Genomic DNA, 140,772 nt, shown 5'->3' on the forward strand with positions numbered 1-140,772 from the left:
TGTGTGTGTCTCAGAACCTGTAAATACTATTTCACTTGTTCTCGGTACTTTTCATTTGTGAGAAATTGGGAAAGTATCAATGAAGGAACATTTAGTCTAAAACTCTTTATTAGGCCTCTGACATCAGATATGGGTTTCTCATCCCTAACTTTTTTTACGTGATCTACAAGGTCCTTTAAGTATTTATTGAATTATTGTTATATTGTGCTTGTGATCTTTTTGGACTGAAATGTTCAGTTCATGTTTTACACCAGTTCCTCTTCCATGTATTCTAAACACAGGGCTGTTATGTCTTATCTGAGATGTCAGGAAAATTTCATTGTAAGCAAATGTTTACGTTAAAGTACAGATGATATTTACATATATTTAAATCTGTTCCCTGTATCGATGCAAAGCACAAGACTGAATGTTTACTAGATGTGTTTGCATTTTTATAGCTTCAGCCAGATACATTTGATGTTACTGAAGTTTGGGATATGAAACTAAATTCATATATTGTCATTATTGAGGTCAAGATGTTATATTCATTATATTTGTTTCCTGCAGCTTGAATCCAGAAAACTCAGTACAGTACTTCTGTACAGCCCTGCGCTGTAGTCTTAACATCACATAAGGTGACTTAAATTATACATAGACTCAAAGGAGTTATATTTATTTATCAGCCTACAACTGGTCAGAATGTGTAAGTCATCACTTTAGTCTGTGCTCATTGTAGGCCTGACTTCACACATTTGGGGACAGTAACATACTATTGTATCACACATGACCACTAACACAGACTATATGCTTTGAAGGCATAGGAATAACTACACAACTGGAATTCAGTAACATTCCCACTCGTTCTTGTAGTTCATTATGTAAATAGTCGAGAATTTAAACCTTTAAGTATTTTAAAATGTTTTTTTTGTTCTGAAATTGTAAATGTTGTGACTTATGTCATTGTGGATTGTATTAAAATAAACACATGAATGAATGGATGTTGTTTTAATGTATTTTTCTTTAAGGAACAAAGTTCACTTCAACTGTGGCTTGCATTAGTCTGACTGCTCCTCTGCACAGTCATCCATCATCTGAGGTGTGGTACGTGTACCAGTCCAGCCCTATTCTCCAGTCAGAGTTTATAAATGAATGGGCTTTCTAAATTACGATTCACCTGTCGGTCAGTATATCTTCCCATCGGCCAGCACGCACTAACGTGCGGTGGAGTCGTGCCCAATGAAGCGTACGTTATCCCCCTGCTGTCACTTTAAGAAGCACCGATGCAGCAGACGCAGTCGCCTCATTTCGTCTCCGGGCTTCATGGCTGCAGGATGGACTCGCGTCAGCATCAGCAGCATCTTTTCTTCCTGTTGCCACCGGGGACTCTTCATCATCGACCATCAAGTGTGGCGGGAACCGAGGCTTCTCTGCGATGCGCAACTTCCACCTGGCGAAATGGTATTGTCTGATGAAGGTCTGTTGGAAAAAAAATCAGCTGTGTCGGTGTTTTGTGCGCGTGCACAGCTATCCAGAACCTTTGAGATTCAGAGTATATAGGTCCCTGTTAAATGGCCGTATTCAGGACACACACAGCTGGGACTTAATGTCTTAACTGTTTCTATCAGAAGCTGCGTTTTCTTTTATGGAAAGTACCTGCTGGGTTGTTCGATGTCCTGTTCAGAGACTCCTTTGTAGTCAGCTGACTTTTTCAGCTTATAATGAAAAAAAAAGTAATCACACCAGACCTGCCTGCTTATCTAATGCTTTACAGTATAGGCGACAGATGTGGGGAGGAAACAAAATCCTGCAATTTAATGCCACAATTATTATTCAAGGACACATCCCTATTTATCCCGAAGCATTGTGGAACCATCAGCTGACTATCTCATCTCCACGTCTGAATGCTGCTTTAAGTAGTTCCATCATGCTGCATGTGTGCTGCTCGCCTCCACATAACACCGATACTCACACTTACGTAAGATGATTGCGTATTTCTCACCAATAACGTACTGGCCACTTGTTGCGCAGACAGAAGGGAGGGAGGTGAGATGTCCTGTCTCGTCGTCCTAGAATTTAAATATAGGACAAAAATGAATTAATATGCGTGTGTTTCGTTTTGACTTTTCATCAGTATATGCTGTGTGTGCAGCCACTATAGAGATTTATCCATAAGCAGGTTATTTCAGGCCTAAAGATCAGCAGGTTGAAGTCAGGCACTTTTCAAGAAGGATGAGAATATGTTGTCCTCATCTTTCATTTTTTCTTTTAGATAGAAATGTACTTTTCCACAATTGGGGTGGTGAGCTACCACCCAAAGCTACCTGATTACTTTTATATATAAACAGGGGGCGGAGCTACCAATGAGGTCATGTCCTCTGTGTCAATCTACAGCTACAGTTTTTACAGCACCAAATCTAAACAAATAGGACTAGGGTTGGGTACAGATATTAGTGCCGGGATAACAAACTTTGGAAATATATAAAGCTGTTTTGACCCTTTTATTCATTTAACAATAAATGTCAAACTGCTCATTGCAGCAGAGTTTAACAGAATAAGATTCACCAAAATCAAACGGTCTAAAGATAGACAAAATTGGAATAGGAAAAATCTGATCAAATAATAAGTAAATACGCCTAAAACTCCAGCCAGCGCATTCAATACTTAAGTCTTTCGATACCCAGCTGTACAAGACAGATACCTTCATGTATCAGGGAATAAATTACAGATAATATAATTAAACAGTTTACAGAATACATTTAACATGAAAGATCCAAGTAAGTAAATCTAAATATTTTAGATTTTCTGAAATGCTTGCTACGGCACTGCTTTTATGTGATAGGGTGATTTTTTTATGTAGGGACCCTTTAAACTCCTGTAGTGTTGTCACCAAATGTCAGATGTACTTTGTTGCCCTTTGACATCAGTTAATGTGACGGTTCATCACGTTTATGTGCAGCTCTGCAGGACACAGCTCGGAGAGAGGCAGCTGACAGTGAACTCACTGTTCCCCTTTGTGTCAGCACAGAAAGGAGGCTTTATTTGCTGCTGGCGTACACTATTTTAATTAGGGTTAGGGTTACATTATTGTCATTGACTTGCAGTGAAGAAGCACATAATGGCCACAACGCAGTATGCTACAAGGAATATTTGTGATTTAGATTACTGTTAGCTGATTTGCAGGTTTTGCCTCTGATGTGTTTTTGTTACGGTCCAGCTGTGAGGGCTCCCAGCGTCCCTCTCTAGAGGCAGCAGTGGAGCGGTTGGAGGTCCCTAGCATGTCAATGTCGCTCACTCCGAGTCGAAAGCCCTCCTCAGGTCAGCGCAGGTACTGTTTGCACCTTCGGTTTCAGAGTGATGCAAGACATATTTGTTGTTTTTTTACTTCCCACTGTATTGTAAAAGAATATCATGTGGTCTCTCCCTCCAAGGCGCTCCGTTGGCACTGGTGGCGGCTGCGGGCGATATTCCCACACTGATACATCCAGTATTCACACCTACCCCGGTCGGGTTAGGGCAGCAGAGGGCAGCCCCACGGCTCGGACATATCCTAGCACACCCAGGTATGTTATCAATCATACAACTCTCCTTGTACTATATCTTGTATGATAATATGCCTCTAGGGTCATATTCAACAGCAGTTTGATTTGCACGAGGGTGAATATGTTCCTAGCTTTTCATAATTCGCTACCACTTGTTTGTTGTCAACCGGACTCACAATTTACTGTTCTCACACGTGATTAGGCAAAGAACTTTACGTTTATTTCCTCTTTTTTTTATGCTGTGTTGATTCAGGCGACATGCAAAGCACACAGCTTGCAATGACAACCATGGGATCAGGCCCCCGACCCCGGAGCAGTACCTTACCCCTCTGCAGCAGAAGGAGGTGTGTATACGACATCTGCGAGCCAGGCTGAGGGACAATGTGGAAAGACTACAACACAGGTCAGTTTTTTTTCTCCTTCAAAAACCTTTTAGGGTTCCTGTTCGCTAACCACCTTGGTTTGTTTCTTTAAAAGAGAAATAACTCTGCTGTTCACTTGTCCCTTGCTCTTTATCAGAGACTGTGAAATAGATGGGTTGAGGTCCCAACTGTACAGGATGCAGGAGGACTGGATAGAGGAGGAATGCCACCGCGTGGAGGCCCAGTTGGTGCTGAAAGAGGCCCGCAAGGAGATCCAACACCTTCAGGAGGTGGTGGATACAGTGAAGTCCAACCTGAGCGTCCGCGAACAAAACCCCCATGACTACAAGCCTTACTCGGGGCTGCAGGCAGCTCGGCAAGGGGGCAAGTCTCGCTCCTGTGGCTGTTCCCCAGCAAGCACTTTAAGTCGCAGCGCCACCCGCACCCGACTGAGCAGCGAGGCCCTGCATCTGGAGCATAGCCCGAACGCTCCCGAGTCAAGCAGAGCGTCTCGCCCAGCAGGACAAACCCACCTGCTCCTGGAGGCGGCCCTCCTGTCGGAGCAGCTGCCTCCGCAGGGCCACATGCGAGGCCCCCCGGCTGTGCCACGCGCTTCCACCTACGAAAGGCTGTGCAGCGGGGGGGCGGTGTTGCCAATGTCACACTCCTGCCACGCCCTCAGTGGCAGCAGCAGCTGCAAGTGCAGTGGCCACACCTACCTCCCTCATCACCACTTGTTCCTGCATTTACCTCAGGAGGAGGCCCCGGTTGCAGCGGAAACTGCTGCTGCCCGTGCCAGTGATCCTATCCCTACTCCCTCTCCTGCAGTGGAGAAGAAACCAGAGGTGCGCTCCCAGGCCTGCAGCCCAACCATGACCTGGCTGTGTGAGGAAAGCGGCATCGAAGAGCTGAGTATCATTTCTTTAGCCACAGCAGACGTCACCCCCTCAGAACCACATCTGTTTCCATCGTCTTTACCTGCCGGGCTCCCTCCTGAGCGTTCATACAGCGTAGAGCCGCTACCAGCCGACAAACCAGAGGAGGTAACAAAGATGCCAGTAGAGCCCCACACCTGCCAGCCCCCCCCTTCAGCTCCTCTCCCAGAGAGGCGGGATGCTACAGTGGTGGAGATAGAGGAGGACGATGGGGACGGAACCGAAGGTGCGAATGAAGACGGGTATTCTCCTCAGCTCTGCCACTGGAGCCCCTACTTCCTCGTGGATCTGTTGGCTTTGGCGATGCCAGTAGTCCCGACCATGGCGTGGCTGTGTCGAGGGGCGTCGCGGGAAGTCCTGCCGGTGTATCATATTGGCTCCCTGCTGAGAGGTTGCTGTGCTGTGGCCCTCCACTCACTTCGCCGCAGGGGTGCAGGCAGGGGACGCAGGCCGACCAGCATGAATGGGACAACAGCAATCTGAGACATTAGGAAGACAACTCCCAACCTCTGCAATGCTGACTTCATTACGATTTGCTCATTGCAGTTTGTTGGACATCTCCTCTTATAAGATTTCTAGGTTTTACATACCGTCCTCGTGATTTCGTGGTCATGCCTTGCCTTAGAGAACAAATGATTAGTCGTACATTATTTCATTACTCAAATATACTTACTGCTACTGCCTGAGGTTTAAGTGGTGTTCTCTTTATTGGAATCTGCATGTAACCCAGTTTGGTTGGGTTCCCTTGCTTGAATTAAAAAGCCTGTATCTGGATTTAGATGATACCTTCTGGGCAAAGATATGCACTTCGTCTTATGAAAATGAGCAGAAGAAAAATAGTCTGTTGAATGCTCCTCTATTTTCATCATCACATTTTTAAACATTGTTAAATGGGAGAGTCGCAGTCATGAAATACATGACAGTCAGTGTTTACCTGACAGGAGCAGTTAATAGATTTACAGAGCACAGTGAGTGAAAGCAGCAAAGTCATTTCCACCCACGAAAATATTGAATGTGGTTGAAAGCTGCCGGGACGTTTCCCTTTTGGAAAGCGTGTGCATCTAATCTGGTTCTGAGGTGCAGAACAGACAAATCACTGATATGTTTTGCCAATAAACAACACAATGGAGTTTAAAACTATTTATTTGATCCTGATGGGACGTTCATCCTCAACATTAACTAATTAATATTTTTTCTTTGCTAAAATAATGAACCTGAAATTAAAAATAACAAAAATCTGCAGTTTACAAACTAAATATACAAAGTAGGAGAAAACGGCAAACAAAGCACTGTGCTCATAGCTTTTCAGCAGGACGGACTTTAATCTGGTTGTGTATCTACAATCACATATTTCTATAAAAGCTTTAGGGAATAGGCAGCACATACAGTAGATGGTGATCCACGCAGCTAAATGAATGAAGGACTTGGATGAGCATTTTTGTTTACGGACTTTGAGAAGAGAGAACTGTTTTTGATACAGTGATATATTTTCTAATTTTACATGATCTTTGCACAGCTGCAAGCAAACATTAACACTTTGCATCAGTGTAGGTTGCTCCCACAGCACTGTTTAGCAGTTTATAATAATGATGTACTGTGTGTATCATTGTATACTCATCTTACAAGTGGCCCTTTTGTGTGTCGACTGAAATGGCTCAATTGTAACTATAAACTACGACGTGCAGTGTGTATGGTTACCGATTTCAGCCTTACTCTGCAGAAAGAGCAATGTTTTAGCTTTCAGGGATCTGTCCAATAAGGTTTTGTTGATTGTTCAATCAATAATTCAGCTTAAGACGGAGGAATAGCTACAAATTTAAACTTCAATGGAAAATAAAGTGTAATATATCTGTTTGGAGGGACGCATATTGCAATGTTGGAACTTTTTACTTATTTTCAATTTGTTTGACTTCGGCTCCAGAGCAACTACATTTCCTTCATATTAAAAATTGCTCGATATTTCACTTATCCTTCTCCATGTGAAACTAGACCTTCCATCAGCTTGTACTGTACATGCAAATTAAATACTGAATTGTACTATTGCACAGAATATTGCAAAATACCCTGGGTATTTCCTCTTCTTGGAAAATAAAATATGCTTCTCTGTTTTCTTTCATTATAGCGTGTAGTGTTTTGCAATACCATTAAATATGAATTCATAAATGATATAACCCATTTTAAAAAGGTAATACTATGATTAGTAGATCTTAACAGTGAGATACAATCATTCAAAAGGGAAGGAAAATAGCAGCATTTGTTAAAATTACTCTTTTAATGTTTTTAGAGTACGGAACAGACCTTTTACAACATCCACAGCTTACACATAACTCCTTCAAACAAAGAATCACAAACCCCAAGATGTACAACTGTGGAACTTACCATGCAAGTTTAGAAACCTTTTACCAAAGACCAAATATTTTTGTTTTGGCAAAATAAAAATGTTTCCCCAGATGTTTTGCAGTCCACAAGCCCAAAGACGTCCAGTTGAGAGTGTTTCAGCAATAGTCATTTCACTCTTATAAATTAAGAATTGATGCTGCAGACAAAGACGCTCCTCCCTCTGCAGAGACCTGTAGGCTGCTCATGGCTGTAATGTGCTTGATTCATGAATCCCTGGTTGCAATGTATTCCACACTTTAAATTTAACCCAATAACAAGTATCACAAAAGGTAATTCATAGAAATAGCATTGTGTCAAACTATTTATTCTTATCCAAGACAATTAATTACCCGCAATCAATACGATTTTAGTGTAAAGGCCACAGAGCCACAGGAATGAGATTGATTCAATACTTATGACACTTATCTAAAACCTGGTCCTGATGGCAGACACAATTTGTAAAAATGTTTTAGGAGAAATAAAAAACAAATCACCAAAAAAAAATACATAGCAGAATATGACAAAATAAAACATGGGATGAGATGGCCTATGACTTATTACAGTATGGAACCTATAGAATAGCATAGAGGATAACGTTTTAAAGCAAGTGACGAAACACAAATTGTATCTAAATGTAAAGGAGAGTGAACTAGTGAAGATATAGACATAGGTCCTATGCAGGGTTCAAGAGCAGGAATCATCAGTTATCATTTTTCCTCCATCTTCCCAAGATAGGAGTCGACCTGCAGTGAAATGGAAAAAAGGGGCGTTAGTGCTGTGGTCAGGAAGGAGAGGATTACAGGATATGAAGACTATGCATACTATTCAATCTGTAAACATTGATCTCACTTACAACGGCTAAATGTATAGTCACTGTACATGTGTATACAATAAATGTAAGCGTGGTGCTGAAAAAAAGGCATTCATCACGCACACTTGATACTTTAAAAGCTACATAATTACCCCCATCCACCCAGAATATGATGAACACAATCAGTGTGATTGTTCAAATGATTAAAAAAATAAATAAAACAGATTCTCACCCTGAAAATTTGAGTGGAATTTAGCAAAGTGAGTGCACAAGTTTCAGGCTTCCAGACTGATGAGCTCCACGTCGAAGGTGAGAGTGGCGTTTGGTGGGATGATCCCTGGGTGCCCTTTGCTGCCGTAGGCAAAGTCTGGTGAGCAAATCAGCTTTGCACGCTGACCTACACTCATCTGTGGAGGAGATGGAAGAGGTACTTATTAGAGTTCAACTGCAAAAAACACAAAATCCATTCTTAAAATTGGACATCCCATGAATTGGAAATAAAAAAAACACGAGGAAAAAAAGTGTAAAACAGCAATATAGTTGTTTATTGCATAGTAGGTTTTTACACGGGCCTACAGTGAATAGGCGAGTAGATAATACAAGATAAAAGCAAGTACTGCAAACAGTCAAGAAGCATAAATATAATTTAAACAATGACGATAAAAATATGAACAACAGATCTGTTTAAAAATTAAGAGCTCAACAGCTTTGTGCAAGATTGTGCAACAATATTTTCCAAGGATTGTGCACACATTCACAGTATAATGTATAGAGACTTTGTGCAAGTATACTACTGCTGCCATTAACTTAAGTACCACACATATGATGAAGAGTATATAACGCTAAATATCCACTATTCACGTTAAGAGAGTTTAATTAAAACAAGCTCCTCACCTGCGCTACTCCTTCTTCCCAACCACGAATAACCTCCTGGTGTCCAATCTTGAATTTGAACGGCTTCCCCCGGGACCGCGAAGAATCAAACACTTTCCCGTCTGCCAGTGTGCCTGATAAAAACCATGAATATATATATGTATCGATGTATCAGTTGGGGTTGTTGATAAGTCTTTAGCCTCATAACAGTTACAGAGCTACGAGCTACCGTTAGCCGACTAGCATCATGGGGCCGGCCGGCCGGCGGTTAGCTTACGTTAGTGGGCTGACAGCAGCTACGGTACCGTTAGCTCGACAAGAGCTCCGTCCTTCTTAATGCCACTGATACCAACAGTCCAAACGTTTGAATTGTTCAATAAATGACACAAGTCGGCGAGCAAATGTCCGGCTGTGGCACCACCTTAGCTAGCGTTAGCCAAACAGACACAACAAGCAATTTGTTACGCTAAACATGGCATTGAACGTTAGCTGCGATGCTAGCCAGCACAAGCAGCAATATGCAACCAGTTAGCTAGCGTTAACTGAAACAAATCACGCAAACAACAGGCTTTCACACCGCTTAAAGCTCGTGTTTACGGGCTGCATGTAGCTGCACGTTAGCTAAAAAACACCCCAAAAACATTAATGTAAGCGTCCAGATTGTTAAGCTCCATTCAGTAGTAGTCCAGCCTCCATACTCACCGACATAGTGCACCACGACGCGCTGCCCCTTCTTCGGAAATGTCCGTCCTGAAAATATGGGAAAATAAAAGAGAGAGTTTTTAACAATGGACCGTACACACCGTGACTGTATCCGTATTTAAGTCGTTAAATGAGGCACATTATCCCCACCATCGCCCGGAGTTATGGTCTCAATGTCTACTCCCATCTTGGCTCTTCGGGTATCCTTCCTCTTGACCACCCTACAGTACGAGCGGAAGCAGGAGACAGGGGGCGTCCTGTTGACGTGCGGGTGGGCAACAATTCATCAAGGAGGCATTCTTTTTATAATGAAATATATCTTAATTGGCAACCAAACCCAAACAGGTAACGGGCAAGGCAATAAAAGCATAAACTCACAGCAACAATCCCTGTCCACCCGATCGATTTACTCCCACAAAATAACTTTTTATTGTATTATAATATGTGTTATGCTAGTGTCTATGTGACATATACATCTCAGAATAGACAGACAGGGCCACACCAACCTTCCCCTCCATTGTATACATGTCACCAGAAGTTCAGAGATTTGAATAACTGACAACTGTGTGAATGATTTCCAAGCATAGTGTTAACAAATATTTATAACAAGCATGTGTTGCAAACATTGACAACAAGAGTAGTTTACTTACAATTTATACGCTACTATAATTTCCAAAAAAGTCAATTTTAATCTCAAGGACAGCAAATGCCTCCTTTTCAAAAATAAAAAACTTTTTAGACAGCACTGTAGAAACAAACAATAAAATGAAATTAAGCAGAACAATTGATAGAGGAACGCTGTCAAGACATATAATATTCAAGGACATGATTTACGGGACTTTTGATGACAGCAAGAACACAATAACAATTTTAATTTAAAAGCCCAATCAGTATTTTTTTCACCACATTCACTTGAGTATTTCTTTACAAATCAGTATTAAAAATGTAGCCCTCAATACAATCCAGGACAAGTTGTTATGATACTATTACGGAGCTGTTCATTTTCAGATTGCGTGATCCAGAAAAGGCAAATGTCCATTCAGATGAGGTTAATATGAACCTCACACTACATGCACGTAGAATTATGGATTGGTAAAACATGTTGTGATTTCTGGCATAAAGAAATATTCCTTTCAATCCAGCAGATTTCACAAAATATATGGGAATAAAAGGAGAGTCATGCTGCCATAAATGCCACCTTTATGAAACCTTTGCACCTCTCTTACACTATCTATACCCATGTCTTTTTGGATCTCACATTTGACCTGCTAGAGGAAGGCACAGGATCACTCTCAGGAACATTTCTCCCCAATTTATCTTCTCCTGAGTGCTGGAGTGAGTTGAGTCTCTGCTTATGACACTGAGGATTTACATTTGGCTGGACAACCGATTTAGGCCTTCTGTATTCTCTAGAGGGGCTCTTTGATACATCTGAATGGACACACGGCTTAACTGAGCATATTCTATCACGATTGTAACAACCGGGTGAGGAATTTGACTTGTACAACATGTTGGTCTTTATGTTATCATGTGAAGTTGATGTCGCACTAGCATGGGGATGCAGAATTGACGGCTGCTCTGCGTTTTCTCTCGGGTCCGATGACGGTGACGTATCTTCTGGGCTAGATGAAGAATAAAAACAAAAAAAAATAATGACTATAACGACCATAGAATCAAAACATGTATGTATGTATATTACTATAAATTGGTATTAGCTTTTTTTCAGAAGTTTTTCAGAGAAATGTGAATTTCAATGAGATCTATACTATTAATCAGGAAAGAGTGATAACAGTCTTTGCATATACTGCCAAATCACAAAAGACCAACAGTTAATAAGTATAGTTGAACTTATTCTGTAGCTATTTAATAAAAACACATTTAACCGCTTTGAGTTGCTGAAGGCATATTTTTGCAAGAGCTGTTTCAACCTGTTTCCGGTCTTTATGCTAAGCTAAGCTAACAGGCAGCTGACTGAACATTCAGTTAGCGCCAGTTAGCATCAATCTTCTCATCTAACTCTCGGCTAGAAAATGAACAAGCATATCACCCAAAATTACTTTTTAATCTATATTGACTTGAAATGCAGTAGCAATGCTAACATATGCAAACAAACCAAAGATTCCAAACTCTGGAAAGTAACTTCCCAGCTTGATATAACAGGCCGGCTATTTGAAAGCCAGACCCCTGACTGTGAACTTAAACTAACTGCTATGAAATATTTCTTTGGCCTGTTGGGAGCAGCAAAAACAAGTTGTGAACACAACATGACGCATCGTCACTTTCTACGTTGATATGGTGAACTTATTAGCAAACAGTTGCTTATTTACACATCCAGCAATTATGGAGCAACATTATCATTCATTTAGAGACGCGTTTCTGTCCCCCTGATGAATGTAAGTCAGATATTTGTTTTTCTTAATCTCTGATTTGGTCTTTACAGCTGTTGCTAAATGCTCGACGAAGTTTTCAGAGCTTTTTCAGTGAAAACAGCTGCCTGCTGCGGCTGAAAACGACGAGAGCAGTGAGAGCAAACAGTGAAGCTGTGGGTCGGAAAGCTAAATAATAAGTTGAAACTCACTTTAAGCTTCATAAAGCCGAGGAGGGGAGCTGTAGATTCGGGTGATAATACTCTGTAGGTTCATCACTATGAGTGAGCCCTTTCTCATTGTCATTTAATACGTTGTTATTATGAAAATATCTATTATAGCCACTTTAAAGATGACATGTCAGGAGTCATTTGTGGCTTCCTCTTTTGAGAGGATAATTCACCCAAAAAGCCACTTACTGAATTGTGGTCAGTTGTTCCTGATGCTGCAAACATCGCCTCTCATTGATCGGGTAGGAGTGAAAAAAGACCATCCCTATCAGCAAAAGTGCGATGGGAACCGGTGAGAACAGCACAATCAGAGCCGTCACCACTCCGTCCCCATGTTTACAGGCACCGGCTCTGTAGCCCACAAACCTGCAGACGAGGAGAAAACCAAATGTGATAGTCCAACAGGCGTACATAACACATAAAGTGAGTGGCCGGAAGATTGACTCACTGTAATGTCATCGTTGAGATGCCAACAGACAGGCCCTCCGCCAGCTTACTGCAGAAGGCATAACAAGTGAAAAACATGGGCTCCAGGTCTTTGCAGGAGGGGTGTCTCACAGCAAAGTCGTCCACCACATCTGGGAGCATAGACCTGATACAGAACAAGCTGCCAGATGTCATATCAAAACCACCATGTCAATTTTAGGGGAGGAGAACTGCCCAGTCAACAAAAACTGATCATTGCTAGAATATGCATTAGCAGCCAGGGTCAGGTAGAGGCGTTGTGAATGATTCATGTGCACAACATTCAGTTCTGATACTGATTAGATCTGACAGGAAGTCTTGGAAAGGTTTTAGAACTGTGTGTCCTCGCTGGGCGCTGACTCACCAGGGTAGCAAGAACATGGTTGCCACACTGAATCCCATCAGAACGCACATAATCATGAAGACTGGCAGGTTACTGGGAACAGAGGCAACTATAATAACTGCTGGGATGAAGAGCTGAGAGAGACATGAACAGGCTTTACAGAACGGAAGAGATTGAAGGTGTGGAAAATGACTCTCATCATACAGATTATTATACAGGGATATGTGTGATTCCTTACTGATAGTCCGATGTAAAGTGTGGGCTTCTTTCCTATTCTCAGAAGAACTGTTTGCCACAGAGGGACTGCTACTGAGGCAGACGCCTGCAAAAATATTGAGACCTTTTCATTTGAAACTTAAAATGACTCTCGTCTTGTAAATCGTTAGAAGGCTTTTGAAATAGTTCAGTTAGTGCTTATATATAAACATCTTGGTGAGCAAAGTGTGTGATTCCAGTTAGTTATTATTATTTTACCAGCAGAACCAGCAGGAGGTGCTGGAACTGGGTTCCCTGCCCAGCTGCATGGCTGCAGAAAAGTGCAAAATTACCCAGGGACATCTGAGATAAAAGAGATAAGGGACATGAAATACAAAAGAAAAATGATAATTATGGTTTAACCATTCCTCTTCTTCAAACCATTAAATACATGCATGCCTTTTAAAAATACATCTCATCTTATTAGCTTATTTTCATCAGAGCCGAGGTATGCAACACAGCCACCATGAGCTCAAACTGCACCTGAAAAGCAAGTGTAATGAACACAAAGCCAAGCACCAGTCGTTGGTAAGGAATGTGACATATCATCATCTTCAGCGAGGTCAAATAGGACGGTCGTACTTTGTCATCACAGCAGAGAGGGGCTGCAAAAAAAAAACACAACGATATGTCAAGGAAAGGCGAGTATAGGGGATACAATGTTCTCATTTGCTTTGTATTGTAATGTGTATGTGGGTCATTCTTCAGAAAGGGTGGAAAAGTACAGATCTGCTGAAATGTATTCCTCCTCGCATACCAAAAACGTATTAACTAACTTCTAAACTTAATGAATCCACAAAATGTTGAGCTTAATGTATTTTTTATTTTTTATATACATTTCATTCGAAAATTCATGTGTGGTTTCTTTGTCATTGGTGTTACCTAGAATGTAAACAACATTAAAAATCGTTTTTTTCATAACAACATTTAGCAGAGTAATGGAATGATAAAAAAAATCAAGAAGAAATATTTGATTATTTTCATTTTCAATAAAACTGCCGACCTTTAAACAACATTGTAAGGATTTATTTGATTTGCAGTATCATTTTTTTCTTGTTTTATGACCAGTCTTAGTTTCTCCTCCAATTCCTGGATTTGTCTTCGTCTCCTTTAGCCATTGCTTCTATGGACATTTCTTCCTTGTTCCTATGTATCTATATATCTAAATTGATCAATTACTATCTATATATAAATATATATAAATGTATATATTCAGTATTTGAGCATTAAACATTGAATGACTCACCCCGCTGCTCCGTCACCCCCAGGAAGAGAACCAGGCTGCTGAGGAAAAACAAGCCACCGATGATCAGAGCTGAGGTTAGGAAAGCCTTTTGCTGGGGAGCAAAATGCACAAATGAAACAATTAAATATGAATAAAGCACAATATTATGCTGCAAATAAACAACCCCCCTTGAGGCATACAAACACACCTAAACTTACTGCTTAAAATGTGTGTTATTCCGTTATTACTTTGCCTTAGGATCATGACAAGGACCAGTTATTCCACTTTTAAGAATTGTTTTATAGCATTATTATCAACAGTTTAAAGATGATAAACCTTAAATATGCACAGTGTTCCCTTTTGCCGAGATTTAGCTGACCTAGATGATAAGATTCCTGCCACTCATCCGTTCATTAACGTTAAATATGAAGCACGTGCTCGAGACGGTTAGCTTATTAGCAAAGAAATGGGAAAGCAGCTAGCCTGACTCTGCTAGCCTGAATCAGCAAACTCCTTTTTGTAAAAAAAAATAAATAAGAAAAATATAATGTCTTAATTAGTGAGGTTAATATTGCTCTAATGTGGATTTTATTGCCAACAGGCATAGTCCGGCTAGCTACCTTGTTTTTATGCTAGTTCACACAAATTTTGACTGGCTCCAGCTTATTAGCATAAAAACTGGTGGAAGGTAGCTAGCCTGACTTTTGTAGGTGATAAAATCAACCTACTAGTACTTAATTATTGAGTGGTGGTTAATGGTGCAAATGGCGGATTTCTTACCAACGGGCAGAGCCAGGCGAGCTAGTTAGCGTAGTTTTATGCTAGGATACGCTAACTTAATTGTCACTGGCTCCAGCTTTATATTCAATGTACAAATACGAGAGTGTTTGTATTTTCTCATGAAACATTAACTCTAGACTAACTCCTTACATGAAAGAAAGGGAACACATGTACACAGAGAATACACAACAAGGCCTATGTTGTGCTGATTACAGGGTAACAAGATACTCCTGGGACTACGAGAGTACAATGTCAATGCAATGCTGCTGGGCTGCTACAGAAATATGAGTGTTATGTGACCACTTTTATTTTCACATTTCATCTACCGTTTCCTGAAGTGATGCAGTTTTTGGGGAAGATGTGCTCTGGGGTATTGTTTCATGAGCCTGGCCCGGATGTTCACAGCTCTCTTGCTTTTCTTTGTTGTACACCGCTATAACTTGACCCTGCATTACAGAAGCCAACAGCCTGGCCACCATCTTCACACACATTCCTGCCAAAGAAGGTCAGAGAAGGGGACAAGAAGTGCAGTCGTGGAAGCAGTAAACTATTCAGATCCTTTACTTAAAAGTGGCTACAGGGAAAATATTCCACTACAAGTCCTGTTTTCAAGACCTTACTCAAGTAAAAACATCAGCAGAAATTACTGCTAAAGTAGAAGTACTCATTCTGCAGTAAATTATTCATGTCACTGTTTTTTATATTATGTTTTTGGATTACTATTACTGCTGCATTGATGTGTATGTTGCATTTAACTGCTGTGGATGTGCTTTTAACTACTTTATATGCTGTTGGGTATAGTTCAAGCTACAGAAATGCTTCTGAAATGTGGTGGAGTACAATCATAAAGCTGCATAAAAGGGAAATACAAGTATCTTGAATTTGTACAGTATTGTGATGAATCTGAGGTCTACAATCCTGGTCTACATGTTGTTCGACCTGGGAATAAGCATCTGAGATGAGTATTGGTACTCTTACTGTAGGCCGTGGCAGAGTCCCTGTCTCTGTGATCTCCCCCTAGGAACATGTTGAGCGAGAGGTAGGGAACGTTGTAGCACTGTTAATGGACATCAGAAGACAACATGATACCAACTGACAGCACATGAGGCGTGTGAAACTCAGTAGCCATGGTGACACAGCTTGGAGCAAAGCAGCAACAGTGTCATGAGACTGGTAGGAAATTCTGTCACCATGGTGACATGAGGAAGATGAAGAGGGAGGAAGTTTCCCGAAGCACAAGATGGTGGATAGATGATTAAGAAATGTGTACAAGCAGCGGGGAAATAAGTGGTTCAACAGTTCTCCATGGATTTAGCGTTTTGATACTTTCATAGTATTTATATAGCACTTAGACCTAAAAAAGAAACGTTATGAGAATCTCACTTTTTTACAATATAGGACTATTGAAAACCATCTGAGAAGCTAAGAGGGAAAATCATTCTTTGGTGGAACTGCTAACAACTCATCTGTAACCTGTGACAAGAGGCCCCTACTAGACACTTTTTTGTCATTTTTATTGTACTTTATAAGGCTATTATATGTCTTTTTTTATTGTAAAATCTAAATTTGAAAAGCAACTAAAAACTGCAGCTGGAGTCAAAGGTAGAAAAATTCCCTCTGAGATTTAATGACGTATAAATATAGAATAAAATGGAAATATACAAGTGTGGTGCAAGTGTTACTGAGCGATAAGTGCCTGTAACACACTGACTTACACTCATGAGGGTCTCGAACAGGCAGACCGCTGTGAGCAACCACAGCACGCTGAGACCCTGAGACATTGAACCATGTGGCACAAACCACAGCAGCAGATAGAACAGGATGCCAAACGGAGTCGAGAGGATCAGCCTGTGGGATGAACATTGTTGGCTCTGTTGAGTACAGCGCCTGCAGATGAATCGTAGCCTAATTCAATATGAAGTGTGTTAAACATGCGGCTCTGCCAACCAACCATGGTGTGAGTTTTCCAATGGGCGTCCAGTTACTGCAGCTCACCAGATATCCAACCAGAGGTTCGGTCACAGCATCCCAGGCCCGACTCACGAATTGAATCATGGAGACATAAGAGGCCTCCATCTGTAGAAATACTGAGGTATTTTATTTTGAAATTAAGATAAGCACATATATCGTAAGGAATACAGATAATTTTAACTCGTACCTGCACAACATCCAGGAGAAAAATCTGCAGGGAAATATCTAAAGCAGCTGTAGTAATCTGATTAGGGACCTCACCCACAGCATAACACACCTTCCTGGCCAGAGGAATCCCCCCCGACCCCTGTGAAGACCAGAGTGAAGAACAGACAGGAAGGTGGAGGGAAATATTTCTGTTGTCTATTTAAAAATTTTAAAAAATCAGTTCAAACATTTAGCCATTTTGTGAATACACAGTTTTTCTGTTCACACTCTTGTCACACAACGAGAGCGTGGGTTGCAAAATGTTTAAAATTCAGATTTTAACTGAGATTTCTTCTGCTCACAATAGTCTCAATCTTTTTCCCTCTGAAGAGAAATTTGTTTATTCTCTTGTGTCGGTTCAGTTACATTGTGAAAAGCTGCAGACATACAAAACGTTTGTCTCTATAATCAGTATGAAGTTACGTTATGAAGACACACCAGGTTGGTTCGCAGTGTTTCAAACCAAACAAGAATATTCTGTAGTATGAAGTATGGAATATGGCAGAATATTACAATAGGGGTTGTGGATTTAAGTCTATATGACCCGATGTAAATAATGTCAATGGTTTTCAACTTTTATTGTTTGAAGAGTTTTGAGAGGAAAAATAGCATCAATGGAAAATTTAGCTTTTCGTTTGGTTTAATCTCCAATCAGGCTTTTGCTTCTAACAATGCATCAATCCAGAAAACATATTGCTGAGATGGTTGAATTTAAAAACACCATCATCTGTAGGTCACATCTGAGAGAGCAATACATGAAATAATAATGTTAGCTGAAGTATTACAAAAGACACCTACAAAGTCTATTTGCCTATTTTGAATATGAATGCAAAAGTAGGGAAAAAACAAGAGGATACTTGGTAAGATATTTAAAGATATTTAATTTGGGAAACTTACCCTCTGCTGACCTTCGCTGCATGAGTTTCTATCTGTGGTCCGTTTTAATAACCGACTCTTTAATGCCTGTACTTGATTCGCAAAAGTATCAAGACAACTCATCCTTTGAAGTGAATACGAATAATTCCACATGCAGACCGACAGTTACAGTAGCTCTCTCCTCCCACACACATCTGTATTCAAGTCCCACTTGTTTCACACTGAAATCTGGTTGAGCGACTCCTTCGTCTTTGAAAGTGTGGCGCTGTCATCCAGCCCACCTGCTCGTATCGGACAATAAGAATGAATGAACTGGCTCAACAACAAAGATTATTATGCGTCTGTTCCTTGACAAAACATGATTTATTAGTGAGGAATAATGATCATAATTTTAGCTATTTGTTAGACTTTTTTAATGGAGTTTGGCTGCAGGTTTTAAATGCCATGTATGTATATCCTTTAAAGATAAAATCAAAATACCTCCTACTGGTTCTACAGGTACGATGCAGCTAACTGGAATCACACAAACTCTGCTCTCCTTGATGTTCCTGAATGCAACATTTGGATCTCTTTCTAAGAATTTGACAAGGGGCAAAATTAAACAAAACTCATTTTAAAAATTGAAGTTTCACTATTTTCTAAGTAGCAGTTCCTACTTCTGAGATTGAGGCATAAAGGCCACGGTTTTAATTGGACTATCACTCTCAGTAAGGACTGCTCTGACCTCTTGTGGAACAGCAGTGAAACTGTCCATGAAGCCTGTTGATCCTGTTCTCCTCTCCCTGACAATTCAGGGAGCAAGCAAAAGAGAAAGCAAAAGCAATTTCACACATCCCATACCTTTATAATGACTTGTAATATGGACCTAGACTCTTTGTTTTTATGGAGTTATAGGAGAGTGTGTGCTCTGATCCCTCTCAGGAGAAATGTGTCACTGTTGGGTTAAAACTCTGTGGTTCTCTGAAAGTAAGTCACAGAGCGCCAAAGAAGGTGCTTCCATCATTTAGTGTTTAATGCTGTTCATTTACGTGATCGTGACCAGAGATGACACTCTGACTTCCCATTATGAGACCCACAAAAAAAAAAAAAAACTGTTTTTCAATTTCTCTTCTGTTTTTCAATAACAGAAATGTCATAACATTTCTAATTTTGTAAAATAGAAAACAAAAACATGGGAACAAAAGGGAAATTAATTGATTGGCAGACAAATTGTTTCCATCACATCAGTTTAATCATGACATCTCATCACTCCTTGTGTTATGCAATTTTGACATTTTTTTTTCTTCTTCTAAATCTTAGACATTTTCCACCATCTTATAAATTTGTGCTCTTACTTGCATTGTCTTTGACCTGACGGATTCCATACAGCCATTTGATTACTCTTGCATTGCGCTCAATGACAGAAACACCGTAGGGAACACGCTCTGCAGCGTTGCAAGCATCCTCATCATCCTCCTCTTCCTCACCAGAGCCCGCACATTCGGACCCTGGAGCGCTCACGCTGCGGAAGCGGGCCATGGACACGATGTCAGAGCTAGATCCAGTCAACTGGAGGTCTGCAGGGTCCAACCCACACAGGTTGAAGAAGCGCTCCAGGTCTGTCCCGGCTCGGGAGCACCGGTCACTCATGTCCGACTTAGACCGGATCAGAGAGGGACGCTTCCTGGAGCTGGAGGAGGACAAACGGGTAATCGCTGGGGAGGGAGGAGGGAAAACAGGGAGGCTAGGGGTAGGTGGAGCAGGGACGAGGGTTCCAGCTGGAGAGGAGGGAGGAAAGTCAGGTTTAGACAGAGCAACAACAGGTTTCAGAGGGGAAGGACGTAGTATTGTCCGGGTGTGGAAGAGACGCAGGTGTGAAGTAGCCGGGCGGAGCGGAAACTTTGAGTGTAAAGGTATGGGCTGAAGGGGCTGCCGGATGAACTGAGGTGGTCTGCGGGGCGTCCTCACGGGGCTGGCCTGAGGCATGACGTCCACTCTTCGTACGGTCCTGGCAGCTGGAAACCCAGAAGAGCCGGGACTCTCCTCCTTGGGAGGTCCAGAGGCTTTTAATCTCACCTTAGCTGGACTGGACCAGTCCGGACGAGGGGGTGGACACGGCCTTTCCTTTTTCCGTTGTGCCCCTGCAGGTGTGGGGCAAGGGGAGCTGTGCGACGTGTCAGCACCGTCCAGAGCTTTACTGTCCTCTGAGTTAGCGGTGGCACCATCATTTACACCATTGATCAGGTTACTCAGATGCTCCAAGTCGAGCTGGACTTCTTCCTGCTTTTTTTTCGTCTGGGTAGGGGTCTTCCTGGTGGGCCGCAGAGCGGTGCCGGGGTTCAGCAGAAGCGTACGCACCTCAGGAGGCCTGACCGGCTGCTGTTTAGAAAGAGCCACCTGACTCTTGACATATTTAGCCTTGTCTGCTTCCAGCCTCTCCACCGCACTCTGCTTTGGTCCGCCTGCCACCGTCTTGAACTGCCGGTAGAAGTCCGGCCCCACTGGCCCCTTGGGCCGCAAGCGTGGGGGTGTAGCAGCTACAGCGGTCCTCGCCGGTTGTCTCACTGGGTGTTGGAGAGTCTCCAAAGGCATTTTGTAAAACCAGTAGTCGTACCTGTCCTTGTGCGCTCTCTGTTCACAGCTTTTTCTTTGGCCACCCTGAAATAAATCTCCCGGTTGTGCAGAAATTGAGATGTAACCTAAGCATCTCAGAGGAGCTCTACTTCCCTGACATTTGGACTTCCTGTGGAAACGAGAGACACATCAGTCAGGACAGATCAATAAGGAACTCAAATGAACAGTCAATAAAACATTTACCTTAAAACACAAGCAAGTGTCTTCTTCAGACACTTTTAGTACTGTAACACAGCCAACGGCACAAAGACACGTCCACCCATGAACCCTCCCCTTTCTTAAAGACTGCAGCCAATCACCCGCTAAAAGCCTTCTCCATCTCACAAGTTTATTGGCTGCCGGCACAGACGGATCTGAACAATCACCCTCAGTCAATCATCTCCCCGTAGACAAACACACAATAAAACTGACACTTCATATTCAGTCAGTAGAAGGCCCGTGAAAAGAGTGGCAGAAGTGTGTGTGTGTGTGACGGGGAGGTGCATCAGGACAGCTGTCAACAAGCTATTGTCTGGAGGCAATACAGAGCCGATCACACACACACCAACAGCTGCTATGGGAACAATGGCTCCCCATCTTTAAATGAAGCAGCCAGTTGCCAGGGTTTGAAGCGGGCTTCTTCCTGAACTACAAGCCTCTGTGAGTTAAGTAAAGTCAGAACAACGGGGCTCAACTTAGCGTCCCTCTTCTGGTTCAGTGATAAGCCTCGAACTTTGGTAAAGGTCACAATAATGAACTTGGTAAGGCGGCTTTTTTTCGCACTTCTGTATATACTTAAGATACTGTGAGCATTTGAATTAGTCTGCAACGGCCAGTCACATTCTCTACATATTTGCCATGCCAGTCTGAGCCAGGCCGAACTCCTGCGGACAGAGCCGGGAACCTTTTCTGAACCTTCACTCTTCACCTGAAGTCTACAGATGAACACAATAAAAACAAGGTTTGAAGTAAAGACCACCAGCACCATGAAACATATATATATACATATATATCATTAAAAAGGTAGCAGGCTGGCGTGTTACTGCAAAGCAGAGGAATGTCGAGAGGTGAGTCAGACAAACAGAAATAGAGCCACTAATTGAATGTTTCTGAGTCAAGTGGCAGCATGTTCTGCCATTGAGAGCAAATGACAAACATGGAGCGAAGCAGGAAGAGACAGAAACACAAAGGTGGGGAGCAGGTAAACAACAAAAAAAAGGTCCCACATGTACTCAAGGCCTCCACCAGTCTTGTACTGACAAGCTCAACTCTGCTTCTATGAAGATGTGGGTTAGCTGTTACAGTTTAGATTCTTTTATTTTTGGCATTTCTAAAGAGAACTCACCTTGACAGCTCGTGTGGATCTCCTGAGCCTCTCTTTGGTTTCTCGTCAGCGAACACACGGTCCTGCTGAGGAGAATGTGAGTGAAAGTGTTTGAAATGAGTTGCAGCAGCTCAAGAGTCAAGACAAACCTGTTTGACAACTCATGTGTGCTTGTTGTGGCTCCGCCCCCTCTCGCTGATTGGTCCGATCGCTCTCCTACAAGGAAACATTTCTGGCCTCTTTCTGGTCACATGACGCTGCCATTGTTTGGTGCTGCTAGCTGGATGATAAGGAGTCATAGCTCGTCTGCTGACAAGCTGTTCAAAGGTCCATGTTGAATGTTTCGGTATGTGTGGAGTGTGGAATAAAAGCACACGGCAAGACCAACACTTTAGACAAATTTAATATCAACATAAAATTGTTTTAACACAATCTGAGAAACAGAAACTGGAATTATAATCTCTTCCTTTTACCCGAGATAAAACTAGAAAGAACAGCGACCTACACCAAATATATAAAAATAAACGACCTTATAGTCATACAAGCGTTTTTTTTGATCAAAGACATGAATGTATACAAACTTTGCAGTATTTCGTTTGGACACATAACAAATGTAACCACTCAAAACTACCACAGTTCGTCATACTCCATCCCATAATATTTGGCCATTTAGTATTCATAACTGTAATATATTACAGCCATATACACATTGCACATAAGAGCACAGAGAGTGGTTATAGTAGGGTTAAACAAAATAAGATATATTTTAATATTTTATTTTACAAACCAAGATAAAGGAATGAGCCGTCAGTCACGTGTGCTACTGTAAGTTTACGTATGTAAATGATGGCGATGATAAAAAGAAGAATTTCACTTCAGCCTCACGGCAGTTTGTGTTCAAAGAGTGAGTCCTCTCTTGGATGTTACAATATAATCCAAAGAATAATCATTCCACATTCATCGCTTCTCACAGGATTCATACACTCACATTTTCTACAATGTAACATCTCAAACAAACAAATGTAAATACGGTTAAGTTAAAGTTAGTGACCTTTCTGAGGTTTATTGTGCTTTCTTTTGCTAAGTAGTAAGTCTGGAACTATGTGGAAAAGTCTGCACATGTGTGTTGGATTTAACTCTACATCACAGCATGAAACTTGAATACCAGAGTAATGAGGGGCCATTAGTTCTTCTTGTGCACCATAATTTAGAAAATAACAATGCTGTGACGTTAGGGGTTAGGAGATAGCACAGTTTTTATCTTTGTCCTTTGCGCCGAGGCTGTGAGCTCTTCTCCGCTTTATGCTGCCTCTCAGCCCCCAGTCTCTCTGCACCTCCCTCTCCTCGTCTCCCTCTCTGTCTTTGCCCTCCTCGGGTTGCTGCTTTCGGAGCTGTGGGGGCAGAGGTATGGGCTTTCCCAGGAAGAAGCCCTCTTCCTCTGAGTCTGAGGATGAAGAGCATGTAGAGCAAGAGTCTTCATGTTTGCACGGGCCCTGCTGGAGGCTCAGCGAGGAGGCGACGGCGGAGCCCCGCTTGTCCCTCTCTTTCTCGCCTCTCCAGTCCAGCAGGTCCAGCCGAGGCCTTTCGGGCCGCGAGTGTCTGGAACACCTCTCTGCTCCCGGGTGGAGAGCCGGGTCAGAGGGGATGCGGCAACGGCTCCACCCTCGCCGCAGACTCCGCTGGTGGTAAGAGGATCCATCTGGGTGAAAATATAAAGGATGAGAAATACAAAATCAACTTGGTTTCCCAGATTCTACGTCAGTCAATAGTCATCTGTTTTGAAAGCCTTTTCTTACCCAGAAGATCCATCTGCGGTGGGATGCCCTTCTGTAGATGCAACCTGCTTCCGAAACCTCCCTCCGCCTCCTCTTCCTCCTGCTGGTCCTCCTCACCCTCTGGCAGCTCTGGCTCCTTCTCATCCTCGTCCCCATCGACAGAGTAGCTGCTGCTGATTGGTTCTCTGAAGCTGACCCGAGCTGTGCCGCTGCGGCACAGCGGAGGCGGAGAATCAGACGGTCGCTCCACCAGTTGGGGGAGTGTTGGTGGGGGCGAGTCCAGGGGCATCAAGTCACGAGACTTGAGGGGCAGAGGAGGCGGGAGGATGGACGGGTTGTTGGGCGGGAGGGGAGGCGAGTCAGGTGAGATGAGGTGTGAGTTTTTCTGTGGAGGAAACACTGCAGGGAGAAAACCAGGGGGGGGGGGGGACACATGTAGTTAATACAGAGTGAGATGAGATTATATAATTATAGAACAATGATACTTTGTTGTTGGTATTAAGCTTCAGGGATTTCTGATACCTTGCATTACTTGATTTGTCCTTTCCACCCAGTTCCTACAGTCTTTAGTCGAGGTTCCCCTTGAATTAAGGCCAGTTAGTCCAGGATTTCCATTTAGCTCTCCCTTGAACTGAAGATCTCCGACAGAACGTTTGTTAGCAGAGTCCCCCGGCAGTAAACTGTAATGTGGAAGGTCGCTGGGCCAAGACGGACCTAATCCGTTTCCTAGATGGATGTGGGGAAGAGGTGAGTAGGAGCTTTTTGGATGAGGACGGCCACTGGGTGAAGGAAGTCCGTTTTGAACTGGAGCAGTGCAGTGGACACCTGAGAGAAGCAGAGCAAGTCAATGTGTGAGAATAGTCTCTACAGGATACTTACAGGGTCATTTCTCGGCAGTGCGACCTACATAACATCATAGTATGACACCAGTGTAGCATCATCACCTCTGTTTTCCACTGCAGTGTGCATGCAGTCTTTCGCAGGAGTTATAGGGGGTTTGGTGCCCTCTAGTGGCTGCAGTGGAGAGCCGCACTGAGGCTGCTGGTGTTTCTCTGCTGTCTCGCCGCGTCGGTGCTGAGGCGGTTTGCTCTGCAGCGCCGAGTCACAGGAGTCGGAGTTATTGGGGTCCTCGCCCAGCGAGCAGGGCCTGGAGCAGAAGATGAGCCCCGCTCGAGGGAGGAAGGGGCGCCCCAGCAGAGGCAGCTGGCAGCGGGCGCAGCAGAAACACGACTCCACGGCGTGCCAGTGCTGACCCTCGTATGTCATCTGACCCTGATCGATACCTGAGAGGAAATAATTTCATGATTACACGAGTCATTTGAAAATCTATCTCTGTTTTCTCTGTAATCTCTGGTACGTATACAAATAAGTAGCTCTGCAGTTTTGATTCTTTATCTTCTTTTTATAATCTGAAGACAGATTTAACTCCTTTTCTTGGCAATCAAGTTAATGTTGGTGTACAGATTATGAATGAATGACATTATAGTAAAACACAGTTGTAATATGTCTTCAAAAGAGTAGTTACGATTGTCAGCAAATACTGTACTTTGAAAAATACTTGAAATTGTCATTATATCTGCTTACAACTACATTATAGTGTCTTAGAAACGATTCATTTAATGTTTCGTTCGCTGCCTATAAATGCTAAATACTTAAAGTCAAGTGTTACCAAATAAATAGTGAACAACATCTGCTTGATAATGGCTTTTAGCTGTGTAGAAACCCCCGTATGAGTTTCTTTAGATGTAATTCAGTACCTATGTGATCTCCGCAGGTATCGCAGTACTCTGCGTACAGGGACTCGTAGCAGCAGCAGCAGTACGGTCGGCTCTCTCTCATGATGTATCGCTGACCGCCCAGCGCAGCCTCGCACTCAAAACAGCAGAAGTGCTTCATGTGCCAGTATCTTCCCTCTGCCTCCGTACATTCATCCGCCAGAATAATCTAGGATTGAGACACAACGGAGGGAGACGGAGAGGTCACTCGGTGATGATTTCATGGGTGCAGAAGTAAACAAATCAGTTGTAAAAATGAGTACTGAGGATTTGGGTTATCAAGATAGGGAGGAAAAAAAAGATGCTATGGGCGCCCTGTTGCAGGCTTAGTCATCCTCTGGGTCTAAAGAACTCTTGTAGGTCAGTCGTGGCAGATCCATTAGCCGACTACATCAACTAATCTCTTAAGTCACATTGAGAAGTCATTTAAAACAAGCAGAGACCACCAGAAACATCTGCAAATACCCCTTTTACTATGCACTGATCAGGGACACGATGAAATACAGCAATAGTACAATACCAGACAGGGCCTGATGATTCATTTGGGGATTCGTTAAAGGATCTTTCTGCGCAGGTTTGAATAAAAAACCCCGTCTCTTATACAACTCACTCACAATGGCTCTTCTGTTATTGTTAAGATACCTTTAAAAGACTATGCCTTCTGTGGATAGTTTGCAGTGGAGAGAAAGAGATACAATGAAGCTGGGTAATAGTACTCGTGGACCAGCGGGATACTCTTCTGACTCCCACTTCACTTTACTTTACTTTCCGAGACCTGCTGCAAAACCCTGTTGTTGGTGGAAGTTTATGAGACAGGTTCGGGTTTCTCCGTGAGACAGTCACCTCATCGCAGGCCTGGCAGCGCGGCTTCAGCCTCTCAGCGTGGTGCCGGCCGCAGTAGATCTGTCCTTCCTGGAAGAAGTAGATGAGATCGACCAGCAGCTCGCTGCAGGTGGCGCACTGGAAACACTGAGGGTGCCAACAGCTGCTCTTTGCTGCCCGACTGGCAAACACCGCTATGTCTCCACCGCAGATCTGCCTCTCGCACTGGAAAAAAAAGCAGATTTGGTTGGGATGGGGGTGTGGTGCAAAGGGAAGAGTTAGATGGAATATCCTTTAAAAGAAATGGTGAACGTTGCAGGTTACACAGCCACTTGCTTATGCAGCCCTGTAATCATTAAATCTCAGTGTGCTGTGGCCCCTGAGCAATGCCTGCACCTACTTGCACCTGAACTTTCTCCAGTCCTATAAAAAAGAGATTCTTCTTCAGCATGGCTCCGATGGGTTTTAATAAGCTTTCCCTTGCATGCATTAAAGGGAACGTATCCTCATATAACTTTAAAGGGAATCTTCTGCATATTCAAGCAGAGTTTGCAGCTGCACTTTCTGTTGTTCTTCCTGCGTCTAGCGCCATTATTTAACGGAACAGTGAAGTAGTTGGATGCAAGGAAGAACTACAGGCGTGTGTGGTGGAGCAAGAGAGAGAGAGAGAGAGAGAGACATCAACACTGACTGGACATTCACAGAAAAGATGCAGAATTTTCCCTTTAAAGTTATCTCAGGACACTGTTGTTTTTGAGCTTTGTATTGGCCTATCTCATGAGGGAATCTGTTACTTTTCTAGACATAAAATAAAAATGTTGCTCTACCTGTTGGCAGATGGCTCCCGTCATAGTTACTGGGAAGAGTCTGACGACGCCTCGGCCCAAGTTCTCTTTTTTCCTCTGCTGACTGAACAAACGCAACTCCTTCTTCTCCTCGTTGTCCAGAGTGTTACAGTACTGGGACTACAGGAAACACAGAGGTTCTTGTTGACATGTGCAAAATCATCTCTAAACATCATTTACTTCTGAGGTTCAGTGAGATGAATGAAGTCCAGTATAATTTAGAACTTATTTATTGTATAGAGGGTTATTGAGAGGCATCATTTCATTTTAAATAGTGTCCTGACAAATTATAAAAGTATGCATTAGTAGCGACTGGATTTTAAGTGTAGTTTTTAATTTTTTAATGTGTAATGGTAAATGATTCACCAAATGGAGCCTTTAACAGAATGATATTTACCAGTTTCTGGTTTAACTTGGGGAAGAGAACGGCAAAACTGACTAATAAACACATTGAGCTATACAGCTTTCAAAGTGCTTTAAATAAATGCTCATTTAAAAAAAAGAATATGAACCAATTTCTTTAATAAATCACCATAAACCAATGAAAATAACATTTAAAAGGTAAAGGACGGGACAAAATAGTAGTATTATAATACACAATATATATTTTTTAACTTTTTACATTAAAAGAAAAAAAAGAATGTTTGGAAATATAAAGAATAACTTTTGTATTTAACAGCATTGATGTTAAATCGAAAGCTCAGAATCAATAATAATAATAATGATGTGTTATTGTATTGTGGTTCAGCAAACTTGCTCGACTGAGTGATTGTATGTACTTGTCATGTCACCACACTACTACGAGTGAAGCCAGAGACTGAAACATCCAACGTGGCAGCGATGTTACCTCACTGTCGTGGGCTGGAAGCTGGTGCAGCAGTTGTTTGATTCGGTATCTCTCCCCTAAACTGTTCACATAAGGCACCCTGTCCTCTGGCAAGCAGCTGAAATACTGGTATACCTGTATGAGGAGACAAGTGTGTTCACATAAAGAGCACAAATAACAGAGTACAGAGAGACAATTATTCATCCAGAGAGCAATTAATTAAATTGCAGTCATAAAACAGTTATCTAATTGTTTGTGTATGTATGAACATGTCCAAGTGGAAGTGTGCATCACCCTCACTTTTGTGTCTCCACTCTGCATCTGCACCGAGGTTGTTACCTGTTCGGGCTTGAGCCCAGGTGGGACCCATGCGTACTCCTCGGAGGCGCAGCCCGAGTCATCGTCGGAGATGGAGTGTCTCTGGAAATCTGATACCAGCTTCGTCATCATCTTTTCCAGCTGGCCCGGCACCGAGCGCACGGCATGCTCCTCTCGAACGCACTTGCAGTGAACACAGATCTTCCTGTGGAGACAAAGACGGCTTTGAGGCTCGTCCCCGGAGACTTTTTTTTTTTTTTTTTGCTACTGATTTACAACACAAGCCAAAGATGATCAAATGTCAAATGTTTCAAGGAGCTGGGTTCTCCTGGTGCGTCAGGTGCTAAGGTGCAAACCACAGAGTGAACGTGAACCCGACTTCAGATTTTCTACCAGTCATTGTTTTCCAGATGCATTTGACAAAACAGAAAGAAAATATATAAAGAATTTGGTTTATTTTTGAACCCACAATTAAGCCAGATGAATCAAATTGAGATCAGGTAGTTAGGCCCGCTCCTAAAACAAACCCAAACAACAGGGCTCTAAAAGTAATAACTCTTAAATAATAACTTTCATATGGGCACTCCCACTTTGTAACCATATTATTTATTAAAACACTTTGCGTTGGAGACATTATGTCGCAAACCAGCCCACGCACATTCTTGCGGCTGACTCAAAGAGACTCTTGGCAGCCAGAAATGACTTATACAATAGTTATTGTCATACCGATACATAAAAACGCCATCTCCAGATCATTTAAAACTCAAAACTAGAAATCGTTGTTGCACACAGTCTATGTGTAGTGTGTAGTGCTAATGCATTTACACATTTGGAGTAAACTCAATCTCATCTCAGATGTTATTGAGGAGCTCACATCCCAAACACGCTACTACCAAACAAGCAGGAAATGAGGTCGCTGACATAAGCCTGGCCGCCAATCCCGCGCGGCAGTTAAGGGAGGGAGGTGAAGATGGGAGCAATAATCTCCCCCGGCCTCATGTTACACCCCGTCGAGTCCTCTCTGACTCCTCACTACAATCAGTCTGGAGGTGGGTGTGCCCGTTCGTGGGACCAGTGGAGTCAGAGTAAAGCGCCCCGGGGTTGTCAGCGAGGTGTGAATGTCGTGTATGCGACGATGTGGCCACATACATGCATGTACTGCATGTGTACATCCCTGTTGTGATTGCATAACGGCCTGCCAGCTGGCACTTGTGGCTCAAGTTCACAAGACACAAAGCTGCTTTATTCCAGCAACCCAACCCCCACTCAACCAAAAACCTCAAACACTCAAACACACACACACACACACACACACACACACACACACACACACACAACTGCTTGAAAACTGCACGACTGCTCCTCTTCTAATCAATCGTCTCATAAAGTAAAAAGGTGTTTTTTGTTGTTAGCAACGGCAGGTAATCGCTGCATGTCAGTGTGAACGCGCTCCACTCTCTCTTCATTCAGCACGAGGTAACTGTGAAGGAGAATACAAATGCTGCTATACGATCCCAGCCATCCTGGGGTCGGCACCTTATACGACCGTGATCACAAAGCAGGTAGAACCAATACAAATAATAGTACACACGGCAAGTCAGCTTACGCTAAGCCAAGCTGGCAGGAATCTGACCCCAGCTGTAGTCGACTGTGTGTGTGTGTGTGTGTGAGCAGAAGGAGAAGCGGGGACCTGCGACGCACATGCCTCTGTAAGTGGGTAGGAGGACACAGCCGGACCCTGGCACGATGGGACAGATGGCAGATGCGCCACGTCCCCCCCCCCCCCCCCCCCCCCCCCTCACCACCAGCCTCCACATGATGAAAGGATAGAATCACCAGTGAGTCCAATTGGAATGAATTTTGGGTGAAAGTAGGCAGAGTTTGACCAAAAGATTGGTTTGTACACACGCCAAAACATATAAATACACTACTACTACATGAATGAGCACATCAGCACCACTTTAAAGTATAGACTAGTTTAGACTAGTATGACACGAGCAAAGCTTTTCCAAAACATACTCATTTTAATTCGATTTTTCTTAGCAAGCGGTTCAGTAAACGTCAACACTGCTATACACCGGGCCCTGGTGTGCCGAGTTCTGTCCTGTTCAATTATTTGACTCTGATGTAATAGAGCTGCTTTGTCCCCTCTGGCTGCCGACCACATTTTCTGCTGATAGGTCAAAAGACTTCATACATCAATGCTTTGATCGTCCTCATGAAAATGTGTACGGAGCAAGAACAGCTCGGTCGTTGTAGAATGTATCGTTCACCAAACTGCTGTCAAAGTTAGAGCTGAAATAAGAAGTCGATCAGCAGGAAATGTATAATCGATTATTTGTTTAAGTTGTTTTTAAAGCAGACATTTGCTCATTCTAAATATAGGGTCTAAATAAAAAGAGCACAGACAAACGTAATCAATTAATTAATACTGTATTCCTTTACAACATCTACACCAAGAAAACACAAGAAGGTAACTGTGTGTTAGGAACCAGGAGACACAGAGGATGCTGCTTTGGACATTTGAATGGCTGCACCAGAACATTGTTACTGAAGCTGCTGGCACAGCTGGTGCTGTAATTGTTGTTCATTTTAATGAGGGATAATCTACTAAACTAAATAATTATGAAACTAAATGACCCTAGATAATAAAGCAGGGTGGTAGAGGACATGGAGGAGAGGACAGCTCTGTCATGCTGATGTAAAGTAAAGTAAGTACATTGAAAGTGAATATTGACACTTTGTGGAGCAGAAATAAACTCATTTGAACTAGAAATCCACCAGCTTTAATTAGCTTTGGCTGAACGGATTTAAAATCGTTTTAGATTGTTGAACACAGAGATTAAGGCTTGTTAAATCCTTCCCTGGATCCCAAAACAACCCGAGTTCATCCAGTAATACATTAGCCTGCACTTTCATACGTGTGCACATGTTTAAATAAAATGACGTCTCCATGAAGATACCATATAATCCTGCTGTTAAGCTGTGTGCAGAGGATTTGAGTAACAACACCAACTGTACATGAAGTCATGTGCTGCACATTAAATCTACACAGATGTGTGTACAAAACAACATATAATCAGAAAGAATCTAAACACACACACACAACCTTCAGTCTACACACATCTCCCAACTGAATGACTGAGTTTTAGTCGCTTTAATCCTGTCAGACAGTAAAATATGGTTTCTTCATTACCTGCTGTAATCATGACAAATTAGTCCCGGTTGGCCTTTTGACGCGGTCCCATCCAGACTTGAGCTCTGTGAAGGTTTGCATTCGATAGGCGACCATCACCGTCACAGCCTGTCTGTCGGTGTCGGAGCAGGCTATTCTATGGCAGCTCCCTTCCATGTGGTCATTTCTCTGTCCGCTCGGCTCTTTTCAATGTGCCCGCCACCCCCGACTCCCACCCTCCTCCGCGCTGACAGTGGGCTCAAACAAAAGGCACCGAACGCGACCACGCACGGCTAAAAAATACACACACCGTCCTCAAGGAACACACACACACGCTCATGTGATTTTAAGTGATAAGCTCAAGCACGCATACACGCAGCGGACGTTTCAACTAAGCCCGACAATTTACTCACTTTTGAAGATATGAAAAGTCAAAAGTCCACGTGAGAGTGGTGAAGAGTAAACTCACTGTGTCTTTTCTCCTCGGACCAGACTGCTGTGACTGATTCATACCAGATGGACGGTTGTTTGTTGCCTTGATGCAGTTATTAATCATAGAAATGAAAGTGGAGCAGATTTTCTGTGCAGCATTTGTCATCTCATGCGATCAAGATGGGAATGCACGACAACAAAGTGTCTCTGGCGAAACATCAAGCAGACGGCATGACTTTCAGTCTTAGCGAAGTCACGACACACCGGCTCATCTGACTTTGGTCATTCGCTGAGGATGAAGATCAGGGAGGACACGTCTGCTGGAGAAGAGTCAGAACACGTCATTCTTCATGTATTCTTTCTTTTATTTCTTTTTAATGTTGCTTTGGGCCCAAAACATGGTAAAGTAACAATTTAACGACTCCACTACCAGAGTCAGCAGTGCTGTTTAGTAGTGACATCTACAATGTAGAGCTGCCATTGATAGTCAATCAATTTATTAGTCAAAACTGCAACTATTTTGACTATTTTTTAAAGCAAAAATGCAAAATATTCTGTTATTTTCAGTTTTTCTTGTCTTGTATGATTGTAAACTGAATATATTTTCATTTTGGACTGCTGGTCAGATGAAATAGTTCATAATTAATCTTAAAAATGATCGTTAGTTAACTCACAGCCTTAAAATGATGCGTTTTTTTAGATAACTAACCTCCAAACAGCTGATCTAGACCCCCTGTTTTGGGGCATACAGATATGTTGTGAGTCAGTATACCGTAACTGGAAGCAGCCTTGAGATAATCCCCTGCTTCACATGCGTGCTGCTGTAACAATCTATAACTCACTGCAGGATGTATAGTGAAGCCCTCCTTAGATCTGACTTTAAGAAACAGATGGGCCTTGTCCTTTAACTCTCTGCCACTAATTAGTGACTGAGTAATTGCCGCATGGCCACCCAGACTAATAGCGATGGCTACTTTGAACACTTTTGAAGCGTGGTGGAGACCTGTGGGTCAAAAGTAACTCGATTCACTCGCTGCTGGCCAGCGGATGCACCATCTGCCCCCCCCCACCTCAGTTTAAGCTCTGTCTGAGAAAGCTCAGCATGAAGATGGATCACTTCCCTCTCAGCGAGCATCAGCGGCTAAAGGCCGCGGTCACTCGGATGATCTCGTCCATCAGGGAAGGTGTGGTTCTAAATTGGTTATTAAGGAAGATGCAATTAGCACGGGACTCTCGGGTCTTAAAAAACTGACCCCCATAAATCTCAACCATTTAATCACATCCATGTTCCTCTCTCTCTCTCCTGGATCGGCCAAGAGACGTCTAAACGAGACGCTTCTCTTTGTCATCTCACCTAAAGTCATTTCCGATCTGTTCTGCAGCCAAAATGCAGAATTGAGAAAACGTCCATAACTCACAGCGTGATGGTGATACTACACAGAAACTGCAAACAGACTGGTGCGTATACAGAGGCAGGACGTCCACCAGAGTGTAGCCGGGAGGTAGAGAGCAGCACACGTGTTTTAGATTACATCCCAACTTCCAAGCTTTTGTCTTGACCTGAATAGTGGGAAACTGAACTGAAAAAAGCTAAAAGATACAATTACAGTCTTTTGGTTACATGAAGTACGCATTCCTGCGCCTTTTTTTCTTCTTTTTATTCTCTCCATCACCAAGTCACAGTTGGCTTCAGCCATGCAGCGCCCATCTGGGATTGTCTCATCTGGGATCCTTCTTTCTCTTTTCGTTCATCTAGCTGTGTGTACAGCCTCAGAGTCTGGAGCCACTAAACACAACACGCTGGACTTGGAACAATCGAATTTAGAATCTGGATCATAAACAGCTGCCTTCCAAACAACCGACTCTTTGCTTCTTTTACGCTCATATAAGTAAGTACCAATGAAGAAGTTGTTATTTATACATGTTTTAACACTAAATGCAATGCATACAAATGTCCCAGTTGAACAAGGGAAAGCAGCAGTGAATTGGAGAGACAGTGGGGGAGACAGAGGGAGGTTATGAAGTGGTCCAGAGGGTTACTATCACAGCAGTGAGGCCTAATCTTATTAGTGCGATTGTCAGGATTAGAGTAACCAAGAGACCCAACCAGCTGGATATTCTCTAACGGACTAAAGGAGAGAGAGAAAAGAAAACGTGGCTCAAAGGAAAGCACGCAAAACAACAGCTGAACGGAATGAAATAAATTAAGGATCCTTTGACAGTTAACAACTGCTGAACAAAAAGGTGTCAGAGGTACTGTATGCAGGCAGACGGTTCAAGTGGCTTGAGGCTTCATTTAACCCTTTTTGCTGCAGAGACACAATATGGACATCCCACAAAACATTTGTCCTTCTGCTAAGTAGATCTCGTCTTGTCGCTCAGTTGATGTGCACCAAAGCAAATAAACTGTTGTATCAACAAACAACAGCACACAAGAATAGGGTTTAAATCGCTGGAGCTCAGGCACACTGCACATGTTGCACGGTGGACTATTGGTAATCCTGCTGCTCTGTAGAGCTTCTGTTTTCCCCATGAATATGAAGTCAACTCAAACTAAATGCAGCTGCTTTCTGGTGCAATTGCCAGGGCTTAATGGCACTCATGACTCCACAGCACTGATTCTTTACGGCCACGGGGTGAGTGAGACTGATCGGCTCTGCGAATAGCATGCGGTGATCTGACCTGGTCATGTTTGTTGTCTTTTAATGTATGTCTGCTCTCAGCGTGTACACAGATCACAGATAAGCTGATTTCCGTAGGAAGCAATGTTGATGCTCACTCCTAAGACATGTGCAAACACATACACACACATGCACACAGTTTGACTCCTGACGTCGGTTCTTATACATCTACCCATTACTCTTTTATGTATATATATATGTAAAATTATATGAAAACTGTCAAAAGCATCATTTATGAGCTAGCAATTCTTCTGTTTGTGTGCACAAAATGACATTAAAGTTGTAACCGTATTATACCTTTGAAGTTTATCCGCCTGGGAACAAAAACAATATGTTTGACCTCCCTTGTAAGTAGCTTATTATTATAAGAAGTTGCACAATATCCAAAAAGCAACAGGAGAGAGTGCAACCCTACAGAGGTGATTATACAGAATGAGAAAAACATTTCCTGCTCGGCTGACAGGCGGCTGACTGGCGGTGTTTGAGACGTTACCTCCAGCCGTGGACACGGAAGCCGGGGCACTTGTCCCCACAGCGCATACAGGGCTGCCCTCTGTCTGGGTCCTCTTCCTCCTGCTGAAAACAAAACACAAACTCACTTCAGCGCACATCGTTTCCCGTTGGAGAACCATTCACACCTTTTGGGCGCAAGACAGTTAAAGGTTAGAACAACTATAGGCAGGCACATACAGGGTTCGCCATAAACGGCCGCAGCATCAACATCATATGGAGCTGGTGAGTGTTTCCACTTAAGCCACAAGTAGAATGTACTCAGAGTCAATCTCCTCAGCCTTTGGTTCAGCAGCGTTTGGGGTGGGCTGTGGGCCGTCTATAGATTTCACATGCACTACTTGATGACGCCAATTTATGAAAATCCCACATCATCATGTCACTGTGTGTGTGTGTGTGTGTGTGCTTGAACTGGAGATATAAACCATTGAAATGGCTAAAATGGTGGTGAGTCTAAATATACACCTCTGTGCTCAACATGTGTTTTCCTGCTCATACATTACATGGTTTTCTTACAGCTGAATGTGCAGTAATCTCTGCTGTATTCACTATAATATAATAAGGAATGAGGACTAAATCTTGCGGGGGGTGTTAAACCTGCATTCAAGACACAAAAATCAGTGAGTGAATGATATCCAGAATGTTGCCACTGTATAAACTTGTTTTGTAACAGATGGGATGAACAGTATAAAGATGGCTGTACAATCTCAAAAGTGTCTTTTTCCAGTGCATCTGTGCATCTGTGCATCTGATTTAGCCAACAACTAAACCAACCACCTGACATCTCACTTGTGCTTCAATCCCTGCAGCATGTGTGTGTGTGTGTGTGTGTGTGTGTGTGTGTGTGTGTGTGTGTGTGTGTGTGCAGAAACAAGCCTCTTTTTAGAGATGAGAGGAAGGAAGCAGACTCAGGATGAGAGCTGCACCCTTTCCCTCTCCATGTAGTCCCTTTGTCTACACTTTCTTTTTCCCCGATGCCTTTATTCTACAGCAGCTCATATCTTCTGTGATAGAAGTTTACTGTTGACAGAGAACATTTGTCAGGTCAAAGTCAATTCAAAGTCAAGTCAATTCTATTTGTATGGCCCAATATCCCAAATCACAAATGTGTACAACATACGACACCCTCTGTCCTTAGACCCTTGATTCAGATGAGGAATAACTCCCTCCGACAAACCCTTTAACAAGGAAACAATGAAAGGGTTCTGTGGCGCTGCTGTTTTCCACTTCACCATTTGGAGAAGAAGGACAAAGCATGTGCCTCATATGCACTTCTGTCAGCAAAAAGAGCGAGACCCCATATTTGCTGCCATTTTGGCAAGTTTTGAAAATAAGCTTTATGGGCAAAACTTAAAGGAGACATATAACGCTAATTTTCCGGTTCATGCTTGTATTTGGGGTTTTGTAGTAGAACATGTTTCCATGCGTTAATGTTAAAAAAAAACACATTATTTTTCTCAAACTGTCTTTCTGAATAAGCTTGTATTCATCTTCTGTCTGAAACGGTCCGTTTTTAGCGGCTGTCTCTTTAAGGCCCCCTCATTGAAAAAGCCCAGTCTGCTGTAAGTGGTCAGCGTTTTTCCGGTCTTCCTCATCTGACCTGTCGCCATCTTTGCAGTGTCATTGCAGCCGGAAGCTCTCTGAACTCTGTGTGTGTCAACTACACAGAGTTTAGCTGCACTTCTACTGGTGACATCACAACCGTACCGAAGTCCTGACGGCTCGTTTAAAAGCCACAGTTTCTGAATACGGGCTGTGTGCATATTGAGTGTTTTGATACTTTCACTGTAAATAAACAGCACCTGAACCTGCTTCATATTTAAAAAGACATGAAAATCTTACGTTCTACGATACCAACTATGACAACTATATTTGCTCTTCTCAAGCGCATGAATAAACTGCACATTAAGATGCAGAACACACACATGCGCACAGACGCCGGCAGAGTTTAACGAGCAAAGCAATAAAACGCAGATATGTGATACAGCGAGGTTACCTGCGTATACCTGCTCAGCTGTGTTTTCAACGTCGTCTTTCCAACCACACACACCTTCAGAAGGTAACCATAAACCAATATTCACATCAAGCCTGTTTTTCCCATGCACAGTTCTTTATGAACAAAAGCACGAATACATGACTTTGATTGGAGCGACGCTGAGTTTGCATAGCTTATCTCACTGATAGCTCAGGGTTGTAAGGGCTTTACTAATGCACTGAGAAACCATTAACTGGGAGCATTAAGAAGCTTGCTTTCTTGTACTTTTGAGCATAAAATCGTTTTTATGCGCTTTTTAAAAAAAATATTCTGTTTTGAGTACATGTTTCCAGGACTGAGATATTAGGCTATTTGCAATGATGACTGTATCCAGAACTCGTTAGTCAAGAAAAGTCCCACATGACAGGAAACAATGATTTACACGCTGTAATTGAAATGCCTCGCCGTGTTGTGTGCGCTGGTGTCTGCCTATATTAATCAACACGTTGAATGTCGTTAACAGAGCCAGGTACAACAAGGTGACAAGACGGGCTCAATGAAGCGTACAGATGATTTCTGGGTGACTGGACCTTTCAGTTGTTATTTCCTCATGGAGTTCCTGAGCTGTCATTCTGACATGGGGACTGAGCCGGCGGTAGCACATTACAAAGTGCCGGCACATTTAACACCGGTGCACAGGGAATGAAAGTGAATCAATTGTAGCTGACCTGAAGCGATTACACTTTAGGGTACTGAGGGAAGTTACAGACTTTCCACGCAATGACATGATGCTTTATATGTTCATGTTTTCATTGTCATGTTCTGCACTTTCTGATGCCGATGGGTGAATTATGAGTTTGAAAACGTCCACCTCTGGCCACTGAGGTTAATCCTCTGATTGGAAATAGAGAAGTTCTTGTATTCTTCAGAATCCGGAGCGAGTGATGAGATGGAGGTCTGCCAACATCAGATTAGACTCAGCACAACGACTGCGACTAATTCTAAAACTGAGTGAGATAAAAGTGATGAGGGGGCTCAACATCGTCAACACAAACACTCACTCACTCACTTAAGGGGAGATTGTAATTTAGAGTTAAGCACCAGTACAATCATGACGTAATGAAGGATAAGAAATTCTAAAAAAAGCCTTACACTCACTCATACTCTCAAAACGAGATGATCTAAAAGTAGATACTACAGGGAAATACTTGTTTAAAAGCACAAATACAGACTATCAACACAGCACTGAAACTAATACAACAGAAATATTCAGATCTATCCCGATCACTATGCACAAGGCAGCGCCCTTGGTTAGTATGCCTGCTTCAGGCTGGGAGAGTGACTACGCTGAGGGGAGAAAGTATGAACAACCTTAAACCTGCAGTGCGGTTACAGGAAATGACGTCCTGCCTTGCTTTGGATGAATTTACATTTGTGGTCAGAGGGAAATCAAATGAATTCAGGGAAATACGGAACACTTTGATGCAATTCCTGGAAAGTGAGGGTGAAATGAATTAGTGAAATTGATAAATACACCAAGACAACAAGCACCTATGAATAATACTATACCCCTTAGTAGTATATTAGTATAAATATGTCAATGAATGTAAAAAAAAACTCACTTGTACTATTTGCTTACTACCTACTCAGAGCTATACTGACGTAAAAGTAGCAAACGTCAAATTCAAAACGTTACTTGATTAAAAATATAAAAGTATGAGCATTAAAGTATACTTAAAGTACCAAAGGTAAAAGTATTTATTGTGCAGAATGGCACATTTCAAATTCACACACATATATATATATATATATATAAAATTGTATTATAATTAGTGATGCATTATTAAGTAAGCATTACTAATGTTGCAGCTGGTAAAGGTGCGGTTTGATTAATATACTGCTGGGTGACTTAATCCATAAATATAAAACACAAAAAACATTTGTATATTTTGCATTAATAATCTGACCCTGAAAAGTGACCACTGGTAACTAAAACTGACAAAATAAATGTAATGAAGTGGAAAGAATGGCCTCCAAATTGTGGTGTAGTAGAAGTTCAAGTATCGTAAAATGGAAATACTCTGACAACGTACATCAAAATTGTACGTGCAGTACTTGAGTAAAGGACCAGTATTTAGTCCCGTTATATGCTAACAGACAACAAGAGAACATCCGAGAGGCACAACAATGAATACAAGTTTGACGAGGTCACGCTCCATCCTCAAAGGTTCTGTTTAAAACCCAGGAGAAGGTCTCATCTGGAAACATGTCCGAAGCTGCATAACAACCTGTCAACTTGGTTCTAATTAACACAACGTCAAACTATGTCGTGACATCTTGGGTGCTCCCAGCTGTTGTTTTGTCCTCGTTAAAGAGGTTCATTTCAATAAGCAGGAAGCTGTAATTTACTCCTTAATGACTGTTTTGATGGCAACAGAAAGAACAACCTTTCAGCCTTGAACATTAGCCTTCACCAGTTACTTCTACATTTCCTTGAATGTGTCCTCATCATGTCGACTAGTGCCCTATATGTCAAGGCTACACAGAGACTTCATGTGTGTTTTTCCGTTCAGTTTTAAAAAGACAACGCGTCACGTTTGTGGCCCAACAATGAGGTTCGTCTATTGTGCTGCAAGTGAAGAGATGTGATGGGAGCGGTGGTAGGAAGTTTTCTTCTAAACTGAGTGTGGGTAAAGTAAATAATACAATCACACAAGTTCACATCAGCTCACATGCTCTCTCTCTCTCTCTCAGACTTTTTCATATCAGCTCCTTTGTTTTCACTAAGTGGGTGTGAGGTTTGATCACATGCCGCGCTGCCTTGGTTTGCTTGAGATCTTCTCTGCTACCAAGTAAACCGTGTAACGGCCAAACTGAGAGTCGGACAAATTTGTTCTCTGAACATCCAACAATGAATATAAGACAATGGATGCACCCAAATGATGTCGTTGGCACACTAAATGCTATGCGAGTGTTGCCTCCTCAGGTGGGAGGGTATGGGGCTCTGCGCTTCAGATGATTAACCTAACAGAAGACAATGATTGTAATTGTAAGTTTCGCTCCTCTCTTTCGATGTTGCGGTGAAGGAGGGGTTAAACATTAACAGTAGAGGTCAGAGGTCAGGGGCCTTTGCAGCCTTGCCACACTGGACAGGATCAAACAGACAGCACCGCTCACAGCACTTCTTGTTGCTCTTATGCATCGCTGTTAAACAAAGTTTAACAACTGGACGTTTACAAGTGTCATTCTGCAGGTCAGACAGAAATGTGTATCTGTGACAGTGCTGTTGTGAGTGGGGACTTGATAGACTTTTTTAGGAGGAAAAGATAGATACTTTATTATAAAGCACAGGTGTTACTAATAACACTAACGACAGCTCCCTTCCATGACAGTGTGCCAGCATGAAGAATAACAGGATCCTGAAGCAGCTAAATGGGTTTTTAAGTAATTATCACATTTATTACGTACACCTGTGTTTTTGCTACTGTGACATGTCAAAATGTCCGTTGTGAAAAAGGCTAATTACTAGATATGCAGTTAATGACGATCTAAAAAGGTATTTATAGCTAAAACAAATAGGCAAACTGGTTATTGCAACGGCTAACTAGCACATCCAAGGTTAAGTGCACAGTGTCACACGACAAAAGATATAAAACAATCACACAATAACTGCAGAAAAGTTTTGTCGTGCGACAATTTGTTTAAAGGTTTCTTTAATCGGTCGTCTATTTTATCATTCATTGGGAAAACAAGTGTTCTAACATCTTGAGTCACATATTATTTTTGCATTCTCTACACCTTCAAATCTATACACAAGTCATATAATGAATATTTGAATCCGAGTAGGCTCGTGGCTGTCTAACACTGATACAACAGGTGGTTTGACAGACAATTATTTGATCTGACTTGTTTAATTTTTATAGCAGATTAAAATTAATTAAAAGGTTAAAAAATGATTATAGGTGATGTTGCTCTACAATGATAATTAATACACAATATATTCCATTAATTGTAGCGCTACTGCGATGAAAATCCTGCTCTGATAATTTACAAATAATTTGTTAACTTGTTAAAAAGAACTAAAGTGTTTAAGATACACTTTGCACTTGTTGACATCTGTGTTGTAACATGATTCCAAACTCACTTTTCAAGTGCCGATGTAATGGAGTGTTGGAGAATAAAATATTAATGTTATTCATTAATACTTGACTGTATTCATTGTGTGAGTCAGGTGGGAACAGGGTGCTAAATGTGTTAGAATAGTGCTAAAGCCATTACTTAAAGGAATAATTTAAGTAATTATATAATTATGAACACATTAATGCATCAATAATTATAATCCAATAATATAAAATACATGTTGCATAATGAGCACTTCTAGGCATATTTTGATGCTAATACTTTTGTACTTTTATTACATAACATTTAGAATGCAATACTTATACTAAACAGAGTATTTGTACACTGTGGTATTGCTACTTTTACCCAAGTAAAATATCTGAATACTTCTACAAATGTATAAACACAGTTAAACTAAAAATGTAGAAAGGGGTATTATGGTCTGGTTTGCTATTAGACTAGTGCATTAAAAAGATTTTTTTTTTTTTTTCTTTTTTTTACAGCAAGTATTGTGTTAGTTGGATTCACAGTCACTGTCTGGATATAATCCAAGTGTGCTGCAGAGCCAGATGTTTCACGGCCACACAGATGTTAGTCTGGTCCGAAAACAAGCTTCATTTGGTTAGTAACCTGACCGTATAGGCTGTGTTTTTGGGCAACATTCCAGCTATAGCACGCAATCGAACAGGGCATCAATTGTTGTTGTAATGAAAACCTGACAAAAGATAATAAACATGTTCAGTTTACAGCAACCACATCACCGACCTGCTCAGGTAAAAAATAAATGTCTATGACGTCGTCTGTCCTGACTGGGACCTGGGGCGCCCGAAATGACTCAAGAATCAAAGAATGTACTTTCTGGTACACAGTATAATAAAATACAACAATGTAATTTAGTATAAGTGTTGGGAAGAAGTGGGATATTCTTTTATTACATTTTATTACAAAATAAAACTTGTAGGCTACCGACACAAAAGCCAGGTGAAGGTGGACAAAGTTCCGCTCGGGCTGTTTTCAATAGCCTACAAGTTCATTGCAAGTCTTAACTATTACAACGAAGCAGACAAAATACCTTAAAATAAACCTAAAGTATGTTTTATGTCAAAAGAAGATGCTAGCAAAAGTGTTTACTAAAGTTGTGAAAGTAGTTGAGAAATAAATAGCAAAGAAAAGTAGTCCCTTACCGAGCGGTTCGACCGTCGCTTTTTAGATCCGCGCATGAACATGATGTCGGTTGGATGTTACCAACACAATGATGTGATTCCAGATGAATAAACGGAGGTCTAAATATTTGTAGTCACACAGTCTGTGTTGAACAAACTACATGATGTCCCCCCTCAGACTGCCCCGGACTCCTCCTTCCGCCTTAGCTAACCACTTTGGCACCTGACAAGCTAGCCTAACTGAAATAAAAACACGACTTCCGGCTGGTCTTTCAAAGTAAAATACTTCTTAACGTCCAAGTTCGACATTTCTTTAGCAGGCCCAAACTAAAAGCAAAATTAAGATATACGTTTTTATTAAATACACATACAAATGTTTTATTGGTCATAATGTTTACCTACAAAATCTTTAATTTCTAACTAAAACTGTGGTCGCTTTTATTTTGAAGGTGTGAGCTCCGTTCTGACAGTAGCTATGTAACTTGACGAAGCTCCAACCTACCTCCCCTGTCCAGAAACCTGAACGCAGGCAGCCAACGGTCCTAAAGTTTGGCCTTCACTTCACCTAGGCTACAAGTACATACAAGTGCAATCAAACCCTTCTTTCTCGACTCGAGACTGGTTCATATTGTTACAACAGGAAAACATTCAGAGCATAGGAGGAGTCAGTTTAATAAATATTCCTACATGTCAATTTGGTCAAGGAAATATGAACACAGCTGTGTTTGGAGGGAAACGTTATTAATACACTCTGGCCACTACAGCAGCCTTAACATGGGGAATTAGTTTGATAACAAGTCAGTATGGCCCCAAACAACAGATTACCATTCCACTGTAGGTCTCTAAAATGACATTGGGCTAGTGTACTGTAATAGTTATTGCAATGGAAAGACAGGAAAACCTGCATGGGAAAAGGATTTTCATAAACGTGAAGAGTGGGGCAGCATGCATATCAAAAGAGATTAGAGATCACAGAGACCTGCTGCACCAGGTCAGTACAAATCCTGGCAGAGTGTAAAAACATAGTTCCTGATCAAATCTGAATACTAACAACCTAATGAGTGACTGCAGCAAACACAACTATAGTCATGTTGACGCTTTTGTTCGGTTGACTCTTATAAACTTAATTACTAACTCTTAGCTGATGGGATAGAGGGAACCTCCATTTAGCAATGTGTCTTCTTCCCTCTAGTGGCAATCTGAGAGAAGACAAGTTACAGTGAAAATATATCCGGCAAACATTTCTACGTGTATGCAGTCAGTTCAAGTTATTGTTGAATAAAGACGTTTTCAAACATCACGGTTAAAATGTAAGATGAGCGAACAATTTAAGTAACAAAAACAAATTTCTCTGTAGTAACAATGGCTTTTATTTCCCAAAGCAAGGCTGCTTTGAATTTTGAAATTAAACAGCAGACTCTTGTAAAGCATGTTAAAAAAAAACAATAAGGCAATGTTTTACTTGGACAAATAACAACCGAATGGGAGAAGGAACAGTTACAGAAGATATTCAAATTGTGCTATTCACTTCATAAAATTCAAACTATGTGATTTTTCTTCATCAAATAAACTTGAACCAAAGAAACTGGACCCCACTTCTGGACTGTATAAAATGGCAACATGTATTCTGCACCTTTAAAATGTATTACAAATGTAAGAAAGGAAAACAACCTGAGCAAGAATCAAAGTAGACAGGTGAAACTGGACACTGTAATTAAAATAAGAAACATGTTGCTGATGGTTAATTGACGTCTAATGATGCAGACTCAACTCTACTTAGTACAAAAACGGCCAAAAGTTTGCTGACTCAAATGTTTAGGCTTCAAGAGTATAAGACGAACAACATGAAGGAACTTGTTAATTAGAATGACAGTCTAAGGCACTGAAACACACGGGAGAACTCTAAAGAGATGATTAAATAACAGAGAAGGAAATGTTTGTCCAGCTGAGGAATCTCTCTGGAAATACAGGAAACACACTGAAGAAGTGAATCATTATGATGTTAAACAATTCCTTAAACACCACATGCATGTGTCAGTTACTTCTAAAGTCCAAATGACACAGTTACTACTCACTACAACAGTCCATTAAACAATACACATGTGTATTAGACAAGCTGCTTGATGACAACCAGTGTCTATTATTTACTGTTTTCCCTTTTTTAATCAGTGGTTCATTGAGGTTGGAGTAAAGGTTTAATTCCTCTTGTTGCAGACAAGATTTTGTCTTAACGTGCAGGTACAGATGTTCAGTACCACTCACTTACATCGTGCTCCTCTCAGGCACGGCCCTAAAAGAAATCTCTCGTCTGTTCACACCATACAGTGGCATTGATTAAACTGTGACCTGAACATTGTGCTGTCCATCGTCCTTTGTGATCCACTCTTACGTTAACCTGCATAAATTCCTCTTCTTATGTTTTTCTGCTGTGTTCTTGGCAGAAGCACATGTGTCTTGGAGTGTTTAAACTCTTTCATCTGTATAAAAAGAAAAAGTAAGACAAACTTGTTGAACACATGAAATAAGGCAGATTATTGTCATATAGAGCGTGTTTTTAGTGCATCAGTCAAGTGAATATCTGCTGCACTCACCGGTGGAAGCTGCCGTGTGCTGCCTGGTGCTCTTGATTTGCAGGTAGATGGTGTAGGTGTCATAGGCAAACAGCAGACCGGCAATCAAACCAAACACCTAAGGAACAATAACCCAGGATCAGAATCACCACAATAATATAACTCACCGTCCACATAAACCTCAGTGTTGATTAATGCAAAAAAAGAAGTAGAAATACTAGAAAACACTGTAATACAGGGGTGTCCAAACTTTTTTCAAAGAGGGCCAGATTTGATAATGTGAAAATGCCCAAGGGCCAACAGTCCCTGCTGACATTATTTTAAACAATACAAGTAGCCTATACATACATTGTTATTTAATCATTTTATTTTCAATGACAGCAAATAGCAATGTAACCAAATGTAAGCAGCTATAATCACTATTTTAAAGTGATTAGTGACTCATCTAAAACATTTTAAAAAAGGAATAACTTCAATAGAATCATTCTATACACTGTAGCTTCTTTACATTCTATTAGAATGTAAAGAAGTTACATTCTGATACAATGTAACTTATTTACATTCTATTAGAATGTAAAGAAGTTACATTGTTGCCTTTTCTTTTCTTCCCACAAGAACTTAATTTTGTCAGGTTGATAAAAAAAAATGTCACTTTACTTCCTGACATTGTTATTTTACCACAGGGGTGTCCAAACTTTTTTCAAAGAGGGCCAGATTTGATAATGTGAAAATGCCCAAGGGTCAACAGTCCCTGCTGACATTATTTTAAACAATACAAGTAGCCTATACATACATTGTTATGTAATCATTTTATTTTCAATGACAGCAAATAGCAATGTAACCAAATGTAAGCATTCATGTGTGAACACATCTCAACAACTATTCTGCCTTTCTTTCACATCTTGAAAGTCAGATAACACAAAGAACAAGCCATCTAAAAGCTAATTACATAGAAACCGATCAATATTCTCACCTCAAGACAATCTTAAATATGACTTAGTGAGGGTAATGAAAAGTTGTCTCACATTTAAGTTCAACACACATGAAACAGGCTAACGAAACAAATCAAGTTGTCTCTTAGTATCTGATGATAGCTCTTCAGTGTTACGAGCCAGGCAAACATTAGCAAACTCGGTCTTCTTCTCGGGGCAATTATGTTTTCTGCTATTTTCATAACACAGTCTTTGATAAACTTTGTCATGTTTGTCATGTTTAGCAATTACCATGGCCACTTCGTAGCTTACTTTGATGATGTTTTCATGTGAAAAGGACCGCTGCTGTGTGGCCAAGTTATCTTGGAGTTGCTTCACTTTTCTAGCTCGGTCGCTCTCTGATAGCTTGTTGTAGCATTAGCATGTTTGGTCTCGTAGTGTCTATTTACATTATATTCCTTTAACAAGGCAACAGTCTCATGACTAATTAGGCAGACAGTTGTTTCGGTTTTCGGTGAAAAAAATATTGCGATCTCCACCTCTCCTGGAAGCGGCGGCCCTTATTATCGACTTTCCTTTTTTTTTTTTTTTTTACTTGCCGTAACATGACAGTTCAAGGGTCAGAGCCAATTTCAAACAGCCAGACAGTTACAGAGTGGTGCTGCCACCATGAGGTAAAAAGAAGAATTGCATGTTGAGTTTGTATGATTTATTCATTCCGTTTTGACTGTGCTGGCGGGCCATAAATAATGCATTTTAAGACAGAAGGTGCGGGCCATATAAAATCGGACCTCGGGCCGTGATTGGCCCGCGGGCCGGACTTTGGACATGTCTGCTGTAATATAAAGTCATATTTTATGTTACATAGCTACAGACAAGTGACTTTCAAAATCTAAGATCTGTTGTGCGGCTCACACCAGAAGACATACTGATTACAAGATCACAGTCACTGTGGGTCAAATTTGTGTCAGCTGTTCAGGTGCAGATGTAATGTATTCAGTAGTCTCAAACATATACTGTTTGGTGGCTCACGCAAAAACACAAAAGGTCCTATCTAGAGCCAGTGTTTGGTTTGTCCATTCTGGGCTACTGTAGAAACATGGCGGTGCAACATGACGGACCACGTAAAGAGGACCTGCTCCGTATGTAGATGTAAACGGCTCATTCTAAAGTAGCAAAAACACAACGATTCTTATTCAAGAAAACATACTTAATAATATTATATTCTATTTCTGCCAATAGATCGCCCTAACTGCTTCACACTGTTCCTTTAATCGTAATGCCACTACAGGCTCTGTTACTACATTTACCTCAGTTTTATAACCTGCTGTCATTAGTGTGTGCATTTTTGATGTTTGATATCACTCCAGCTCCTTTTCATTTCCCATGAAGCTCGTTTAATGACTCTTATTGCATTAAAAATATAATTAGTGGCTGCACTCTAAATGGATGCCACTCTTTTTTCGTCTCAGGCTCATCTCCAACTACAAATGCAGCCTTTTCATTGGCTACGATCAATTCAAACCTGTTTGAAAACTGTCGCTCACAACAACATGAAGACAAGTCTCTGACCTGCATGAACTAAAGGACCTGTGGATTCAGTTTGTCTGACACTGTGACAAAGTCTCGTGCTCTTTACTAGACTTAAACAGGAAGGAAGCAGGAGATATGGTTTGAAATATTCATGTTACTCAATAGTGACTGAACCCTTTAGTTTCAGTTTCTACATCTATGAGTTCCTACACCTACAACAAAACAGATTAATCGATAACAGTTAATAGTTGTCAAAACAAGCAATAAACATATGAGCAGTTTCAGGGCAGCTTGACTCACCCCGCCTGCAATACGAGCGCCGTCCCTGGAACCTCCAACCACGTTGATCAGAGAGACGATGAGGTAAAGGACTGCACCAATACCAGCACGGAAAAGGTCCTGCACAAAGGAGGGAAGCGGAAGATGAAGCCGAAGATGAAGCCTTGTGCAACGAGGCACACGTGTGCATCAGTGTGTGTGTGTGTGCTTGCTGTAAGATAGTAAGACACGTAGAGGACTCACGCTCCAGACCCAGTTGACCACTAGGATTTGCTTGTCCACCTCCATCATGAAGATGCCGAAGAAGACCATGGAGAAGATCATCTCGCAGATGGCCACGGAGGAGTAGCCTCCAGTGGTGGATGCACCGTAGCAGATGATGATAATGAAACTGATTAACTGAGAAGGGTCGAAGGGAAAAGAGAATGTTGGGGAAAGGAATTAAAAACGGGAGAGATTAATGATTTTGAGGATGGTGAAGATATCCCACAATACTTGAGGGTTATTAACAGATGCCCAAATGTCTCTCCTGTCACTTTACAGGTGACAAATCATCTGAATGCTCAGTAACAGAAAAAAAGATCTGTGTCCACTTCAATAGCCGAAGCCAGTCAGACAGTAAATCACTCCAAACAAAGGCCTCGTTGTTTCATTTACTCCAGTCAGCTTACAATTCAACATCCACATAATAACAAGCCTTTTATCAAAGAACTAAATATTTTCTGCACAGTGAGACAACTGGATGGACTATAATGCACTCTGTCAGTCTGTCCATCACATGCTGCTTTCTTCTTTACATTACCAGCACACGTTTGTTCCATCAAGATCTTATTTTTCCACACGAGAAAAAAAAAAAAAAAGTCAGCGGGCATTCTTCTCAGTCCATTCCACTAAAATGCTGCCAATGTGCAGAAATCATAAACTCAGGCAGGCAGCCTACGGCCCTCAACCAGTATCAGCCGTTTTGTTGTCAATACAGCTATTGTTCACTGCTGTCAAACTGTGTGGGTGGATAGTCACACCACACGGACATATGACAGCTGTGAAGGAGTGGACATTTCAACGGGTTAACAGTACAAGTCATTCCATTTAAGCATTTAGTTTATTGTCCTGTTCTACAACATAGATTCATAATACCTGTGCACTGTCATACACATTTGCAAAAGTTGCATTTAGAAATGTGACATATGTACATTTTTATATACTTGAAAAAAAAGATTTTGTCTGAAGGACAGTCCAAAACCCCAAAACATTCTATTAACTACAATTCAAAACAAGGAAAATCTATATTTTCACATTTGAGAGACTGGGACCGTTAAATGTTTGGCATATTTTGCTTGAAAATATTTATTATGATTATTAAAAATTATTTTCAATACATTTTCTTTCGATAAATCTTTGCAGTTCTAATACACTTTAGTACATTAATAACTATATAACATACATTAATATTTTCCTATCAAATATAAAACGCGTACTTAATGAATCAGACTGACGTATATATTTTTTTAAAGCACATTGCAATGTTTTATTCTCAGACACAGACGACTCAGGAGCCAGTGTCAAATCTCTGCAGTCTAAATGATACACGCATGATGTAACCGACACTAGTCCTACATCTGTCACCAACGCTCCCCCTCCCCTCACCCGCAACTGCTGCACAAACGCGCAGCCAGCCAGCCGCATGCATCAGTAGTTCATGTGTTCTGGAGGCCGGCACAGGCTGCCTCTGTAGAGTAGCCGGGCGGGCCGAGGCCAAGGTCCTACACAAAAGAGGCTTTATACGGGGCCAGAGCCGGCCACTGAGGAGGCCGTCACACAGAGAAACACCCGCGAACACAAGTGTCCCTCAGAACAAGAAAGGCTGCGAGATGTTGACACCTTTATGTCTCCTACAGCTGCGGATCTGTTTGCATGGGTCAGCGTTTAGGATCCCAGCGAGGGTCTGTTCACATCAGTATAATGAGCTGCTCTTTTAAAAAAAACGACTGGAGGGAAATAGTTGTGAAGGCTCGGCTAATTATAGTCAGCAGCAGCGTCAGAGCCAAGAGCTCGTCCGTTGTACGGAGACACACCAAACAGCAACGGTTGCTAGGGAAGTCAACTACATTTTCTCACTAAAGTGTACGGAGAGAGAAAAATGGAAAGTTCAGTTTAATTTCATCACTTCCTCGCTTATTATGACACCTAGTCATTTATTCAACTGTCATTCTTCTGCCTGCTTTCCTCCCTTTATCCATTCTTTCAAAAAAAAAAAAGGGAGGTCACCTAAAAAATGCTCTCCAGTCATAAGAGAATGTGAGCGCTTATTAAAAGTGATATTAAAAGTGAGGTGAAAGATCAGCTCAGTGCATGACTCACACTCACTTATCGCTCCTGGCTTATCCACATGACAAACTGAATTTGACTTTACATGGGTGTGTGTGTGACTGTGGTCTTTATGTTCTGCAGCTTCAAACATGTTCAAGTTTGCCTCTTGACAGCCAGATTAACAGCTAAATAACTAAATGTAATTTGACGAGCCATGTTGACACAATTTACAGACAGCTGATTTATTCCTTTAGATTTGGTTTTATCAACTGGAGGATTTAAAACTGGCTGCTGGGGTTAAATACCCAATCTCCCAATAGATTGGAATTAACAAGCAGTAATGACATTTGCCTTCCTGTTTGCCTCCCACACCCCTCTCTCCCTGCCCTGTAAGCAGTTTTAGACATCCACCATCAGAGATGACTTCCTTTAAAAAGGTTCATCAGGCTCCAGTAAAGACGTGAGTGGGCGAGGATACAACAAACTACCGAGTGTATCCACTGAAGCTATCTGTGATCGGCACACCAAAAGATGTGTGCTAAGCAATTCACGCATTCTTTGTTCCCAGGAACAAGCTTCACACACAGCCTGGAATTTCCATTACTTCTGGAAAAAAAAAAGAAAAAGACTTTACAGTGGGCGGACCACTGACCACCAACATCTGAAAGCCTGCTTTATAACGAGTCCATTGAGTTATGAGAGCAGGACCTTGCCTTCGAAAGTAGCACACAGAAGCTCAATAACATTGTATGAACTCTGCAAGCTACTGTGAGATAAGTGATAATACTATGTTGCTATGTGCTTGGCGAGAATCAGATTTTTTTTAAATGCATAAATTATGTAAAGTATTGAAGGTCAAAGCAGTCATGTGTTAAGAGAACACACCTCTGTGAAATGCAAACAAAGGCAATGATGTGAAAACAATGGTCAAGGAGAGAATACAAAAAAAAAAAAAAAAAAAAGACTTCCTAGACAGGAAGTGGTTGTATCTTGCAAGAAAGTGGGACACTTAAACCCACACCACTTTTGCTCTGATGTTCCTATGTCGGCCACTATAGGTGTATATAATCCTCTTAACTACAGCCAGATGTGCTAAGACATAAAGTGGGGAAAAAACCCTCACTTCATGAGCCTTTTATACTTGTAGGAATGTGATATGCAATGCATACTCTCACCATATTAAGGCTACCGCTACCTGCCAACACATGCCGACTGCAATGTAAGTATAAGTATAAACAGGAGACGCCTGACAGCAGTCACCAGGTCGAGTTAACCCGCATGACCTTTCCTCTGCTGCTAAACCCTCAACATGTTGGCTCTTTGGTGCCAAATAAGAAAACGGTGGAGCACAAGCGACAGGTGGAAACCCTTAACCTCAGTTCATGATCCCTTAAACCGCCTCCAGACCACATGCGTACCATTCCTTACAAGACTGCGAGATGACACAGCGTTCAATAGAACAATACTGAAAAAAATTGGTGACAGAAGGAACAAATGCCTTTCTTCTGTCGAGCATAATAGTGAGACAAATCAATAACAACCATGTAGGCTACATTAAACCACTTTAATATATGAAATATTAATGAGGCTTGTTGCATGCTACTTATGCATTGGTACACACAACATATTATAAAGCAGGTTTTGTAAACGGTTGCAACAGTTCATACATAACAGCTAAAAGCAACACGTGTCAGTGAACTTACTATTTCTGCAGTGAGGATAACCCCCTTTTGGGTCCTCACGTAATTTTTCAGCTTCTCCAAGCAGTTGGCACCGGAGCTGGACGCGGTAGAATCAGCCATTCTGGTAACTACTATCTTCTTGACGTATATACACCGACTGTATGTTTGTGTGTTAGAGCCTCGTCGCCAGCAACCGACGACAGGAAAAGAGTTCTCCCGTTAGCGCGTTTTTTTTTTTTTTTTTCTGTCCTTCCACTCTGATGAATCAACTTCTCCGATGTAAAAAACGTCTCCTGGTTGAGCTCAGTCACGAGCACAGAAGCTCTGCACAAAAAAACGCTCAGCTCTGTGTGTGAGAAGAGGGAGGGTCTGAGGAGCTGACAGTGGGGCGTTGGCTCTCACTTTTCTCCAGAGGAGCTGCTTCTTGTGCCGTTGGCACTGTGGCACCACTATGGCGAGCTGCTCCCGTGCTGCCTTCAAGCGCTCCTCGTAAACTCCAAAGACCTGTTGCGAACGTTGTTGCGTTAGTGGCGTATGTTTTTTAGCTGATTTCCAATGGTTGGTGGTGGTGGAGGACGAACTCAAGTACTGCACTTTACACTTCTGCTCAGTGGTGGAGGAAGTAATCGTTTACTTATGTAAATGTTGCAACACCATGGTGGAGAAATAATTCATGCATTCAAAATCGTACTTATAGTTAGAGTACTAGAGTACAATACTTGAGTAAATATTATTTTCACCACTGCTGATCAAGTGAAGATGGGCTTCCTTGAGTTGCAGCAATATTCGAGTATATATGGATGCTAGTTAAGGATGAAGTTTAAATAAGCTACTACAACATTTAAGTGCTTACTTGTTAATGCATCAGTAATTTTTGAGCTTTACTTTTACTTTTGATATTTCAAGTGTATTTTGTTATGAATACGTGTGTACTTTTACTCAACTACAACTTCAAAGGGCCGATGTAGGGTTTTTACTTTAAGTATTTTTGTAGTGAGGTATTAATACCTAATCTATTCAAATGAACTAACTCATTAATTTATAATGTGTATAATTTATAATGCATTTTTTCAGTAGTAACAGGCTCTGTCCATCTCTTAAATCTTGGTCCTCTTGGCATTATTTGTATGGACAAGTCTTTAAAATAATGAAATAAATTCAAATTTTTGGCAAAATGGAAGGAGGCCTAAGGAAGACATTTCAGTTAATACCCTCCCCGGCCACCAGGGAGTGCCATGCAGTCCTCATCAAAACCACAGACTGGGTCAAACTAACCTGTATTCTGGCCCACAGCCTGCCTGACATGGGTGTTTAAGGGCTTACTGGAGTCAGCAATATAGGCCAGCTATAGAAATATCATCTGCATTTTTCTACGAAACAGTCTGCTACTATCACTAAATAGGCAAGCGTGTTCCAAGGTTTTATTACACCCGTGTTTGTGTTGCTTCGCTATGTTTTAGACAGTTTATTGTATTTTGTTTTAGTTAATCTCCTGCTACGATTTATTCATAAAACTGATAATCAACTTGAAACATATTATTATTACTCAACCCAGCTCATCGAAGTAAACAAACAGACAGCCAGCCTATGAACAGAAGTACACATTTTAACCTGCAACAGAATAATTTCAAGTTTATTTCATTTTGTTTCACATGGATCCCATATAATAAGAATACAGCAGAATTTTGGAGTCTTGGATATTTTTTTTCTCTGACTTATCATTATCATAAATACTAATATGAATACATCATACACAATAAACACAGCACTATCCAAAGGCGTAGAGAGAGTATCACAAGACATCATTCACCACTAACAACAGAGTATATTTCATTTCAGCATATTTATAAGAGCTACAGTGAAAGAGAGAGAAAGACAGAGAGAAAGAGAGAGAAAAAACAGGTGGGGGGGGACTAGAGGAAGAGAGAAAGCAGGTGCTTCTACACGCCTGAATCAAAGAACCCTGATTTAAAACAAAAAAAAAGTGAAACCAAGGCTGTGCAATGGATCAATATATACTGGAGATGGACAACAAGTCATCCTGATGAGGACTGTGGAAGCAAAACTACCAATCAAGACACATCTCTTACCATTTGGCAATCTTGTATATCCAAACAGAGGATTGGCAGTAGGACAGGTATTTTATATCTGGAAGGAAGTGATTATTGCGGCACCTACTTTCTGCTTTGAGTAGAATATAGCAGAGCTGCTGTATGTGCTGAGCAGTAACCACGATGATGGATCAAAACATAGCACGGTGTTACTGTGTAGTCTAACTTTCCTGCAGCTTTAAGCCTCAGCCTCTCAAACATGTTTAGGGATGCTTCAGGATATAAGGATGCATGCAGTAAATTCACCCTCCGAAAGAGAAGAGATGAAGAAGGATCGAAGATGCAGGAGGAGTACATGTGGAGTCATATTGTTCAGACCGCCTCGTAATAATATGTGTTGTACTATGCAAGGTCTTTAATATACTTTATTCTCATTTGCCGACTAAATGTTAACGTGAGTATGTAGGTCACTGATTACAGTGTGATAGAAACACCGGTTAAAAAACTATATGACTCTGTCTTACAACTTTCCGGACCACATAACAGGCGATCAAAACAGGACGAGGGTTCATAGACTAAATTAGTCTGATGCCATTACATAAATCCAAACAAACAAACAAACACACACGTCGCTAAATCTGTTGCTCACTGGCCCCGATTCACAATTTTCATACTGATAGCACACTATAGCAGTTTTTGAAACAGCACAGCAAATATGAGATGCTACCATGCTCACTAATTTTCGTGACCCTATGCAATTTTTTATATTACATGTCAGGATTTAAAATGTTCTGTGTATCACAAGAGTTCATCCTCACTTGACAGTGATATTTGATGAATAAATGTATATAAAAACATAAATGAAGTTGAAACAACCTACTTAAAACCCACTACTATCATCTATTCACTATGTTATAATAAATTACTCTTACTCTCACCGTTTATATTAATTATTTTCTTTCGACATTTGCCATCATATTTTGAGCAGCCTTTAGCCCCTTTCTTAAATCCTGTCAGTGATGCTGATCAAATGAGAAGAAAAAAAACGTGAAAAGATGTTTATAGATTCTGAGATGAATAAATTAAAAACTTATGGTGTGAATAATTTAAGGGGATTGAAGGGCAAAGGCTAAACTATGTGAGCTCCTAAACAGAACCAAAGTAAATGCAATTGAATAACTCTGTGCTCAACATTTGTTGTATAACAACTTTTATGGAGTGCACAATTATTCAACTGTGTACATATAATCATATATATATCAGCATGTTGATATTTACACAGCACAGACAAATACATTCTCCCAAGTTAAATATTACTACAACTTTTTTTCCCCATAAATGTAAGTCTTTTCCATTACAAGATTTCAGTTAAATGTTCGCCAACGAATGTTTTGGTATTTGTATTCAAGTTTTTCTCGTATAACCAAACAGACAATCCTCTGTTGTCTTCTACAGTTAAATACATCACGAGAATAAACATCATGTTACAGCAAAGACCCCATTCCCCCGGTAGTGTCCCCCTCCCCAGGCCTCACCAGTTTCTGCCCTCCATGCCTCCCTCCCTCCGCCTGTCAACTCACAAATACACAAACAGACAAACAGAGGAGTGTGGAAATGCAGGTGGTGGTCGAGAGCCACACTCCAACATCACAAGCTCAACCTGGGTAGAGGGAGAGAAGGTAGAAAAGAGAGACAGAGACAAAGAGGGAAGGAAAAATATTAAACACACAGCAAACGTATGATCATCTTAATGAAATTCAAGAGAGTGAAGAGGATACATCAGACCGGCATTGCATCAATGCCTAGGCTACGCCCCATTTTTGGGGAAAGAATTGCTGCTGTGTAGTGGGATTACAATCCTAACACACGATAAATTGCATTGACAGCTATAGGATCTTGAGTTTTCTATCCCACAAAAAGGGGCGCGGCCTTGACATTTTACGTAGTAAATTGACGGAAGAAAAGCCGAATCAAATAAAAATGGATGTTGGTGTGTCATCTGCATAGAAGTAGAACTCCGCCCATTACCTTCTAATCATGTGCCATAGAAATAGCAACCCAAATAAAATATTGACATTAATGTTAGGTTGATATTCAGCAGATATCATTGTTTGCCTCGTAAAAACACCGTTACACATGTAACCCTGAAATTGTGCTTGAAATAAAGAATACCTTAGATCATTACCTCAAAGGCGTCCAGTATAACACAACCACTCCATAAGTTCTACATATGTTTACACTTACCATCCTGCAGCTGTGGTTTGGCTGGACAGGCTCACATTTGATTCGCGAAGGAGGTGGGCTGCGGCTGCTGCTCATAGCCCTGGCTGTATCCTCCTTCCTCATTGTAGCCCTGCTGCCCGTATTCGGGCTGGTACCCTCCCTGGGAGCCGGCGTAGGGGTCCTGCTGAGCGTAGCCTCCCTGGGCAAAGGCATCGGGGGCGGGCTGCTTTTCCTGTGATGGGACGTATGTTCCAGAGAGGGCAGCCATCCAGCCGGTCTCCTTGAACACGAACCACAGGTTTCCGATCCACAGGATCAGGTTGATGAAACCAAAAGCCTGTGGAGCAGAGAGGCGTTTGGAGTTAAGATATTTACTCTTTCTGATCTCATATCAACTCTTCATACAGCTTGGTTCAGTGTGACGCATCGGGGTCCTACCACAGAGGTGTTGAGGCCGGAGACCTTGGGGTCGTGGACTTCACGGCAGCGAGTCTCTTCTTCGTCACAGGCTGAGATGAGAGTGATGACCCTCTCTGGATCGGTGGCTGTTTTCACATCTGACAGGCCTTTAGCCCAAGCACATGAACAGACCAGCCACATGAAGGCAAATACCGCAGACACAACAAAGTCCTGGGGATCAGCAAGACAACATGATCACTTTTTATACCAACAGCTTAAGGAGGTATTTATTGTAACACCAGTTGTTGCACTTGTATCATATGTATAAGGCATCAACAAACTCACAATCTGGGCCCCCTTGCAGTTTTCACGGTACTTCTCCAGTACGAAACAGTATGCAGAGAGGGCTGCCATTGAGTAGAGGAAGGAGAAGACAGCGATGGTGACGAAGAACTCAGCTGAGGAGGAGTAGTCCCCGACCAGGAATAGACGCTCTTTGTTTCCTCCCTTACAGGTCGGGGAATCAAAGTAAACCTGATGGAGCCTGAGAACAGAGACACAAAGACGGAGAGAGAAATGAGAAACTGCAAAAAGAGCTAAGAGAAAAAAAGGTTAAATAGTGACACAGTTCTTGTGATATCAATGAACAGTGTCTACGATTATTTGCAGTTTTCATTGATGATGTAAGTGGATTAATGCAATACATAACAAATACTGTTGAATAGAGCATTTTAAAGGAGTTCCAAATTGTGGGGAACGCATTTATTCGCTTTCTTGCCAAGAGGTAGATGGGGACATCAACACCACTCTCATGTTTGTCAATTAGATATGAAGCTACAGCCAGGGGTGTGGCCATGTTAGCTTAGCTTAGCATAAAGACTGGAAACAGGGGGAAACAGTTAGCCTGGCTCTTTTCAAAGGTGAAAAATTCCACCTACTAGAAGCTCTGAAGCTCACTGTTAACCTTATATTTCTTTAATTTGTATAAAAACCAGAGTAACGTGTAAAAACATCACATGGTCCAATGAATGGTCAGCATATGATCCCCGGTGAATACACAACATGTTTTTACTCTTTAGTAGACCTTTTAAGCCGAGTCAGGCAAGCTATTCCCCCTGTTTCCAGTATTTATGCTAAGCTAAACTAAGCTAATAAACTACCTTCATATATAGCATAGACACGAGAGTGGTATTGATCTTCTCATCTAAATCTTGGCAAGAGAGCAAATGTGAAGTGTATTTCACAAAATGTTGAACTATTCCTTTAATTAACTAAAGGTACTTGTCCTTTTTTACCACATAGTCTACTGAGCTTACTAACTAAACTATGCTATTGTATAAATAGGAATACAGGCCTATATTTCGTAATTCCTTGCAATGGTACCAATTTATCAAATGTATATAATTCATAACAAATTTTCTTATAATTCATTTTCTTAGAATTGCTGGTATATAATTCATAACAAATGCCTTTTAGCACAAGTTGCATGGTTGTTCTAAAAAATAGTTTGACGTTGGAATGAATCAAATCTTAAAAAGCTAATTTCAAAATGAGACCTTGCTATATCATACTAATTGGCTTCACCATCAACAAGATGAACTTGCTCCTGAGTAATCTATTTTGATACTTGTGCTTAATATGTATTTTACAGTTTGTTTGGTGCCAACAGTTGAATTTCTTTCCTATTTCTACTACATTGGTGAAAGTGACTTGTGAGGTGAGACGTACCTGAACGGATATTCAAATTCTACTTCTATGCCTAGGTCACTCTCCGTCCGGTTTTTACACTCCACGCTCATCTTGAACATGCCAGAGTAACTGCCACATGTCGAGAAGGCGAAGATTGCAAAGATCTGCGGGAGAAAAAAAGAGGAAGGAAGAGACACGGTGAAAATGTGACATCTCACAGACAAACTGTGAAAAAAAACACAGAACACACAGAGCGATTACTCCAAATCACACTTGGACGATCACATGCTTTAATTACAAGAGTCCTCGGCTTTAGGTTTAGGATAATGCAGCCGCGTAAACAAAAAGCTCCAGTGACAAAACAGGTGACAGCTCCATTTACACTGGAAGCTGCAGATTGCTGCTTTCACCACCTCCAACGTCTCGAGCAGACAGATATTCCACCAATCATAGCGAGTTGATAAATAAAAATGCACACAGAGTGCAAATCAATGCAACGTTATCACCGGGCTACACGGCAACGGCTGCGCCTGTTGCCATGGTTACCCTTACGATTGGTTTTCTGTACATGTTTCCTCGTTGTACTTTGTGGTACAACGGTGATCGTGCATTCGGTCAGGGTCTGTTATTTCAGATGCACACAGCTCAGTCTGGTGCTTCAGCTCAACGTCAGCGGCACAAACAGACATGCGTGGAGATTTACACACACACACACACACACACACACACACTCACACGCAGAAGATTAGACAAATCAGACTATTTTTACCACACCCTCCCTGCGCTGCGGGCCAGATCCGATTGGGTGGAAAATCCAGCTATTAATCTGACTGAGGTGCTCGACCATCTGTCACCAAGTTTCAACTACAAGCTACTGTAAAGCCAGTCACAACACACACAAAGCCACACCCCAACACATGAGCTTGTATCTGCACACACACACGCACACACTATGCCACGTCTTGTAGTACTGTCTACCTGCTGCAAGCATCAACACACTTAACTATTTACAGTAATCTTTTAGCTAATGTGAGGCGGAAGCTCGTTTGTTGGATTTACACACCGGCCGCCTAAAGCGAGCCTCATTGTGATGGCGATACTCATCCTGCTCTGTTCCTGCAGGGTTTCTTATATTTTTATTTTCTAATGTCCTCACCCAACACCTTCCCTCCCTGTTGTTGGTAGGAGGCCAATTAACAGGTTTTAATAACCAATGCAAATGACTGCAGACGTGATGAAAGTGGCTGCATAAGTGTGTGGGAGGAGGGAGAGGAGGCTGCTGATAAACGACACAGTTTATTATCAATTTCAGGCAAAGAATTGTACCATCTGGAGTCAAGCTTTTGAGTTAAAATCCAGACTGAAACACGGATAATTTCAACATTATTATGACAATCTCACTCGGAGCTGATCTGGCTAATCTTAAATATTTGAGCCTCATTATATTTTGGTGCATGCATTATTCCCGATGTCACGTTCATGGACAGTTGAGAAAGGCCTGCAAAACGTGAGTTGTGTTTTACGTAGTACTTTCTCTTTAAAACCCCAAACAGAATAATGGGATGTAAGGCTGCAGCAGCTGTGCAATTAATCAACACCTAGAGCATGTGTAGAACTGCAGTGTGGGCACAATCCTTCACACATTCTATCCTATCGTAATCCATCTAATTCTGTTTAGAATATGGCACACACAGCAGCTATTTGTTTTTATTACTAAAAGGTTCAACGATTTTAGAGCTCCCTGTGTCCATATCGGAAGGAGGAGTGATGGAGGAGGAAGAAGAGGGCCAGCCAGACTGAAAAAAGAAATGGTGGCACACTGAGTGTCAGGTGCCATGGTAACACAATTGGCAGCGTCGCGCACAGCGAGGAGGCAGAGGCTGGTTTCTACCGCTCCTGGTATGCTGGATGGTTGACAGCTCTTCTGTGCTGTGAAGATACACAATCTCACTCACTCAGACACGAACGATCTGTCTGCTACGGCTGTTCTCACACTGTCTGTCTGTCTTTCTCTGTAAAAAAACGATCAATAAAAGCACCAACTGTAGAGCTTGACCAAACAACGTATTTTTTTCCCTCTTAACATTAACATATAAGACATATAACATTTAGATCTGGATATTTATTTTTTTAAAGACTCCTTTTTAGATCCTTTTTCCGCTCATAATAGTTATTATCTTTGGTATTTCTGTATTGCAATTACTTGTTAGTTATCGGACAACATTTATGCAAATATCGATATATTTGCAATAAGCTAATGTCGGCCGATCTTGCTCTGCGAAGATATTCTGCGAAGATATTACGTTTTTTCAAATTTGACCATTTTCTGCCAAAAATATTAAATGATTTCCGCGTTCATGTGCAACTAAAATGTTAAAAACCAACCCTTGGATGAGGATAAGCAGCTCTTTACATGTCGACACATAGCCAAAAAGCACAAAAGCACAGAAATAAACACAAGCTGAGCCTTCACCAGAGGCCCTGGAGTAATAATAACCACAGAGAGTCACCAAGCGTCTGAACAGTAAAAGCCCCTGAGCTACAACAAAATCAACAGCCTTTATTACACATTAGGGACTACAGCAAAGTGAATCATGTTCTCACAAACAGCCTTTTTATGAGTCAGAAAGTGAAATTTGTATTCAGATGAAATTCAACATAGCAGTGCCATCGTGTAGCGGTGGAGGCAGGAGGCTGTTTGCGTACTCTGTGGTTGAGCTCCACATCAGTGTTATTTGGGAACTCAATGTCTTCCAGCATCCATCAAGTCTAGGCTTTGTCAGCACTCTTCCCCAGCGACAGAGAGTGTGGGTGGGGTGGTGTGGGGAGGTGCGAAAAGCTACATGAGTCACACATACTGAACGCTGTATAAATCTCACACATTCTTATCATCAAATGTAGACGAAATCTTTAACAAAAAAAAAAAATCACACATCCTCCACCGGTCTCAACTGATCCAATTCATTTCCATTTAATCTCATCTCTAAAATTCAAATATATGAATATGACCACAGCAAATTGGCACATTCTGGCTGCAACAAAAATCCCAAAAAGGTCTGATTCTAGAGAAGAATCCCTGAAAGAGGGGGAAGCTCCTCTTTCCTACCCTAAAAACACTGTGTTGCTGGTCGTGCATGCCCATATTAATCCAGAAAGAGAAGCAGCTCCTCCTCTAGTCTGACGTTGAGGCATGCAGGCCCCTCTGACAGATGATTCATGGGCCCTGGCCTCCTGAGCGAGGCTCCTGATTGGTTGCTGGCTTGCTGTGACCCAGGGAGGCAGTGATGAGGTGCTGGCACACTCACACAGCTCCAGGGAAGGACTACAGAGTCATGCAGTACACTCATGCCTCTGACTGCTCTCTGGCATATCTGCAGAGCCCATTACAGCGTGAGACACTGTTAGGGCCGCTCTGGCATGCAAGTTTTCATCTGGTTTGTGTTAAGTGTGTGCTCATACTGAGGATCAGGGGTGTAGCTAACAATTATGGGACCCATGTGCAGGAAGGGCATCCCCTCCTCAATTCCCTTCTCATCTACCCTCCCAAAATGTATTCATAATTACATGGCATGCACAAATTGAATGAGGAACATAGGGCTTATTAAAATGATTAGCGCTGCAGCTAACGTGTATCTGACAATGTAAGCCTAAAGCCAATTATTTTCTTGATTAATCGATTTTTTGTTTTGTTTATAAAATATCTGAAAACAGTGAAAGAAATCCCAAGGTGACCTCCTCATATAGCTTGTTTTGCTAGAGCATCAATCAAAAACCCAAAGATATTCAGCTTTCTATCATATATTACAACGGAAAGCATCACACCCTCACATGTGAGCAGCCAGAACGAGAAAAATTGGGGTATTGTTGCATTAAAAATAATTCACTATGTTGATAATGCAAACTGGTTGCCGTAACCAAAACCACAAACAGTCAGAACCAGTTCATAACATCACATCAGTGTTTAACAAAGCATTACACAAGATAAGAAAAGGCATATTTTAGAGGCTTAGCTGGGGGGCCAGCGAGGGTAATTAGCTCCACTATTACCACTGTGGTGCCCCAGCTGTAGAGACAGAAGACAACTGCAATAGAGAGGCACCACTGTTAACCCTGCAGCCTCTTCAGTGTGAGCCTGCTCTATGAGGATATAGCTGTGGGACAACATCCTTAATGACTGATCTTCTAGTCATAATCTGCTGATTATTGTCTTGTTTGATCAATGAATCCTTTGGGCCACAATATGGCACAGAATGGTGAAAGAAAAATGGCCGTCAAGATTGTTTTCCCAAGCCCAACTTGATGACATCACAATGGTGTTTTTGTGCGACCAACAGACCAAAAAACCAAAGATAATCAGTTTGGGATCTTATAAAGACAAAGAAAAGCAGTAAATCTTCACAGGGTACTTTTATGAGATTTTGCATTTTGTGATTTTGTTAGTTGTTAATTAATGAATCTAACTTTTCAAATTATCTGTTGGATTGTTGGAGTACAATGTCTTAAGTAGACCCCATTTAATGATATTTTCCCCAAAAAATAAACAACAGAAAAAAGCAAAAAAAAATCTTTCAGATGCAGAAATTGTACACAACTTGAGCAAAATGGAGTTATTCAGTTATGCTGCTCTCTTCAGCTAAACTAATTAATGAGTAGTTCACTGGCTCCATCATCTGGAGTAAACTGAACATATGGAGGTAACAAACTGCTCTAGACAAATTGTCATTATGACTATATTGTGTTACTACTATATTGATGTAACACATCCTGTTAGTGACTCCTGCTCAGGCTTGTTGGGGCAATATCACAATGTCATACAAGATACAAGAGGCTCCTCAATATTACGCTAATTCTTTGATTAAGAGAGTGATTATTAGACATAAGGTTGGTGGAGTTACGGTAGTTTTTCAAGCGATAAAGGAAAAAAAGTCTGACGTTAAACCCTCGTGAGAGAGGATTCAATGTTGTTGTTTTTCTCAGAGTGTAGTCACATCCATTATTAAGCCCCATGCAGCTTTATGACCTCTGTGTGACAGAAGGTTACAAATCTGTCAGTTAGGACATGATGACGTTATTTATTGCCAACACAAGCTCCAAGTAGTTTATCCATAATAATATTCTATTCTGAGATTTTTTTCTTTTTTACTAAAATGGGAAAATATATATTTAATAAAATGCAAAATAGACAACTTACCCACTGTAGAATTTTGATAAATCCCAACGGTTGTTTGAGTACCGTGAACTGCCCTTGGGCCACCAACTGCCAAAAGAACAACAAAAATTAATTAGCAGTTTTTAAAAAAATTACATTTTCAACTCTTGTACTCTTGAAATCAGCCCAGTAGACCAGGCTGATGATAACACGATGATATGATGATGCTGATTAAAAACATGAACCTGATTATTTCAGCCTCATTTAGCCCACAGACCTCTACTGCTGACACCCGCAGGTGTTTGTTACAGAACAAATATCTGCTGCCAGTGAATAAAGTGTGTGTGCGTGTGTGTGCGTGTGTGCGTGTGTGCGTGCGAGAGAGAGAGAGAGGGGAGGGGGGTTGGGGGTGGGAGAGAGCTCCTGCCGGCATTACAATTACACTAAAGCTGATTAACAGACCGTTTTCTCTGCTCTCTCGCTGCACACTTCACGGCAGTCTTTTTCTTTATTATTCAATTGAGAGCAAATCTCGCGAAATCTGTGTAATTGACGACAAAAAAAACGAAGGAGCGTTTGTGCGCAGGTGAATGCGACACCGCAAAGAAGGCGGTGTGTCTCTGTGTGCATCAATAAATGGCCGCACTGGAAATAGGCGGCAGTGATGGTTTTCTCTTTCTCTCTTTCTCTCTCTCTTGGGCTCTGGGGCTACTTTCACCCCCATTGTTTTTATCCCAACATCCATATTAAACAGATGACGCATGCACGGACAATATCCATGTTGAGAGCAGAACGGGAGCCCGATTCCTCGCTCATCTCTCAGGGAAGCCTTGTTGGCTTTTGTCGCAAACCACACAGCTCTCTGAGAGATGAGCTGTTGGAGCTGTTGGAGATGCAGGAGACCGTCCTCCTCGGTGTCGGGGCCTACTGCGGCTATCCGAACGCACCGAGGGCCTCGGAAATTAATCATGTTTGTTATCTTAGCAACATCAGGGCTAATTGAGACGTGAGCGGTCTAAATCAATTAACTGAAACCCTGGAGATGATATAGGCTACATCCTCTCCTTCCTTTGCTAAATGTCATGGCTGCAGAAATCTGGACATCCTACACATTTTTTTTATTTTTGGACAGTCAACGGGCCACTCCATCACATCGACTGCAGCATCAGTGCTGGAAAATTGTCCAATTACATCGCGCTCTGTCGTGCTTTTACATCGCTGCAGTTTTTTAATAAATGCATAAATCACAATTTTGACTCCAAGATAATCGAAAGCACTGCGTTAAAACCTTAACCTCGGTGGATTGGTAGCAAGAAAAAATCTTAATTTGAGCGCACGACAAGGGAAAATTAGGCAGAATGAATGAGCATCATCTACCGAACAAAACAACAGTGAAAATATATGATTTCCCCCCCAAAAGCCTTACCTGATTCACAACATCCATCTTGGCCGCTTACTCGCTGATAAGAGGATCAGAGGGGCGGAGGGAGGGAGGCGTCTCATCCGGAACAGCCCAGGGGAGGAAGACGCCCAGGAGGAAGAGCTGGTCTGCGTCACGAGCTGGGACGTGTGAAGCGTCGTGACGTCAGATAAATCGCTGGACGTGGGGCGAACAGGAGCCGAGCCGTCTGTCCAATCGCAGCGCTGCTTTATTCTAAGGGTAGCTTGAGATTGAGCCCCGAGGCTGATAATGCAGAGAGGAGCGGCATGGAGACTGTTCACGCTTTGGTGGACGGAAGGAGGGATATAAAAATAAAAAGGTCGGTGAAGGTTCCCGAGCTGCTGCAGGTCATTAACAGGCGGCTCTACACCATCACATGTCAGCTGATTGTATTAGAGGAATACATTTATTACCTTGTAGACCTTGTAGGCAAACCTCATTCTGCACATAACACGTTGTAGAAAAGTTCAGAGTGAGTTCAGGTTTTCTACATTCATGCAAACACTATAAAGACAAAGGATGAATAAACAGTGTTTAATTTAGCAGTGACCATCAGACACATATGGGTGAATGTTTTGCATGCTTCTTATTTTTTTCTCTCTAAAAGGAGAAGTGAAACCCAGATGTTACCCATCTGCTGGTCCATTAATGACTGATTATATAATTCATTCTTTTGTATTTTTGCTGCAGGTTTCAACCTCCATTATAACACTGCTGTGAAAAAAACTGAACTAAAAAAGAACCTTTCAGCTTAAGTGCACTGTTTGGAAGGGTGTTATTACTGGACACGAATAATAACTACAACAAAAATAAAATAAAACATACATTTGAGAAAACATAATGCTTTATTTTTAGTCACAAAAATCCAAAACTTTGCTTTGAGCTTTCATGTTGTATGTTAGAGGATATTCAATATTCAGTATTTATAAATATTTCTAAAAAATAGCAAATGCTGTTGGGCACTCACATGTCAATTATTTGTGTAACAACGTATAAATGTTCTATTAATCAAATAGTTTCATTTTTTTACAGTTGATATATAGGTGTATAAAGAGAGAATAATTCAAGTACAGTACAAAATGAGAATGCAATGCAAAAAAAAGGTCCTCTGTCATAATGATGCTCAGAGCCACAGTTTTCTGTCACATTCAGTGGACACCTCTGTAAAACACGGCTTAGTGTTCATAGGAGTAGTTGTGAGTCCTGCCACATACTGACATGTAATCCTAAAATCAGTGTAAGTGTGTGTGTGTGTGTGTGTGTTTTGGCATTTACAAGTTAAAGTATATATTTTACCTTGGTATAACAAAGCAGACAAAACGGTTCCTTTTGTATCACATCATTCTTACACTTGAGCTGTCCAGTTTTTTTGTTTTCTCCAGAGAAAATTTAAACACTCACTTTCTCTCAAAGTTATTTTTTTTTTCAGTTTTGGTGATCTCAGAAAGAAATCACGCAGTTCATTTCATCGGCCAGTTCCTCCTCAAAACGAGAAATCGACTGACTGGCCCCGCGAGCTATGAGGTCAGAGGCCGCGCTCTCCATGTCGTCCAGACTCATGTGACAGGCTTCAGCAATCTCCCGCTTGGCAAAGCTCACAAACTTGGGGTCCCTGGCGTAGACACCGAGACCCTCGGAGATCAGGATCTGACGTTAGCAAGGAAGAGAAAAAAGTCAGTGGAACAATGATGTAAAACAGGGATTATGTTCTTAGCCACTCATTCTCAGTCAAACATAAACCTGCCTGTCTACGTGATTATCATTATGTCCAATGCACGGAAAAAGTTATCAACTCAAAGAGTCACTTAGCCAAATTAAAATGCAAAATGTAGCAACTTTATTTCATTTATTAATATGTAAACAGTGCAGTAACAGCAAATAGACTTCAATTTACAGCACATTTAGAAGAAAGAGGAAGTATCACACATGACAAAGAATTTGTCTCAGTGGTGCGCCGTTATATAAGCTTCAAACTGACGATTGTGTAATATTTTTGTATTAATATGTATAGTATTTATAGTACATATCAGAGCATGCTTATCCTGTTGTATTAAAGGACAGTCACAGTTTTTCAAGTCAGTCAGATACAGGTTTTGCTTGCTGTAATCATTGCTCCTGTACATACTGGATATTAAGAGACGCCTTGCCAACGTGCTTCCATTGAAAATGATAGAGAACAAAATCCACAGTCTGCTTATCTCTAGTTAATTTGAGGTTCCAGCAGACTGACTTATTCACATCAAGTGAGTATCGCCAAAGTTAGTCTTTTTAGATCAGAATTTCCTCTTGTTACTATTGTTTAAAGGTAGACTTGAAACATTGTGAACCTGTTATTACAGCTGATAAGAAGCAGATATAGTTGGAAAAATATTGGTTTATGTTTAAAAAAAACACAAAATGAAACTAGTAGGCTGAAAGTAATTCAAAATAGCGAATATGTTTCTAAGTCGTACATACTGGTTGCTATTCATTCACTAGAATCCCATGCTGCATTATTACTCACCGACTCGACCAGACTGTCTGCACTGCCTCTGTCTAGGAAGCCCTGGTTGATGGGTGGCATCCTCATGCTGGTGAAGGTCCTGGTCTGACCGGGGTACCAGCCAGGTGCCCTGCTCGCTGCAGGGAGGCTGGCAGAGCCGTTGCTCCACATTGGCTGGCTGTTGCCGGTGGCTTCGTCCACCAGGATCATAGGGGAGTAGACGAGCTTGCCCCTGCGCCCTGACGGGGGGATCATTCCTGGGAGAGGAGCGGCGCCAGTTGCTGTCACGTTCATCCAGGAGGATGATGACATCGAGGTAACGCTGCCGGGCCGGGAGTCCACGCTGTACTGGGTCTGAGACGAGGGAGCAGGAGCAGGAGAAGACCAGTGAATCAAGATGAGACGCACTAGGTGGTATGAACATGAACATTTTGAGGTTGTGTGTGCCGTTGCTTTACCTGTAGATGGGATCTGGATGGGGTTGTGCTCCCACGGAAAGTCCCTGGGATGGGAAGGTCGTCCATACCGCTTTGTGGCCTCAGACACTGTAAGTTAAAGGACGGCTTTCGACCTGAAACAATAAGCAGGAAAGTGATAGGAAACTGTCCAGGATGCATGACTAGAATATCATAACCTTGTGTGGAAGGTTTTAGTATCAGCATCGCATCTTAGGGCAAAAATGAAAAGACAAATTACTTAAACAATGAATTGATTGCAGATTCATTTTATATTGCAGTTCAAATGTTTGGTTGTTAAAACAGTATAATTCTGTAAACTGCACACTGTACATATATGTAATGTATAGAACTAAATTACCAACAGCGTCTACTTATAAAGATGAAAAAAGAAAATGTATTTTTTTCACCTTGTGGTACGAGAGGGAGCAGTCGTCTCCTGACAAACTGTGCGCCATTCTGACTTCCATTGTAGCTATTCCCAGTGTAACCACTGAAAGTGCTGCCATTTCCATTGCCGTTCATTATACTTCCATTACCATTGGCGCTAATGATGCTGCTGCTGTCGTTGTCACCTGCGTATCCGTTCCCATTGTATCCATTTGTGGCATAGGGAGTGGGGCTTGCAGTGACGCTCTCTCCATTCATGTTGGTGCCATTATAACCGTTGCTATCAAAGCCAGTGGCATCATAAGTATCATATGGTAGCTCCCCGATGCTGCCGGCACTCTCCAGGCTCTGGCCATTGTAGCCCGTCTCAGTTGGTAGAGAACAGACAGCTTCTGGGTACACGTACCTGTAAGATCCAAGAGTTTTAGCGTCATTAAATATTCTTAAAAGAACAGTTTTACATTTAGGGAAATATACATATTTAATTTTCTTTTGAGAGTATCAATGTCCTCATCTAACTCCTGGCAATCAAGCAAATAAGTGTATTCAAACTATTCCCTTATTTATTACATACATGTTGCATCTCTATCCTCACTCTTTATAGCTTGTTTCTTACCCGTCTACTGGTGCTTGACTTGCAGCGTCCCCCTCAGTGTAATAAACCTGCTCATCTACTACGACTGTAGCCGCCACAACTGGGTCTTCGATTACAACCGGTTCTTCGATTACAACCGGTTCTTCGACTACAACCGGTTCTTCCACTACAACCGGTTCTTCGACTACAACCGGTGTTATCTCTGGGGGAGGAGGAGGCAACTCACTGATGGGGTCCTCCCTGAACAGGAGAGGAAACAACTCATTATGACTTAAAAAAAAAAGAAATACAGTCCCAATGTGTGAATTTCTATAAAATGAGAGGAACACACCTGATGGGCAGAGGTTCAGACCTCACAGGCTGCTCTGTTACAACGCTGACTCCTGCCAGCTCTGATCCTGGTTTCTGGTGCTCCTGCAGGCCCATCACCTGCTCTGTGACCACGACCTCCTCGGCTCTCTTGATCTCATTTTCCATGAGCACGGTTATCTGCTCCACCAGCTTGTTTATAGGCGGCAGCTGCGTGCTGGGGGGCTTTGTGGTCATGAAAGTTCCCGGCGCGATGTCGAATAAATCATCACCGGTCATCTCTCCATCTGCAACCTCCTCATCTTCAAGATCACAGGCCATCGCCAGACGCATCTCTGGAGCCAGGTCCTGCAGCGTTCGCAGTCCTAGCTACGAACACACAAATATAAAGTTTAGATGTTTGATCTTCTTTCTCCTACACAAAAAAGTTTCTGCAGAGTTTGACATAAGAAGGCTGTTTTCAAAAACATCTGCTGAAGGAGGAACGTTTATCTGTGCTTTCATTAAGACATTATATATACGAGCATGATTTTGTGACATCGCAACTTATTTGGAAGCTGATCATGATCCAGTATGCAACTGACACACATGTGATGTGGAAACTTGAATCCCCCTGATCCCACACACTGGACTTTTAAAGTCACCTGCAGAGAAGCCGCCCTGTCCTTCCTTTTGGATTTCCTCTCCCTCTCCTTTCTCTTGCGGTACTTTTTAAAATAGTCCTGAATCAGGAAGCTGGCATAAAACTTCCCACAAGTCACCTCATCCCCTGAGAAGGAAATAAAAAGGAAGTTAGTGATGGAAATGTGCAGGGCCAAGTGGAAGGCATGCATTATATGTTTGATAACATATTTCATATGAAGGCATGTTACTGATGCGAGTCCCGAAAGACAAAAGTTGTCTTCCTAGCAGGCAGCTATGTGAATTCTTGTTGTACCTCTAGGGGGAGGAATGACTTCATCAATGAGCTTGGGCTTGGTGCGCTTCCAGAGCTTCTTAATGATCACCTTCAGCTCTTCATTCTGCTTGTCGATGGGGCCTGAGGGCGACAACAGCAACACATCCTTTAAGTGAAACAGCACTGAGCGAGGTAGACTCACACTCATGAGCCTGCATGAGTTTCCGTCTGTATATATGAATGAGATCAAACCTTCAGTCTTGATCTTGAGTGAGGTTCGCACGAGAGCAAACAGAGTAGCACTGAAGGTGACTGTCCCGTCAGAGTGCAGCGGGACGTTCATAGCAACCAGTCTCTGAGAGGAAAGAAGAAGCACAAGGAGGGAGATCTATCTATCTGCTCATGTTTCGCGCATCAAGTTTGCAGCACTGACTTTGAGTCAACTTACCTTGCAAGCAACACGATGAGGACACAGTTTTCCGAAACCAAGAGGTGGTTGAATCCTACGCAGCAGAGTGACGACATCGATGTGTTTTATACGACCGCTGTAGGAGACAGAAAATCATACATTTACTGACAGATAAGAATATTCTGGGGCATGCAGAGAAGAGCAGAGGGTTGAAGAGGAACGAGTCTTACGTGGCCTCTGGATCGTAGTCGGACCAAATTCTCTTGAACTCATCCAGGTGGTGAGTACCGAGCACAGTCCAGTCTCGTGTCAGGTACTCAAAGTTGTCCATGATGACGGCAATGAACAAGTTGATAATCTTGACAGAGAGAAGGACAGAAACACAACAGCTACTTGTCACCAACATGTCACTTATAAAACAAGATCTGATAACTGATTTAATCATTAAAAAGTACCATCAAAAGACTATTAAAAGAATGGCAAGTTATGGTTGATGACTACAATTTAACCTTAAATAACATCTGTGATTAAAATACTGTCAAATGAAATTCATTTATCTTAATGTGCTTTAAGGTAAATTAATATAAGTAGCACAAAAAGGGGTGCAGGTCTATTTTAGGGAGCCAAAGGAAGGGTCCCAGTGGGGCTCTGCTAAAGGTCACAGACCAGACACAGACTGAGGGATGTCAGCTGTCCACGCGAGAGGAAACCATAGAAGGAATGAGAGACACACATGAAGAGACGGGGCCGAACATGAATCTGGATGCTGTGGTTGTAAATCGGGCTTCTAGGGAACAAGGAAAGTGCTCAGACTGACTTTAAAACTTTTAAAAAGTTTTAAACTTGAAGTGAACTTGAGTGTGTAGCCTTTAGGGGGATCTATTGGCAGAAATTGAATGTAATAATCATAACTATGATTTTTTAAGTGTCTAATCACTGGAAAATAAGAATTGTTGTGTTTGTGTTACCTCAGAATGAGCCGTGTATGGATATATGGACATATGGAGCAGATCCTCTTTACAGAGTCGGCCATGTTTTTACAGTAGCCCAGAACAATGGACACTGTAGTTCTCCTTTACACGCTTGTAGTTGTAAATTTCAGTTGGTTGCAATCTGCAACATCACCGTTAGATGCCACCAAATCCTACACACTGCACCTTGAAGGTCCTCAGCACCATATGTATTATTAGATGGCATTGATGATGATTTTAAGCAGGTAACCTGTTCATCTATTTTCACTTCAGATCTGCAGCTAAAAAGAGGATAAGCTTCCACTTTCATGAGCTAGACTTCAGATTGTTCTGCTCTCGCACATTCTCCAGGTTTAAAGTCACCTTACTTCAACCTGTTTAAATGTCTAAAAATAGCGTCCTGAGGTCATGGAAATGCTACCAAAATATTTGTACCTTTTTAAATCAGGGTTTTGGCTCTGCTGTGTGGATTAACAAAATCCACTGAAGAGTGAGTTCTCTAAGGAGTTGGGAATTGGAGGAGGCAGGGTTAGCTTTTTAAAACTGCTGCTGCTCAGTTGTTGTAATACTATCCTCTGATTCCTCTCTACTTTCATCTGACTGTGATCCCACTTGACCTGATAAAGCCTGCAAAGCACAAGTCTGAATTAATTATACCTAAATTTAATTTGGAGTCGGGACGCTGTTTTACGTGATATTAAAGGAGGGAAAGTGTTTTCCTGCGAATGATCTAAGAATTCAGTGATTAAAAAGAACAGATCCTTAATTCCTCCTCACCAGGTAAGCACAGAGCATGAAGAAGCTGATGAAGTAGATGTAGGACAAGTTGCTACCGCAGCTGAACTCTTCACCGGGCTCAGTGTCGGATTCTGGGTCGCAGCGTCTACCGGGCAGAGCCGCCAGCATAATCTCCTGCCACTGCTCTCCGGTGGCACACCTACAAGGACGGTGCAGACATTTTCATTTGACCTTTACTTATACGCTGAGATCTTTTAAACCTTGTTGAAATACTGTAAGATTTAATCTGTTCACTAGGTGATCGATCACCTGAAGAGCACCAGAACAGCCATGAAGAAAGTCTGGAAGTTGCAGTTTCTGTTGATATGTGTGTTCTCATCGATGGCCACTTTCCCAAATGACTGAAAGAAAAATACTTCATAAGAAACAAACAGTTGAACCAATATGACGAAACTAACTTTGGCCTTTAATGGTTCAGGCAGTATATCTTTAACATTATTCAGTAAACTGCTTCATCTTAGTTCTGGATCACTTTGATAAGAGAGACTAACCTGCATGCCAATCACAGCATAGATGAAAAAGATCATCGCGATGAGCAGACCGACATAAGGCAGGGCCTGAGCACAATAAAGTCAGGAGTATGAATACAAAAAGAAGACTTTATACGCGTCATGACAAAATAGCATTATCAATCTTTTGTGTTTTGTGAATTGTTCGCTGACCTGGAGCGACTTGACAAAAGTCCAGAGGAGTGTTCGAATGCCCTCTCCTTTGCTGAGCAGTTTCACCAATCTCAAGACTCGGAATAAACGGAAGAATGTGATGGACACTTTTCCGCTCTCTCCTTTACCAGGACCCTAGAACAAAACAAAAACAGCTAAATATATATATATATATATATATATATATGTTACAGTGCTCAAGCATATAGTATCTTGAAGCATAAATCCACAATGAAAGACACATTTAGAGTTGCAGTGGTTGTGCTCAGCTCTTACCTCACCATGGCCGCCTCCTCCCTGAAGCAGGTAACAGGTAGAGATGCCATGTGAGAGGACAGAGAATAAAATCAGGACCGGCACGAGTAAATTTCAATTTTAATGAATGATTATTTGGATTTTCCAGAGTGAATGAATTCTGTTCTTGTAATATTGTTGTTTCCACAATACCAGGTATACAATTCTGGTGAAGGGTTAGGGTATACAGATGGACAGATTTAAAATTTTGTGTGGTTTGGGAAAATAGAAAAAGTCAAATTTCAATAGAAATACTGGAATTTCATTCTGGTAACTGGATTCTCCTCTGGTTCTATTACCAGTACCAGATTAACTTTATATGGTACACAGAGGGATTTTTACCATTAAGTTAAATATGATTATGTGTTTTGAATAATAGTTGTTGCTAAAGTTAATGTTGTAGCACATGTAGCTTGTTTCAGTTTTGAGAAGATCCTTAACTTCTAAAGGTTTTTTTTTTTTTTTTTTACTGAGACAAGAAGGTATCAAATGGATCTTTGAAAATTGAATTAAGTATTTTGTAAGGTTTATTTTTCGTCAGACTCGTTACTTTTACAGAGACAAACAGAAAAGAGTGCAGCTATCAGCTCTTATCGAGCATTTAATAGAAGTTGTATACCAGAGTTTTCTAATATTTGTCTGACTTTTTTAATGCTCAGATTAAATAGAACAAACATTTTGACCTACATGAGCTGTACAAATGTGTTTTCTTTCTTTTTCTTTTGTCAGCAAATTGGACAAACTCACGCTCAACTCAGAGACGGCGATATCCAACACGCTCCCCACGACGATCAAAGCGTCAAAAGAATTCCATGGATCGATGAAATAGTGCTGCAAAGGGAAGAATTAACAAAGAGCGTGAAAGTGGAACACAGACAGTGTTGACAGTTGAATGTTGCTCTCAGAGGAGAAAGAGTGAAACCTCACATGAGCCCGCAGAGCCAGTAACTTGATAATCATCTCGATCGTGAAAACCACAGTGAAGATCATGTTGAGGATGTCCATGACGGAGGTGAACAGCTTAGACTGCTCGTAATGCTGCAAAAGAAGCAACAACACAGAACTTCACATCGCAGCACTGAAACAAGTTGACGTCTCTGTATTTCATGAAAGACTCGGATGATACCTGAATAGCCAGAGTGAGGGTGTTTCCCAGAATCAGCACAAACATGACGTATTCAAACTGGCTGGAGTTGACAATTTTCCAGAATTTGAGCTGTGACGGGTTTTTCGGGATGTAAATCTTTATAGGTTGAGCTTTCAGAGCGTAGTACACACACTGGCGCTGGACAGGAGGAACAAGAAGAGAGCACAAACATTATTCACTTTGTAAATCTAAACAAACGTATCGCACGTAAAGACTCATTGAATTGAAACTGTTTCTGAAGCTTTTACTTGATTTTTGTTGAGTTCACAGTTTTTGAATTCAGCCTCTCCTTGCTCTCGAAATGTGATGATGACAAAACCCACGAATATGTTCATCATGAAGAAGGCGATGATGATGATGTAGATGATGAAAAAGATGGAGATTTCTACTCGGTAGTTGTAAATGGGCCCTCGGTTGATGGCGTTGGCGTCCACAGAACGATAAAGGAGCCTTTAAACAAAACACAGTGAGGACAGGAAACGCTTCAAGGGTTAGGAAGATGATGTTCATCCAATTATTGTTGTCAAAAATCCCATTAAAAGACAAAACAAACAATTAATCAAAACAAGTTTTGCCTACGTAGCTAAAACCTGATGTATCCTATTTTTTGAATGTTAATCTAAAAAATATCGTTCATGAATAATTCCTAAAATAATTATATGTAATAAATTGAATAAAACATTTAAATTTAAATGCAATAAACCACATTTTGTATTCACATATTCCCATAAACTGCACTGTTGCACTGGGTGACATGTTCCTTCATTGTGATGAACACGGGCACTGTAGTTTGTTTTAAATCAACCTCCGTTACACGATCACTAGCGCACCAAGCATGTATTAATCCGCAGCAGAAAATAGTCCCCCAACAAATACACTATTCATTCCTGTTTAGTGATGTTTTTTAAAAACCTACAGAGCTCTTCTATGGAATCACTGAGACATTTAAACAAATTAAACTACATATTTGGGACCAGTCAGAAAGTATGGAGATGGACCAACACACCTTTGTTTTTTTCTTTTCATGGAATTTGTTGACAATAAAACAATAAAACAAATACTAATCCTTTGCATTACAATAAATGTAAAGTTACTACTCACTGTGGCCAGCCTTCAAATGTGGACACAGTGAATAAAGCCAGCATGCCCATCAGCACATTGTCAAAGTTGAAATCACTGTTTTCCCAAATCCTCTCTTTCACCATGGGGTGGTTCATATCCCCGTCTTGAAAGACCACAAACGTTCCCCTAAAATCAAACAAATGCACATATTTAAGGACAGCGTCTGCCTGGGGTGCTTCATGTTGTGTAGACCAGAGGTTTTCAAAGTGTGAGGCGGGGAGGCTCAGTGAATGGAAGTGAAAATATTATATTATATTAGTTATTAAAAGATCCCATAGAGTAGCCTAAATGAAATGTGTGTGATTTGGTTAAAGAGATAGTTCAGAGATACAGAAGTTTATTAGTCAGAAACAGACAGCAATATTAGGTTATCTTGGCTCAACTGTTGAGTGTGATCAAGTCTCAGACTTTGAAAACCTCTGGGGCAGAGAAGAAGAAAAGATTATTGACCTGCACTCCACAGGAGTGTGTTTGGCTTCATCTGTGCAGCTGTAGAATCTGCCCTGTAACATTAAAACACAGGACAGTTAAAACCCTTTAAAACACTCACTGGCCACTTCCTTTTTAAATCAGTGAGTTAGAGAAAAACACTCATTAAGTGCATCTGTACAATCTAGTGCAGTCCGATCAACGGCTCTTCACGAAGCTCGTAATGCTCAGTTTTTGGTTACATTGTTATTAATGAGGTCATAGTTACAGGTGTTTCTTACTTTATGTTCTATGCGTTTACAAACACGAGGGGGCAGAATATTAGAAAGATTAAAGATTTCTATATGAAGATTGATTGAAATCCTGATTAAACACTGACGGATCAGATTTGTGCCACATAGAGAATAAAGATCTTTAGTTTAAATTCACACAACCAGACCGGAGAAGAGTGTATGCCAGTGTGGGAGGAGATAAAACAGTATTTACAGTGATCCGTACAAGCGAGGTGAACCTGCCTGACAGAAAGGTAAGAGAGGGAAATGTCAGAAATGAAGATCTTCACATTAAAATATGGTGATTTAGTCTGAGAGATTCTCACAGGACCAACGACTACAGAGCCTCCAGTCTGCTTCTCCCTTTTATTCTTATTAATATATGACAAACACCTCTAAATATAATACAGTCCAGTATAACACCACCACTAACTTGAATGCTAAGACATATCATTTATTCAGCACCTCTATGACAGCGTGGAGAAAAACTGAACACAGGCATCGCAAAAGTAGACTTTAAGGCAGAACAGTTGTATTGGATCGCATAAGTAACTGTACAGGTGTACCTAATAAAGTGGCCAGAGAGTGTGGTGAGTGAACGTGTACCTTGAAGAGCTGCACTCCAATACAGGCAAACATGAACTGGAGCAGTGTTGTGACAATTAAGATGTTGCCGATGGTGCGGATCGCCACGAACACACACTGCACCACGTTCTGTGGACGGCAAAGGACACGTGTTAGCACACACCACTTACTTTAAACTGAATACACACCACAGCGTAATTCAGTAACCCTGCAGTAAACACTGACGCTGACTTGTTGTGTAATTAGAAAATAACAAAAAAAGAAAGCGCTGTTCACCTTCAGTCCCTTGGCTCTGTTAATGGCACGAAGAGGCCTGAGCACTCGCAGCACTCTGAGAATCTTGACCACAGAGATCGCACTTGAACTGAGAGCAACAATGCAGAAATAGTCAATAAAACAGGAACATAGGGCAAAAAAAGAAGGCAGATTGGACTGGGAAATACAGAGTATAAAGTATAAAACTACACTGGGAAAGTGAAATCATTTCTGAGTGTTACCCTCAGATCACAACACTTTAAAGAGCCATCACTGCTTCTGCGTTTTACAGCTACACGGAATTCAACTGTGTGCAGTTTGCGTTAGACGGATATCTACTCACTGTAAGAAGAAAGACGCGAGCGACACGCCGACAACCACCAGGTCGAGGAGGTTGAAGGCGTTTCTACAGAAGGAGCCGGTGTGCAGAACAGCGCCATAGACTGTCATCTAGACACGAGCGAGGGAAGGAAGAAAGAAAGTGATATGTTGTAGAAATGACCATTCACGCTCTAATCAATTTAAACCACTGCAGCCGTTACCTTTAGTACGATCTCCACTGTGAAAACCGAAGTGAAAACATAATCTGCATAGCCGAGCACCTGAGGATGAGAGAAGCTACAATTAGTAATCAATCGTCTTTATTGTGAACAATGATCAGACAGACATGGTCTGCCTGGTGTGGTCAGTCTTACTATGTTCCTGAATGAGTGGGATTTGATCGGATCCTCGGCAGCCAGGGAAATGCTGCTGAGGATGATGAAGATGAGGATGAAGTTGGTGAAGTAGGGGTGATGGATGAGGTTGTGGCAGGCGACTCGCAAACTGACAACGGGAGGGAAATTACAAAGAAAAGCGGATTCTTCTTTTTAGCAATGTCCTGGTGTTAAAGCATGTCACACAACTTAATTGTTAAATCAGTGAAGAGTTAAAGAGTTATATTATAGCAGTATAGCAGAATCAGGTTAATTTGGCGCACAAATGATCTCAAATTACCAGTTTTTCTTTCCAAGAAGGAAGAAGGAGCTCCCATCAGGGATTGGGATGATCTTCTCTTTGGGCCCTGAGAACTCAGGCTTTAATGGAGCAACTCCTACAGTGACATACAGAGAAATGTATTAGAGACAGTTAAAGTTCTTAATCGTCAAGTCTGCTGTCAAACTCACCCTCCAGTCCCTCGATGGCCCTCAGCTCCTCATTTTCCTGCCAGTCGTCCTCGTCGTTCTACACATGAGAACAAAAGATCAGTTGTTTGACATTTCACAATTAGTTTTTATCCAATATGGTGCAGGGAAAAGATTTTAAAAAAAGATGCTCTACCCCTGCATCTTCATCCTCTTTCTCATCATCCTCATCCCATTCTTCTTCATCTTCCTTTTTCTCCCTAAAAAAACAAACAAACTGCAATTAAGCGGAGGGGGAATCGTTTGAACCTTGTATTTTTTTGTACGTGTTTAATGTAGACGTCAGTGGAAGTGCAGCAGGAAATAGAAGGACGAGTCAGTTATAAATGAGTCCGATACCACTTATCACGATCATCTTTTCTCATGTCAAACGTACTCGACTTTGGTCTTTCCACTGCCTCCTGCCAAGTTGTCCACAGCGATAGCCAAGAAGACATTGAGCAGGATGTCTGATCACACAGTTAAGGAGTCCACTTTGTTGGAATTGAAGACCAATCATTTAATGCTCAGACTTCAGAAATCAGACAGAGAGTGCACAGACACTGAGCAAGGATACAGTTACCACAGACAAAGAGGATGACGAAGTAAATGCACACCACCATGTTGGGGAAGATCGGCCCTCCATAGGCCATAATGCCGTCGTACATCACAGCGTTCCAGTCCTCTCCTGTGAGGATCTGCAGAAAGAAAAAGTAGCCACACAGAGTGAGAGGCCTGTAATTGACACCTTACATAACAATAATTGAATAGTTAATTACTGGTGTGTACGGGGGTTTCTATTTGAAGATGTTGCTGTTTTGGGGCTTTTATTGCTGGGTAGTTGTGTATTCTTATATTTATGTTGTATAAACTACCTATGTTCTTATGTTTGTACCCGTATTTCTATATTTTGTCTTTAAATGTAAAGTACTTTGAGTTTACATGTAATGAAATGTGCTATACAAACAAATTGCTTGTTGTCAGTCACCTGAAAACAAGTGAGCAGAGCCTGAGGGAAGGAGTCGAAAGTACTTCTCTTCATCTGAGTCTCGTCAAAGTTGAATTTGCCTCCAAATAACTGCATGCCCAGCAAGGCGAAGATGATGAGGAAGAGGAAGAGCAGGAGCAGGAGGGAGAGGATAGCTTTCATGGAGTTGAGCAGCGAGTTGACTAGGTCGGACAAAGCAGCCCAGTGCCTGGAAGCAACAGAAGAGAGCATAGATACACAATGAAAACAAATGCTGACAGATTTGTTTTCCTGGTTTGTTCCTCGTGCAGGTGACTGAAAAGCTCCAGATGTTTTTGCTACTGAACTCTGGCACCAGTTACCGAGTCATCTTGAATATCCTGAGCAGTCGGATGCAGCGCAGCACAGAGATGCCGATGGGCGGTATGAATTGAAACTCCACGAGCAGCGTCTCGAGGATGCCGCCGCACACCACGAAGCAATCAAAGCGGTTGAACAGCGCCATGAAATAGATCTGCAGGCCAAAGGCGTACATCTTCAACAGCATCTCCAGAGTGAACAGCAGCAGCAGGATCTTGTTGGCTCGCTCTGAGGGACAGACGGAGAAGAAGAAGACGTTTTAGTCGCGTTGAAGCACAGCTCATCAAAAGGTTTTAAATAAATGGAGGAACGGATTCTTACCTTGCATTTCTGTGAGCCAATTTGGCTGTCCGTAATGCTCGGAGGCACTGGCCACTGTGTTGAGAAACACCAGCAGAAGCACCAACCAGTAGAAGTTGGAGGTCTTGACGGCCACACGGCAGTTCTTCCTGAATGTATGATTCAGCTGGCACAATTGGTCACTAAAAAAAAGGGGGAAATAGTATTTTGAATGAGGTGTGCACATTGACGAGGGTGTAACAACTGTGTGCTTTGGAATTTTCTCATCTTACCAGAAGCTATTCGCCATCATCTTTGCCCTGAGAAAAGAAGACAATCGTGAATTGACGTGATTAACACCTAAATAGCAGTGGTGAATCAAAACAATGTTATTCCTCTGTTGTCTTACATGAGAGACGCACAGAAGCCACTGTCATCATCGAGGTATGCTATGTCGTCGTCTGAGTCTGACTCCGCTAAACACAGAGATGAGTATCGGCTGTTAGAGACAATCACGTTTAAATAAACGTGATAACCAACGGCGAGGGCTGACGTACCTCCACCATCCTCGCTGTGTTTGTACCAGCCAAACTTCTTCATCATCTTTTTCTTTGCGATCGCAGCACCTTTGAAGTCAAATAGAGGCAGTTTATGTATAGATATAAAGCTACGTGTAGATGTTTTGGTTTTTTTCGTCACGGATGTGCTTCAAACTAACGTTTGTTTCCTTCTTCATCCACATCCTCGGCCTCTATGAGCCAGTCCATGTAGCCTATCATGTCCTCCTCCATCTGCTTGCTCTCCTGCGCCATCTGCAGCTCACCGCGCGCTACGGCCTTTTCTCTTTCCTTGGAGAACTCTCTGTGCACAGACAACAAAACTCAAAACTCAGAAAAAAGTCTTGAAGACAAATATAAGGGATTCATTTTGTTTCTCACAAAACACAATAAATGCACAGAAAGCTCCATTGCTGCTGCAACCTACCCGCTCAACACACCCAATACGAGATTGATGATGAAAAAGGATCCAAAGATGACCAGAGAAACAAAGTAAACCCACGGAATCTCAAAGCCAATGGCGTCATTCATCTGTGCAGAGGGGCAGAGACACAACGTGCAGGTGAGCATTTTTAATTACAACAAACAAAAGTAAAAGTGTGGAGGATCCAAGAGCGTGTGAGTACCCAGTAGAGAACATCTGTCCAACCCTCCATAGTGATGCACTGGAAAACTGTCAGCATGGCGAAGAAAACGTTGTCAAAGTTTGTGATGCCGCCATTTGGGCCCTCCCACTTGCCCCGGCACTCAGTCCCGTTCGAGATGCAAGATCGCCCGCTCCCGGCAAACGCACAGGGTGACGGATCGTCTTCCACCATCAGACCTGGAGCAGAAAACAGCATTGAGCCGACACATCCATGAAACATGGACACCGCATAAAAGTCAGTTTTAGCTCATCGAGCACAGACCTGTGGTGCTGGAGTAGCACGTCTTGTGCATCCTGCCGATAAAAAGCTCCAAGCCGATGATGGCGTAGATGATGATGACGAACATGACCAACATACCGATGTGCAGAAGGGGGACCATGGCTTTCATGATGGAGTTCAACACAATCTGTAAACCTGGCAAGGCAGACACACACACCTTTTTCAACGGCACATGTGGGATGAAGCACAGAAACAAACATGCAAAAAAAATTCAAACAAACTGCAGTTAATTATAAACGCACTTGGCACTCCAGATACGAGCCGAAGGGGTCGCAACACCCTGAATGCTCTGAGAGCTTTGACATCCAGGCCTCCGGGTTTTCCTGCAGCATGATGGGCCTCTCCCGGCTTATGATCCGTCATGCCCTCTGCTATCACGCTGAACAACCTGCACAGACGCACACATAAGAGCTGTTAGAACTTCGCTCCTTATAAGTGACAGGACATTTGCAGATGCAAAGTCGTGACTAGATGAAGCACCAAAATACCCGACAATGACGATAACGAAATCAAGCAAGTTCCATCCGCTGCGTATGTAGGCGCTGGGGTGCATGACTAAGCCGTAGGCAAGAATTTTAGTGAAGGTCTCGATGGTGAAGATGACGAGGAAGACGTACTCAACTTGTTCCTGAGAGGAGAAGAAAAGGCAAGGGAGAGATGTTTGGCAAAATTTGAATGACTTTTATTTTCACAAGTCAGCGAGTGGGTTTTGAAAGGAATAAATATGGAAAAGTGTTGAAGAAAATGTCAAGTGATTGTCACAGTAAAATAAAGACATTTAGAAACGGATTTCTCTTCGTCAGATACAGCAGTAAGTGGCATTAACTGACTTTTTCATGCGTCTTTCTTTAAACCGTGTGTGTGTTATCATTAAAGGCTGACTGCGGTGGCTTCCTAACCTCTTAACCTGCTGCCTAACACTCGCTTACGTCTGTCTCTGGATCTCTTCTCTGTAACCTTCAGCTTAATGCCTCTAATCACGGCTACCACTCTCACTAGGCTTTAACGTCAGGCTGACACAATAATCCACACAGAATGTGGTTTCATGAAAGACGTGTGGAATTCACAAAAACCAGCAACATTCACCAAAACTGCAAAAAGTGATGATTTTAAGTGATAAAACTGTAAGTCACTGAGGGGGGGGGTGCATGTTAAACTGTCAGCTTACCTTCTTTGTGCAATCCAATAAAGGGATCTACTAACATCTATCCTGCTGCAGGTGTGTGTGTCCCTGCTCGCCCTTTTATTAAAATTACCTCAAATTAAATTCAAACATCACTTTTACCCTCCGCAGACAAGATAAGGATTGCTACCAACAATGAATTAACAACAATGTGACTGTTTTTTTTGCAATTATATAAAGCTGTGTGTGGCTCACAACGGCTCACATATCGAATGTGCCAAAGAACAATAGGATAATTTTCAGTTTGACTGCTGTGTAATTTGTCATTTATAGGGTTGTGGGGAGGAATGATGAGAAAGGGGAGGGACAAAGAGGGAGATTAAGCAGATGATTGGTGTTTAAGTCAGTCATGATCCCTGACGTCACACCTCAACTTTTTCCCCTCTAACACCGTTACCCTCCAACAGGACACTGTTACGTTCTCACTAAATGTTGCTGCCTGCAGCAAAATACCAAATGAAACTGTTGCTACGAAGTGTGCATCCATCTATCGGCGTCCTCGAATAACTCAGAGAACGTGAGAGAGAAAAATGATCTCAGGAGAAACACACGAGATGTTCTTAGTGAGAGTCAAGCCTCGGAAACGGGAACATAAGAACGGCGTTAAAGACGTTCAGACACACTTCACACATAGGCATAGTTCACCTTGACAGGTTCATTCAATCCCCTTAAAGGGATCAAGTTACTGTCCTAAACTTTTTAGACTTTCAGTTTCCAAGGAGCACTAAGAGGTCTGATGAAGAACGCTCTGTATGATCAAAGAGCTCCAGCGTCTGTTTGATTCATGTGATGCTCTCCGTGTCGGGCCCTCAAAGATCTCTCTTCACACACACACGTCCTCTTTATGTTTGATCCATTTGTCTGTGCATCACTGTAGAATAGTATGCACGGTATGTTTGGGTGCATCAATCACACAATTAAGGGAATGAATGGAATGCACTATTGGGTTAAGACTAGAAATATACTTTCTTTGCTTTATTTACTCTTCCTTAATATCAAGCTCAGCGTACCATGAACTTTTCTAAAAAGAGTTAGAGAAACAAGTAGGGTTGAGCTACTCCACATCTCTCCACTGGGAACTCACCAGCTGGTGATTGGTAGCGTTGGAGTCATCATCAGGGTACGGCTTGGTGACGCCCATGGCCACGCAGTTGGCAAAAATGGCAAGCAGAATGAAAATATCAAAAGGCTTGAGGAGTGCAGTTAAGGGCACAACAGGCCTGGTGAATGTGTATTTACAGGAAAATGCACACAGCAGCACAATAGAACTTCAACACGCCAACAATTCAACATTATCTCAAGAACACATTGTACATTTGCATCAGAAACATAAACACACAACTCAGAGAAGGATATTTCCACTCTACAAGGGCCAGTGCTGCCATGCGGATGGGGTTGCTGAGGGTGAGGCAGCAGAGGGCTCGGGGGGCCCTGAGGGCGGACTTGTTCGCCTGCATTGCCTTCTTGGCCCCCCCGCCTCTTTTTCTGGCCGAGCCAGTGGACCCCAGGGAGTCTGATTTTCCTCCCTCCCCCCCAGGGGGGGCATCTGTCAAAAAACGATCAAACAAAAATAATTAGTATTTCCCAGCATCCTGAATGTGAAGTAAAAGAAAGTAAGAGTGAGTAGAAATATGGTTATTACATGATCAATGATTATGCTGTGAGTTGTTTTACTCTGAGCAAGTTCATGTTTATCTGGTTAATAGACACAGACAGTACTTTGCAAATAGAGAAGTAAGTCTATTGTTGGATAACTTTATTGTCCGTCAAAGTCCAGTTTTTGTTGGTGAACAACTCTGAGATCTTGCTCACACCATGCAGTAATATCAGTGTATTATCCAACACAATTAATGAAGGGCTTCATGTTGGCTGTAGCAACAGACAGGTATGCTGTCCTGAAGGCCTCATACTGTATGACCAGGTGTGACCTACTTCTTCAGCGGAAGTAGCATGGCACTTAGCCCAGCACTATCCCCTAGCAGGCCCGTGATCACCTGCTGACGAGGCCCTGCACAACGCATAAGCCTGCAGGTACATTTATTATCTCTCCCTTGAAAAAACTACAGAGGAGCCACAAATATGAGCAGATAACAACTAAAAACAAACGTGCTCAGTGTGGAAATATGTGATGCCTGTTGTCTAATTATTGTGAAAGGTTTGATTTAAATCGTAGGAAACATGCATTTCTATGTTTCACTCTGCACTTATACTGTATATGTGGACGTATTATTTCAGAAAAAAATATATTAATCTTCCACCGACGTGTGGATTTTTTTGCATAACTTTGAAGGTATAAAGCGCACATTCTTACAACTCTCTGTGCAAACAAACCCTCGGAGGTATTGCGGGGAGTACCTACCTTTCTTTGCCTCCATGTCCGCACTTTAACACCACGAGATCACTTCAGAAGGCCCACCATCAACTCCTCATGGGATCTGCGATGCGTACTGGATCACAGATATGAATTTGGGCCCCAACAGAGAGAATCTTCTAGGGGTACAAAAAAAAAAAAAGAACCATCTGCCGCCTGTCATTTCATATCCGCCCGCAGCACGAGGTTGCAGCTGAGAGGCTACAGGCCATCCTGCTCACCGCCTGCTTGTAGCCTGGAAATCCGATTAAAGCCGAGTTCTGCTTATTTCTTACGCGTGTAAATAAAAACAAACGCAATTACTTTTATCCACGCAGGCACATAACGGTGAGGGAATATTACAACAAACGCGTCCCCACAGCCGCGGTGGTCAGCCGGCAGGATTAAACTAGTTGAGCCGTTTAAAAGGATTTCCAGGGGAAGGTGGAGGTATAGACTCGGGAGATACTCTGTGGCTTCACGGGGCTTTGTTGCAAAGATGTAGTTAAACCTCACAGGGGAATATATTTTAAAAAAAGTATATATAGAAATATTAGGTTGGGCTCACTATTGCAAGTTAAGAGTATTTCAGGACCTTGGACAGAAGCAGCCGGTGGGTGCAGTACCAGCTGAGAGGCGACAGGGGGCGGTCATTCACAGGAAATAGAGAGACACTGATATTGAGCCCAGGTGCAAGTAATGTTTTAATGTCACCGGTTAATATCTCACATTACTGCATCATGTTAGGCTTTCTAAAGCGATGGCCACGTGAAAGAATAACATCAGTATTAAAGAACATTTGATGCCTTTATTGTTTGTATGTTTTTCTGCTTTTGCAAGATGAATATATTAAGACAATACATCAAATAAACATTCTTTCTATACATAGTTCGACTGTAAAACACACAGAATCACATTGCACCATCTCAATCCTGTGGAAGATGCTACGATTTTAGGAAAACAGAGAGATGGACTTTAAAAAGTGCTTGGCTGCTTGATGGGTAATGCAGTGATCAAAGTGCCTATGGGGTGCATTTCAAGCCATAATTTTTAGGGAACTCGTCCATATTTTTCCCGCTTTGTGCTCATCCTTCTAGTAGTTAAGATAATAAAAACTCAACAAAGACTCAAAGTGACAAAAGCTGCCGGGTTAAGAGAAACTGCAAACAAAGAGTGCCATTAGATTTAGTTGAGCCTAGCCACATCTTAAGCACACACACTATTTAAAAACACACGCTGTTCTTTGCATTGATTGTCACAGCCGACACTTAATTTAAGACTTCAGACTCGCTGCTCCCAGAATACTTCTCTTCAAGATAAAACCTCACTGACGTCTCATTCGTCTTATTACTCTACCGTTCTGCCTTGCAGCCATTGAAAAAATAAATCTGTGCATACACATGTAAAATCTTTGGAAGCCTGAAGGAATAGTTTATTGTTTCGGGAAATACACTTATTTGCTTCCTTGCTAAGAATTGAAAAGATAGATGCCAACTCAAGACTGCAAGTCACTGCACGTGGCCAAGAAACAATCGACACATAACCGCGTGTAAAATAACAAATATTTAGTTGTTACCTTTGGACAAAGCCTGTTTACAGTCTTTATTCTCAGTGAAGTGACTGCTGGCTCCAGCAGAGAGTGGTTGATCTTCTCATCTTACTCTCTGCACCAAAGCAAGTAATCGTAATTCACAGAATGTCAAACTATTAATATATATCTGTTGCCTAAATGTTAAATAATCAAATTGATTTATAAACACATTTCAGAATTGCATATTCAACCCATCACAGTGAAGAGTACAGAACATGTTGCATGAGATGCTGGAGTTGCAAGCATGACGTTTGTCACAAACATTCAACTCATAAATAAACAAATACACAAAATAAATAAACTCACAGTATTTTGCCCCTGAGGTATAAGTACATCGTGCACCTACTCTTGACACCACTGTAGAGACCAGCATCTCCACATCCTGGTCCTCCTGATACCTGCTGTAATGTCTGGTGTCCTCCCTACTCTCTGGTTTGACTCACGGTGTCCACATCTGCTCTCAGTCCTGGTTGCTCTACTGAAACTGCCCTTTTGTCCCCTGATGCTGCTGCTGACCTCCATCCTTTGGAGGTAACTGACCGGGGTCTTCTGCAAATGGAACAGCTGAAGAAAACAAGAAGGACATTTAAAAATATATATATTTTCTCAGGTTTCTGTGGCAGGGTTTAAAGAGGCCTTTTTCTTAAGATAAAAATATTGATAACAGCCGCTTAAAATATAATTTGCAAAACTCAATCAGCTTCCCTTACCGTTCTGAAACTGCTGTGCTGTATATCTGGTTAGGAGGATCCCAAAACCCTCAATGAGAGCGAGCAGAATCCCCCCCATCATGGCAGAGCCCATCATAGTTAACGGCCCACCTGGAGAAAAACACAGAATTTATGGAATCACACTTAATTTGATGGGGTCGGGTCATTGTGATATATGGGCCTCCTCTTACTGCGTGCTGCCAGGATGGCCCCAGTAAGTGCTCCACTTGTTATAGAGTTCCAAGGATCCTCTTTCCCTCTCAAGCGAACTAACCCACAGTCGATTGTGGAGAAGAGCCCTCCCCATACAGCAAAGCTACCTGAAAACCACAAAACAAAAAGCAAGCCAGTGAGTGCTTGCACATCTGGTTTAATGTTTGATTTTAGTTTTAGGCAAAGTAAATGTTACAACTGGGCTCTGGCTACAAAAATAAACAAACTCTTATGCAGGTAAATCATTTATATACACAGGGAGTGATAACTCTTAACTCTAGCATGTGCCATACGCATATTAAGACTCCAAGAGCTAAGTAAACAATTCATGGTTAGAAAAGAAGACGTCCTCACCTCCGATCTGAGGAGCTCTTATTCTCACTGCATTAGCGCTTCCTCTCAGTCTGTGTCCGACCCCCTGAAACATCAGAGCACTGTTGAATGCTGCCTTTAAAAACTCTGATTAGAGTCGGAGCATATAATAATAATTATGATGAGGATGTGGTGAACTCACTGCAGGGGCATTACGAAAGCCCTTGATCGCCTGGAACACCCCTCCCCCAATTGCACCCATGGTGAAAGCCCCTCCACAGTCATCCACTATTCTCCAGGGACTGCAGGAAGAAAATGTTAAGACAGGATAAAGTACGTAATGTCATAAAATAAACATAGGCTTTGAAACGTAATGTGTGCATTTTCAGCACTACAAAGCTATTTGTGTAACCACATAGACTCGGCATTCAAAATAGTGGAGAGAAAATTGGTACCAACATAATTCACAATGTGCCACTGCAATGATTTTGTCACGTATTTGAGCAGCTTTATCCAGATGTAACTGAAGCCGCCCTATCACAACCTTTTGTGGCACCATCATACTTGTGCTGAAACAGTTCGCTGATTAATAGAACAGAAAAATAATCTACAACAATTTTAACAATTGATCACTTGCTTAGATCGTTTATCAGCAGAAATATTCTTTAGTATTTGCTGACATTTTATGGGCACATAAAACTATAAAAATAGTTGTTAATTGCAGTCCTACACTGGGAGTTAAATGTATATTATTGTACAACTGTAGCCTAATATGCACAAAATAATTTAAATACTGTACGATTTTTATATATATATATATTATTTTTTTTTAACTTTATCTGCTTATTTCTGTCATTTTGCTGCAGCAACAGCTTCCACTCTGGATATTATCTTATCTTATATTATAAGTTAGTACAATTTGTTTGAACATTCACAGCCAGGTATTCTGGCTCAAGACCACGTGCATATGCAAGTAATATTTACCTACCAGCCACACCTTCAGCTGCCACTCATAAAAGGCACATTCATGTGAGAGGTTGCAGAAGCTCAGACCTGTTTGCTGAGTGTCCCTGAACACATCTTTATCTCTTTATACCCCTGAGCCTCCACTAAGCTAGCCTGTAACGCGCACACACACTCTCCGTTCACTCTCACAACAACTCGAACATGACAATAAAAAACAAACAAAGCTGTGTCCGAGGTCAACACTTTTGAATACACAGCGAAAAAGGAAATGTTCATAAAAACTAATCTCACCAAGGTTCACGGGCATATTCCTCCATGTTTGTTGTCGTCAAGAGAGCGGTGCTACGTCATCATTGTGCGCGCCGTGTGCTGTTGTGGGAAGTCGTGTTTCCTCGAAGATCAGAGAGGCGATTGTGTTAAAAGAGAAAGGTATAAATCTATTTTAATTCATTCAGTTCTGTTTGTAAGTGAACGTTTTAGTGTTGGTGTAGTTTCGGGGGTATTTATGTGCACACGTGTGTGAGTTTCTTTGATATTTAATCATCCAGTTGCTCCCACTGGAGTCTCCGAGCGTGGGGGGGTGTACTTCTTTTATGGAAATAAATGTTTTATCGTGCATAAAGAGGTTTATTTTAAAATGCAGAATGTCTCTTTTATCTTTTATAGAAGATCTTGTCCGAACCCGAGCAGCTAAAGGTAGCAACACTAGCTAACGTTTCACCGGGAGCCACAGTAGTCTATGACCTAATGTGCTGAAATGACTGATGAAGACTTCTCTGATCCAGGGACAGTCCCTTTTATCTCAGGATAACTTCACGAGAGTCACAGCAACAATGCTGTTGGGTGATACTGGCTTTGTGGCATCTGTGTGTTGTTTTGTTACAGTGTTGTCATGTCCAATCTTTTTTGTCTGAGGTCGCCCATGTGGGGCATGAAGTACACACCTCAGAATAGCATTCATTTACCATTTCAGGCTTTAATACCGAGCATACAGTTTCTTACATTCTTGTGTTTACATTTGTAATTTAAAATAGAATGACACCTACCAATCACAGCACAACACCATGAATCGCACTTTACAAATGTAAAATAGAGCTCCCATACTTTATTCTTAAAGTCCTTAAATTGTACGTCCAAAAGTACACTAAATACAAAAGAAAATAATTCACATTAACAAAAATCATTCATGCCACCCCCTGGACACGCCCCTGCCTATAGAAGTACTATATAGTAATGTACACATTTATATTTATGCGTTGCAAAATGTCAGTGGAAAAGATTTGAAGCTACACCACCAAACACTCTTTGTGTTGTGGTCAAATACATTTTTATAAACTCTTTGCACATCTTGGGATGCACAGGTGTGTGTGTGTGTGTGTGTGTGTGTGTGTGTGTGTGTGTGTGTGTGTGTGTGTGTGTGTGTGTGTGTGTGTGTGTGTGTGTGTGTGTGTGTGTGTGCGCGCGCAAACAACCATTATTGGCCGATTTCAGCTGGATACTTAATTTAGGTTTAGGGCTGCAACTAATCATTATTTTAATTATTGATAAATCTGGTAAATCTATTTTATTTTTTTGAATAATTGTTTGGTATGTAAATGTCTAAAAGGCCCAATCATGTCTCATCTTATTGCTTGGTTTCCCTAACCAACAGTCCAAAACCTAAATAAATTAAATTTACTGCCACACAAGTCATAGATTCCAACAAAAGACTATACATATATTTATAATTTTGAGTTAGATTCACTCTATTGTTCCACCATTGTATTGTACAAGTATGAAAGTCAGGTAAGCTAAGACAGCTACAGGGAACAATACATGTATTTAAGAACAAGTCAATCATCATCATGATCGACTACTTATCGATTTCAGTGTTTGTGGAAGTATAATTCTTTTGAACGGAGGCCATTATCTGTGCGTCCCTGCTGAAGTTTGTGGAAGATGGTTTGCCTTCTTGTTTTAGCATCATCATCATCATCATCATCATCTTGAGTTAATCCTCCCTTCTCTCTGTTGCAGGATGCCTCTACCCGCAGCACTGCTGGCCCGCTTGGCCAAGAGAGGGATTGTTAAACCGTCAGACCAAGGTAGTAATAAACATTTAACAAGTTCACAGCATTCAGACATTTCATTTTTTTTATGCGTCATGTAACAACTTTTCTCCTCCAATTCATCCAGAGGCAGATGAGGAGATTATTGCTGAAGATTACGATGACAACAATGTGGATTATGAAGCTACGAGAGTGGAGAGTCTTCCCCCAAACTGGTATAAAGTGTTTGACACTGCCTGGTACGTAAGCAGTTCTACAATATATATAACAGATTACACAGGAATGTTATTCTGACACTGACGTCATTTATTTAAGAAGGTCACAGTGGATCTGTATGTTTGTGGTCAGTGAGTCTAGATGATTTTGTTCAAAGTTTTATATATTAGTAATAAAAAAAACATATTTTATTATTATTTTGTCATATCTTATTTATTTAATATTTAACACTTTGTGTAATACATACATTTAAGATGACCCACTCTGCTACTTTGTGTGTGTTTATGATTTCGCATTGTTGAAGAAATACATTGGAAATAAGTCGTACTGCTTTATTGTTGGTGATTATTCTACTTGACTACACTATGCAGAGTTATAGTGCATTTTTTTTATCAACACATCAAATACATTCAATTAATCAATTTCTGAAGAATATTATTTAACCTTAATTATTGATTTGTGTGCAAGTTCAACCATTTGATTTTCTGTTTCCGTTAATCAGTGGTCTTCCTTATTACTGGAATGTGGAGACAGAATTGGTGGCCTGGCTGTCCCCAAATGACCCAACTGCAGTGGTAACAAAACCTGCCAAGAAGATTAGAGGTATGGCATCTTAGAGCCTCTGCAACTGAACATTTTGACAATCGGCACTGCAATCGTATCACTATGGAAATCTGTTTGCATGTACTACTGGTGTACGACTTACAAATCATTGCAGGTCTGGTCACCGTTAGTCAAATAATCAGAGATTGCAGTTCGTTTGTGTTTTTTTTTTTTGTGACTGTTGCCTTTATTTTGTTTGTATCGTTCAGCTGAGGGAGGAGACGAAAGAATTATTGAGAGGCCGTTTGAGAAGTTGGAAAGAGAGCGGGAGCGGGAAAGAGAAAAAGAGCGGGAAAAGGAACGGGAGAAGGAACGGGAGAGAGAGAGAGAGAGAGAGAGGGACGAAGGGAGGGAACGAGAGAGAAGAAAGCCGAGGAGGGAGGACCCAGCGCCGTACAGTAAGACCAAAAGAGGTAATGTTTACATCTGCATCATACATACACAATACATACACGAGCATTCACAAAATAATGATGCTCTTTTACATGAATGGATGATACATGTTTATTTTCCTTACAGGGAGAAAAGAGGATGAGATGGACCCCATGGATCCAAGTGCTTATTCTGATGCCCCGAGGTACAGTATTAACAGTCATGATGATGGAACAAGCTCTTGGTCCTTTCTTTAAATATTCAATCACCAAAACTATAGATCCTTCAATTCCCACAATGCAATTTAATTAGATCTTCCTTGAACGGCCACATAAGACACAGTCTGAGTACTGAACATGTCCAGTGAACAGATTTTGATGTGTACATTTGGTAGAATACCCCTTTAAATGCAGAGTGTATAAAAACAAACTATTAAAGCAAATGTCATTATGTTTACAGGGGCACGTGGTCGACGGGCCTGCCCAAGCGCAATGAAGCGAAGACGGGTGCAGACACCACAGCGGCGGGGCCCCTGTTCCAGCAGCGGCCCTACCCCAGTCCAGGGGCCGTGCTTCGGGCTAACGCAGCGAACCAAATACCCAAGGAGTAAGCCAGGCTCCCAGGAAACAACTAAGACACAGTTGTACAGTTTGTCTTCCCTTTGCCGTTACAGACTGACACCTCTTTAGTTTTCATTCTGAAACGTGTAAATGTCAGAAATTGAGCGCTGAGCTTCTACACCACCGGTGCTTTTATTCTCTTGTCAAACATGTAGAAATGTTGTAAATACTTTTTTATATGACCTAAAGATTGACCGTGTTGTTGTTAAAGGCCATTAGTGGACTTTATTTGCTAATAAACTTAAAGATTACTGTGATAAAGACTCGTTGCAACTTTTCTTCGTGGGTTGGTGGCAGATCTTGTAATAATATCTGTACAAATACAATTCTTGACAACGTTTTATTACAAAATAGCGATGCTTTAAAATCCATTATTTTTGAATATCACAAAAACAACATTTCACGTGGGATGAAGGGCGGGGGACTTTGAATCAGTTGTCTGCTGCTCCTACATACTGACAAATGGTGTCGTAATCCAGAGGGAACACTTTCTCGTCATGTCGTTCGAGCTGGACCATCGCCCGACACTTGTTCTTGTCCCGTTGGAGGATACGGCCGACCTGAACACACAACCGCACACTGATTAGTAACGGCACAAACCAGCGCACGTATATACGCAGGAACCACGATCCTTTGCTTACCTGTCCTCTGTGCTCGCCCAGTACAACCATTATAGAATCGTTATCACTTTTAGGAATAATGGTTTCCAGCATGTCCTGCTTCACATCTGCCATCGAAATGAGAAACCGTGGGTTTATAACAGTTACTGGAGCAGCAGATATTAAATGTCACTAATGTATTTACTAAATCATAGCCAATAAGGAACTGATGAACCAACACAAAGAGACTGAGACGACATTAATGACTCACCGTCCAACAGTCTTCCCTCCTCAGTTCTACACACACAGATAGTCGGACTCAGGACATCCTCCACACACATCTACAAGAAAACAAGACCGATGTTAACAGCTATATTTATTCAAACACTGCAGCTAAAGATATAGACCACGCAGTATGTAGGTGGAGCATCAGTACCTTTGAGTTGTAGTACCTTCCCCCTTTGAAAGCTTTGTCTATAAAGCGAACTTTCAGGTCCCTCTGGAGCCAGGAGGGAGGAGCCGGTGGTCGCCGGGCCTCTTTCACCGGGGGCTTCTCTCTAAGGTGGAAAGAAGAAACTCATTTCAGTATATTTACTCAAAAAAGAAAACATTGACAAATTATTAACCGACAAATGGAAATGAGAAATAGTGCAGTGTGGTAAAATAATATGTTAAATATTTCTCCAAAAGAAACATGAAAAGCATATGGTTGTATGGAAGGGTACCTGTCTTGACTCGATTCTCTGTGTTTCCTCTTCCTCTCATCCTTTCCTCTCTCTCTCTCTGAAGACTTGCGTTTTGCCTCTTCACCATTACTCTGCCTCTCCTTCTCCTCCCGTCTCTGTTGTTCCTCCTTCTCCTTCTCTTTTTCCTTCTCCTTGTGGGCTTTACCGAGGCGACCTGGTTAATGGGGGAAAAACTGGTTAGCGCGGCGTTAAGTTAAACGTGGCAAACAGAGACACTGCAGTGTTGTGAGTGAGTGATTCTGCGTGGTTATGTTTATATTCTCAACAGCTTAGAATACTGAAAATTCTGTTTAATTAAACTATCATATTGCTACTGGCATTATTACAGCCAGTAATAACTGGTTCAAATGAAAAGTGGGCAGACTGATTTTTGGAAATCTAATCTACTTTGTCTCACAGGAACACAAAACCAAGTCTATCAGCATCCAGATCATTTTCCATGAATGTTAAACTCATTCCTTTGTTCAGAGTTACTCACTGAGGTCTTTGCAGTTTTTGTCGTATTCTTTGCGTCCGACCAGTTTGATAGCATGCTGGCTGATTGTCGCAGACCTGCCGCCGATGGCCAGCTTCACCACGACTCGAGCGTTGTCTGCATCGACGCCTTCGATCTGCAGCACACGAATGAACGTTTTGACAACTTATTCAGAGAAAACAATACATAGAAATAAAACAGGTAGTTGTACGACTCCTTGAATATGGACGCAAACACATTCCAGATCGACGCTACCTTGCCATACAGCTCTTTATGTGCCCCCGACTCCACCAGCACAAAGCCGCCTGGACCCATCACTAGTTCCTCCTCTTTCTCTCTCTCATCGCCTGGCTTGGGGGGGCGCTTGTGTCTGGAGGGCTCCAGGTCCTTTATCGCTGAACGATCAGCTCCGAGACCCAAACCCCTTGGACGGAGCTGGTGTTCGATCGGCGTCACGTGTCTGAGTAGACGGGAAACGAAAGAATGAAAGAGATGGAGATGTGCAGGATGTCAAAGAGGCCGGAGGTGCACACAGCTCGTCTCTTGTATTTGAAAATGAGGCGACTCGAGTACAGAGATAAGTGTGATCCTGTCAATTGCTTCTCCTCATAAAAAAAAACAGTAATTTCCTGTAATTAGTGGTTTTATAGAATTACAGTCGACAAAATGATTGCAGGTTAATGCGCAGAAACATTCAGATTTCACTAGTTGAAATAATATCTAGTATTCACAGTGGAAATACAGTCAATGTCCGGATCAGTATTCATCTCAACGATCATTTTCATTATAGATTAGTCCATTGATTCATTGTTATATTACTAATTGTTAGTATATGAAATATACTCCGTTTAGCATATTTGCTTGATTGAACAACACAAGCAATTTAGCATCAAAATTGCTGCCAATTGTTCTTTTGTCGGTCAATGAATCTATTGTTTCAGCCCATATTTGTGTGGTGCAAGTTAAGCATAATGTTAAATGAGTTAAGATAACGGTAGAGTAAGGCTTCAGTTAATTACTCACTGTTTAAAGGTGCGTCCAATGCCTTCCTCTTTATTCCAGCCCATCCCTTTAAGCATAGCGATTCCATAAGCCTCAACGGGAATGCTCTCATAGTCTGCCTCTGTCGACTGACCAACACACACAGCGAGACACTCGTTAAAAGCTCAAACAACCCGATAAAAGAAATACAGACAAAACAGTCTGCATTTAATATGTGTATCAGAGCTAAATGAGGTGCTTATGTAATCTTTGGATTCTGAAACACAAAAAGCTTGTCGTGGCGACTGACTGAGAGAAGCAGTTTTGAATGCCAGTCTTACTCAGCCTTTTGGCTCCGGGCTGTCAAGACTCGGTGACTGAAGTCGCCAGGCAGCAGCCCTCATCAGAGCGTTTGGCCCTGCTTCATCTCTGCCTCCACAGACGGCTTTCCTCTGAGGGAAGCTGGGAGTACGGCTGCATTACAATGAGCTCCGGGGCGTAGCGAGCGTGTTTCCCCCCCCGCCCCGACTCTCATGTTCTGACAGTCACATCTGCAGCGACCGAGAGCAGATACGGGACGACAGTGACGAGATGCGCGGAGGCCTCCGACGGAAAGAAGAGACATCCGATTGGTTGCCTGCGTGTCTCTGGGGAGAACGTTGACGCCTGTCTGCCACCCAAGCGTTACTGTACTGACAAAGTTAGCCGCACCACTGTGTATACACACAGGGAGGTTATTTCACTCAGACCGTCAGCACTTTCACGTATTCAAATTTCAATCGGAGTCAAAGTAGCCAGTCTACCAAATGTTTTTTGTGCTGTCAAGCGTTTTTCTATGCTCACTGAAATGCCTCCTTGGCAGATTATATTGTGATCTTCACATCCGATACCAGAAGAAATGAACAATTAACTAAGGGCATACAAGTCATTTCCTCCTCAAACAACTATTATGCAAACCCTAGCTGCAAACAGTAGAAAGCTTACTCAAATAAAAGTACAAAGGAAACTCTCAGGTGTATGTACAATAATTGATTCAACACTTAATTAAATGTATTAATCTGTTAAATCATCCAATCTCCCTCACCTCTTTAAATTTCTCTGCTGTTGGGGGGTACTTTCTATGACTTGACTGTATTTCACCTAGCACTTAACTAATACTGCATATATTAAAATACACTACATGGTTTTGTGCTCCCAGACTCCACTATAGTTGCAATGGAAAGCTCCTGATGTGATTATACGGGAATAACATAGACGCAAATAAGAAAACTGTCCAATCGCTGTTTCCAGCACTTGTCTTTAAACAGGGTACTAGAAAACAAGCCCTGAGAATAACAAGAAGCACACATGCTTTGTTGTGCACCTCTGCTTCAGATTAGATTGTGTTTCTGTCACACAGTTAGTGTCCATACTTACAGATTCAGGCCGTAGATCCACCTTTACACGGTCTCCATCCTCAAAGCCGTCAGGCACCTTGTTTTGCATCAACAATGGGATGGCGAGGTTGGGGTTGATTTCTGACTGGGGGCCGTTTTGCCACTGCTCAAGCTGCCTCCGTGAGTCTACAAACCGGAAATAGAGATGTATAAGGAGCTGTGTATGAGGGGTTGAGATAACCTCGGCCTTCCAAACAAACACACACGTATATTCGAGTTAACTGTACATACCTTCAATGAGCTCCTTGACAGCCTGGGACTCCACAGAGTCATTGTCTTCGGTTGGTTTCTGTGTTTTGCCTCCACTCGCCTCGCCCTGGACCGCTCGGTCCGCTCTGTGCCAGCGGTTCTTCTGGATCAGAGGGATGATGAGCTCTTTGGGCTTCTCGGATGGTTTTGAACTGCAGCACAGAGTGACGTTAGCGAGGTTAGCTAACTGTTAGCAGTCAGGGCCGCTTCAAAACAAGATTTACTTGCTGTCTAACGTTTAAATCTACGTCACATTTTCCAACAAAGTCTAATAATTTAACTGTTAGCTAGCAGAATGGGAAAGTAAAAGTTAGCTGTTACGCTAATGCTAATGTATGTATTAAATGATAACCGGTATGCTAGTTAGCATTAGCATACGAAGCCTACCTTTGCAATTCTCTTCTGTCAATTCCGGTCAGATAATCTCTGTCATCTTTCTTTAACCCGGCGTCGCCAGTCGAAGGTTTGAATTTGCTAACTGTTTTGGTAAAACCAAACGACACCGCCGCAGGTTTTCTCTCTTCCTGGTCCCCAGAAGGAGCAGACTTAGGGGAACCCGCATCTTCCCCGTTCGACGCCATCATTGTTTGTGACCACACACAAATAAGAGAAAGGAGTTCTGGTAGTTGTAGTTTTGTTTAGTTGGACTTGTTGTCTTTCGGTGTTGGAGGAATACTTCAATTCCCTCCATGCATCAAAATTAAAGGTACAGCGACCTGCTAGTTCAGCTCACACTCCTGTGGATTTGACAAAAAATGTGATAATAATCCGCAGGTAAGAGAGAAAGCTAGACAGGAAAGTAATACAGTTTGCTAAAATATCAAAATACTTTTTTGATATATATGTATATATATATATATATATATATAATGAAATTACATTTTGTGGACTGAATTGTCAAAACAGTAAATTCAATATGATATGAATAATATATATTTTGTGATAATTTTGCATTTGTTGCAGAATGTTGTCTGCTGTACATTTTGTTCATTTCTTTTTTGACATTTTGCATTATTTCATGGGCCTAATTTCTTATTTTTAAATCAATCCCGATTCTATTTTTGAAAAATAAGAATTATTGATGTGTTAGGGCTGGGTCCGATGCTCATTAAAGTTGTATCTCAACTAAAACTCGCAGCCTTTAAAATGGAAGATTTGTGACTGTGACCAAGTGGCACTCGCCATAACAGCATAATAACAAATACATATTCAAACGGTTTTTAAACTGGTTCTCACGCCTTTAAGGCCTTGTTGTAACTCGTAAGCGAAAAGTGATGCTGCTGATGCAGGTACACCGTGTGAGAACAATAAAGGGGCGGTACTTTTAACTCTTTTTATTCCCTCCCCACTGGGCTCCTTAACTTCCCAAGATAACCTTCTCAATTGCCTTTTACCGTTGTTTCTTTCCTTGAAAAGTGCCCTTTTTGGAAGCAAGATCACCAACCTGAGCGCACGTGCTACCTGCCTTCTTCTAATCCAATCTGATGTTCGACAATTGACGCTCCGCGCCCTGAGAGCACCGCGCCTGCAGTTCAATGACACCTCTACCCGGTCAATCCGACAGTAGCAACGTTTCTTTTCTTTCCGGATCGCTGCAATATAATTAAAACATGTATCGGTAATTATTTAACCTGCACGATCTGCCGAACGAGGACTAGGAGGATGGATTAAAGGAGGAGAAAAGCGAACATGACAGGTAAGAAAGTCCAGCACTTATATTGTCCGATAGACTTTACAACAAGTTAAACAGCACGATTTCCTCCATGACATGTATCCATCCTCCACGTTGTTTATAGCATGCCTATAACATGCAGCAGCTGCTAAATTTGTAAGCCGCGGCTGTCAGATTTGCCCGTGTGTGTGTGTGAGTATTTTCCCCTCTCTCTCTCCTCTCTCTCTCTCTCCTCTCTCCTCTCTCTCTCTCTACAAGATCACCACGGCTCTCAGAGCATCACTGTCCAAATATCCCGTCAGCCGCGCACATCGCCCCTGACTTTCTCTGGGATACGGTGGTACCACATCACTGCATTCCCACACTGCTTTTTTTTTTTTAAATCACACACCAGCTGCTGCTGCTGCTGCTCTGTAAACATCTCGTATTTATTTAAGTCCTATTATTTAACCTCAGTCGGGTCGATGTATATAGACGCGTTCAAACGGATCCTCTTTGAAAGGCTGAACTGCTTGAAAAGAATGTGTGTGTGTCAGCGCCAAGGCAGGTCAGTATTTCCCCTATTTATGAGAAATATGAGAATCTGTTGTGTGTAATCCAAGTGTGTGTGTGTGTGTGTGTGAGAGAGCTAGAGGGTGTGGGTGAAAGAGTGTGTGCATGTAAACTATAGTCAGTGTGTGTGTAAGAACAATGTGGGTTTGTGATGATGGTGGCAGATAAGAATCCTTTTGACATTAACTTTACCTCCTTTAACAGCAGGTGTGTGTGTGTGTGTGTGTGTGTGTGTGTGTGTGTGAGAGAGACATGATTACATTTTGAAAAGTTTGTTGAGGTCGTTTTTTTTGTAAATGTTTGTTTGTTTTTACTTTTTCAATCTCGCGCTCCAGAAATTGTCTTAATCACATGCAAACACAAGCCCATGTTCATTGCACCTGTGCCCATTTTGCCTTGAGAAATAGACCGACTTGCAAAATGTACTTTGTAGTTCACGGCCATGTGTGTGTGCAAGCATGTGTGTAGTGTGCCTTGCAGCTGTTCATGTGCGTGTATGTGTGTTGTTGCTGTTCATTTAGGGTGTGTCCCTGCTCGATACAGGGTGCTTGTTTTGGAGATATGGATGTTTGACCCTGACTTAATAGTGTGCATTTGCTCTGGATTTGGAGAACAGTCAAGGTTATGCTCTTGTAATGAATCATTAATTTGTTGGAAGGCAAGGAGAGACGTGTGCTGTTCGACTGTCCATGCTCTCGTGCTGCTCTGGTCCTCACACTGCTTACTTTCCCTCAGCACAGCACTGTAACTCAGCAGAGGCTTGTGGTTCTATTCTGCGTTTCTCCTCCTTTGATTCTAGTTCTCAGCCCAAGTTTGAACCACCAGTAAGTGCAAACGCATGTTGACGAACATGTCGAAGAACGAACACGACTCCGCTCTCAGGATGAAACGAGGTGCATTTGTCCTCCTGTCGTAGTAATGCACGTCACCTGGGAGTTGTTGATTGTCTAATTATGTACCTCCTGTGTCCTTCGGCATCATGTATATTAATGCTGCTGTCTTAAGGTGTGGTAAAAACAAAGTGTCCATTTGTGTGTGTGTGTGAGCTGTGTGTTGTGTGTGTGTGTGTGCATGCAAGGCAGTTTACCCTTGACAGGGCAGGGCTATGCAGGCATATTCTCCCATCTGTGGTCCAAACCTTTGCTCCCAGCCACTGCATTTAGATTCCGCAGTTGTAGCCTGCACTATTCTTAGTCCTCAACAGTTCATGTGCCGTCTGATGTGAAATTTCAACAACATTCCCATGCTTGCCCGTGTCCCTGCCTCGATACATCGAGATTCAATTTGGATTGGATAAGATGCTTTTAAGTGGTTAGACTCGGACTGAGGTGGCAAATCAATAACTAATCAATGACAGTTTGTGGAGTTACAGTATACACAGTGCCATATTTGAAATGTCAAGACGGCAATGTGTATCCTTGAGTCAGATCGGAGTTGGACAACACTGGGATCAATATCAGGTGGTGAGACAGGCAGCAGGAGCAGGTGAGGGTCACCTTCACCCATCCCTGAATCAGCACTATCTTACACACACACACACACACACACGCACACACACACACACACACACACACACACACACACACACACACACACTTGAAAGGCCTGCTTAGGTTACCAAACTGCGACCTCACAAAAATGCTCATTATAGTGAACTGAACTTCCCTCCACTTCCTCATGAATACATCATTTTCTTATTATGATTTCAGCCACTCTTTCATAAGGTTACAGCACCCACCTCCGTGTTGATTCTTCTGTTTTATTCCATTTTCCTTCAAAGCCGCCACGAACCCCCCCCCCCCCCCTCCCCCCTGCCGCTTTTCCCATTTCTTACTCACTTATCCATCATCATTGTTTAAAAGCTGATTTGCTCTGTTTAATTAAACCGCTCTCTCCCTCCCTGATAGGAGCCAGCATCTCATCTCTGATCTGTAATGCATCCTGGCAGATTGAGTGAGAGGACCTGTTGTCATTCAGTGGTGTTCCTCAAGAAGAGCAGTGTGTACACAACATGCCCCGCTAACGTGCCCCCTGCCTTAACCTTGATCCTGCGACGATATAAGATACCGTTTGCCCAAAGGGAACACCACCAAGCCTGTTTTATCCTGCCAAGTGTGTGTGTGTGTGTGTGCGTGTGTGTGTCACTCCAATGCTCATGTATGTTTCAATCTTACGCTAAGTCCCTTTGTATGTAGTCAACACAAGAGCAGCTTTAACAAAATCACACACTGGAGTAGATTGTGGATTTATTGATGGTGTGCAGAGAACAAGGGATGTCCTTTCCATTCCATGTATTCTTATCAGCTTTCTCATGTATTGAGTTTATATTGAGAGAGAGAGTTGTTTCTGCGAGCGTCTACGCCACCGTGTACGACACAGGGAGATATTTTGTGTTTTTGTTTTTTTTGTGTTTTTTTTCAACCCACAAGCATTTAATCTTTTATTTTTAAATCTGCCACTGCTGTCTGTTTTGTGTTGAGCACTCCCGTGCCCTAGATTTGGAAGTGAGTGAGCATCAGGGCGAAGCTTGCGTGCACCCCACGTTGCTCGCACAGTTCGGTGTAAATGTTCGGCGGGAGAGGTCAGGGCACTGAAGTCAGATAAGACGGCGAAATCGGAGCAGTGAGAACGCTCATTTCCGTTTGCCTGCTCCTCCACCAGTCTTAGTTATTTAAGAAGATATTCATGATTAGGAGCAGTGCGCTTGAGCTTATGTGTTTGATATGTTGGATGAGTTCAAGTTAAGGGTTGGGTTTTCCTCACCTCCCCTTGGCACAAAATACCTGCTTTGCAGCTCGAGGGCTAACTCAGACATTCCGAGATTTTCATTATGCCATTTTTGACATCATTGGTGGAAATGCGTGAAAATTTAATGATGTTAAGATTGGATTTAAAATTAATCAGCAACCATTCTGATAATTAATTAATCATTTCAGTCATTTTTGAAACAGAAATGTTTCACTTTCACTGGTTCCAGCTCCTCAGTTTGGAGGATTTGCTGGTTTTCTTTGTCTTTTGTGACAGAAAACTAGACGTCACCTATATACGTATATATATGGCTTTAAAAATTGTTAGCGGACATTTTTCACAATCTCAAATTTTTCCGATGAATGGATTCTTTTTTTAAATAAACAAATGAATCAGTAGTGAAAGCAGCCCTAGTATAATGCTTTCCCATTAAATAATGTTTCTGCAACTAATTATTACTCAATTATCGATTCTTTTTCAATTAATCGATTCGTCGTTAAGTTGAAAATAATCAATATCAATATACAATGATATTAAGAAGGAAGATTAGCAAAAAATATTTATTAATTTTCCTTGTTGAATGATTCAAATGATTACTTGATTATCAAAATCTTCTGGTTATTTGTGGATCAATGAATCAGCAAATAACAAAATCACTGTTAGTGTTTTAAGCTATCATTCACACTGACTCCTGTGTACTGAGGATTGCTCTCTTAAAGTTTACCTTTGCTTATGTAGTAACAGTGCATGAGGTCACTTTATTAAGTAACCACCAGTCATACTGACTTTTTTCTGGCTTATACAGACTGAGAAAGAACCTTGAGTCTCTGCACTTGCAGAGAGACCAACAAATGTAGCCATTAGGAATGCTGGTCTCATCCTGGCTGACAAAACACACAGTCGGTCCATCAATATTCTCCAAAATTCACATTTCGGGAAGACAACTATTCGCTGTCCTGAACTTTGAGTGAGCATGCAAAAAATACCAAATAAGCTGACATAAAATCAGAGAGCGTTCTAGCTGAGCCAATTCAACCAGCTAATTTCATTACCGTAGACCTCATTCAGAGCGGAAAGCGATTGCGGACAAGAGAGGGAACAATGGCTCCACCAAGTCAAACCAACAGAAGCTTTTATGAGCGTAGACTCTCTCCGCTGCTCATGTAGTGCAGAGAAGCTGTTCAGTGACATGAACACTTACAGTTCAGACTAAAGAGCCGAATTAGAGCAGAATCTCACGGCAAAAGCTGATTGTGTGAAAAGTTTCCCATCTTTGCAGAAGTTTCACAAACTCCGCTGCGGTCAAAGCCGATTATGTCAGAGAGCGAGCTACCAGCTGAGAGACGGCTTTGATTGGGATGAGGGCCGGCATCTAGATAGACATCAGGAACATGGTGAGAATCACGAGAGCTGACAGTCACTGCTTTCCCCACAAAGCCTCACTGATGCCACTGATACGGGCGGATGTTAGAATAGGTGTTGAGCTGCAGGAATGATGGTGAAAGTCGTGCAGTTGTGTTAAAATACGGTTTGAAAAGGAAGTGTGTGCACGTCTGACTTCACCCTGCTGGATAAATCTGTCGAGACAAGTTTTTGTTGTTTTCTTCTTCTTCACTTTGACAGAGCTACTTTCTACCGAGCAATTCAATTATTCACTCGTCTTAATTGATGTGTTTTGCCCATGCCCCTTTTTTTCCTGAAGGTCTTCCGAGACGCTCTCTACTCCAATGTCAAATGCTATTCCCTCGTGTCCTTGATTCGTTGCTTCAAGTTGACTTTGAATTATTGAGCTCCACAGCAAAGCTCATCTGTGTAACCTTAATAAATTAAAACCCTCGAGATCTGACCTGAAGTAACAGCTTACTTAGTCCGTCCTGTATGAAGAAGATGTTTCGCTCATGACTATGAGCTGCTCGGGGTATTTGTAGGGGTGATTTTAGCATTATCACTGCTGCGCCTTTAGGTACTATTACAGTGCAACAATTGGGATGTTGAGTTTGTTGAGATGAAGCTTAAAGTACAGTTTGTCTCTCTTTTCGAGGAAAATGTAATTGTTGTGGTTAATTAACTACAAACAATGAATGTTCTCTGGATGCCACAAGCGAGTATTTATATAATTCAGGGCTAAAAGGCACATTTCAAACAGAAAAACACCATGTGGGGCAGCTGTTTATACTACACACTGATTCATTATAGCCTTCAGCATTTGCTTTATGCCTTCTGATTCAAGCAAATATTGCGAGTAAATGAATAAAAACAACTCCCAAGAATAGCCTCGAAGTCAAGAGGATGTGTGTTTTGCCACTGACAGATTGCTGTGGTTTGAAATTACACTGGAAGGCCGGGGTTGCAGGCTGTAGAAATCCTGAGCAGGTCGCTGCTGAAGAGGAAGTCAGTGAAACAAGATATGTGTTGGTCAGCTCTTTCCTGACCTACAGGTCAGAAATCTCAATAGAGCATTCTTTTTATAGGGATAGATATCCTTGAAACCATGTCCTCCATATCTAATATGTTGTTGGCTGTATATAATTCATCTGGAGTAATGCATATGCTGTTTTTAGCCACGCTCGTGACGCGGCCCTTGGGATTGCAATAACGACCGGTCCACCACTTTGAGAGTGAAATATCTCAAATTATCTGCAGACATTCATGGTTCCCAGATGATGAATCCTACTCTTTCATGATCCCCTGGCTTTTCCTCTAGGGCCACCATAAGGTTGACATGTTTTTAGTGAAATATCTTAACAACTCTTGGATGACATTTGTGTTACATTTGTTCTCCTCGGGATAAATGGTAATAACTTTGGTGATCCTCTGACTTTTCATCTAGCGCTTTTCATTAATTTGCATAACAACAAATACCTGCAAATATATCTATCCCATTAGCTTATTATTGCTAATTAAGAAGATATTAGAAAATATACTTTATTAATCCCCATTCTGTTTAGTAAATGTGAGCCTGCTAACACGCTAAACTAATATGGTGAACTTGGTGAACATTATACCTGCTAAACATCACCACGTTGTGGCTTTGTTCAAATTGAAAAACTGTGAGTGACTGAAGGTCATCATTGTACTGTGCAGAAGTGCAGTATGACATGCTTTAATTGTTCTTAAAGCAAATCACAGGGCAACATTACATTCAAATTGCATTCATTGCAAATCAATGACACAGAATTACGCCACTCTCTTATCTGTTAAGATCACGTTGTGACAAACGGTGCATTCCTTCCCAGACTCGATGGCAACCTAGCAGTGCATGTGTTTTAAGTGCACACAGTAAGATGAGCGTGCAGTGGCCCGTTTGTAGCATCAACACCAACATCAGAGCGGAGCAGTGTCAGAGCAGCGTCAGGGTGTGTCTGCGGAGGGACGAGTCCAGGCTTCAGCGGACATGACAGGCTGGGGCTCATTAAACCCCCATCAGACACAGGGGTAAAGACAACAGCTGCAGCTCGGGCAACGCACTGTGTCCATGCGTGTAACATAGACACACATTGTGACTGTGTAGGCCCAACAGGACCGGGTAATCCTCCAGACCTATCAGTTGTTGTATTCTTAGCGTTTCAATCATTGCTGAGAAATCTTTAGATAAAGCATGAAGAGACTAACGGCTTATAGAATGATTGTTCAGGATTGATGCGCATGGAGAATCGTTGCATATGATTAGATGGAAAAAGTCGATGCTTTTGTTTTTATTCTCTTCTCATGACATACTAAATGCAAGCATTATTTCTGTGTTGTCTGTGTGGGTGGATGGCTGGCCGGCTTTGGGGCTGCAGGTCGACAGTGTAGCCGCAGAAGGTTTCACAGTGGGGTAGAGAGAGAGAGAGGGACTGGGGGCATGTTTTTTGGCAAGGATGAAGTGATAAGCACAATTTCTGGTTGAAACATGGCGGCGTAAACTGCACTACTTGTTTAATCGTGTTTTGTTCAAATGTGCTACAACAACAGTGACAGGCTTTGAAACAAGACTGAAATGCAAGTTGTGCGTTTTGCGGTTCTCGATGAACCAGCTCAACCGTTTCCTAAAATCTGACTGTCGCCTGAGCTGAAGTCCTGCAAGGTCAAACAAGTGAGTCCGATGCCAACCTCAGGCGGTGTGGCGCCTCACGATCCCTGTCTGACCTCTGTGCTCTGGGCAAAACAAACAGCACATACAAGCCATCTAAGTTACATATTTCATTCTCGCCCTATTTCTGCTTTTTCTCTTCTAATCTCTCTCTACTCCCTGCCTTCCCCTCCCCCTTTTGTCCATCTCTGTATATAAAAAGCCACCAGGGACCCCCTTCTTTTAGTCCAGCAGTAGGAGAGAGGCTGGACGAAGAGGATCCCTGTCAGATCTGCCAGTTGAATGACTGCAGTCAAGTGTAAAAAGGATTATTATTATATCCTGTCCGTCTCTCACTCTTCAAAGCAGTCTCATTAAGCCTGCTGGACCAAAGGACCCAGGGTGCCCCTGCTAAGGCTGGGCTCGGTGTTGCACTCAGCGAAGCCTTGGGCGTTTTATCCCCGCCCTGCCGTGGGTCGTCATAGTCACACAGTTGTTAAGAGGATTGGATCTTGGTGAAGTGATGTGTAATTGCTAATCTCCTGACCACGATGGAACTGGAGATCAGGATTGTCCATGAGGAATATTGCTTTCAAGCAAGTTTGTATCAGTGTAGGTGTAAGTTCAAAGGAATAGTTTGACATTCGGGAAAATACGATTTGTTTTGCATTCTTAACCAGATTTAGATGAGAAGATCAATACCGCTTTCGTACCTGATCTTTGGATGTAAAGATACAGCCAGGAGATGGTTCACTTAGCTGAGCATAAAGAGAGAAGGCAGGAGTGAAACATACAGCCTGGCAAAATCCACCTACCAGCAAGCTCACTGATACACATTAAATATCTTGTTTTTGATCCCATAGATTTGTTCTCTCTGGTCAACAGATTTGATGTAGACACTGTCTCTAAATTACCTCAGATCTATTTTGGCATTTCTTCACTTCAGTTGCTTGTTATATATATGGACCAACATATAAACCATTACAGTATATCTGCAATAAGCTTATTTCGGGTGATATATTGGCCTGGCCAATTTATCGGTGTAGCGTCCTGGACATAACTCCTTGTTTTCAGTCTTTATGCTAAGCTAAGCTAACGGTCCCCATGGTTCCAGCTTCACATTTAACGGACAGGCATGAGAGTGGAAAATTATCATATATCCCAAAATGTCAAACTATACATTTGTCGTATAATCTACACGCCATGTTTGTCTTTTGGATTCTGTTACCCCACCTCTCTTGTCCTGTGTGTCTCAAGGTGACACACACAGGACGTCAGAGGAACGTTGTCCGCTCTCTCCGGACATCACAGCTGTCAAGCCACTGTCGACTCAAACAAATCTTCACCTTGTCAGCTACATCCTCAGCCCCACACACACACAAACACACAGCTGCTCCCCAGGAAACATGTTGCCGCAAAACGCATTGAGCACACAATGGAAGAATCTGTCCTGAAGAATACCAACGGGGTAATTATTCACTGTCCAGAAAAATCTATAACGATCTATATTTGTTTGAAAGCATCATGCATCACATACAGAAAGTACTGCAGTGTCACTGCAGCTACAGGTGCTTAGCTCACCTGTCGAAACATTTGTGCATTCAATCAACGACTCGCACCTTTATCGAACGCACACTAGATTTTCCCATGTGACTGAAGGTGTGCTGGAATGAGCACTAACTCCTATGTTGTGTGTTTACCTGGAAACATAACATCAGCCTGCCCTGCAGCAAGTGCAATCAACATCAAGGATGGCTATCTGGTCTTTGTGGGTGGATAGTCTTGCACTGTGCTGCAGTGTGTTTGCATAAAACAAAGGCACAGTTCCCATGTGTTGTGTTGTTCCTGACTTCCAGGCTGCCATGCTCTCAGTGACAAAACATCCTCACCCATTTTGCTGGGAATTATTCATGACCTTTGCTAAATCTGAACATGACTCCCCAGACCTCAGACATCGACAACTGAAAAAGGTTAAACAGCAAAACAACCTTCTGCCTGAAGTCACAGGATATTTCCCGAGATTCTTTTGTAACTGACACTTTTGTGCTGTCTCACACCTTCTGCTCACCCTTCGATCCTGTTTTGCTTTCCTCTCCAGCTCCTTTGCCATGTCTAAGACAGCGGTGAAGAAGCTGCACTGGCGTTCCAAGGTGCAGGACAGCTTCGTCCCCTTGCTGGACTCGTCGGGGGAGCTGGGTATCGCCATTGGCGGAGGAGCAGACTATGGAGAGTTTCCTTTTGTCACGTCGGCTCCAGGAGGTGGAATCACAGTGGGGGATGTCATCCTGGAGATTGGGGGAACACCGGTATTGGGAATGACATTAGGAGATGTCCGTGGCGTCCTCAACTCCTGCCCTCATCCAATCCGCATCAAAACTGTGTCACCAGGTATGACTCAGCATTAGTCTGTAGCTCATTGTTTTGTTGGACGTGTAAATAATCAGCACACAGTCAAGGAGAGGTGTGAACATAACAGACTGCATGGCCTCTCCTTCTGCTAAGGGCATTTATGTATTACACATCACCCATAATAATGCCTTAAATGTTCTCTCCCTAACACTGCAGACATTCTAACTTGTTGCTGTTTATGTTTCGCACCATTGCTCTGATACATTCATCGGACTACACCCAAACAATCTGGTGCACTGGAGACCAAGCTGTCATCCATAATAATGTTACCCGATGACCCTCAGCTGACTCTCACAAGCCCAATCTGCAGCCTGTAGCATTCTGATACCGATTTGCACTCGTCAATTAGTCTGGATATGTCAAGGCGATCGGTCAATATGTGGGAAGGAGGTCAAAATCGCTGATGACACATGACAAGTGTGTGGCGATAAAGTTGTCTGTCACCCCGCAGGAGGCCTTGATGTTTAGAACAGGAGGCCGGGGGAACGGATGTCTTTGTTGGCTGTGAACAGAGCAATATGTCTCCCGAGTGTCACCTGACCGCCGCTCCCGATGGCCTTGCTTGCCAGATTGATAGCTGATTTGGCCGCAGGGTGTAAACGGGGACCGTTGCTCCTGGTTCCTCTGCTGCTGGTAGATCCATTATCATTTCTGAAGTCGGCCCGGCCCTCGCTGGGCAGCTCGACTGCGTGTAGTGTGGACAGTGATGGATGAGCTGATGCGCCGTGTTGCTGTACCACACCTCCTCCTACCTCTACTACAACTTCCTCTGAAATACAGGACACCAGGCTGCATTCCCCAGAGGCAGGCAGCAGTTTAAAGGTTTTAACGCTAATACTGGCGCTCTGTGGACAAAAGCAAAGACTAGTAATACCATCTGTCCATCAAATTTAAAGTTTCCATCTGTGGTTTCAGCATTGCCCTATAGCTCTTCTTTGTATTCTTTTAACCTTGACACCTCACTACCTTGCTTTAATGGTAGCCCATATGTGAGAGCTGATGATGAGATCTGAATTATGCTCTTCAACATTCTTCAACAGCAGCTGTTTTATAACATAATGAACAAAAGGCCATCATTTCCCCTAAAAGGCAGCTGGCTAGGTTCAGTCCTATGTACGTGCAGATGACTGCCTCCAGTAATAAAGTTCTACCGCTGTGACGTTTTTTAATAGCACACAATTCCGTCTGCCTCTGGGCAGAGCCGCTGTAACAGACGGTGGGGGTAGGGGGGTGACGGGCGTGTGGATAGCTGGGCAGCAGCCTGGAAGGGAAGCACCGACAGAGTGGTCGTCTGTCAAGCTAGAGTTGCTCTCAGCCAATCCATAACAGCAAGTGACCTGTCATCAGAGGCCGTAAAGCACTTGAGATGATATTGAGAGATCAGATAGAGGAAGCTTAGCCGCGATGAGGGGCTCTGCCTGACGTGGTGACAGCCTCAACTGTTGTGTCTGCAGCAATTAACCCACAGGTTGTTACATATGCATGAGGGAGTCGGGAAAACACATTTCATACTCAGGATCTGTGAGGTGATATCAGATCAGTAGGTGTGAATGTGAAAGCCTAGGTTGTAAAATGCTCGTGTTAAATCAAGCCTGGCAGCAGTAAAGATTTAAATAAACTTCAGTCTCTATTTGACGGGCTACAAACAAATCTTAGAGTGAATATACAGCATCAGAGTGCTTGTGCTTACTGAGCTGATTTCTTAATTTCTCTCTCTCTCTCTCTCTCTCTCTCTCTCTGCTTCAACCTCTCCCTGCCACACTTGTATCTTTGCCCTTCCCTCAGGCTCCACGTTGTGCAAGGATCTCAGGTTGTATCTGAGCAAATGTTTCACGCCCAGCTCGCTGGACAGCCAACTTCAGCAGGTCATCCGAGAGAACCTCTACCTCCGCGCTGTACCTTGTGAGTCCCATTTTGTGCTTTTCTTCCGGCCTTCAATACACTGTTTCTCTCCATAAACCTTGTCTTTATATTTTGTGTCTAAGTACGTCCTTTAAGTCTCCTGTGCAGATTTTTGTCCTGGTGCCCATATACTGTATGTTTCAGGTTTAAGACAAATATCAAGTACATTTTCACGATGCTCATGATATTAATCCACCCAGGCATATCGCTCTTAAAGGGTACCTTTGGTATTTTTCAACATGGACCTTATTTTCCCATGTCTCAGTGTGTCAAAGGGACTAATGGGGACAACAATCTTTGAAATTGGTCCAGCTTCAGACAGCAGCCACTAAACAGGCTGCAATGTTATCGCTCGCAGCAACTCCTCACCGTCAATTTATGTCCACTAAAAGTGCTGTTTTTTGACTGATAAAACGTCTTTCTTACCTTTTGCTTTCTGTTTGTTATTGTGTCAGTTTGTTGTGTTGGAGAGCAGAAACAATAGCTTGGTGTTATCTAAAAGATTTTCAATGTCATGGCTCAATATTATGCTAATTTTGACAATGTTTATGTGACGCAAGATTTCAGAACGAGACTTCTCAGAGTGAAACATAATAACAAACAGATCAGATCAAGCAAAAAAGTAAATAAAAAAGTTTGTAAGATCCTTTCCATAATTTTGTCCGACACTTATTTTTTAATTACAATCTGAGCCCGTCAGTGACAAAAAAACAGCACTATTAGTAGCGTAGTATTAGTTTTCCTCAATACTGGATCAATTTTTTTTTAAAGTCACTCTTAAAAACTTGACAAAATAGGGTCCAGGTTAAAAAATACTGAAGTTACTCTTTAAGTTACGGTCCTCATTAATTCTTTGATAACACATCTTGTTGTTGCCGCCATGTGAATAATTTGGTGTTAATTGGCTCCTAAGCCCACAGAACTGTTTCCCACACTTCCTTGTGTTACTGTATGCAACCAGAACTGAAGATGAAATAATGAGAAAAAACATTGACACATTATAGCGGCCTGGTTATACGACTAAAGTGAGACAGAACATGTATGTGCAATCTGTTTGGACATTTCCATAGCAACACTCTGTATTGTTGCTGGGTTTATCCTCATTGGCAGTCTCCACCTTACAATCCCCACCCCTGCGCTCCAGGCTATTACTTTGTTTGGGTGGTGGTAAGGTGGGATTAAATGTGGTTATTCTGTTTGACAGGTTCTTTTTTTATCAGTGCAGCTTTTGTATCATCCCCTGAAAAAGAGGCCCATAGTCTACACAAGTAGATGCTTATGAATCAAGCACAATGGCAGCCAAAGGCAGCTAGTTGTAGTACATCTGTTGCTATCTTAATCCTCTATAGTATGACGTCACTGGAGAGGGCAAGAGGATATAGCAGCCGTGCAGGGTTTTTCTCAGAAAGATCTGTGCCTGTGATGTAATTTTCTGACTTGCGTTGTTCTGTTTTTTATTTTTTTTGTCCTGTTCAGGTGGTAGTACTGAGGAGACAGACCACCTAGTGTGTCCGCAGTCTTAACCTTGTGTGGCAGGGTGGAGTTGTCGCTAATCTCTCCTTTAGTCCAGGAAGTAGGTCATGTGGGACAGTCTGCCACCACGACACACAACGCACTCGCTGACAGAACAAGGCCCAGGTCAAAACTCCCATGATGGTGCAGAGAAAGATAAAACTGTCTCTCTTCATGTACAGCATGCATATTCGTACGATGGTAAAATTGCAGCTTTATTCATACGAAGCTTTCTCATTACTTAGCCCTGCATGCGTGCATCTACAAGCAGCTGCTCAGGGAGTGAACTGCCCGAATAAATATCAGAGCTTTTAGCCGTTTCAGAATAAGAATAAAGAGGATTGGCATATACCAATTTAGAAAAATCAGTAAGTCGATGTTTGGTGTGTATACACTGTATTTATTGGCACAATGCTGTAATATACTACATTAAGCAGGCCAGCCTTCCCCTGCCGGTGGTGTCAAACTTTGGGAACAACTTCCCGTCTTTGAGTTCTGTCTTTTAGTGAGAGTGACAACAAGGCAGGCTCAGCCCTCCGGGTGTGTAATCCTCTGATCTGCTGGAGATGTCACAGTAAGATGCCGTTGTTCTCGTGCCGATACCAACGCACGCACTCTAGCTTGATCCCGAGACAGCTTGGAAACCTTCGCGTCTCATTCTCAGACCACTCGTAGATATAGAGGAGCATATTTTTATTTTTGTCGTTTTGTTGTTTTTACGTCGAGGAGGCAGCTATGCTTGATACGGAGGAGTTTTCATCAGTGGCTCATTGTGGCCCCCTTCAGGATCATATGTATGTTCCTCCTGTCTCAGGAGACTCTTTGCTGTAGTTTGTTATTTTGTCGATTAATCAAATCTAAATTACTTGAGATAAGGATTAATCAGCCTCAATGGCTCACGAAGCTTAAGTCTTTGATTGTTATATGACTGTTTAAGGAAGCAATGATAGTTTGACGAGGCCTCAGAGCTCTTCTGAAACTGTGGCTTAGTATCACTGTGCTATTTAGAGAGTACGTCAGTCCCTGAATCCGTTTGATGAGACAATGTTCTCTGATGCTGGAGCTGGCAGTGATGCAATACATATCATTACAAAGGCTCAGTCAGGAGGGCAGTGCATAAAAATGGAAATGAATGACAGAATTAAGTAAATGCAGGCTACAGTATCAATAATCTAGACGGGAGGGCTGGAATTAAATTAAAAGCGAATGTCTATTAGTGCCAAAGTGGAGGAGGGGCCGTCTGCAGTTTAATGGCGCTGTGTGCTCTTACTGAAGCAGACAGGATGTTTACCGTGCAGGTAAATGTGTAGTGTTCATGTGCAGTGCGCTAAAACAAACCATTTTATATAACAAAGCTTTCTATTACATAAGCATGGAAACTACTCTATTTTTGTTTCCCCATTCATATTATTTCTGTGTGCAAGACCTTGCATTAACCCTCCTGAACCTTCCCATCCATATTTGTATAATTGCACAAATCATTTGTACATGTGCCCTTGGATGATTCAGAGCCAATGTCATGGTTTCAAGGCTGTCTGTGTTTCTCTGTCGCCTCCATAAAGGACTTCTCTAATTGTCTTCAGAGTGAGTCAGAGATAAGAAACATCATCATTGAGTAAATGTGCTCGCTCCGGATTTGTCAGGCAAGACCGTCTGTGGCCTTTTCAACTGTGGGATTCTTTGCTAGCTATTTGTGTGCAATGATCTTGACAGACAGCTCTCTCTGGGTGTTGATACCGAGTTCTGTGTAATTACCTCTTCAATCCCTCCCTCACCCCTCTCCCTGGGGATCAGTGTGCGGCGCCTACAGGGACAGGCGGGAAAGAAGAAGATGTCAATAATCCATCCTGTCCCACCCCGCTGACATGTCATATATATTTCCTAGGAGGGTGCACAGATAATGAATTCTTGCCTCGCACCATATCAGCTGGAGAGATACTGTGTGTCCTGAGGGGAGGTGAAGAATTACACAATTTATTAGAATTAGAAGCAGAGACCTCTAATTTTCGGTAAAATTTGCGTTTTTTGGTGGTGCAAACGCAAAGTGGATTGAATTCATTATACAGTATAAGCAGGTGGAGTTGTTGCGAGCTATAATGATGGCACAATCACATCAGCCCTTCTAATTCCACTTCAAAGCATCAGACGGTGTCTTAATGAGCCGGGAAGTGAGGGTCAAATTTCTCTAGAGAAAACCGTCTCTTCGCTGGGAAGCACAGAGCACAACATAGGAAAACTCATCGCCAGTCGATCTGCATAAAATTAGACAGTGTTTAAGAAGTGCTTGTGTCATTTTTTTATGCAAAAGTGCCAAACTAATTAACTCTAATGTCCCAGACTCCAGCTAAATAGTGATGGGCACTTTTCACTATTTTCTGAAAGAAGAGGTCAGGCTGATGGAGATGCCTCATGCTCTCTAACGTTTGTGTGTCTACAACTGTGAGTTGGCTGTAGTGCGTGTGAGTGTTCATTGTGGGTTTTATTTTTGGCCTATGTGTGTTTGCGTGCATGCTCTGTGCAGTCCTGCATGTGTCATTGTGGCTGGAAGAGCTGCTCCCAGGACAGCGGTGCATTAATCACGGGTTTTATAGGGTATCCGGGTGTGACTCCCTCCTACCGACAACACACGTGGTCCTCCAGGAGAAGGACGGAGATTTGTCCTTAGTTTGGGCTTGGTGCGATTTGCTTGTCTCAAGGTCAGAACGGGCGCCTTGTAGTTTTATTTGCTAATTAAAATCATTCCATCAAATTTGACATCACGCGTCGTATAAAAATGTGATATATTTCACACTACATGCCTGCACATGTATTTAATGGTGAGACGATCGTGGTCAAAACACAGCAAACACTGAGACTCAGTGATTGTGTAACAATGCTTTCACTGCTGTGGTTTGGACTGCAGGCCAAGGTCAATGTGAATCAATTATGATGACAGAACATTGATCATCTGAGTGCTCCATCATTGCAATAGTGATAGAAAGACTTTAAGACTTCCACAGTGTCTTATTAATGTTTAATTATGTTCTCATTGATTCCTTCATAATAAAGGGAGCCGGGTAAATGTCTACCGTCATCATCATGCTCTTCATACCAAAGGGCACATTTTGGTTTGTGGGTGGATGCTCTGTTGACCCGCGACTGACGTTACATCGAAAACCAAATGCTGTAATTAAAGAGGTCACTTGTTAATTGTTATCATCAATTTATGCTGCAACACAATTTAACTCCTTTCAAGATCGTTTATAACTTTAGATAAAAGCTGAATAGATGAGGTTGTTGCTTTTCGTTGGACTATCTCTGTGTAATTTGTCAAACTGTAATGCTTGGACTATTTATAGTTTGCCGAGTTGTTGTTTTGTTTAAACACTAAATAAAGATTCATTACCCACGATGAGAGGAAGAGGCTGTGATTAATTGACATGTCATCCATGCTTGAGCTGGCGGTATTTCTATCCTCGTGGCTCAGATGTATGACATAATATATCCTGTTGTCTGCCTCTCCTAGGTACAACCAGACAGCCTAGAGATGGGGAAATCGCAGGCGTAGACTACAACTTTGTCACCATTGAGGAGTTCTTCTCCTTGGAGGAGTTGGGAGCACTTCTGGAGAGTGGAAAGTCCAAAGGTGAGGTTGACTCAACCAGCACTTCTAAGGCTCAACAGACCTAATTAATGTTTCAATGCATAAAAAAGGGTAAAAATGTCAAGTGCCAGGCTATTTCCTGGCTAGGAACAGTGACTTATTGGAGTCTCTGCTGGTTGTCTGTTAACCTTAGGTTGATGAAGACTCCAGGGGCCAATTGCTTATAAATAGACCTAGACGTTGTCTTAAACATAGCTATAAGTCAGACTTGATATATACTTAAATGTACCTGTTGCATAAAGCTTCCTTATGAGGGACAAATGTAAGACCAATGCATTATGGGTGAAATAGGATATTTCACAGAAGAGAAAAAATGGCGGATGCAACAGTAACAATTACGCTTCACCAAGTATGAGAGAAAATAACAGAAAAGGTGAACAGCATTAATCCAACAGTCGTTATAACCATTTAAGATGTTCAGAAACGATTCAAGAATGTGGTACAGTTGCAAGAATCCCCTGAAACTAAGTTTACGCAACTGGCCACCGGAAGATAAAACATGTTGAGCATTAGAGGTGATAGTACACTATGTTACATTTGGACAGAGCCGGTCTAGCATTTATAAATGAGCTTTACACAGTTCATAAAGAGACAGTCAGTTGCCATCTCTTTATGCTTAGTAATGCCGTCAGGAGTTGCTCAGCTCCCATCTACCCCGCAGACTCCTCCCCCCTGAGGGTCAGAGTGCTACCTCTGATCATAAAGCCTCCATACATTAGCATCCATAATTTCTAAGAGTTTAATGAGTGCAATAAATGTCATCCTCACTTGCCTTCCACGCGACATTGACGGACACACCGCTACAGCAAAGCAATCGGGAGTATAAGCAGCATTGTGCGCGCAGTAGCCTGCAGAAACCGCAGTAAATGGTGACGGCTGGTGACCTTGTTGTGGAGTTCAGTAATCTAATGTTTCCCCTCAACCCATTTGGATCTCCATGCACCAAATTGAGGGGGTGGAGTTAATTTCATTTCTTCTTTAGCAGCTGGAGCAGATGGCTAGAACTGAGAGTATAGAATATACACAGTAGATGTTATCAGGGGCCATACATTCAGGAGTGTGGTATGTGCTGTTTGTGTTCATAATGACATGAACCCAGCCATACTGTTACCAATATCTGAATATAAAATATTTTATTTCATATCAGATTGGAACTCAGTAACATTGCACATTGACGGTGTGTTACAACACACGGCATTTTCACACAATTTCACAGTTTGCTGTGTTCATTGATTGCAATGCCATTTCTTAAGAGGCCTTCCTCCCGTCCTTTTGTGTCTCAGGTAATTACTACGGCACACCTCGGCCCGTTCACATCAGTGCAGAGAGCCCCCCCATCACCTATCAGGAACATCGCAACCTGCTCAGAAACTTCCGCACACGCAGCAAATCACTCAGCAACCTAGAGAAGGCGGCAGAGGACGGCGAGAACAGTGAGGAAGACTCAGGTCTGTCAGGCAAGTATATCTAAACCTGGTGTATATGACCACGTGGGTGGGCAAGGTCATACATATAAAGTGGAGTATTACATGGTCATTGGGACTGACTTTTTTCAGACATATCGATGTTAGAAAACGTATCTCTTAAGCCCTGCACAGTAGCCAGGAGCTAAACACTGCATTGTCCCTCTATCTATAGCTCCAGTCTCTGATACCCAAATGAATCAATCATTATCACGATTAGTATGCTCTAAAGTCTCAGTGGGGCTGTGGCCTCATCGATTGCTGGATCACCTCCAAAGGAAGGTCAGGCTGCCTTAGGTTGAGCAGGCAAGGAGGTAAGCAGATAGGCAAGTGTGCACATAAGGAGGTGGGGAAAGTCATGTGACAAGGATGAGTTTGAATTAAATCTCACTTGCCACTGGAACAGCCAAAACATGGTCATTACAGATTTTTTTTTTTTTTACTTTTTCTATTTTAGATGTGATGGATGACTCATTGTACCAGACATAGTTTGTAATGTTAGAAGTCTTAAAAAGCTTATTTATAACCAGTGGTAGAAGACGTATTCAGATACCAACACAACAGAAGTACAGAAGTATTATCATCAAAATACTCACAGAATAATGTCCCCTGTGAATGATATGTAATTAGTTTAGTCCAGTGGTCCCTAACCTGGTAGTCCACGGTCCCTCCATACGGGGGTCAGAGAGGGGGTCGTGGTGAGATGATTAATGAGGTTAGAAAGAAGAAAAAACATTTTTCTGCTACAAAATGTGTGTTAATTTTGTTGACTAATCTTTGCCTTTTAGTGAAATATTTATTAATTTGACCTCTTTGGGCCTCAACAGTTATTAAAAAACAACAACGTCTGAGATGTTAAGAGAGGTAATGTCTCAATGATGGTAGCATACTGGTAAAAACTCATCAGAAATCATCAGAAATGTGACAAGGAGCCCCAACTACAATGTTTTTTTACTAGAGATGACAAGCCAAAAACAAGTACAATATTTTATGAAATGGCATTGCGTAAGATAGAAGTACTGATGTACAGTACAAGTACCTCAAAACACACTTTCTGCCAGTGTTAATCACATCAGCTATGCAGATAAAATCATGAGGGCAGTATTGGAGAGTTGGAGAAGTGATGGCAACAATAATCCAGAACACACAAGCTGAACAGAAGGCGGGTATGAGATTAGATGGTTAGGGTAAGGGAGCAAGGCCGCGACATAGGGTGGCGATGGAGGCAGGTAGGGAGGCTGAGTGTTAGAAAAGGTGCAGGCAGGCAGGGAGCCAGAATGGTACAGCAGATAAGGGAGAGGCGGGCAGAGTGGGAGGTGAGAAACGCAGGCAGGCAGAGATCCAGATCATTAGAGATGTGTTCTAAACCGGCAGGTAGGGAAGCAGGCAGCCTGGATTGGAGGAGTGAATTTAGGATTCAGGCAGGATGGAGTTTGAGAGAGCCATCCAACAGCCTGACCTCTGCTGAGTCATCTTCTGAAGTGATACTATGTGGGCGGATGGGTTCAGCATCACTTGTCGTGTACAGCGGGACTCAGGACACCCCGTGTTATGTCCTACATCTCTCAGATCCATGCTGGAGCTCACACCTGAAGGACAGCTACAAGGACAGCTGGGCAAAAAAAAAAAGAAGCTCTGTTTTCCCCCCCAGCTGGTAGTATGGCATGCATGGTCACACACTCCGCCTCCTTAGAGGGAGGACAAAGCTAGCCGGGATGCTGACCTCAGGTCTTTTTGCCTGACATCGAATTGGCGGCATGAAGTCGTTACAGACAGCAGGAGAAACTTTTTTACCTTCTGTATCTGTTAAATAGTATATCACTGTTCAATTTAGATTTGTAACACTCTATCTTGTCACTGTAATTACAGGAGGCTCTGCAGGTGTTAGCAGCAGCATTCCTACTAGCCATCGGTCCCCCGGGCGGCCTCGGGCGTCCAGCAGCGGGGATGGTCGTGTTCTAGAGAACGGGATCATCGGCAGCAGAAGCGGTGCCAGGGTGAGAGGTGTGATGCCTGATCACTGGGAGCAGGCCTTCAGTGACACAGGAGAGTCTCACTACATAGAGTGAGTATCTGCCTGTTCTCCTCAAATTTTCAGGAATAGTTCAACATTCCGTAAAGTACGCTCATTAAGCTTATTCGCTTTCCTGCAGAGAGTTACATCAGGAGATCAAAACCGCTTTCATATCTGTTCACTAAATATGAAGCTAAAGCCACGAGATGGTTGGCATATCTTACCCTCAAGACAGTTACGAAAAGTCAAAAAGACACAGCATATTATTGACAGATCATTAGAGGTTCTGATTGAAAGTGTCTATGCTAAGCTAAGCTAATGAATCTTCTTATCTAAAGCGAATACGCGTATCCAAAAACACGTACAACTATTCCTTTAAACATGCTCTGAAAACAGCAAAAGCTGCTATGCAACATTGTCACGAGTGGCAGGCATCTCTGTTCTACATGTATTCATTTCCAATCCTGTCAAATTATACCCAGCGCTGTTATGTTTCTGAAGAGGCAATCTTTTCTTTTGTTTCTGTTTTTCTTTGTCTCTTCAAGTCGCAACCCCAAGAGGAGCAACTGGCGGAGTCCTCGAGGCTCAAGCCGGGAGACCGCCTACAAATATGAGTGTGAGCCTCTTTGTTTGTTTCTTTCTTTTCTGGATGTAATTATTGCAACACATTTAACTGTGGAACAGCCTCAATGACGCATTCATATATTTGTCAAGAATGAAACGGAAGTAACAGACAGAGCCAGCTTGTTCGAGTCAAATGAGATGGAATGAGCTTTTTAGCTGAACGGAGACGTGTAAGTGATTAAGGCCTAAAGCTCGGAGCTGCTGGCAAAGAGCCAGACTCGCTGCTGTGCCTGGCAGGGTCGACACGTGGATGGCATGTGACTGGCAACTTAATTTCATAATTTGGTCACATGATTTGTTGTTAAAAGAACAAGGACATAATCTACTTTTTGATGTCTGACTGACACGGCTGATTGCAAATTGTAAGGAAGCCATCTGTTACGGTGTGATTCCAGCTTGTCCCAGTAAAGTGCAGTACACTTCCCTCACCAGCAGACAGTGTTATAATCTCCAATATGGCCAGGGTGTTTGTATTTATGCAACTTAAAATGATGCTCCACTTAACAAACATAGGGCTAAAATAAGAACGAAGAATTAAATCTAAAATAACTTTTTTAATGCAAAGTGAGAGTAAACCGTGAATAAAAGTTCCAGGTTGCAGTGCCGAGTTGGGTCAATCTAATGGATTACATGGATGATTTTAAGGAAGTAGTCTGTAATGGATTCTGCTTTTAATGCAATCTTTCCACCAAAAACTTTGGTTCGTGTGCATGTCTACATATTTATAGGTATTTTTTGCTAAAAGCCATCTGGCGATTGGTTTGCAACGTTCAACTCTCTCTCTCTCTTTTCCCCTAACTCCTAAAACCCGTCGGTTCGAACAATTTAGTCGTACGAACACACAGGACTTAAACTGTTACCACTCATCTCTTTCTCTGATTTTACTCAGGTGTTGTTGTTTTTTTTATCCTTGATACCTTGAAGACTTTTACGATGTTCCCTTGGAGGTAAGCATCCTCATTATCTCATGCTTTCTCTCTGTCTCTCTATATTTTCGGTTACTACCAGGGTTCACGGACCAGCCTGGGGAGCTCAGGGGTTTCCCTGTGCACACGCACTTGATCAAGGGCTCCAGGGGGTTTGGTTTCAATATTGTCGGGGGCAGCAGGCCAAGAGAGTTCCTCCAGGTCTACAGTGTGACTGAAAGTGGACCCTCAGCACTCAAAACAGGTATAAATACAATGAATCAGGGACAATTACTGCATGAGAAAGCTATCTGAAATGTAAGACAGGTGTGTGAGATGATAAGAGACACATTCTCAGACATATCTGCAGACTGAGAGCTGTAAATATGGTTTCTGGAATCTTGCAAAAAGTGTAAATAACATATTTTGATCAGCGGTGTGTTTCAACATCTCTCTATTTCTGTGTCTCCAATCGTTGAGATTCTGATCTCCCACAGCAACTGCATATCACAATCAGTCCTTAATCCTCAGGGCTAGCGAACCATAGTCAAGCTATCATAACACACGCATATGCAACGGTACACATCCACTTCACACACACGCACTAACACAAAAACCCCATGCAGGCAGATATTACCACTCTAGGAAGCCACGGCACAAGCTGTCTCAGCAGGGGCTGATCTAGTTCATATCGGTTAATAGGTTTAGAGGGATTAGTTGTTTGGATTAGTCCACACCCACAGAAAACACACAGACAGTGTTTCATTTGCAAACTACATTTATCTGCACACTCAAGCATATGAAAATGGTCACAAAGGTTTACGCGGTAGTATTTAAAAACAGATTGACTAAAGGTGTGTAATTTTGCTGCAGATGATTAAAAATGCAAAGTAAAAGTTAAAAATAAAAGTCTCGATACCTCTAACCATGTGTTTTCTTTTTTTTGCTTTATTAGCGGACATCCTGGTGTACATCAATGACGTTTGTGTGTTGGGAGTGTCTCACAAAGAGGTGGTAGAGATGCTGAAGTCGGTCCCTGTGGGCCACAGTGTGGACGTAGAGGTTAGAAGAGGGTATCCCATGCTCTACACCCCTGATGGTTGTCCCAAGCAGCCGCCGCCAACGCTACTGGACAGCGGGGACCCAATACGACCACCCACCACCACCCAGCCGCAGCCTCTTCACCAACTACCTCGCCTCCCGACACCCACTCCCCCCACCTATCACTTTAACTATAACGGGGTCCACGGTGACATGAGCTACATGGAACCAGGGGTGACTCTAGACGCCAATGGAAATGCCATGTCTTTTGCTACCGAACAGTCGCCCTTATACAGACGCTCCAGTATGAGCAACGCTGCCTCTCCCCTGCCCGTGCGTCCTCCCCGTTCACTGAGAAGTTTGGCCAGGCTGCAGTCTTTTGACCCAACGCTCGCCAGCCAGAGTGACAGTGAAGTTGTTTCTGCTGTTGGTTCACACAGGTAACACCTACACGTCCAGCACAAAGGAGATTCCGTTTGTAATGCCTTTTTAAAGTGATTCAAAAATCTTGTCAGAAATTGCTTTTTAACAATTATTTGGCAGGTGGCATCTGCTGATGATCCCTGGTGATCTTTTATATACGTGATTGGTGTTATATTGTACAGGCTGCTGTGCAGTAGATTTGAGGAAAATCTGAACATCTGGTAATTGATTAATCATTCCAATTCCAAGATGTTAGATGGTAGATGTGGTAATTTTTTGTCATATATGATAGTCAATGAAATGTTTTTTTTGACATTTTATAGACTAAACGATTAATCGACACAGTAATTGGCCGATTAATTGATAGTGAAAATAATTATTAGTTGCAGCTCTAAACATTTTGTCTCCTCACATTCTTTTTCATCAGGGCATCAATGGGCCGTAATCACAACAACAACTCCCTCTCAGCGCCCCCTCATCCTTATCGTTTCGGCACGTTCAAGTCGTCTGAGAGTGACCTGTCCACCTGCACCCTGTCGGGGTCCCGGCTTCCCCTGCCTCAGTCACCGAGGAGGCCCTCCTCCTCCCCCGGGGGCCCCCACAGCGCTCACTCCCGCCTCTTCAGACCGCATACCTCCCACCTCAGACCCCCTCCCACCCCCGACAGCCCCCGCCACTACCACGGCTTCAACAGTTTCCATGCCAACACCAGCCCCACTGCGAGTCCCAGCAGTGTGTCCTCCCCTGGGGCGATGAGTGTGTGCAGTGGAGTTGGCAGTTTCAGCGGAGGGGAGCTGGTGCCAGTGGCCTTGGCCCAGACCGAAGGAGACCAAGGACTCGGCTTCAGTGTGACAGCTGGCAGTGCAGGAGGCAGGATGACGATAGTGGAAAGAGTCTGGGACAGGAAGCAGTGCAACTCCCTGCAGCCAGGGGATGCTATTGTCAAAATCAACGGAGCAGATGTTCAGAGTCTTAGTTTTGCACAGGTAATGGTCTGGAGGACCAAATGGGAGGGAAGTCATGAGAAGTCATGTGAACTTGTTATAGTTGTTATCAGTTTAATTGTGTGATATTTTTTCTTCTCAAATGGTTCATTTGAATAGTCTTTCGTGGCCTGAAGAGATCAAACTACACAGTATGTCACAAGAAAAATGTAGAGGAAAAATAATCATAGTTTATTGAGAAATTATTTTCTTATTTGCTTCATAAGAATTTATTCAGTTTAAGAGATGAGCACTGCCTCAAAAGGTGTCAAATATATCCAAAGAATCTGCAATGAATCACAACTTACTTATATGTTTGTTGACAGGTACAAACCATTCTCCAGGAACACACCAAACAGGCAGAAGTCATCTTGTTGATTTACAGAGGAGGTAAATGATTCGCATTCATTGTAGAATCATTTTTGTAACAAACAAGTATCTCACAGTTATTTTCTCTCTCATTATTAGGCATCTATCATCCAGCCATCTCCCCCGGCTCTAATCGGAGACTCCCCCCGCCTCTCCTCCACCCCCCTCCTCCACCTGTTGGTTCGGACATCTCCTTTGTGCTGCCAGAAGTGCTGCATGTGCCCCGTACCTCCATCAGCAACCCTCCCTCCCCAGCCCCGATGCGCTCCCGGCTAGTCCAGAGCACCAGTTTCCTGGAGTCGATTCCAGTGACCCTGACAATGGAACCCAAAGACTGGATGAACACTGGCCTGGAGGACGAGGCGGGCGGTGTCACAGGGCCTGACTCAGGTCTGGAGAGGCAGGGCGGTGAACAAACTCGGCCGCTCCGAGGGTTTGACGTGGAGCTGAGGAGGAAGCCAGGAGAGGGCTTTGGGTTCGTCATCGCCTCTCAGGACGTGGAGAATGTAAAAGGTGCGAGCCAGTGACAAATCGTATCGTGCAAGATGTGACTCAAGTTCAGTGCTTAGAATATAGCACTTGTTGAAAACAAAATTTTGATTTAAAGTAGAAGTGGACGGGCCTTACGCAGCATTAAAACCATTTGGTTACCTGCCCAGGGAAGCATGTTTCATTTGGATGCCCTTGTGGACAGATGCACCATTAGGTGATTACAGATTAGAAAGTCGTCACCAATGGCCAGTTGGCCTCATACCACCTGATGAGTCATGATGCATCATCAACCCTTTTCTTATAACGTGCTTTCTCCCCAGGTTGATTTGTTGAAGGAAATCTGTTTTGGCATCTGCTGATGTCAGGGACCGGTTCATCACGGAGTTCACTTTTAGCAACATAATTACTCATTTGTTTGTTTTCTGTCTACCATCCATCCATCCATTCGTTATCTTCCGCTTCTCCGGGGCTGGGTCGTATAGGGGCAGCAGGCTTAGCAAGGTATTCCAGGAGTCCCTCTACCCAGAAACGTTTTCCAGCTCTTCCTCGGGAGGGTTTGAACATAGATGGATTGGTAAATCAAGAGCTTGGCCTTCCGGCTCAGTTCCCTCTTCACCACAACGGCACGGTGCTAACCTAAGATAACCGGCTGCTGGCCCTAATTTCATCTAACTCATCTAACTCTCAGTAAGAAAGCGAATAAGCGTGTCCCCCAAATGTCAAAATATTCCTAAAATAAGCTCTCAGGTTAAATTACAGGTTTTATTTATTACCATGCTCTTTTTTTAAAATCTTTCTCCAGCAGGATTACCTTTTGTGAAAGTATCACATCATTGTATCTCACTCTGTGTTTCTCTGACCTGACAGAACATTGAGGCTTGTTTGTGATCTGACTGGGAACCGAACACATCCTGCCCTGATTAGCTTTTAGTGTAGTGCTTATGAACAGTCCGGTTAACCGCAGCTTCCCCATGATGTATCCCCCCCCCCCCCTTTCTCCTTTGTATGTGTTGCATTGGCTGCCCTCTGTTCTGGTTTGATGCAGTTCAATTTGCTTTATGGGCCGAGTGAACACACAGTTGTTGTTTTCATGGTGAGATAAAGGTTGTAGGTGCACCTGTCTCTGCAGTTCAGAGACCCTTCCTCTCTCCACTCTGTCCTCATTCTCCCCTTCATTTTCACTCATGTCACAGAAAGAAGTCCCTGTCTCTCCATATCTACCTTTTTCCTCTTCCTATCTCTCTCTTCCTCTTCCTCTCATCAGCTCTTATCTCCCTCCCAGGCACCCCCCCCCCCCCCCCCCCCTCTCTCTCTCTCTCGCTCTCTCACACCCCTTTACTCTGCAGTAAAAGCGTCCAGTCTGGTTTTTGAAAAGATTAAAACTCTCCCCCCCCCTCTCTCTATCTCTCTCTCTCCCTCCCTCCGCCTCCCACCTACCTCTCCATTGCTCTCTGAATGCTCAAGAGAAATACCACGCTTAACATTTCCCTCGCAGAGGAGCGACAGAGGGGGACAGCAAAACTGTGTTTTAGCTCCTGTTGACCGTTCTACTCTATGTGAATCTCAACTGAGAAGGAATTTAGGAATTTTTTGTTTGTTTTTCTGCGCATGCTAATCAAAGAGCCATGTTGGAGAGACTACAGTCTGCTTTGAAAACTGTGAAGGAGTCTAAACGTAATTATTTCTTCCACTTTTCATTTCATGTTTACTTAAAACAAGGGGGAGGGTTCTGGTTTGGTGCAGTATTTCAAGTTTGGCTGTGTGCATGAGAGAGAGGTTATAATTCTGTGTTGCACGCTAAAGTTTGCTCGTCAGATGTTGACTACGGCTGTATGAAAGTTGGATCCACAGGCTCACATGTTGTAGATGTCAGATAGTTGATCTGAACTGATGCTGTGATCGATATGTGTTGTGGTTATTATTATTTTTACAACAACTCGTGAAAGCGCATTTGAGATATTTTGAACCAAGCCAGGCTTAAAGCAGCACACGGCATGATGTGGGGATCTGTGTATTAGAGCCATTAGTGAGCTACACAGGCAGCAAAATGAATGGATTTAACCGGTAGTATTAGCAGTGCTGAGTTCAGCATTAACCACTCTGCACACACACACACACACACACACACACACACACACACACACACACACACACTACTTGTATGAACGATCCCTGTTAACAGTGCTCTCCACAGTCTCCGGTCATCATGAACTGGGCATCTGCAGGCTGCTGTGGGGATGTCTGCACCGGCTTGATGCATCTGGGCTGCAGAGAGGGAGTTTTACGATGGCGGGGGGGGGCTGCTCCCACTCCTGAGCAGTGATCAGTGCAGAGCGTCAGAGGCTGGCTGACTGCTGGGCATACTGCAGTGGGATAGGAGAACACGGAGAGCCAGAGGAAAATACACTATGATATAAAGCACTCCATTTGGATGCATCTGTGTATAGTTTAAGCTTGTGTCTGTGTGTACATCTGTCCCAATTCCTCTGTGTGTGAGTCACAGTGTGTGTGTGTGTGTGTGTGTGTGTGTGCGTGTGCGTGCGTGTGCGTGTGCGTGCGTGTGTGTGCGTGTGTGTGTGTGTGTGTGTGTGTGTGTGTGTATGTGAGCATGTGAGCATGTGAGCATGGGCTTTTGCACGTGTATTCACGTGTTTGGCGACTGTTGGATGTTGGACCGATGTATTATGCATGATAAGAAGACTATTCGCAAAGCTGCCTTGGCTTTGATTTGACCTGATTGCCGTTTCTGCCTGGGTCACCCAGATTAGACCCAGATTGGAGATGTGGACGCTGAATTAAAGGCTGTACCTTTTTATCAGGGATTACCATTTGAATGTGACATACACTTCACCACAGATTCTTAGGAATTTTGATCTCATGGCGCCACATAAGACATTTTAGACATGCCAGTTTCATCCTGAGAGGGATGCAGCCTGAGAGAGCGATGTACCTCAGCTGAACGTGAGTCTCAAAATGTTTATGCTGCCTGATGGGTTACATAAGGCTACTGGCAAGACTTTAGCGGGCCCAGCTGTCACCAAAGCACAGCATACCCTCGGAGAGGGGTCAGGGAGAGAGTATAGGACACAGAAAGAGGAACAGAAGATAGATTTAGAAGTCAAAGCAGACAGAGGCAGACGGTCCAGCTAAAAACTCTTAAGACGCTTTTTAGTTAGTGCAAAAGATTAATTGAAGCAAATGTATTTTTAGGCTGCTCAATATGTTTCTCATCCACTTCAAACACAGCTTAATTGTGAGTGATCTCTTCGTACAAAAGATAAGACAAATTGAGTTCCTGATACATGCTACTAATTGTCCCTCCTCACTCATCTGTGAGCTCAGCGAGGCTCTCCTGTGTATAATATCGTTCTAGGAGGGATATGTGGTGTGTTTAGCAGGTGCAGAGGCTGGGAGACGACGGACAGAGTTTTCCCACACAGAGGAGAAAGACATTTTGCAGTACCAGCAGAAAGAACTAAATATTGCTGCGTGTGTTTTTGTTTTGTATGCTGAAGGCATACTAATGCAGACGGACTGAAAGTTTGTGGATCTTTACAAGAGCTGAGCATAAGAGTCACTGACGCTGTATAAACTGAAGTGTAAATATCTAAAGTCTGTGAAGTTTGACAGATTCGGGACAGAAAAATATTGCTGGAAAGATGGTGTTCCATCACAGTCTGTTCTTGAGGAAGAAGACAAATCATTGAGCGGTGAAAAACAGTTCCTGGTGTGTCAGCGGATGGAGAGATGAGAGGCTGATAAATGGGAAGACGAAGGTGGAGAGGAAAGTGTTTCAAGGAGACAGTGGGGGAGGTGTAAATCTTCTGTGGGAAGTCATTCATAAAGTAAACCCTGCCAAAAACGATCCAAAGCTTAATTACGGCTTATTTAAGGAATTCTGGCAAAACGCAGCGGTGAAATACATCTTCCTGCTTTTAAATGTATTTACATTTGACCCCACTTATCACTTTAGTTAAAAGGAAAGTTTTGAGTCTTGATGGAGGTTCCAACTTTAATTGAACTACTCAACAAGTAACTCAAGCTCATTTCTGTACTTTCTTCAGCGGCTTCGCTTCTCCCTCACCGGTTTGTGACGGTACGTCGAGGCAGCCCGGCGGCCAAGAGTGGTCAGATCCGGACTGGAGACCGACTAGAGGCAGTGGAGGGACGCCCGGTGGTGACTCTGCCTCATCGGGAACTTGCTCAGATCCTTCGTCGAGCGGGAAACACTCTGCGCCTCACCATTGTCCCCCGTCCCAGCACCCGTAAGCATACACTCAAGTATCCAGGAAACACACACAAATATATAGCCTGGTTCTTGACTCATGATCTAACTTCTATCATCATCTTTTTGCAGATTCCTCAAGCCTTTCAGAAACCACTGAGTTTGACTCCAGTCACAAAAGCAGAAAGGGTCAGAGGTCCCGTCCAAAGGTGAGGGCAGCACCATCGTTCATTAATAACGTCTGCCTCGTGGTCACTGAAATGACCGGACTTGTAACTCATCTTATCCACTGCCTCAGTATAATATCCCCTGCTGTGATGGTAATCAGTCCTCTCTCTGCTCTCTCGTCTCCCAGCGTGACTCCAGGTATTACAGTGTAGACCTGGATCGTGGCCCGTCCGGCTTCGGCTTCAGCCTCAGAGGGGGCAGCGAGTACAACATGGGCCTCTACGTCCTGGGACTGATGGAGGGGGGCCCGGCCTCACGGAGCATAAAAATACAGGTGTGTCTGTTTGCCGTGTAATTACACAGTTTGTCTGTAAATGTATACCATGCTTTCTACTCATCTTCTCAATCTTAATATTGTTATTTGCACTGCTGTGTGTGAGAACGTGCAGTTGTACACAAACTTTTCTTTTGACTAATGCACAACCAAACTTCCAATGTACATTTGAAGTGTTGAGCAATGATAAATAGATACTTCTAAATACAAAAAAGTCTTCAGTAAAAGTTAAAATCCCTGAAAATGTGTTTTTTCTCAAAAACATTAAATATTCATGACCAATTGAGCAACGATAAAAGTTACGGTTTTGGGAAAACACGAACATTTTAAAGGTGTTATTTATGAAGAGTTTAATACTAATCTTCTTCATCAGGACTGCGTGGCTGTAGTTTGACCATACTTGACAGTGACTCCGCAGCATAAGTGAATAATCCTACTAAAATGGTGAAATTAGATCTGCTAAACATCAACATGTTAGCATTGTAATTGTGAGCATATGGCCATGTTAGCGTTAGCATTTAGCAGTAGGAAAAATACAGGTGTAAATCAGTTCAGGTAAATTCACCTGCTTCAGTTTCGGGGTCCTGGCTCACTGTTACGCTGTCATGGACTATTGTCTGGGACAGAGCCATCGTTATTGTTACTGATAACACCTGTCTTTTTCCTGCCATGACGAGTCAAAATGTCTGCTGTATCTTCGTTACTGTTGCACATTTATGCTACAGAATATAATAGGATACAGTATTTAAAGGGATGTCGTGAACATTTTGTTTGTGGCTGCAGGTCAGCGATCAGCTGGTGGAGATCAATGGGGACAGTACAGCAGGGATTACCCACAGCCAGGCGGTGGAGCAGATCCGCAGAGGAGGTCACCGCATCCACCTGGTCCTCAAGAGAGGAAACGGCTACGTGCCCGACTATGGTGAGACACAGTGGGGGGATGTTACCAACTTGGGTTTACGGAGGAATGGATGGAAAATATGAGATATTAAATAAGAGATATTAAAAAAAACTTGTAAGGTCATATCTTTTGCATGTGATGTTTATCTTCTTGGGTGTGTGATCTCCTTTCTTCTTCTTTTCCTGTGGGTCTAACTCTAACTAACATACTTTCTACGTTTTTATTCTTTCTCTTTCTTTCCATCCCATCTTTTTTTGCTTTTAACCCTCTGGCTTTGGCCTGACTTGGTTTTCCTTTTCTTGCAAACATTCCTCTCCTTTCTGCTCCACTCCTTCTTTTTTCTCTCTCAGTGGAGCTCTCCAGTTTGTCTCTATGTATGACCAACTCCAAGCTAGGCGAGCCTTGCTTCTATGTCATTGGACGGACAGAGAATACGCGGTTGGTAATGGTTCCTGTTAGTTCTCCCATTTTCTGTCTCTCTACATTCCTCTACTTAGTCACCACTGCTGTCTTCACCTGTAGTAAACGATACCTGACAGCCTATGTGGTGGACCTCCTCCTTATAAGATAATCTTGTTATCTACCTAAGTAATGGTGTAGACATTTACAATATTATACAGATTTCTTGCCTCAATTCCTCTGAACAAGCTGCGCCAGCTTCACATTTTGTAAGAACACTTAACTATTTAACGAAGGGAATGGTGCAATTAGACTATTGTGGAGCATAAAGATAATCAGATGTGTGCCGTATTTCTACTGAAGGATAATCTGAAAGGTGCACTAAAACAGAAAAGCAGCTGTTGCTACACAAGCTGTTCTAATGCACTAACAAAAAAAACAAAAACAAAAACACTTTCTGGATTATATAATGCTCTCTGCCAGAGATTTGGCTTATTCTCTCTTTTACCTGCTTATTCAGTCTGTTTTCTCCTCCTCTCTCCGTGTGATGCGTGTCCAGGCCGTGAGCACCGAATCACCTCCTCCTCCCTCCTGCATAACCCCAAGGAGCAGGGTTTGGCTGCAGTAGACTCCACCGGGCGGAAGGGGCACAGCTCCAAGAAGAAGAAGAGGAGAAGCAGGTCTTCAAATGGACTCGAAAAGGAGAAAGTGTCGGGAAGGAGCAGGCGAAGACGGGGCTCAGAGGGAGGAGGTCGCTCTGGTTTACAAAGCCCTGTCTCTGAGCTGGGAGAGAGGTCTCAGGAAGCCAGGGACAAGAGGAGGAGGAGAAAAATAGGGTCTCAGAGTTTACCCAGAGGTGCCCTCAGAAATCATGATGATAGTGACACAGACAGAGGGACAGTGAGGGGAAGGAAAAGAGAGAGGAAGAGAGGGCGGAGCAAGAGCAGAGAGAGGAAAAGTAAAAGTGAGGAGAGGGTGAGGAAGACAGAGGGTGAAGAGCCTGAGGAGGAAGAGCAGGGGGTGCCTGCTGTTGAGGAGAAGGTGGAAGAAAAGGTGGAGGAGGTTGAAGAGGTGGAGGAGAGAGTCAGTTCAGAGAGAGACGAGTGTGAAGAAGACATTTTCTTACCCATTCCAAGTCCTAACCAAAAGATTCCCAGACCCAAACAAAACTCGGAGGTGGAGGGCGAAGAAAACTGGGGCATAGCAGCAGAGTACAGGGAACTGTGGAAAGAGACGGAGCAGGAGAGGCCATCGGATGATGACAGGGGTGAAAGTAGAGAGACAGAACTGAATGAGGAAAGACGGAAAGACGATGATGCACGGAGCTGGCGTGTCGAGAAGCCTTTACCCAGCGTTGCTGTGGTAGATCCGGTGTCAGAGAGAAAGCCCTTCTCCTTCCTCACCTCCACACTGTCCACAGAGCAGCTGTGGGATGATGAGTCAGAGTCTGGAGGCAGCCAATCTGACGGCAGCGCGTCTGCTGCCAGCATCTCAGGCCTCTCTTTGGCCGCCACAGAAGCCGGCGGGCGCAGGGCCTCGGTGCTCCCGGGCCCTTGGCTCACACCCGGCCAGCGGAGGGTGGCTCCGGTCGCGGAGGGGAACAGGAGCCCCGCGAGGCGGACAGGGCAGGGAGGAGGGAGCAGCGCTGTCTCTTGACTTTTAACAGGAAGGAGAGCATGCAGCAGCTGAATGATACAGTCACAGATTCTATCAGTCTCACGCTGTTCGGCCTCGACTTGTTTTTCTGCAGCTACCCACACTACCAACATTTACTCTCAGTCACTTTGATATCTACAGTAGTATGAAGTCATATTCTTTGTGCCTTTTTACAGCTGACCTCTGGCTGATATTAAATGTCGATCACATTTTAACTTGTAAATGACACCAACATGGTAAAGTTACGTCTGTTCTGCTGGTGAAACAACATTAACATTGTCTTTCTTCCTTTGTCTGAGGCACTGTCGCCCTCATTATGTTTCACTCCTCTCAGCATTTAGTTATAGATGTTTCCATGATGACAAGGTATTTCATACACCTTGTTTAAACCTACTTCCCCTCTCTCACTCTCTCTCTCTGCATCTGTCTTCACTGTACTTTAGCAGAGTAATCCCCTCTGAAGTACCACCCCTACTGTACAAAGACTGCATAGACATTCACTTATACCTCATGAAGATAATAATAGCAATAATAATGCAACTGACTTCGACTATCAGCCGTACATTTCCACTGCACCACGTCGATCTGGGAGGAAACGGTGTGACATGCTTGTACAATATCCTCTTTGTCTTATGTGGACACCTGCGTCGAGTTGTGACGTTCGATGTAACTGAATATTTGATTGTGTTAATGCAAATCCCTTTTGACAGCAGGTGTCAAATCTATATTCTGTAAATATTTGTACAGAAATAAATAACAGATCCTATTGTAAATACTATACTAACTGGAGCCCTGATTTGTATTACTGTATTGTAATACATCATGATAAGACTATATATATATATATATATATGAATATATGCAGTATATCTATATATTACATACAATAGCCACCCAGTCATATTTATTATTGTGTGATGAGACAGTACGTGAAATTGGTATATAGCTTTCGTGATGGCTCAAAATGTAAACACAGACTAAGAACTATATTGTACCTGCCCTATTCATAAATGAATGTTTTGTAATATGCTGCTAGAGTGTGAATTAGGATACTCTATGTTGTGCCCTACTTCAGAAGTCAGCAAAAATATGCCAAAAATATGCATCCGGTGTGCATATTTCAAGTACTGTTAACATTGTGTATGTGGGGTCAGAACAATAACACTGTCTAGTTTCTGGAGAGTGCTGTGCCCATCGTGCCACGTACAGTTGCCTTGGTAACATAAACCACTTTATCCTAACCACTGATTTTTTCTTACTGTGAACCCCCCCCCCCCCCCCCCCCCCCCAGCTCTGAGGTCTCTAATACAAGAGTCGGGCAGGACGTTCCAGTCATGCCAAAAACAAAAGGCCCTTACTGTAAATCCACAAAAACAATTGTAATCATAATCCTCTGCAGAATTTGAGCTCAGTGTTGCATCTAAAATAGCAAATCGTTTTGTTTTGCTCTCTTTTAAAAAAAAAAAATGATGTTACAGAGTAAAAACAAAAACCAGGCTGAATGCATACTGTGAGATGTTATTTTTCTATGAAATTATCTTTTTTGAAATACTCAGGTTTTCAGATACTTTGCTCTAGATAAGCCATTAGGAAGAAAAGCTACAAAAGTGACGCCATGTTCACAGCACGTGAGAGTAGATAAGTATTATTTAGACGTTAAAGCAATGTTATGTTGATTCCTTATGGCAGCTTTAGGAGACACAGACTGTTAACGGATGTTTGTTACCAGCCAGTGAATTTCAGATTTTACCCAAAATGAATTGCTCGGTGTGCCCAGCCCATTCGTTGAGCCCAGAAGTGGAGGAAACCAACATACTGTACTGGCCCCAGCCAGTGACCATACAGAGCGTGGTAGCCTATACGTCAGACTTATTTTATAACGTTTGCTAATGTTCTTTTTTTTAGACTTTCACTTCCTGAAGGGGATTATATGGCCGAACTGTAAACACATTCTAATGAAACTGCAAATAAACTGCTGAACTAATTTCCTCGGTGGTCGTGCGTGTTCTTTCTTCCATTGCTCATTATTTTTGAAGAGCAGAAGAGAAACAGTAGTGGACAGCAGATGGCAGCAAAATGATAGGCTGCAGTATATTTAGGAGTGATGGGGTTTGACGTGATGAATGCATATATATATATATATATATATATATATATATATATATGTATATGTGTGTATGTGTGTGTGTGTGTGTGTGTGTGTGTGTGTGTGTGTGTGAGAGAGAGAGAGAGAGAATAAGAAATGACAGATTTTAAAACTCTGTCCTCGGTCGGTTGGCTGGCATAAAAATCAGATCATTTTCCCCACAGAATGTATTAAACCTGCTTTTTGCAAGAACATGTTTTCTACATTTCCCATGCACGCTCACCACTCAGTCTAATATTAGTTCCCTGTGCCGTACAGCAGAGCAGCATCACCTGTGTGAGCTGCAGATACAGAGTGAGAGAGAGAAGCGGGTGAATTTATAGTCTCCGTTCAGATATGAGCACTTAAGTACCGTCACTAAAAATAACATCGCGCTCCGAGGCCTTCCTTCCTCCCATGTCCTAAAGCCGCATCCTTCTGCTCATGTTAGCGCAGACGTCAAAACAAATAACACGGCAGTAATAACAGCGCTGCTCCCAATGCAGCTGCATTCACACGATGTCGAGCCAGATAAATAAGTAGACATGAACTACTCAAGCGACTTCAGGTCATGATCATATGAATATAAATTATAGAGAATTGTTGAACAGAGCAGAATGACTGACTTTCACTGCCTCACACGCATCGCATTTCAGCGTTTAGTCTATTGTTTTCTACATGTGCACTCCTGATTCCAGCATCAACACGGTCCCTGCGGGCTGCGAAGTTACAAAGATGCAACATGAGATTGTACCTTCAGAATAAAATGCCATTTGTACACTTGGCCACAAGGTCTGTATTCTATTGAGCAATTGCCCCCCCCCCCCCTCTATAAAATGTTTCAAAAGATGCTTAAAAGACCATTTATTTGTTGTTTTGTAATTGCATTCTTTATGAATTATTTTCTATGTATTCATTGTTTTAGGTTGTATATTATATCTATAGTTGTTTCACTATAGGGACTTGTAGCATTAGGAGTTAATGTATAAACCAATATCCCCTGAACAAACACAAGCCCACATTTACTCTCAGGAACCCACATGCACACATATGTATGCACACACTGTAATATTATTTATCTCTGTTATGTTTTTGTATTTTTAAAATTGTGCAAAATAAAATAAACATAACTAAACTAAACCCCCCACCAGTAATTTGGATGAACTGGTGTCCCTAAATTGGCGCGTTAACCTAATGATGAAATGTATGATGTGTGGAGAGTCATTTATGGGAAATGACTGTGAGCCAGTGGTGGACTCAGGCTGTCTGAGGGACATGGGTGGAAATAAATGAAAAAGGGCACCAGCTGCATACGGTTGGGCGCCAGCACGTAGAATGTTTTCTAACATGTAGGGCAGCCTTTATGGCACTGCGTGGCATACAGACACAGAGAGACAGACACAGAGAGTGCTATAGAAAACAGCAGAGAAGCCGAATCCCTCGTTGACCGGAGCAGAGAAATGTGCTTCTGTTGTGAGCAGCCAGGTTACTGCTCGAGTGACACCTGACATAACACTTCAGTGTGAACCCGGTGAGATGTTATTTTAAACATTTAAGGGGAAAGTTCTAAGGTCAAATGTTCAAATTATTACAAATTTTCACAGAAAGCATGATGCTGAGGCAGGTTTGCTGTATAACATGTAAATTTGCAGCTGAAGGTCACATGATCAGCTTTATCACTCTTCAGTGTCAGTTCAACAGACTAAAACACTGCAGATAATGTAAATGATAACAAAGGTAGCCAAAATGCTGGCTGCCTTGCTATGTTAGCTAGCTTTAACACCGAGACTCATTTGGTCCTACGTGTTCTCGGTTTCCTCCTCGCTGGTTGATGATCGGAAATACGCAAGTTGAAATTGACATAAAACCATGAATGTATGAGATTCACACACACGCTCATCACACATGTTCCTCAGTTAAGTTCCAAACCCATGTGCCAATGTTTCCTGTCAAAGTCCTTAACCACTGGAACATCTCCGGTGCCAATCACTACGAAGAGCCGAAGATCAGAAGATCAGAAGATCAGAATCAAGCTGAAATAACTTCTTCTTCATCAACCTGCAGAGAAACAAATACTGCCTTTTTAAAAAACTTTTAGAAAGTAGCCAACTGCAGCCGCCCTCACAAAGTACGTAGGGTTGCCTGCAGTATGCATCCACTTAGCATTGAAGCTTGATCTTTGACCCTCTCGTCCATACATCCGCTGCGCAAAGGATTGTGGATCAGAATAGAAAAGCATGCTGGCTTGCATATTTAAAAATGCAACCGGATGGAGTAGGACAGTACTTTTTAGCATACTGCATTTGATATACTATGTCATCACAAAACTTACAGAGTGAAACATGTCCACACTAAAACAAACTCTCACTGACAAACTGACTAAATCTTTTTCTTCACTGTGTGAGATTCAGTTCTCTCCTCAGGCTACTTATAGCTTAGCTGGTAGAGAAAGTGTAGTCTGAAGAGTTCAATCTGGGTTGTTTGTGCTTCTGTCAGCCCCCTTTCATAAAGGTGTCTCTTTCTGTGAAAAGTCTTCAATGGTAAAAGGTAAAATTGGCTCAAATTAAAAGCCAGACGAAACAAACGTTTACCATGGAGGAGATAAGCAATTAAGACCATTTAATATAGTGTAATCCATCTATTCATCCATTAATTAGCCTGAAATATCGCATGAATCCAAGCAATGGAGAGCAGCTCCATAAATTAGTACCTTAAATGATATGAAAGGTCCTTTTGTAGTAAAGATTAAAGTGTACCCCATAACAAAGCGGTATTGGGAGGCTGTGACATTTAAAAAATGCAGGCAGTATGGATGACACAATAACAAAAACTTTTTTGTATTGATCCATTCACTCGCTGTTTAGGGTTTCATTAATATTTCCCTGTAAGTGCAGCATTTCTTTTTCACTTGCAGTCCACTGTATAACGTTCATGAAGTTACTCCTTTATTTTGAAACTCTTGGCCGGATGCTCTATGTCATTCGGGCCACCTTGACTCTGATGCGCTCAGAGGAAACGGCGCACAGATTCGCTGCAGTTCAGACGCTCGAGAAGCGAAACCTCCGCGTGTGTTTCTGCGCCACCGCAAAGAAGATTCCCCGCTGCACTCCTTCATGGATTACCTTCCTGAAGCGGCCGAAACTCCTCTCAGATAAGTAGGAAATAACTCAACCTGGCCGTTTAAACCGATTCCAGATCCAAAGTACACTTCAAAGATTTAGGCACAGCCAATTGAGACTTTCGGGCGGTCAATTATATTCTGAACAGTTGTTGGTTTTTAAGTTGTTTTCTTTTTAAATCTCCAAGCACAGTGTTTATGAATGCGTGACGTGGAAGTAAACTCTGCATTATTCTTGGATGAAAAAGCCCAGAGACACGCGCACACTTTGGGAACTAATCTGAATGTAAAGCACTAGGATGTAGTTTTTTGTTGGACCAGAGGAGAGGATCTGGACCCCGGGAATGAACTTCGTGAGCCACCTCTGCTTACTTTCTGTGCTGTAAAGACACATCGAGCCATGGGTTGAAAGCGACGATGATAGACTGCGGGGATATTCAACGTGGGAGGGAGCAGCATTTTCTGTCTTATGTAATGATTGACAGTGCCTGATTATTAGAGGTAGATCATAAACAACATCACCTCCCCATTACCCCCCCCCCCCCCCCCCCTTCCCCTTCCCCTGCATGTCGAGGAGGCTAAAGAGTGCTTGATGCATATGAGATGTTTTCTAATGAGCTAAAAGCTGCTCTTAAAGTTAATAAGTAGGGTATGTCACAGATGAGTGGATATAACGTGTTTTGTGTTGCTCAGAGAGCCATTAAAGCAAGTTTGAGTTCATTACAGATCTCTGATCAGCCTCATTTAGACTGTACTTACCTCCGTCACTCCCTCCCCCATCCAGTCTCAGTCTGTTTTGTAATATTTTTGCTTCATGAGTTAATATTCATCATGACGCCCCAAACTCTTGATCTGCTCCATGCTGATCTGGCAGGGTCTTTGAAAATGACTGTGACTTCAGGAAAACAAACAATCAACAGTGTGTTGAGCTTCTTTATGAGCTTTGAACTCTATTCTCGGCAGTGCAATATTTTCAATGGCCACTAAGATGCTGTAATGCTCATTTTTGCCCTCGGATTTGGGGATATGTAGTCATTCTCAAATCCTCAACCTCTTAATCTCTGTGACTTTCTGTTTCTGAACATCTGAAGCCATTAGTTAATCTTCACTAGAAACTCCGTTGGTCCCTCCCTCCCCCCCACTCATCAGGGCTGGTGGGGGGGGTGGATCTCGGCCCCCACGGGGTCGAAACTGTGGTGGTGGCCGGTGGTGGTCATAACACTAGAGGCAGGGCTCCCACCATGGAGACCAGCCCGGAGAGCCCCAACCGGGCAGTGGAGTACCTCCTGGAGCTCAACAACATCATCGAGAGCCAGGCCAAGCTCCTGGAGACCCAGCGCCGGCGCATCGAGGATCTGGAGGGCCAGCTGGACCGGGTCAGCCAGGAGAACCAGGATCTGAGGCAGGATCGCAGCCCACGGACGCCGGGTTTGGACACTCCCGAGCAGAACCACAACCACAGCCAGCCTCTGTCCCTCCCCCTCCATCATGGCAGTGGCGGCAGCGGGAACGGTAGCACCTCGACGGCTCAGGCGACTGCTGCGTCGCCCACGACTCCAGGACCCAGCAGGGGGAGGAGGACCCACACCAAGCTGACCCGAGGTCTCTCCTGCAGCTCCTCAACCACCGAGCGAGACCGGCTTGAACGCACCGACAGCACCGACACCAACACCAGCTCCACCATACGGAGAAAGTAAGTTCTTTTCTAAAAACAGAGGCCTTCTCTATCCATTTGATCTCCCACCGATGAACGGTGAGCGTGGCTTCATGTCATCTGAAAGGAAAGTCATCAGTCTCGTCCTGGTTGCTTTAAATTGTAGTGATGACCACCCAATGTGTGACGCATGTGTAACACGTACACGCTAAGCCCACGAAATGAAGCCGCAGTCTTTTCTAGTCATCAGAGATAATCCTCACAGTAATGGGTCTAAACCTAAGAAGGGTTTTTTCTTTAATACACCACCATGACGAATTATGCAGCGCACTGGAGGATTATGGGTAGAGTGATATGTGCTCAAGGTGTCCATTTCACGGTGGTGTGTGTGTGTGTGTGTGTGTGATTTCTTGCCTGCAGATGGTTTGATTAGTGTAATGATCACAGTGCATTATATGAGGTGCGTAGGAGTCTCATAGTAGTACGGTGAGGAACACTCCAGTCCAGGTTGGAGGGTTATGGGTCTTTTTTACGGTGATCTGAACTTTCTGGACCAGTGAAGCCCTTACGTATTAAATAACCGCCCACTGTTTTCTAAAAGTGTGTTTTTCTTTTCCTCTTCACTCTGAACTGTAGGCTAGTTGGTTCTAAGAGAGATCCCCCCCCCCCCCCCTCCCCAAACTCAAGGCTGACCTGAAGTTAGAGTGCTGCAAACACAAGCTTTGGCAAACAGCAAGTGCATCTGTCCTCGCTTTTACTTAACCACGCACACGCACAGATATAGTCGGCTTTTGTTCAGGAAGCATTAGGCTTTGTGAGTAGGCAGCAATTCATGCGAGAAAAAAAAAAAGTACACAGTGAAGTATATTGTTGCAGTCGCAGCGACAGAAACCATTGGTCCTTTTTCGCATATCTGCATATAGCAGTATATAGCATCTCTCTACAAGTAATCTCAGCAATTATTACTGGATTTCTCACTATCTGTTTTCTTATGGCCCCAATGGTCTTGTCAGTGATTAATTCAGACTTCACCAAATCCCTTATCGATCACAGTTGTCTTTTCCTCCGCTGTCTGCCTCTCCGGCCCCCCTCCCATCCTCCCTGGGGAGGACTTAGTCATTACACAGAAGCACATATTAGTTATTTATGTAGGTGTTAAATGCAGTAATGAATTGTGAATGTAGAAGATCTTGCTATCCCCCCCCCCCCCCCGCCTCCTTGTTAATTGCCCGTAGCGGTTGTTGCATGGCTTTGCATCCAGGCTCAGACAAGCGTATCATATGAAGTGCCACATTTAATAAAGAGTCACCCGCACAGCAGAGCCATATTGTCCCTGTCTGGCTGTGACTCAGCCGAAACCAAAACTGGCCTATTAGCTTAGGTCAGCGACAGAACCGTCTCCTCTTGATTGCGGATCAGATTCGAACACGAAATTCGTCACCGTCAGCGCCCGCGACGCTCTAAATATGGCTCAGATCAGAGGAGGAGACAGAAGGAAGATGTGGGAGAGGGACGGGGGGGGGGGAGGGGGGGTATGAGAAGGGTGAGGAAAGCGACTGGGTGACCTTACTCAGTGTGCCTCAGTCTAAAAGAGAAATGGTGGAACACACACACTGATTCTCCATCTGTCAACAGGGTGCGTTGGAGAGAGAGAGAGCAAGGGAGGAGAGGGGAGTCGGGGGCTGGAGAGGGCGAGGCTCCCAGGGCTGCCTTTGTTTTTGTCCAATTCGTTTTTGATCCTCCAGCAGGATTCCTCATCTCTGCCCTGCGCTCTCTGTTCCTCACATAACCCACAACTTTTATTTCCGATGCAGAAACTGAATAAACTGTCCCCATTTTTTTTTTTCTTTTTTTTTCAGCCCATGCGATGCATTAACTGCATCAAAACAAAGTCACTCCTCTCCTCTCCTTCCTCCCAGCGGCACACGCTGCAAACAGCTGTCCCAAATGCTACCCTGTTTCCTTCCTCTCCTCCTGTTAATGGTCGTGTGAACAATGCGAGTCTGACGCCTTGGGGAGGAACCCTTTTTGATCATCAAGTCCCTCCTCCAAGAAGCAGCAGGTTGGAGGGCATTGCCACGATTCGCTGTGAGCACGGCAGATGTTTTTTTGTTGTTGTTATTTTGGGAGAGGTCATGCAAGTGTGTTTCGGATGAGCCTGTGTGTGTGTGTGTGTAATGTATGTGCTGGTATAAAATGTGTGAAAGAGGCTGGCAAGTACACACAGAGTGCATGAGAGATTAATTAGTGTGACCAGAGTGTAATTACCACTGGCCCAAGGGTGATAATTACTGCTGTGTGTGTGTATATATAAGTGTCTTTGGTGTGTCTTTTTTACCATTTATTTTTTGGCGAGTGTGTATACGTGTGCACTGTAGGCCATCACCTGGGATGTCCATTAATACACAGCTAATGTGACCCTGCAGCCGGCCGTGCAGGCTGTCATGTTACAGCGATGTGACAGTCCTCTCTGAGAGGTCGCATCCTTCAGTGTGTGCTGCGTGCA

The 140,772-nt window shown here is 42.5% G+C and overlaps 12 protein-coding genes across 14 annotated transcripts; 3 read left to right on the forward strand and 9 right to left on the reverse strand.

Moving 5' to 3' along the window:
- Window positions 1–3,260: 3,260 nt before the first annotated feature.
- On the forward strand, window positions 3,261–5,298 carry snpha (syntaphilin a). The gene is made up of 4 exons (XM_076092463.1): window positions 3,261–3,304; window positions 3,408–3,539; window positions 3,772–3,921; window positions 4,038–5,298. Exons 1-4 carry the CDS (start codon window positions 3,261–3,263, stop codon window positions 5,296–5,298), a joined length of 1,587 nt encoding a protein of 528 aa, XP_075948578.1.
- Window positions 5,299–7,068: 1,770 nt separating this feature from the next.
- Window positions 7,069–9,832, reverse strand: fkbp1aa (FKBP prolyl isomerase 1Aa). The gene is made up of 5 exons (XM_076098904.1): window positions 9,731–9,832; window positions 9,581–9,628; window positions 8,900–9,012; window positions 8,238–8,412; window positions 7,069–7,937 (listed from the first exon to the last, which is right to left on the reverse strand). Exons 1-4 carry the CDS (start codon window positions 9,765–9,767, stop codon window positions 8,281–8,283), a joined length of 330 nt encoding a protein of 109 aa, XP_075955019.1. The 5' UTR covers window positions 9,768–9,832; the 3' UTR covers window positions 7,069–7,937; window positions 8,238–8,280.
- A 2,529-nt stretch (window positions 9,833–12,361) lies between these two features.
- On the reverse strand, window positions 12,362–19,052 carry mfsd2al2 (major facilitator superfamily domain containing 2a-like 2). The gene is made up of 13 exons (XM_076102723.1): window positions 19,023–19,052; window positions 17,403–17,522; window positions 17,196–17,320; window positions 16,960–17,092; window positions 16,223–16,301; window positions 15,571–15,737; window positions 14,486–14,576; window positions 13,723–13,844; window positions 13,459–13,542; window positions 13,223–13,306; window positions 13,006–13,118; window positions 12,625–12,768; window positions 12,362–12,542 (listed from the first exon to the last, which is right to left on the reverse strand). The coding sequence occupies exons 1-13, from the start codon at window positions 19,050–19,052 to the stop codon at window positions 12,362–12,364; spliced, it is 1,473 nt and encodes a 490-aa protein (XP_075958838.1).
- A 538-nt stretch (window positions 19,053–19,590) lies between these two features.
- Window positions 19,591–20,869, reverse strand: fam110a (family with sequence similarity 110 member A). Its single transcript, XM_076091995.1, has one exon. The coding sequence runs from the start codon at window positions 20,867–20,869 to the stop codon at window positions 19,613–19,615; it is 1,257 nt and encodes a 418-aa protein (XP_075948110.1). The 3' UTR covers window positions 19,591–19,612.
- Window positions 20,870–22,601: 1,732 nt separating this feature from the next.
- On the reverse strand, window positions 22,602–42,830 carry prickle3 (prickle homolog 3). Of its 3 annotated transcripts, XM_076098916.1 has the most exons (11): window positions 42,652–42,830; window positions 35,357–35,439; window positions 28,597–28,780; window positions 28,279–28,392; window positions 27,414–27,551; window positions 26,608–26,811; window positions 25,747–25,933; window positions 24,934–25,272; window positions 24,512–24,814; window positions 24,011–24,388; window positions 22,602–23,913 (listed from the first exon to the last, which is right to left on the reverse strand). In XM_076098916.1, the coding sequence occupies exons 1-11, from the start codon at window positions 42,691–42,693 to the stop codon at window positions 23,453–23,455; spliced, it is 2,433 nt and encodes an 810-aa protein (XP_075955031.1). In that variant the 5' UTR covers window positions 42,694–42,830; the 3' UTR covers window positions 22,602–23,452. The 3 variants fall into 3 exon arrangements, with proteins under 3 accessions (XP_075955031.1, XP_075955039.1, XP_075955047.1); XM_076098924.1 differs by lacking the exons at window positions 35,357–35,439; window positions 42,652–42,830 and adding an exon at window positions 32,220–35,327; XM_076098932.1 differs by lacking the exons at window positions 35,357–35,439; window positions 42,652–42,830 and adding an exon at window positions 31,772–32,191.
- A 1,146-nt stretch (window positions 42,831–43,976) lies between these two features.
- Window positions 43,977–52,484, reverse strand: plp2b (proteolipid protein 2b). The gene is made up of 5 exons (XM_076098944.1): window positions 51,958–52,484; window positions 48,188–48,343; window positions 47,966–48,064; window positions 45,222–45,318; window positions 43,977–45,107 (listed from the first exon to the last, which is right to left on the reverse strand). The coding sequence occupies exons 1-5, from the start codon at window positions 52,054–52,056 to the stop codon at window positions 45,094–45,096; spliced, it is 465 nt and encodes a 154-aa protein (XP_075955059.1). The 5' UTR covers window positions 52,057–52,484; the 3' UTR covers window positions 43,977–45,093.
- Window positions 52,485–53,563: 1,079 nt separating this feature from the next.
- Window positions 53,564–64,891, reverse strand: sypb (synaptophysin b). The gene is made up of 7 exons (XM_076102737.1): window positions 64,874–64,891; window positions 63,490–63,555; window positions 58,338–58,462; window positions 56,955–57,153; window positions 56,649–56,840; window positions 56,232–56,547; window positions 53,564–55,647 (listed from the first exon to the last, which is right to left on the reverse strand). The coding sequence occupies exons 1-6, from the start codon at window positions 64,889–64,891 to the stop codon at window positions 56,263–56,265; spliced, it is 885 nt and encodes a 294-aa protein (XP_075958852.1). The 3' UTR covers window positions 53,564–55,647; window positions 56,232–56,262.
- An 847-nt stretch (window positions 64,892–65,738) lies between these two features.
- cacna1fa (calcium channel, voltage-dependent, L type, alpha 1F subunit a) lies at window positions 65,739–83,868 on the reverse strand. The gene is made up of 46 exons (XM_076098956.1): window positions 83,734–83,868; window positions 83,481–83,585; window positions 81,702–81,841; window positions 81,456–81,601; window positions 81,196–81,348; window positions 80,914–81,110; window positions 80,715–80,818; window positions 80,449–80,591; window positions 80,288–80,356; window positions 80,140–80,206; window positions 80,024–80,050; window positions 79,773–79,933; window positions 79,454–79,679; window positions 79,113–79,320; window positions 78,702–78,822; window positions 78,522–78,594; window positions 78,282–78,345; window positions 78,128–78,185; window positions 77,958–78,054; window positions 77,657–77,786; window positions 77,504–77,563; window positions 77,305–77,411; window positions 76,983–77,070; window positions 76,728–76,835; window positions 75,871–75,923; window positions 75,400–75,546; window positions 74,547–74,748; window positions 74,278–74,436; window positions 74,079–74,189; window positions 73,899–73,982; window positions 73,134–73,154; window positions 72,858–72,992; window positions 72,687–72,752; window positions 72,445–72,536; window positions 72,175–72,334; window positions 70,657–70,784; window positions 70,466–70,562; window positions 70,270–70,372; window positions 70,057–70,158; window positions 69,764–69,888; window positions 69,142–69,488; window positions 68,832–69,050; window positions 68,236–68,621; window positions 67,829–67,941; window positions 67,392–67,724; window positions 65,739–66,535 (listed from the first exon to the last, which is right to left on the reverse strand). The coding sequence occupies exons 1-46, from the start codon at window positions 83,851–83,853 to the stop codon at window positions 66,329–66,331; spliced, it is 6,162 nt and encodes a 2,053-aa protein (XP_075955071.1). The 5' UTR covers window positions 83,854–83,868; the 3' UTR covers window positions 65,739–66,328.
- Window positions 83,869–85,534: 1,666 nt separating this feature from the next.
- timm17b (translocase of inner mitochondrial membrane 17 homolog B (yeast)) lies at window positions 85,535–88,867 on the reverse strand. Its single transcript, XM_076098993.1, has 6 exons — window positions 88,830–88,867; window positions 87,775–87,874; window positions 87,615–87,678; window positions 87,239–87,367; window positions 87,048–87,158; window positions 85,535–86,901 (listed from the first exon to the last, which is right to left on the reverse strand). Exons 1-6 carry the CDS (start codon window positions 88,853–88,855, stop codon window positions 86,813–86,815), a joined length of 519 nt encoding a protein of 172 aa, XP_075955108.1. The 5' UTR covers window positions 88,856–88,867; the 3' UTR covers window positions 85,535–86,812.
- Window positions 88,859–92,658, forward strand: pqbp1 (polyglutamine binding protein 1). The gene is made up of 7 exons (XM_076098980.1): window positions 88,859–88,967; window positions 90,555–90,622; window positions 90,714–90,825; window positions 91,305–91,405; window positions 91,615–91,818; window positions 91,925–91,982; window positions 92,237–92,658. The coding sequence occupies exons 2-7, from the start codon at window positions 90,556–90,558 to the stop codon at window positions 92,385–92,387; spliced, it is 693 nt and encodes a 230-aa protein (XP_075955095.1). The 5' UTR covers window positions 88,859–88,967; window position 90,555; the 3' UTR covers window positions 92,388–92,658.
- gpkow (G patch domain and KOW motifs) lies at window positions 91,896–97,486 on the reverse strand. The gene is made up of 11 exons (XM_076098967.1): window positions 97,271–97,486; window positions 96,866–97,035; window positions 96,615–96,760; window positions 95,241–95,347; window positions 94,473–94,677; window positions 94,221–94,353; window positions 93,722–93,896; window positions 93,433–93,553; window positions 93,268–93,337; window positions 93,039–93,124; window positions 91,896–92,957 (listed from the first exon to the last, which is right to left on the reverse strand). Exons 1-11 carry the CDS (start codon window positions 97,465–97,467, stop codon window positions 92,829–92,831), a joined length of 1,539 nt encoding a protein of 512 aa, XP_075955082.1. The 5' UTR covers window positions 97,468–97,486; the 3' UTR covers window positions 91,896–92,828.
- Window positions 97,487–99,019: 1,533 nt separating this feature from the next.
- magixb (MAGI family member, X-linked b) lies at window positions 99,020–131,369 on the forward strand. The gene is made up of 17 exons (XM_076092005.1): window positions 99,020–99,102; window positions 108,005–108,294; window positions 110,101–110,217; window positions 115,235–115,354; window positions 116,656–116,829; window positions 118,705–118,900; window positions 119,395–119,465; window positions 120,482–120,643; window positions 121,334–121,859; window positions 122,270–122,828; window positions 123,152–123,215; window positions 123,294–123,707; window positions 127,751–127,951; window positions 128,044–128,120; window positions 128,267–128,413; window positions 129,197–129,335; window positions 130,273–131,369. The coding sequence occupies exons 1-17, from the start codon at window positions 99,020–99,022 to the stop codon at window positions 131,367–131,369; spliced, it is 4,437 nt and encodes a 1,478-aa protein (XP_075948120.1).
- Window positions 131,370–140,772: the final 9,403 nt, after the last annotated feature.

The sequence above is a fragment of the Anarhichas minor genome, unplaced genomic scaffold (genome assembly GCF_050575085.1).
Source record: "Anarhichas minor isolate MPS153535 unplaced genomic scaffold, ASM5057508v1 ptg000003l, whole genome shotgun sequence".
Taxonomy (NCBI): Eukaryota; Metazoa; Chordata; class Actinopteri; order Perciformes; family Anarhichadidae; genus Anarhichas; species Anarhichas minor.

Excerpts from the sequence above, each read along its gene's own strand:
- gpkow (XM_076098967.1), bottom strand. The coding sequence starts at position 97,467 with ATGATGGCGTCGAACGGGGAAGATGCGGGTTCCCCTAAGTCTGCTCCT. Across the intron at positions 94,678-95,240 it reads ATTGGACGCACCTTTAAACA|ACACGTGACGCCGATCGAAC; the intron begins GTGAGTAATTAA and ends CCGTCTACTCAG. Across the intron at positions 93,554-93,721 it reads AGAGAATCGAGTCAAGACAG|AGAGAAGCCCCCGGTGAAAG; the intron begins GTACCCTTCCAT and ends TTTCCACCTTAG.
- mfsd2al2 (XM_076102723.1), bottom strand. The coding sequence starts at position 19,052 with ATGGACAGTTTCACTGCTGTTCCACAAGAG. Across the intron at positions 17,093-17,195 it reads ATTGGAAAACTCACACCATG|GCTGATCCTCTCGACTCCGT; the intron begins GTTGGTTGGCAG and ends TTCATCCCACAG. Across the intron at positions 14,577-15,570 it reads CTGCATCACTTCAGGAAACG|CAAAAGGCTTTCCTAACCTC; the intron begins GTAGATGAAATG and ends TTTGCTCCCCAG.
- snpha (XM_076092463.1), top strand. The coding sequence starts at position 3,261 with ATGTCGCTCACTCCGAGTCGAAAGCCCTCCTCAGGTCAGCGCAG. Across the intron at positions 3,540-3,771 it reads ACATATCCTAGCACACCCAG|GCGACATGCAAAGCACACAG; the intron begins GTATGTTATCAA and ends GTGTTGATTCAG. Across the intron at positions 3,922-4,037 it reads GTGGAAAGACTACAACACAG|AGACTGTGAAATAGATGGGT; the intron begins GTCAGTTTTTTT and ends GCTCTTTATCAG.
- magixb (XM_076092005.1), top strand. The coding sequence starts at position 99,020 with ATGTATATAGACGCGTTCAAACGGATCCTCTTTGAAAGGCTGAACTGC. Across the intron at positions 108,295-110,100 it reads CATCAAAACTGTGTCACCAG|GCTCCACGTTGTGCAAGGAT; the intron begins GTATGACTCAGC and ends CCCTTCCCTCAG. Across the intron at positions 129,336-130,272 it reads CGGCTACGTGCCCGACTATG|GCCGTGAGCACCGAATCACC; the intron begins GTGAGACACAGT and ends ATGCGTGTCCAG.
- fkbp1aa (XM_076098904.1), bottom strand. The coding sequence starts at position 9,767 with ATGGGAGTAGACATTGAGACCATAACTCCGGGCGATG. Across the intron at positions 9,013-9,580 it reads CGTCGTGGTGCACTATGTCG|GCACACTGGCAGACGGGAAA; the intron begins GTGAGTATGGAG and ends GGTTTTTATCAG. Across the intron at positions 8,413-8,899 it reads GGGAAGAAGGAGTAGCGCAG|ATGAGTGTAGGTCAGCGTGC; the intron begins GTGAGGAGCTTG and ends TCTCCTCCACAG.
- sypb (XM_076102737.1), bottom strand. Across the intron at positions 58,463-63,489 it reads TTATCAAAATTCTACAGTGG|ATCTTTGCAATCTTCGCCTT; the intron begins GTAAGTTGTCTA and ends TTTCTCCCGCAG. Across the intron at positions 56,548-56,648 it reads CCGGCCTCAACACCTCTGTG|GCTTTTGGTTTCATCAACCT; the intron begins GTAGGACCCCGA and ends TCTGCTCCACAG.
- cacna1fa (XM_076098956.1), bottom strand. The coding sequence starts at position 83,853 with ATGCAGGCGAACAAGTCCGCCCTCAGGGCCCCCCGAGCCCTCTGCTGC. Across the intron at positions 80,207-80,287 it reads ACACAGCGAGGATGGTGGAG|CGGAGTCAGACTCAGACGAC; the intron begins GTACGTCAGCCC and ends CTCTGTGTTTAG. Across the intron at positions 73,155-73,898 it reads TCGCCGTCTCTGAGTTGAGC|GGAGGAGGCGGCCATGGTGA; the intron begins GTGAGTTTGTCC and ends TACCTGCTTCAG.
- pqbp1 (XM_076098980.1), top strand. The coding sequence starts at position 90,556 with ATGCCTCTACCCGCAGCACTGCTGGCCCGCTTGGCCAAGAGAGGGATT. Across the intron at positions 90,623-90,713 it reads TGTTAAACCGTCAGACCAAG|AGGCAGATGAGGAGATTATT; the intron begins GTAGTAATAAAC and ends CAATTCATCCAG. Across the intron at positions 91,406-91,614 it reads ACCTGCCAAGAAGATTAGAG|CTGAGGGAGGAGACGAAAGA; the intron begins GTATGGCATCTT and ends TGTATCGTTCAG.
- prickle3 (XM_076098916.1), bottom strand. The coding sequence starts at position 42,693 with ATGTTCATGCGCGGATCTAAAAAGCGACGGTCGAACCGCTCG. Across the intron at positions 25,934-26,607 it reads GCTGCCAGGCCTGCGATGAG|ATTATTCTGGCGGATGAATG; the intron begins GTGACTGTCTCA and ends TCTCAATCCTAG. Across the intron at positions 23,914-24,010 it reads ACCGCAGATGGATCTTCTGG|ATGGATCCTCTTACCACCAG; the intron begins GTAAGAAAAGGC and ends ATTTTCACCCAG.
- fam110a (XM_076091995.1), bottom strand. The coding sequence starts at position 20,869 with ATGCCTTTGGAGACTCTCCAACACCCAGTGAGACAACCGGCGAGGACC.
- timm17b (XM_076098993.1), bottom strand. The coding sequence starts at position 88,855 with ATGGAGGAATATGCCCGTGAACCTTG. Across the intron at positions 87,875-88,829 it reads GAATATGCCCGTGAACCTTG|TCCCTGGAGAATAGTGGATG; the intron begins GTGAGATTAGTT and ends TTCTTCCTGCAG. Across the intron at positions 87,368-87,614 it reads AAGAGCTCCTCAGATCGGAG|GTAGCTTTGCTGTATGGGGA; the intron begins GTGAGGACGTCT and ends TGTGGTTTTCAG.
- plp2b (XM_076098944.1), bottom strand. The coding sequence starts at position 52,056 with ATGGCTGATTCTACCGCGTCCAGCTCCGGTGCCAACTGCTTGGAGAAG. Across the intron at positions 48,065-48,187 it reads TGGTCAACTGGGTCTGGAGC|GACCTTTTCCGTGCTGGTAT; the intron begins GTGAGTCCTCTA and ends TCCTTTGTGCAG. Across the intron at positions 45,319-47,965 it reads GCGCTCGTATTGCAGGCGGG|GTGTTTGGTTTGATTGCCGG; the intron begins GTGAGTCAAGCT and ends ATTGTTCCTTAG.